This window comes from Patella vulgata, chromosome 5 (assembly GCF_932274485.2).
Source record: "Patella vulgata chromosome 5, xgPatVulg1.2, whole genome shotgun sequence".
Lineage (NCBI taxonomy): Eukaryota > Metazoa > Mollusca > Gastropoda > Patellidae > Patella > Patella vulgata.
In genome coordinates, this window is record NC_065883.2 from 4,042,017 (window position 1) to 4,179,704 (window position 137,688).

The 137,688-nt window shown below is 38.0% G+C and overlaps 3 protein-coding genes and 1 long non-coding RNA gene across 6 annotated transcripts in view; 1 reads left to right on the top strand and 3 right to left on the bottom strand.

Moving 5' to 3' along the window:
* The window catches only part of LOC126822602 (multiple epidermal growth factor-like domains protein 6), a 15,724-nt gene extending 310 nt beyond the window's left edge, over positions 1-15,414 (bottom strand). Inside the window, exons 1-8 of one of the 3 annotated variants that reach the window (XM_056101496.1) lie at positions 15,281-15,414; positions 13,439-13,597; positions 12,003-12,242; positions 11,200-11,631; positions 1,620-1,811; positions 984-1,115; positions 408-788; positions 97-152 (exon numbers count right to left, since the gene is read on the bottom strand). In XM_056101496.1, the coding sequence (XP_055957471.1) occupies positions 97-152; positions 408-788; positions 984-1,115; positions 1,620-1,811; positions 11,200-11,631; positions 12,003-12,242; positions 13,439-13,597; positions 15,281-15,356 (1,668 nt within the window). In that variant the 5' untranslated portion in view covers positions 15,357-15,414. The remainder of the gene's footprint in view (positions 1-96; positions 153-407; positions 789-983; positions 1,116-1,619; positions 1,812-11,199; positions 11,632-12,002; positions 12,243-13,438; positions 13,598-15,280) is intronic. The other 2 variants (XM_056101497.1, XM_050551576.2) reach the window with 2 other exon arrangements.
* Positions 15,415-43,346: 27,932 nt separating this feature from the next.
* LOC126822610 (uncharacterized) lies at positions 43,347-51,274 on the top strand. Its single transcript, XR_007680899.2, has 7 exons — positions 43,347-43,505; positions 47,515-47,586; positions 48,577-48,630; positions 48,859-48,921; positions 49,166-49,249; positions 49,810-49,869; positions 50,507-51,274. It is a non-coding gene; the product is annotated as an uncharacterized LOC126822610 (long non-coding RNA).
* Positions 51,275-58,609: 7,335 nt separating this feature from the next.
* Positions 58,610-118,814, bottom strand: LOC126822574 (neurogenic locus notch homolog protein 1). The gene is made up of 13 exons (XM_050551512.2): positions 118,511-118,814; positions 87,151-87,331; positions 83,887-83,945; positions 82,095-82,176; positions 81,290-81,393; positions 79,092-79,224; positions 78,694-78,816; positions 78,313-78,426; positions 77,360-77,476; positions 76,612-76,731; positions 75,462-75,788; positions 72,103-74,517; positions 58,610-61,990 (listed from the first exon to the last, which is right to left on the bottom strand). Exons 1-13 carry the CDS (start codon positions 118,559-118,561, stop codon positions 61,794-61,796), a joined length of 4,023 nt encoding a protein of 1,340 aa, XP_050407469.2. The 5' UTR covers positions 118,562-118,814; the 3' UTR covers positions 58,610-61,793.
* Positions 118,815-135,810: 16,996 nt separating this feature from the next.
* LOC126822585 (uncharacterized) overlaps positions 135,811-137,688 on the bottom strand; it is a 2,821-nt gene continuing 943 nt past the window's right edge. Inside the window, exon 1 of the mRNA XM_050551547.2 lies at positions 135,811-137,688. This exon is cut by the window's right edge and continues 943 nt beyond it. Within this exon, the coding sequence (XP_050407504.2) occupies positions 136,736-137,688 (953 nt within the window). The 3' untranslated portion in view covers positions 135,811-136,735.

Consider the following 137,688-nt stretch of genomic DNA (forward strand, 5'->3'; position numbering starts at 1 on the left):
CCACTCGCTTTCGTCTTAATACCGGTAATGGCATATTTCTCTGCGCCTTCGATCAGACATGGTTTGATAAAACTAAACATATATAATTACACCTACCTAACCCTTGCACCTCAGATTACCCACGGTATAATATGCGTACTCTTTATCGTTCCCTGGCAAAATATAAACAAAATAACATTGAGAGAGAGAGAGGGGGGGGGGGGGGTCTCGTTAAATTCACTATATGTTTGGCGCAATATAGCCCGACCGGTGCTGACCTGCCATTAAACATCATTTCATTTTATTTTTTTCACATTGGTGTGTGATTCCTTGGCGCTTGGAATTCGAAATAAGAGTAGGCCGTAGCACCGCTGTATGGGTAAATTCCCCTCATTATACACTGTATTAACAATTGAAGATATACCTACCCGTATCGCCAACTAAAACGGCGGTTATCGGCAAATCTTCCTTATATCGAATATACCCTTCGTCAACTCGCAATCTATCATCATTCTTGTCACAGTTGCACTTCAAACCATCAACACACGTCTTACTGATATGGCATGCGCAGCCCATCTGACCCTTGACACCTCCCATTAAATAAGTAGCTAGTTGGCCAGTTCGTGTGGATAAACCAACAGAACTGAATGTCTCAACATGGAAACATTCAAATTTAATGAATTGTTCACATTCAGCCGATGCATCAACTATGTTTATAACTTGTTGAAGATCAATGTTGTAGTTGATACTGCCATTATAACTTCTTATTGTTTCATAACCATGTACATATGTTCTCTTAGCTCCATGACCTATAACATATATTACATAACATGTTACACATGTTCTATTAGCTACATCGTGACCTATCCTATAACACATAGCGTGTTACATCATGACCGATATTATAACACCATGACCTACACAATAACATGAAGCATGTTACATATGTTCTATTATCTGAATCTACTACAACTCATAACATGTAAGGTTTTTAAAAATATTACCTATAACTGTATAAACACCATTGTCTGAAACCTCACAAGACACAGTTAAAGGCGACTGTTTCACATCGGGTCTAATAACTACAGAGGGTGAAACTGGTATTCCCAGTTTGTGAGCGTCGTGACATGTCCTGGCTACAATAATAATCATCGTAATCATAAAATACTAACATGTTGTCAGATCTATAATTTATGACACTGAAAGATTACACCGGTATGATATAGTTTTTTTTCTAAAATAGGGGCTCTTTACTTTAAGTTGATTTGATCTGCAGAGTGGATGCCCGCTTACATGTAAACGTTTATTTCAATTGTCCCTGTTTGATTGAAAGACCCGGTGTGTCATTTAGAGCAATAGAAATCCCTTACAAACTATAGTGAAAGATAAATCTCTAATGGGAATATCAGCACAATTGTTCAATTCCATTCAGTATTTACAAAGATATGATGAATTGAAGTTTCATCGATCTGTGCGGCTCGAGCGGAGAAACCTAATGGACCTAGTGTTAATCCGAATCAATCCAACCCGGGAGATCATCTAGCGTTGACGTTAGCGTGTTAATAACAAGGTTATATAAAAGCTAATGATTGTCGCCATAATATTATATTTTGACTAAAGTGTACATAATGGTGACTTACCAATTTTACATGTAAATGATTGAATATCCCATTCACCAGATGGTAGGCAATGAGCAAATGGTGATCCCTTTACATAAGCACCCTTAATACATGTGTAGTTACGGTTAGCACCAACAGGATGCATTGCTTGCGAGTTTTCTACAAATGCATTTAGTTTGTGGGGTAGAGGTCCACATCCAGCGCATCCAGCATCTAAAACAAAGTGGCACGACTTAGTGACATAAAAAATAATTATTTCTCGTGCACTTCTGATTAAAAACGAGCAAGGGGGGGGGGGGAATGGTGTTCCCCGCCGAAATACCAAAATAAAAAGATGACACATACTGATTAATTTTTCAAAAATATTGAGCAATCAAACTGATGTCTATACTTAGTCTAAGCACGGTCAAATTCAGTCACGGGTTTGAAGTACCTGGTAGGGAATCTGTACACTATGTTTCATCACTCTCCATCAATTAGAATCAAAGTTGACAAATCAAATTGCTTATCGCTACTTATCCTTTATAGAGAATTCTCATCTTCGACGGGGATCACGTGGGTAAGACGCTGGTTCGCTAGCCTGGAGGTCGGGTGTTCGATCCCTGCATTGGCTGAGAAAGTTCATCCAGATTTTCCGGCGTGGTTCCCCCTTGTCAGTGATGCAGGACGGAGGGCCTGACAAGGACAGCTGTCTAGTCGTTCGGATGGAACGAAAAACCGAGGTCCCGTGTACACATTGGCGTGCACGTAAAATATCCCTTGACAGTTGGAATTCGATATAAGAGTAGGCCGTAGTGCCGCTGTCCGGGCAAAATTTCCCCCATAGCACACTGTATGGCGTATGCCCGTCTTCATTAGCCCAGTTTGGAGCAGAACAGTAGGACGTTAAACCCCATTTCATTTCATTTCATTTCACTCATCTTTGAACTTAGTCGGGGTATTGATAACATAAATCTATAGTTGGAGTTTCATAGCTCTCACCCAATTAGAACCAAAGTTATTGTGTTCGAAAGTCTCAGCCAATCAAATATCCCTGCTTAGCGTTAGTAGAAAATGCGCCTGATTAAAACTGTTAAGCCATTCACCTAAAAGACTTGTGAAGATATTGACGTTTCACTACTATTACTCCATGAGATCCATTTATATCGATCTCAAATCAAATTGTTTATCGCTCTGCTTATCCTGAGCTGAAAATGCTCATTATCGAACTTAGTCAAGGTATTGATGTGATGGAACTATACACACAGTTTCACCACTCTCGGCAAAGTTATCGTTTCCCAAAGCATCAACCAATCAAATTGCTTATCTCTGCTTACCATAAGCAACAAACGCTCATCTTCGAACCCCATTAAGGCATTCACTTAATGAGCACATACACCAATTCTGAACATTCTAGCGTAATTAGAAGGATTGTTATTGTGTCCAGTGGAACGAGGTGAAGATTATAACATCCAACCAACAGAATAAGAAAACTAGGAAAATCCTGGAAGCCATTAACAGTAGAAGACATTCACCAGAACTGAACAGGGACGCTGGGCTTCACATGTCAAGGGCATATGATCATGCTATCATAATGAATGATACAACTTAAAAGGTTATAATCCCTTGTTTCAAATGACTTTTCTCTACAAGTATTATAAACTGTCTTCATTACTAAATATGTTTCTCACTATTAGCCTACTATTCACATCAATCACCTATCTTGTTTATTTAGCAATCTGAGATTGGGCAATATGGTGCTTGTATTTCTAATGTTTATATTTCTATATTTTGGTAATGGTCTCATCTGTATCACCTCACTAACCGTAACATGTTTTCACCCAATGTCTTCCTTTGAAGGTCGTCATAATTAGTTTAATGTTATTCTTTTCCTGGACTATTTAATTCGTAAGCCTATGATCTTGTTTTTGTTGGGACTTTTTAAAAATCTTTTACTGTTTATTATTTTTGTCATAACCAGCCTGCTCACACCTATTTATCCCTATATTGTTTATTTAGTCATCTGAGATTGGGCAATGCGGTGCTTGTATTTTTAATTATTAGTGTTATCTATATTTTGGTAATGGTCTTATCTTTATAACCTCATTAACTATAACATGTTTTCATCCAATGGCTCCCTTTGAAGGTATTCATAATTAGTTAATATTATTCTTTGCCTGGACTGTAAAACCTATTATTAAGCTTTCATATTACATATGAAAGCTTATTGTTTCTGTTAAGATTATTATTGTTATTTTTTTTTTGTGTTTTGTCCACAAATCGGATTTCTCAGAATCTAACCATAGGATCGTTCTGAAACTTTTACCTATCCCCCCAAAAATGGGTGGTGGCTGTTGATTAAATATATTTTCAAAACGTTTTACGAATCCGAAATCACCGAATTTTACGAAGGAATGCATTTGACCTACAATGCTGTAACTTTGTGACTATTTGACCTATTTTACTAATTCTTTTTTCTTTGAGTATCTTGAAACATTTACTTCAAATCTGCAATTTCGGATTTTGGCATTTCGAAAATTCGTCGCTGTCATTTCGAACCGGAAGTTATTACCAATTTGACAACTTCTTTAATAGTTGTGCGATTTTCGTGAAATTTAGAATATTAGTAGATCTTGCCAATGCGACTTCAATGATGTCCTTGGAAATTTTCTAAATTATCTCCCCTTGGTGAAATTAAGGATCAAATTTTTCAAAAAAATCGTCGAAATATAGGTCAGAATGATCTAAAAAAAAAATTCGATACTAGACAAGTAATTACTGATTCGTACACAAAATATGGAGTTTGTCGATCGAACCGGAAGTGCCACCATCTTTAAACGTGAAAAATCAAAAAGGCTTTTTTGCTATTTTACTTACAGACTCGGGCGTCATATTTTCGGAATCCTGGAAGGAATGCCTAAAAATCTATCGGATCAGAATTTTGATTTCGGTCACGTGATGGTCACCATTTTGAATTGAAAATGAAAAATAGAAGCAATTTGAAGGGCCGGGACTTTGGAACACAAGAACTCTCCTTCTAATTAAGCTAGAATGTTCAAACTTGGTGTAGGCGTTCACTAGGTCAATGTCATGATTGAGTTCAAAGATGAGCATTTTTTGCCTAGGGTAAGCAGAGATAAGCAAGCTGATTTGTTGATTCTTTAGGGCACGATGACATTGGTTATAATGAATGGAGGGCGATGAAACTCTTGTCAATCGAGAGGCTAATAGCTGGCCTGTTGTGTGAAATCATTGTATCATTTTTTGAAAATGTCCGGGGTAGCCGAAAAAAGGAGATCGAAATCCAAAAAGTCGTATTTTTACGATTTGGGGCATTTTTAGAGGTCGTGTAAAGTAAAATAAAGCATGCATATACATATATTATTGATATTAAATATATCATATAAAAAACTAAACAATGAATCAGCTGTCATTGACAGATTTTATATTATAAGCATGGTCAGTGGAAGGTCAGCGTATTGTCTAACTTGAACTCACTGACTCCGTAACATTATTGTGGGTATGGTATAAGCTGAATTTGATGAGATGCACATATCTCGTATGACTATTTGGTACTTACAGTGTTAGACTTTGTCGTAACGTTACGGTCTCCATTCATCAAATCGTCGTTGGGGCTATAATACGATTTTGAATCAAGTTATTTATCACTGAGGGACTCAAAATTAGGTTTGATGTAGCTCTGCTCATTTACAGTGGCGAATTTAACGGGCTCATGGGTTCCAGCTCCCTCCTCTAGAAATTTCACAGCACCCGCATGGATTGTGGCTAATTTTGTGGCAGAATTTTATTTTTCTGGGGGAGGTATTTCTAAATGGCTCCGACACAAGTGCCTGAAATGCCATGAAATCACGTTTTCGGCCTCCAATTAAAATTTCTTAGCGGGAGAACCCCCTTACCCGACCCCCTTGCGGGGCTTCACGGTCGGTATCAGCCCCCCTCCCCACCACCATGGTTAATCCGGCGTTGATGTTCCCTCTTGTGCAGCTGCAAAAGAATTTCAATAATTCGCTTGCGCGTATGGGTCTTTAGCAGTGAGAGGAAACCGGAGTGCCCGGAGGAAACCCACGGGGTTGAGAAGACGCCTCTATCTCCATGCCACATACGCTCACACCTGGGATCAAAGCCACAGCCACAAGCCAGAGGTGACCGACCAGCTAGAGGTCGAAGCGCGGCACTCTAGGCCATCCCAACCCCCCTTTCTTGTACAGACCTGTGCATGTGTAGTCAATGTGAAAATGAAAAAAAAACTGTTAAAGAGACCGAATTTGATGTTAATACATTTAGTGACAGTGATGATGATAATGAAGATTAACTTTGATGACATTTGATGTGCAGAGTAACTGTTTAATTTTGATTTTCAATGATTGTTTCACTTTAATAAATAATTTCACAACTGTTCATCCTGTTTTCTAACCTTTCCCTTCATTCCAGCCCAAATACACAATTATTTTTTTTAACTTATATCTACATGTATGTTTGTAATTTGACCATTAATCATATCCGAAATAGTAGTTCACAGCTACATGTACAGTTGTAAAAATACTGTAGTGGCTAATTGAAAGGGAACATGTATGTGGGTTTAGAATGTTTATCTTAGTGGAAAAAAATCATGTGGTTCAATGCTTATAAAGTGCTACTGATCTCCATTATTTCAAAAGCATATCACTCAACTACTGTCAAACATATCCCCTGGCTAGAATATGCTACAAATCGACTCTAGCATGTTCCATACAAGCGATAATTTCTGAGCAAACATCCAACAACCAACCCTAACAGGCCCTTGAGATCCAACAAACAAAATAATAATTATTGGGCTTGTTTGCCCACACCTGGTCTTATGATTCATACAAGACCTGATAGTCTATCAATTACAGGCATTTGACAGAAAGGGAGATAATTCTTTTTTACCGTTAATGGATTTCCACAATTCTTTATTCACCCATGACATTTGTGTTTTGAGCATTTTTATTTACATCAAAATCTGTCCAATAAACTGTTCATTGCCAAGGATGAAGGCATGAGGTGTTTTACCAACTATTTAATTTTATGTCAACTTCAGAATTGTTAGTACACAAATAGCATTTATTTGACAATTTTGACGAATTTCATCTGGCCCTAAATCAATAAATTGCAAACATTTTGCTTGGAACTCCCAGATTTTGTCTTCCTGGCATCATAAGCTTTCCAAAAATGTATAGTTTTTCTTTTATGGAAGACCGTGTAGCGGAGTTGTGTTTCTAAGCTTGCTAGAAATTTTGGCTGCAGGCCTACACCTCCCAAGCTAAATTTCCCTCATGTCATCCTGTATAGCAAAGGCATATGCCTGTCTTAATTAACCCAGTACTAAACACAATTTACTTGTTTAATTTTTCCAGCATTTTTCAGGATAGCTGATGGGATGCGGGTCAAGTTATGCCACTTGTCTATTTAATTATTTACCAGTGAAAAATCGAATTAACTTCACCAAATTTTTACTCATTATAATGATTTTTTTTTTCTGTTCATATTATTTCTATGACATGTGACAGTGACTGTGAATATGAAAGCTTTAATATCTGCTTAGCAGATCTAGTCTTGTTTTGTTTTTGTTTAATCCTTTACCCTTATTGTTATTCAATATTTGTAAATGAGTTCTAGTGATCTCTTATATATTAAACTCAAGTATACTACGCGTCAGCTTTGAATGGGGAAACCCCCTTGCGGAACTGGACACATACAGATTCAGATCCGACCAGTCCTTAAATGATAAGTTATCTGTAAACCATCCCAACAGAAAAAATCTGCCGGCTAATAACAAAGCTGAAGGTGAAAGAAATGCTCAGATATCGTACCTTTAAAAGTATAAGGTGCGGTTGTGGCTCGGGTGTGTCTCCTTCTCATTTTTAGTAGACTGTGCTCGCCTCATAGCCGAAAGACAACCCCTCACCGATAAACTGAGTTCCCTTAACACGGCTCTCAGTGTTCCGAACTTACTCTATCCAAAAGTAATCAAACACGAGATCGATGAGTTTATCAGGTGATTGCTGGAGATGACTGCCCCATGCACTCTAACAAACCAGTCAGAACCCTATTCGCTTGACAAACAGTCGTCCAGAAGTTAGATCCTTCTGTTTTAGTGACGAATCCCGAATAACTTGCTAGCTCGTTATTCGCGAATCCGGAATAACTAACCAGCACGTTATTCGAGATTCGACAATAAAACAGGTGAGTGTGGGAGAGGACTACCCCGTGCACGCCAACAGACCCGTATACACACTATTCGCTTGACAAATGGTCGTCTCCTTGCTAGTTGGCCAGCACGTTATTCGGCAATAAAACAGGTGATTGTTGGAGATGACTGCCCCGTACACTCTAACAAACCAGTCAGCACCCCTACTCGCTTGACAAACGGTCGTCTCCGTGCTAGTCGGCCACCCAACGAGGAAATGGTCATTTGCAGAGTAGATCGTTCTGTTTTAGTGGCGAATCCCGAATAACCAGCTGACTCGTTATTCGCAAATCCCGAATAACGAGCCAGCACGTTATTCGAGATTCGGCAATAAAACAGGTGATTGCTGGAGGGACTGCCCCGTACACTCCAACAAACGAGTTATCACCCTATTCACATAACAAACGGTCGTCTCCGTGCTAGCCGGCCACACAACGTTCACTTATCCCTACAGCGAGGAAGTGGTCGGGTGGAAGGTAGGCCGGTCTGTTTTACTTCCGAATCCCGAATAACGTACTGACTCGTTATTCGGGATCCGACAATAAAACAGGTGAGTGCAGGAGGGCACTGCCCAGTGCACGCCAACAAACCAGTCAACACCCTATTCCAGTGGTTCTCAAACTTGGAACACCTTAAGAAATAGCGGCACACTTGGCTAAATATATATACTGAGCGCCATGGAAAACGCATCACTTTTTTTCCCAAATATTTTATTACTAGGTGGTTTTGTATGTATAATATTATGCAATACTATGAACTATTGTTTCACACAATGCTTCCCAAACGCAAAAAATATCGGCCCGTGCGCACGATATGCACATGAAAAACCCAATATTCACGTGCAGCATTGTGTGTGTGCAGTACATGAACTGTGAAACGTCAATCTGTCGTAATTTGTTGTTGGACATGTGAAGGAATCGAGCTAGAGATGCCGAGACTTACTGAAAATCAACGGAATGAAGCCATGGGAATGTCCAGGGCTGGCATGTCTACACGTGCTATTGCCAGACACTTCAATTGTCATCAGTCCACTATTGTAAGGTTGGTGGAACGTGTTCAAGTTACTGAATCAACACGTGACCGTCAACGTCCTGGTCCACAACGCGTTACAAGCCAGGCTAAAGACCGCTACAGCCGGGTCACTCATCTTCGTAAAAGATTCCGCCCAGCGACCCGAACAGGTGCAGCAGTCGTCGGAAGACAAGGACCAGTAAGTGCCAACACCGTAAGACGTCGTCTAAGAGAAGAAGGACTCCGTGCACGACGACCTTATGTTTGAGCTATCCTCAGGGATCATCACCGTCAGCGGCGTTTGATATGGGCTCAAGGACACCAGACATGGAGAAAAGTAGACTGGCAAAGTGTGCTCTTCAGTGATGAGAGTCGCTTTCATCTTTATCACGCTGATGGCCGTCAACGTGTGTGGAGACGTCTTGGGGAACGTTTTGCAGACTGCTGCGTCTTCGAAACGAATCGATGGGGTGGGGGAAGTGTAATGGTGTGGGGAGGCTTCACATTTCATCACCGGACCGCCCTATACATTTGCAGGGGTCGCGTTAATGCTGTAGCCTACCGTGATGATGTCTTGCAACCAATTGTTGTTCCGATGTTTCGAGCGCACCCACAACTTCAGCACTTTCAACAGGATAATGCACGTCCGCATACTGCCCGTTTTAGTATGGACTACCTGGCTGCTAACAACATCAATGTCTTGGACTGGCCAGCCATGTCTCCGGACATGGCACCGATAGAACATGTCTGGGATGAGATTGGACACCGTCTGTATCGGAGACCACAGATGCACACCATTGCTGCTTTAGAAGCTGCTCTTGTCCAAGAATTGAACAATTTGCCCTAGGCCTTCTTTCAAACATTGGTAAATTCCATGCGACGTCGCTGCACAGCGTGCGTAAGAGCCGGTGGAGGACACACGCGCTACTGACATCTGTGTCGTACTTTTGGTTTTGACCCCTCTGACTTTGTACCGTTGATTACAGATTAAACATCCATAAGTGTACAAATGTGTTGTTATTGATGTGTTCCCATTTGAATATTGTTCACAATAAGATATGTTTACAGGATCATTTTGTTATACGAAAAACTAAGTGATGCGTTTTCCATGGCGCTCAGTATATATGAAAAATATCTGAATTTTGCAAAATAGAAATATGGCAAGTGATAGACGGCATACAACCGTAGACAGAGAATAGTCATAGACACATAGCTTGACTCAAACTAAATAAAGATAAACACAACTTATCAGTAGACACCAGTGAATACTCAATTGGGATCAAGTGGCTTTTCACATTTTTTTTTATTGTGCCGTTCAAAATTTCGCGGCACACTTAGGAAGATCTCGCGGCACACTGGTTGAGAATTTCTGCCCTGTTAGCTCGACAAACAGGCGTCAGACAACGTTCACTTACTACCAAATGTACTCCAACAAACCAGTCAGCACCCTACGCGCTTGAGAAGCTGCCGTCTCCGTGCTAGTCTGCTATCCGACGTTCACTTACTCCTAGGGTCGGAGGTAGCGAGGAAATGGTCGGATGGAATGTAGACCGGACTGTTTTAGTGGCGAATCCCGGATAACGTTCTGATTCGTTTTTCGTTATTGGCGAATCCCGAATTTCGAGCCAGCACGGTATTCGGGATTCTCCAATTGTCAGCTGACATCGTCCGCTCAGAGACAGTTTTTAGGAACTACTGCCAACTATGAGAACTAGCACGGGTAGGTTATGTAAGATTTAGACCAAGAGCTGGTCGTTCTGGCTATACTACTTCAAATTAATAATAAATAATAATAGTGACTATGTTGAATAGCTTAGACTCGACTGTCATGGTTACGATAATAAACAAAGTCTCAATTTTCTTTTTTAATGTTAGCCGATTAAATGGTGCGAATGGGCTAATCCACATAATATCCAAATCATCTGATGGTATAGAGAAAATGTATATGTGCTTGTCATGTGAATAAATATCTAAATAATAAATTATATAACATTTGACGCCAGGAAAACGCCGTGCAAAGCCAGATTTAACTCTTACAATTATATAATCCGAATTTCATCGACGTGTAATTTTTAACTTCAATATTGAATGTATAATAAATTCAATGAAATTCCGTTTAACGCCCTGCATTTGTACATCGACATGGGCTTGTGAAGATGGGCATTGTGCTATGAGGGACATTTTGCCCTGACAGCGGACTTTCTTTAAAAACGAAACAGGAAGTGTTTATCTCCTTAATAAATGAAAGGAAATGTGATTTAACGGTTCTGCACCGATTAGGACAATGAAGACGGGCATACGCCATGTAGTGCGTTATGATGGAATGATGGACAATTTGCCCGGACAGGGGCACTACGGCCTACTCTTATAAACGTGGCTTACTCTGGTAACATTTAGTGTTGCTCAGACCATCTTTACATCCGTTGTTACACACACCATCTTCTATTCTACAGCCCCCTGGTTTACAATACGAACATGTCTGTAGACACAAGTCACTGCATCCCCAATAACCATCTTTACAACCAGTCAAACAGACGCCATCTAATTGTCGACATGTACCATTACAGGTAAAGCAGGATTCTTCACACGCATCACCGTAGTAACCGTCTTCACATCCAAAACATCGCCCCGTCCTATCATCACATTTACCATCCTTACAATGGCTACTACAAGTAGACTGGCATTTTTTACCATAATGGTCACCATGACAACCGTGAGAACACGATCCTCCTACCTTATCACATGTGTTGTTCAGACAGGATGTGGGACATCGTATGTTACAGTTGCTACCATAGAAACCATCTGGACAGTTATCTAAAGTTGATAAAGATACCTATTTGATACACACGTGTTAATATATATTATAGACATACCAATTAATCTAACATAGCTTTATAGGTTTTGTAGGGAGCAGCTTTGCAATAAAGTTTATTTTTCTTAAAGAGGCATGCTACAGCAGCTAAATCAGCCTAATACTGGTCTTTATTTTGACTTCAAATGTTGTATATACAACCACGTGGGATTTCTCCTGGTCCTGCAGTTTCCTCCTACTGCTAAAGATTTCTACGCGAAAGCTACCCCTCTATCTCACGCCATTAAATCATCATAATAGGCCGTGAAATAAGACGATCTTAAACAGTAAAATTGATAAAAAAAAACAAAACAAAACAACCCAAAAACTTTACCTGCAAATACTTGAACCTCACAGATGTCCAATCTTGCATCAGTGCGTTTAACAGATATAAAAATATATCTAGCGGATAATGATGGCATTGTTGGATGATTGCATCTCTCTATGGTGTATACAGAATCTGTTGTTGATGTTCTATTTTTAAAACATGGCGTAGCTGCTGTAAATCCTGCTTTATCACACTGACCACTAGAACTTATTCCCATCTCAAATCCGTCTAGCAGAATATTTCGACCTAATTGAACAGACGAGATAGTTGACTGGATTGAATAGAAATGAGGTTTAACGACCTACTGTTGTTCTGCTCCGACGCCAATGAGGGACATTTTGCGCTACTGCCTGCTCTTATATCGAATAACACCTATCAAGGGTAATTTTGCGTGCACGCCGACGTTTACATGGGACCTCGGTTTTTCGTCCCAACCGAACGACTATACGTTGTTCCTTGGCGGGCCCTTCACCCTGCACCACTGACAAGGGGTAACCACGACGGAAAATCCCGATGAACTTTTTAGGTCAACACAGGGATCGAATACAGGAGCTCAAGGTTAGCGAGCCAACCTCTTATCCACTCGCCCACTCAGCCACCGCGACTTCCGAGATCGTTGACACATAAATCTGTGCTAAAAACATGCGATTACTGTGATAGAAAGATCAGGAGCCCCGCACTACACACAAAATAAAAGAGACAAGACACACCTGCTGACAAGATACAAACTACATATACACATCGCAATAAATAAACAGCAGGGACATTCCATGTCAAGTGGACCAAATTTCGGAAAGTTGGAAACATGAACCCCTTCAAAAAATTATGAAAAATATATGTTTTAGTATATGGCCTTAAGCTAAAAAATCCAACATTTACCTCTCTAGGTCAAAAACTCGCTGAGATATGGCAAGTGGAAATTAGGGTACTGAAACGGATCATAAATTCAGTATTTTTATTCAGGTTTTCGGGTGGTTTAAGCTCACATTTCTGTGCATTGTACATTGAGTTTGATGCTAATCCATTCGTTTAAAGCGCCTGAAAACCTGAACAAAAAACTGAATTTATGATCCGTTTCAGCACCCTAATTTCAAATGGCTATATCTCAGCGAGTTTTTGACCTAGAGAGGTAAAATTTCGGATTTGTTAGTTTAAGGCGATTTACTATAACATATATTTTTTATAATTGTTTTGGAGGGGTTCATGTTCCCACCATCGGTCCAGTTGATATGGAATGAATGACCCAGCAAATATCAAATCAAGTGAATGGAACCGGGGCCAGCCATAGGAGTCCACTGTGTTGTACAGTCTTGGGCTTGTAATTGATATATGTACAAGCTTCACTGAAAATGAAAAAAAATATGTTTTACAAGAATGACGGTGGTTGTCTCTTGAATGGCGACACATTCGGGGTACCTAAAATTATATTTGAGTTTACATACCATCGTGTATTGGTTTTGATATTTTAACGGTGTTGATATGAAACTCCTGTCTTAAATCTATACACCACCACGCTGTTAATCCAGCCCAACTTGAAGTATTGACACCAAGATTAATAGTACTCTGTCGTGTTGGTTTATTATTAGCAACATTAACGGCACCTGGAAACAAGAAACAGTACATACTTAAACAGAGAGAGGGCAGAGTGGGAGTGGGGCTTAACGTCCCCTCGACACAAAGTAGGTCATTTTTGGTCTTACATATGGGTCAGCTGTAGGGGTCTGTAGCAGTGTGTTACATAGTGGCAGATATTATTGATAGTTATCGTGTCATCTTGATACATGAAAGCAGAATTGATTAAAATATCTTTATGTCGGCTTTTGACATCCATGGTTGTCCAGATGGCACACATTAGTCCTTACCATAATATAAACATATAGCTGGCCTGTGTTATGTAATGTCATATGTCTTGTAAAGCACTCCGTACTGAACGTTTAAAATGGTATATGATACAATATAGCCAGCAGTTGCGTACATAAAGATTTTGTTTGAGAGGTGTTTAGCAAAATTGCGAACGACAGATGCACATGTCCCTAATATGAGTGACGCAGTCAGGGGCCGAGCACCACAGATGATAGTTTTCTAGGGGCCAGTAGCTGATCTGGAAGCTGGGAATAGGGGATGGGGTGGGGCGGTTCCAAATCTAGGGCGCCACCCACAATCACACCCCCACAATTATTAATGTCAACAAAATACTGGTTATATTATAACACTGGGCATCCCGGCAGAACATAGATCGTATTGCCTATATACATTTAGTTGTTCGCCGATCATTATCTCGTCGGAAAGCATAAAGTTGACATAAAGATTATGTCATATATGATGATTGTTATTAATTTTGTTATTAAATTTATGTGAACCTTAGGGGCAGGGGCTATAACACTGAACAACCTGAGAAAATTTTGAAAAATTGAATCAATATCCAGGCATTTTGTGAACAAGAGAACCAGAAATAGGACAAGCACTGGTCTCTTTGACATGGAATATTAATGTGTATCTTGACTTATAAGTTACGTACGGGCGGCTTAAGTTGTATCTTGACTTATAGCTCATTTATTCATTAAAGATACATTATTTAAGAGCTAAATCTGCCTATTACAGGTTTTTTTTAGGCCTTAAATGTTATATAAATTATTAATTATGCATTTATTAACATGACAAGACCATTATAATCAACTTTCTAGATCATCGGGTGATCTTGATTTTCAACGGATTTAAAAACGATTGGCAGTTATTGATTAAATTAACAATGGATAATCGAGACTTTACTGTTTACTATTTTAACAACGGTACTAATGATAATCGAGACTCCACTATTCTCCAAACAGCCCTAACTTAGCTTAGAATGAAGAAATTTGACTGAAAAGTTCAACATATTTCCTTTTCATTTTCTAGTTTCTAACAATTATAGCGAGAACTGTCAGCTCTTCATCTAAATCTTACATAAAGCATCCAATCTGATTAAATTATAGATCTATATTTCGTTTCTTTTGTTTTTATACTTTCGATGGCCTCTATTAATTATAGTAAAGACATGTAAAACGAAATTTTGAACTATAAAAAACGAAACGAAATAGGATCTGTGTTTTAATCAGATTATAAATAATCTTTCGTTGAAATATTTTGAAAAAAAAGACCCCAGTAATAAACAAAATAAAATGTGTATTGAACTTACCAAATATAGATCTAACTTGAGTTGACAGAACAAGAAATACGTGTATTGAACTTGCCAAATATAGAGTTAACTTGAGTTGACAGAACTAGACAAGGTGTTTTGAACTTACCAAATATGGAGGTAACTTGACTTAACAGAACACTAAACATCAAACATTTATCTGCAGTTATCATTTTATAACACATTATTATTAAATCTATGGTAATAATAACATTATATACTGAGCTATGACCTGTAACTGACGTTGATAGAAAGAATTACTAGCTTTTTATAACAGCATTATATTGACATAGCTACAGGGGCGTAAATGTGGGGGTGGTTGGGTGGGTGATACCCTCCCCCGCACCCCCTCCCCCAGCGACGAAAAGTAGTCGGTCGCAAAATAAGTGCAGTCGGTCTAAAAAATTAAGCATCGGCGACTCAATGAATTAATGACGTATTTACGTCAATCTGTAGGCCTAAATTGCATACGTCAAGCTCCTCACGCAAAACTATAGTATAAAATAAACTTGTCAACTTGTTTTTCACTCTTATTCTGTTGTGTGATGTTGCGGTGTTGGTCTAAGAAATGTTTTCCCCCAGTGAGAAAAATAGTAGGTCTCAAAATAAATTATTGAGGTAAACAAACAATGCCAAAATAGAGGGGAAAAATCCGTGCACCTTGATTGCATATGTCATATGCTACTCACTACTCACGCAAAACTATAGTATAAAATAATCTTGTCAACTTATATTTAAAAAATGTATCATATTTGAAAAATGTATTTCACTCTTATTCTGTTTTGAGTATGTAGGTCTAAGAAACATTTTTTACCCAGGTAGAAAAATAGTCGGTCTCAAAATAAGTGCAGTCTGGTTATTCCAGTCTATTGCGCATGCTCTCATGGCGTCACCTTTTGACAAGAGTTGAGGAATATGTCTAGCTTCGTTCTTTCTGGTCACTTTCTGGTCACAAGTGATGCTGAAACGCACTATGGTACACGATTCGTGTAGCAATGGTAAAATGTTAATTTTGTCTTAAATATTGGATATCAGAAGCCTACCTTTTCCCGGTAAGATCACAAAATCAATGTTGATTTGAATTGACAAATAATTCGTGTTTTCAACGTGTAAGACTTTTTATGATATTGAGTTAGAAACTTAGCTACTTTAAGGCAATCTATTGAACTTAAGAATTTTTATTTGTTGCATATTCAATCCCAGTAGAAATATTAAATCGTATTTACTCATGTTATACGTGTTTTCTGACCATCAGAATTCTGCAAACTCGCACTAGCGGTGCTCGACTCCTAACTGCATCACTATCGTATTAGGGGCATGTGCATCAGTCAGTCGCATTTTTGATAAACACCCCCCCCCCCAAAAAAAAACCCCACAAAATCGTTATGTACGCCCCTGCCTAGCTATAACTTAAAACTCGTGAGCTTGGTACAAACAATTACCAGTTTTATACGGAAATATTTGATGAGGATACTTAAAATTCGAGTGATAAAAAAGTAAGAGTTAGCGGCAACTAATTATTTACATCCGTACAATTAGATCGCAATGCTGATTAGTTCAAAGAAAAATTGGGTACACCATAATTTTAACATAACAAGATCACGTGAGACTGCATCCTGTTTTCGATTTCAGATACGATTGTGTGTTATAAACAAAATTGAGAGAGAGAGAGAGAGAGAGAGAGAGGGGGCGTCTCCGGCTCATCTGGTTTCCTCCAACAGCCAACGACCCCCTACGCGCAAGCGAATTATTAAAATAAAGTTGAACCATTTGTTAGTCCCGGAATGACCCAGTTTGTGTTGAGTAGACGTTAAACACCCACTTTTCTCTCTCTCTCTGATATTTAAGCTGTTTTTAGAAAAAATTTTAAAATAGTAAATAGGCGTTTTTGTGAACCGATTAGATTAGACCGATTAGCTATTATACGCATTTGTGAATCAATTTGATTATGCTAATCGTTACATTTGTGAGACGATTTAACTCAACTGATTAGGCAAATCGACCTAATCGTCCCAGGAGGTGTTTAGGCGATTAGATTTGACTTTTTCAAAATGGCGGAATGTTCGACGTCGTAAGTAATTTTTAATGCTTATTGTTGTTTTTCTCCATAAAAATGTTTTTTTAAAACGCATTTGACGTGTTTAATGTTAACTTTATAGTCCACAAGAATGTTAGATCACCTCTAAGCAATTTTATTCATTTACAGTTTTTTCAATATATTCCTCGATTCTAGGTTTTCTCAGTAAACTTTTTACATGTTTTGTCACTTCAGTTTTCAAAAAAATACTTGAACTTGTTGGACATAGGAGATTGTTTCTAACGGCAACCATTTTTCCTTTTTTGCGTAGATAACCTTCATTTGTCTTTAACAAGTCATCAATAATTAGCAGAGACAATTTTTTTTTTTGATCGGTGTCCGTGATGGCAGCCATCTTACCAAATCGTAATTATCAAATTTCACATTTGTGGACCATAGCTAATCAAATCGAAATCATACCAAATCGTACTAGCAAATCAAAACCTAATCTAATCGACTCACAAAAACGCCATGTGTTAATGCCAGATTAGCATAAAGTGCTAAAGTTTCTCTCTCTGATATATTTAAGCTGTTTTTAGAAAATTTTAAAAAATAGTATGTGTTAATGCCAGATTAGCATAAAGTGCTAAAGTTTGTGTGGGCGAATGGTTAACGCGTGCACGTTTGATCATAAGGTCTGTCATTGAGTCAACTGGCGTGGTTTCGATACCCCGCTTGTACGTGACAAGGAGTAGGGTCATCTGTTAAACCTCGTAGGTTTTCTCTGGTCTCCACCCACTGCTAAAGACCCCTACGTGCTAGAGAATTGTTGAAATAAAATTGAAACATGTGTTTGTACCAAAATGACGTGGTTTGTGTCGAGTTTGTAAGTGTAAAGAAACGTTTTTGTCCACCAGCCCCAACCCCCTCCCCTACGGCCCCCACCATTTGCGTAATTTTTTCAAAATATGTTTCCTTTTTAGAACTACAACACTGTATAAAGCTATATGTAGCAAGACACCCTCCAGGAATGTAGAATATAAATGAAATGAAATGGGGTTTAACCTCCTATTGTTCTGCTCTGACTGGGCTAATGAAGATGAATATACATCATGCAGTGTACTGAGAGGGAAATTTTGCCAGGAGAGCGGCGCTACTGTCTATGTCGATTTCAAACTGCAAAGGGATCTTTTACCTGCACGCCGATGTGTACACGGGGCCTCAGTTTTACGACAATGACTATACATTGTCTTTGTCAGGCACTCCCTTCTTCACCACTGACAAGGGGGGAACCCGGGACCTCCTGGTTAGCTAGCATCTTACTCACAGACTCACCACGACTGTCCATAAAAATATGTAGTTGTTGTCGCAAAGTGCATAGCAGGCAGGGGTTAGATGGCCGAATGGTTAGCGTGTTCACGATGTATCATAAGGTTTGTCATTGAGTCAACTGGCGTGGTTTCGGTTCCCCGGTTATACGTGACAAGGAGGTGGGTCGCCTGTCCAACCTCGTGGGTTTTCTCCGGGTCCTCCGGTTTCCTCCAACTGCTAAAGACCCCTACACACAAGCGATTTATTGAAATAAAATTCAACCATATGTTAGTCCCGAAATGACCTAGTTTGAGTCGAGTGGATGTTAAACCCCATTTCTCTCTCTCTCTCTCTCTCCCTCTCTCTCTCTCTCGCATAACAGACAGGATAATACTATAATAATTTGTATTCCTATTAAATTTATTTATAAAAATGAAAATGATACATGAAAAACCTTTTAATATGTAATTAATTTTACAATAGCTCCCCCTACTTGTTATAAGTACACACTAAGTTTCATCACTCTCTATCAGATAGAATCAAGATTATCTTGCCCCAAAGCATCGACCAATGAAATTGATTAGCTCTGCTTAGCTTTAGCTTGAAATGTTAATCAATGAAATCAGTCAAGACATTTACTTAATGAACATCTACATCAGGTTTAAACATACTACCTCAATTAAAACAGAGTTTTTATGTTCCAAAGTCTTGAGCAATCAAATTGCTTATCGCTCCTTAGCCCAGGCAGAAAATTCGCACAATCGAACTTAGTCAAGGTAATGATCTGATGAATCTATATTCAGAGTTTCATCGCTCCCACTTTATTATAACCAAAGTTATCGTACCCCTAAAGCATCAACAAATCAGATTGCTTATCTCTGCCTACCGTAAGCAGACAATGTTCATCATCGAACTTCATCAAGGGTTTCACCTAATGAATGCCTGCACCAAGTTTGAACATTCTACCTCAATTCGAAGGAGAGTTATCGTGTTCCAAAATCTCAATCAATCAAGTTGATTATCGCTCTGCTTACCTTCAGCAGAAAATGTTCATTATCGAACTTAGTCAAGGTATTGATGTAATGAAACTATACACCAAGTTTCATAACTCTCACTTAATTAGAACTAAAGTTATCGTTTCCCAAGGCATCAACCGATCAAATTGCTTATCTCCGCTTACCCTAAGCGGAAAATGCTCATCTTCGAACTCCATCAAGGTATTGACCTAATAAACACCTACACCATGTTTGAACATTCTAACTCAATTAGTAAGAGAATTATTGTTTCCCAAAAAGTGTGACAGACAGACAGACAGACAGACGGACATACGGACGAACCCATTTTAATAGTCCCCTGCTTTCTTCGGAAGGTGGGGGACAACAAACAATGGGTATTCATATAATCAATATAATGATGTACATAAGAAAACAGCTTCATGATGTAAACTACTAGTTCTACAGCAATAACAGATCTGCTAGATCTACAACACAACAGTTCTATCTGCTAGATCTACAACACAACAGTTCTATCTGCTAGATCTACAACAATAACAAATCTATCTGCTAGATCTACAACACAACAGTTCTATCTGCTAGATCTACAACAATAACAAATCTATCTGCTAGATCTACAACAATAACAGCTCTCTCTGCTAGATCTACAACAATAACAGATCTATCTGCTAGATCTACAACACAACAGTTCTATCTGCTAGATCTACAACAATAACAGCTCTTTCTGCTAGATCTACAACACAACAGTTCTTTCTGCTAGATCTACAACAATAACAGATCTTTCTGCTAGATCTACAACACAACAGTTCTATCTGCTAGATCTACAACAATAACAGATCTATCTGCTAGATCTACAACAATAACAAATCTATCTGCTAGATCTACAACAATAACAGATCTTTCTGCTAGATCTACAACACAACAGTTCTATCTGCTAGATCTACAACAATAACAGATCTATCTGCTAGATCTACAACACAACAGTTCTATCTGCTAGATCTACAACAATAACAAATCTATCTGCTAGATCTACAAAAATAACAGATCTATCTGCTAGATCTACAGCAACAACAGTTCTATCTGCTAGATCTACAACAATAACAGCTCTCTCTGCTAGATCTACAACACAACAGTTCTATCTGCTAGATCTACAACAATAACAAATCTATCTGCTAGATCTACAACACAACAGTTCTATCTGCTAGATCTACAGCAACAACAGTTCTATCTGCTAGATCTACAACAATAACAGCTCTCTCTGCTAGATCTACAACACAACAGTTCTATCTGCTAGATCTACAACAATAACAAATCTATCTGCTAGATCTACAACACAACAGTTCTATCTGCTAGATCTACAACAATAACAGCTCTCTCTGCTAGATCTACAACACAACAGTTCTTTCTGCTAGATTTACAGCAATAACAGATACATGATTTGACTGCTAGATCTACAGCAACAACAGTTCTATCTGCTAGATCTACAGCAACATCAGTTCTAAGATGTTGACTGCTAGATCTACAGCAACAACAGATCTAATTTTAATTATTATACTTCAATATATGATTAATACCAATGATTACTTGGCAAACTCAATTATAATTTCTACAGAATCGTTTAATAAATGCCAGAAGAGCCGCTTTCGCGGTGAAAACGTTAGCATAAAAATGTAGTTTTATTTTGCCATCTTTAATTTCAATTATATATTACCAAAGAGCAGTTTTAATTAACTATATCCAGAAATATTAGCACAACCGTAAAGTTGCACTACTTTGTTTCACGGTAAACGATGAAAAGATAAAAGAAGGTATGCCGAGAAAAACTGATTTCAACACTGGTTTAATAACATTTTAAAGTACATTTCGTCCGTCTTGGGACTATTCATAAATAATGTCATTGTATAGAGATGGACAATATAGTATATTTATACATATTTACATAGTAACACTGTGGTTTTAATTGGCTATAGTTACCATTGTCTATGGTTACATAGTATATCGTTAATCTGTAGTGTATGTGTTCAATTTAGGAACAATGAGTGGAAGATAATCATATATATATATAGAGAGAGAGAGAGAGGGGGGGGGGGGAGAAACTAGGTAATTTCAGTACTAACACATGATTCAATTTTATTTCAATAATTCGCATGCGCGTAGGGGTCTTTAGTAGTGGGAGGAAACCGGAAGACCATGAGAAAACCCACGAGGCTGGACAGGCGACCCTACTCCTTGTCACATGCAACCGGGAATCGAAACCCCGCCAGTTTAATCAATGACAGAACATATGATACAGTGCGCGCGTGCTAACCATTCGGCAATCCAACCCCCCATGACACAGATAGAAAGGGCTCAAGGATTGTCAAGTTACATCAGTGTCCGCTTGACACTAACTAAGTCATAGCGAGACTAACATGTGATACAATTTTATTTCAGTAATTTGTTTTGCAATCAGTGGGTGGGGTGGGGGAAGCGGGTGGGTGGTGTAAGGTCTGTCTTTTTTATTCAAGCAGCATGGCTTTGTTCCGACATTTGTTGGTATCAAGGAGTAGAGCTTTTTACGGGTCATCCGGTTTTCTCCCACAGATTTAGATGGTTATCCGCAAGAGAATTACTGAAATAACATTGAACCATGTGTTAGTCCTGGAATTAGTCCTGGAAGTTTAACTCCATTTCTCTCTCTTTATCTGTGGAAGGAAAGCAGGGGACCCAGATAAAACCCATGATCACCTTACACCAATCGCCCACCCCACCCACCTAAGATAGCCATGAATTATGTATAATCCTATCAAAATATCATAATAATCCTCTATTTATATAGCGCCATAATACTAAAACAGAAGTTTCTATTGCCCTTTTCAATTTTTCTCTATAGAACTACGTAAACGCTTCTGTAAACAGGAACGTCTTTAGCTGAGATTTAAATGCATCCAAGGAGTCAGTGGTTCTAATGTTGTAAGGCAATGAATTCCATAAGAGAGGAGCAGAGAACGAGAAAGATCTTTTTGCTATTTCAAGATTCACTGATAGTTGATACAGAAATTGTTTATCTGTGGATCTAAGAGTTCTTGTGGATTTAAATGGGGTAATATATTTTCGTGATTGATCATGTGACTAATCTTACCGTATTCCAAAGGTCTCCATAAAAAACCGTCCATAACGATTGGTTACATAAATTGTCACATGACCTTGTCCTGGTTTAGGCCAAACTTTGATATTCCCTGTGTAGACCCCAGGTTTATTATAGGTGTAAGAAGCCAGAAGATTTCTACCATATAAAATCTTTAAATAAAATAATTATAATTTTTATGTCTGAAATAGGTCTTAATGTTTGAAGTTCACTGAACAAATCCAACATATGAAATGAAATGAAATGGGGTTTAACATCCTACGGTTCTGCTCCGACTGGGATAATGAAAACGGGCATACGACATACAGTGGGCTATGAGAGAAATTTTGACCGAACACACACAGCGCTACGATCTATTCTTATATCAAAATTCCAACTGTCAATGCGTACACAGGACCTCGTTTTTTTTTGTCCCATTCGAACGACTATACGTTCTTCCTTGCCAGGCCCTCCGTATCATTCACCAGGGGAACCACGCCGAAAATTCCTGATCAACTTTCTCTGTGAACAGAGAGTGTTGTTAGATATGTCTTATTCACTGAACCACGACGGCTCCTGAATAAACAAACACAAGATGAATAAACAAACACAAGATGAATAAACAAACACAAGATGAATAAACAAAAATGGATAAAATATGGCACAAACTTTTACAAAATATTGATCTGAGTTTCTTCCCGTGATCAAATCATCAATTATTTCAAACTCAAACCAAAACAATATTATTTTCTAAATAAACTAAAACACAGCTACTACAATAATAGGTTGATAATATTGAGAGAATAGTCTTTTAAACCATGCCCAGTAACATACTCCTCACAGTGTTTCGTTTGATTAGAGCTAATCGCACTTAACACTGCTGTAATGGAAGCAAATATCTGTTTCAAATCATCTGATTTCTTTTCACCATCTTTTCACCGATCCACGCTTTAGGTGGCGTCTCCATTCCCGATCCAAGACAAATCAATGAGCCATACTTCGGCGCAATTAATAACTCCACCCCTTCAGACATTATCACAAGATCATGTGACAAGACTTCAACCAATGAGGTTTCACCAATTGGAATGCGAACCTTACAACGTTGGTCACCGGCTAGAATATGTAAACTTCCATCATCTGTTGTAAAAACCTAGCAAGGAAGAAAAATGATTGTTATGAAATGAAATGAAATGAAATGAGGTTTAACGTCCTACTGTTCTGCTCCGAATGGGCGAATGGACATATGCCTTACAGTGTGCTATGGGGGAAAGTTTGCCTGGACAGCGACACTATGGCCTACTCTCATATTGAATTCCAACTGCTGAGGGATCTTTTAGTGACGCCAATGCATATACTGGACCTCGATTTTTCGCTTCATCCGAAGGACTAGACAGCTGTCCTTGGCAGGCCCTCCATCCCACACCAATGACAAGGGGAAACCACGTCGGAATATCCCGATGAACTTTCTCGACCAAAGCAGGGATGAAACACGAGACCTACAGGTTAGCGAGCCAGCTTGTTTTTTTTCTTGTAGAAATTTTACTCACACAATATACAAAATACATAATTCTATTTCCATTCTACAAGAATAATTTCACCGGATATTTATAGTCTGGAGGCTCAGCGCGGGGTGGGGGGGGGGCGGGTGTCCATCAAATGGGCACAAAACCAGACTCAATTTTTCTGGAGTAAAATTTGCGTAGAATACGATGCCGAGTGGTAATCAGTCCGCCGTTGGGGCGTTTTCGAGATATTCGGGGTCAAAGGTCAAATGAGTTCATTTGCACTGAAAGTGAATGCGCAGTCATTCTTGTATTATGAAAAGAAGCTGAAAATGATCGAAAGTAATCACACTTTCAATAAAAATGTAAACTTGCTAAATTCACCTTTGTTCTTTGTGACCCCAGAGGTCAAAAGGTCACATTTTCCGTTTTAGCACTAGGAAGATTTAAAGTAATAAATGTCGGCGTAAAATATAAAAACTAAAGTGAAACCAGTTCTAATTAATAATAGGAACATTTAAAATTTATCTTTAGGTGGTCTTAGCACCAAACTTTTACTTTGGAACGTCGAAAATGATCTTGCATAACAGAACCAAAACGCTTCGGAGCATGTTTCAAAAATACGTAAAAACTGTTAAATCAAAATCTCTCCGAATTAGTTTTACAACGAATGCTATACATAATGATACTAGTTGTCTGAAAAACACCCAATTAAATGGTTCCATGGCTGGACTCCAGCCTGTAGGCCGCGTCACAAAGCCTGCCCAAATTTTCCCCGCTAACATTTACCAATACGACATATATATCCTGTGAACTACTATGTACAATGCATTCGTCGGTTTTATCTGCGTCCATGTTCCGGCGAAATTCATAAAAACTCATAAAAAGTTTGCAAACTTTTAATTTCGTCGCCAGATGCGTGTTTTCCCGTCACAGATTAACGTCTGTTTTCCTAGACTGGGATTCTCGTAAATCCACGAGGCCTGCAGGCTGGAGTCCAACACTGAAACTATTCAATGGTTTTAGATAACTAGTATCTTTATGTATAATAATCGTTGTGAAAATAAATCGGAGAGATTTCGATTTGACAGTTTTTACGTATTTTTGAAACAAGGTTTCAAAGTGTGTTGGTTCTGTTATGCAAGATCATTTTCGACGTTCCAAAGTAAAAGTTCGGTGCTAACACCACCTAAAGATAAATTTCAAATGTTCCTATTATTAATTAGAACATGTTTCGCTTTTATTGCTTTTAATCTTCCTAGTGCAAAAACGGTAAATTTCACCTTTTGACCTCCAGGCTCACTAAGACTAAAGGTGAATTTAGCAAGTTTAAATTTTTATTGAAAGTGTGATTACTTTCGATCATTTTCAGCTTCTTTTCAAATTACAAGAATGACTGCGCATTCACTTTCAGTGCAAATGAACTCATTTGACCTTTGACCCCGAATATCTCGAAAACGCCCCAACGGCGGACTGATTACCACTCGACATCGTACTCTACGCAAAACGTTACTCTAGAAAAGTTGGGCCTGGTTTTGTGCCCATTTGACTGACACCCCCACGCGCTGAGCCTCCGGTCTATTACAGTTTAAAAGTTGAATATATAACTATCAATCACTCGTCTAAATACATATCAAATAACTTCGAACCACGTGGACCTCAACAGAGTGAAACGTAACGAAAATTCTCGAGGGAGTTAGAGTGTCGAAGGAAATTGTCTAGACATAGTTACTTAAGTAAAATATAGTTCATCAATTTTCAATTTTAAATTAATAATATATTAACATATCATATTTATTTGTACATTTATAAATAGCCTTTTACATTACAAAGCATAATGATATATTTATAAATAAGTTGTAATGGACTATTCGATTCTTTTTATTTTTAGGGATTAAAGCGTAATTTAACTTCATTATTCTCAATGCGTAATACATTAGATGTCTCGAACAGTTCTCTAAAGTTGTTTTCTTTATAATGAAACAAAAGATATTGAAAATGAGATTCGATACATTTAATGAATAATTTGATTACATCTATTACTTTCCCAGTTTTAACATACATATTTCGCCGTTTTATTATGGCTAGGCGAGCAAATGAAAGTAGGAGAATAAGTATATTATTATTTTTACTCCCCTTATTGTATTTTGTACCAAACAGAATGAGATGATGAAACTCAGACAGGCTGAATCCTTCAGGATCTATGAAACTAGATCTGAAATAGTCACGAAATGTTAAAATACCAGGACATGTTAAGAATAGATGATTCATATCTTTCATTTGTCTTCTTTGGCAAAGTGTACAAAACGGTTCATCAATAAGTCTATATTTATATAATTTCTCATTAGTGTATATAATATTATGTACAATTCTAGTCATTTTCAATACATTCATTGCTTTTCAAATAACAAAACATAGATGCCCAAACATCTTTCCATGCAATATTAAAGTGTAACTGATCCCAAAATAATTTACTTGTTTGTTTCTGATAGAATTTGTCTCTTAATATAGTATAAAATATTTTAGATGTACAATTTTCAACCGGCAGAGTTCTCTCTCCAGAAAGGAAACATAAATATATTTCGTTATGAATCACATGGCTTTCGATATCAATAATATTATGCCATGCTGGGGGTATAGACGAACAGAGAATATTAAAACATTTTTCAATTTTTGCATAATTAAAGTCTTCATCATCACAATCAAACAAATCTAGTATATGTGTTAAAGGGAGCTAACCCGGTATTACACAATAACATATATCAGCAATTTTTACAATCATATGCAATATAATAATCAAAATGTAGAGTTTTAGCATTATATGGAATATGTGGATTCTATTTTCAAGACCACCTTTGAAACATTTCATAGAAAATACTTCTATATCTAAATTTATTTTATAATATGATTTTAAAAAGTAATTGAATAAGTGTTTCCATGCAGCATTATAAGACTTATCAATATATCTTTTTAGCCAAACAAGTCGAAAAGCATCTTGTCTTAAAATTATTTTGGGAATATTTAAACCTTCTTGAGCATGACTGCCAAGAATAGTGGAACTTTTAATTATGTTTTTTTTTTACCAAACCACAGGAAATTCTTAATAGCTGATTCGATCTCATTGACAATGTAATCCGGTATGTTTAAGATTCTTAATGGATACCATAAAATTGAAATACATAACGTATTAATAACAATAGATTTTCCCATTAAAGTAAGGTGTCTTTGGGACCACATATTTAAAATATTTTTAATTTTAGACAATTTGGGGTCCCGGTATCTATGTGTACAGGCGGTAAGATTTGGCCCCAAATATATTCCTAAAATCTCGATACAGTCATGTATGACTTTAACATCTACAGCTTGAGTTACATTATTATGTTTAACAGAGCCTGCTAGTAAAACTTCGGATTTTTCAACATTTATTTTAGCACCGGAAATTTTACAATAAAGATCAAGCTGGAAGAATGTATTAATAATCGAATCAGTATTAGCTAGGGTGAGGGTACAGTCGTCAGCGTGCTGATATAAAAGTGATGGGGTAGGGTAGCCAGGTATTGAAATACCAGTAATGTTGGTATTAGATTTGATGGGGGCGTTTAGAGATTCCACCGTCAGGACATACATATTAGTGCAGACAATGGACAGCCCTGTCTGACTGACCTGTTAACAGTAAAAGAACGTGACAAATGGCCATTGATTTTAACACAACTACGTACATCAGTGTATAAAGTTTTAACATGGTTAATAAAATTAGTTCCAAAGTTGAAGTGTTTTAAAAGAGAAATAATATAGTACTATTCAAAAAAAGTAGGGGATATTTGATTTTTAAGTGTTATTAAAGTCACCTAATGAAACTGACGAAGAAACAAATGACAAAATGAAATGAAGTTCACATTCATCGATTTATTCCAAATGATCGTTAGACTAAGTAAGGCACAGACTGACCATTATAAGGGTAAAATGATACCCGGGGTCAAACAGCAAAGTTACCACAGCATCACAACCAAGTCAGTAACGGGTAAATCCTCCTCTGTTTGCCAAACAAGCATTGATCCGACGTGGCATACTCCTAATGAGACGTCTAAGGTCATTTTGGTCCAGATTGTCCCATTCCTGTTGCAACGCAGCAGCAAGTTCTTGGACATTGGCAGGACGTTGTTGACGTTGACGTAACCTCTGTCCAAGCATGTCCCAGACATGCTCGATGGGGGAGAGGTCGGGACTCAGTGCTGGCCAAGGTAATGTGGTGATGTTCTGTTGTTGGAGGTAACCTGTAACGATCCTGGCCCTGTGACATCTTGCGTTGTCATCCTGGAAGATGAAACGGCGGCCATGACGTCGTGCGAACGGCACAACATGGACTGCCAAGATGTTGTCCCGGTAGTACTGGCCTGTAACACGCCCTGCAACAACATGTAAAGCCGTTCTTCCAGCAACAGTGATGCCTCCCCACACCATAACAGAACCACCCCCAAATCGATCATGTCTGATGACGTTAACGTCTTGGAAGCGCTTGTTTCGACGACGCCACACCCTCCTACGTCTGTCCAAAAAATCAACAGTGAACCTTGACTCATCTGAAAACATCACATTGCTCCAGCGTCGATTATCCCAGTGTTGACGATCCCTACACCAACGACGTCTTGCCTGAATGTGATGATCTCTCAAACAAGAGATCACGCGAGGACGTCGGGCGCGAAGGTGACCCCTATGCAGTCGATTCCGAATCGTCTGGCCACTCACTCTCACACCAGTGTCTGTTTGAAGACGAGCGCTGATCTGATTTGCTGTGATGACACGATTTCTCAAGGCCAAGGTACGGATAAATCGATCCTGGGCTTGAGTTGTCGCCCTTGGTCGACCTGAGCGTGGTCTGTCCTGTACAGATTGTGTATCACGGTATCTGGACCATAGCCTGCTTATGACAGACTGAGAAACATTCATCGTCCGCGCCACAACCGCCTGTGTTGTGCCGATCTGTAGCATACCAAGGGCACGTAACCTTTCATTTTGGGTAAGCCGACGCATATCAAAATTTGTTTCCTGGTCACTAAAACAATTAAACTGATGTTTCCACCCTGGAATTCAATGCCACAATGACTGTAACATTCAAAGTCAGAGTCGTGCAAATCTTGGGTTGGACCCCCATGATGATCCCAAGCATCACCTGCATTCCATGCGGTAGCTATTGGTGCGTTTGGGCGTCACATGTAACTGGAAATGTTTCTTCTGTTAGGTTCTATAGTGACTTTTTTCGTAGTCATTTGCATATTTTAGTATTATGCCCCCAAAATCAAATATCCCCTACTTTTTTTGAATAGTGTAGGAATGGGACACTCTATCGAATGCCTTAAGGGCATCTAATTTTAATTAATAACATGGTATGTTTTATATAGCACTAATTGATTGGGTGTGTGTGTGTGGGGGGGGGGGTATTAAAAAGTTTACAGTGTCTATGACTTAATGCCACAATACAGACCCGTAGCTAGCGGGGTGGGGGCAAGAGGGGCAGCTGCCTCCCCTGGAAACAATCGACGCATCAAATGGTGCCTTTGTCCATTGGGGAAACGTTACGAAGCCAACGACCAACGGAGCCATCTTGCCCCCCCCCCCCCCGGCTAGCTACGCTACGGGCCTGCAACATGTTCCTATAGATGCAACAACAACTTATATCCAAAAAGAATTCGGATCTTCATTAAACATGTCCGTTATGTTTCAGTCCGCGATTATATATCGTTATGTAAGGAGGGGTGGGTAGTGGATTTTGAAAAGAAGAGGTGTAGAATGTCTTGGAAAAGGACGCCTTGCCCGGAGTTGTGAGGTCAAAAGTTCTACTTAAATGAAATTTGTTAGATTAATACGCTTTCTGATATTCTTATTTCATTCTCGCCATACAATATAGTTGCAATGTAATCACGATGGGTAAAAATACCTAATAAATTAAAAAATATAATGACATATTAATCTCCCAAATGATATACCCACGCCAATGAGGAACAATTGGGAATAAGTAATATGAAGCTCGATGGTTAATTCCGACAGGCGTTTCTGTTGCTGTAAAGACATACCCCGCTCTCTCCTGAGTATTTGTTTAAGCCTTTTATCACAACAGCCTAGATAGCGACATTTCCAGATATTCTGCTTCCAGTTTCATACACAAACGTTTCGTTCCGGTCCTTGCCAATTTTGGCTCATCCACAATCCACAGGGCTAAGCCACACTGTCCCCGTCAGCTCGCTAGATTAAAGGGACTAACCAATAACGTGTTATTCTCGTGCTTGCAAATGTTTACTCGGGTTGTAATCATCATGTTTGTCCCATACTAACCTCTTTCACGCGCAGGAAGCTCTTGTGACTCAGCAAGTAATACGTTGACTCGCTAACCTCGAGGTCACGTGTTCGATCCCTGCATCGGCCGAGGAAGTTCATCGGGATTTTCCGGCGTGGTTCCTCCTTATCAGTGGTGCAGAACGGAGGGCCTGTCAAAGGACAACGCATAATCGTTCGGATGGGACAAAACAAAAGATCCGTGGGTCGCCTATAGGGCAGAATTCGTAAGGGATTTGCATACCTCTGCTTTATACCCTAAGGATGATCCCTATTGTTTTGGGTGAATGCTCGACCCCCAGGGGCAGAGCCCACCATTTTTTCTTTGTTTGTCTGTGTGTTGCCTACAGGCCGTAATTCTTTATGGATTGTCTTGGAAATTGACATATATATGTATTCCTTATAGCCTAAGGATGGTAACTATTGATTTTGATGCATGTCCCGACCCCCAGGGCCAGAGCCAAGTTTAATTATTGTGTTTATCGTATACAGGCCACAATTCTGAATGGATTATCTTGAGACTTGGTATTCCTTATACTCTTAGGACGGCAACTATTGATTTTGGCATATGGTCCGCTGCACTTGGGTGGTGCAACACCCACTTTTTGTTAATATCTTGTCTGTAAACAATCTACTGGTTGCAATTATTAAGAGATATGGATCAAATTCGGTATGATCCACCACAGGAATGTACCCATTTATATCTTTTCATTTCCAACCCTCAGGGGCAGAGCCACGCCCAATTTTTGTGTTTGATGTCAGCAGGCCGCAATTCTGAAGGGATCATCTTAGAACTTGGCATGTTTATTTCTTATACCGTAAAGACAGCAATTATTTATTTTAGTGCATGCCCCGACTGCCAGGAATGTGGACGTATAGTTCAGCGGTACCGATGCTCTTGTTATTATTATTAATAAGTGAACAATTTTTATATCATTCCATTACACATGCATAGTCAATTTTCGTTATCGTTTCCGTTTTCCGTTTATTAAACATTTCATTTTGAAAATGCTACATGTTTTAATCAATTTTCATATAACTGTATTTCACATTAAATTTCGTATTGAAAATCAATATCAAACTCAACAGTAAATGAATTATATTACGGCATAGACATAAAAAGGTGGTTATTTACTATCGAGGCATCCATATAATAAGTCCATTAGGAGCAACGGTGACTCATTGAGTAAGGGTTCCCTTATTGGTCCAGTATGCATCGAGACTTTCAGGCGTGGTTTCGAATCCCCGGTTGTACGTGACAAGGAGTAGGGTCGCCTGTCCAACCTCGTGGGTTTTTTCCGGGTCTTCCGGTTTCCTCCCACTGCTAAAGACCCCTATGCGCAAGCGAATTATTGAAATAAAATTAGACCATATGTTAGTCCCGAAATGACCTAGTTTGTGTCGAGTGGACGTTAAACCCCATTTCTCTCTCTCTAATTAAGTGAGAGTGAGGACAATTGGTGTATAGTTTTATCACATCAATACCTTGACTAAGTTCGATAATAAGCATTTTCTTCTGGGTAAGCAGAGCGATAAGCAATTTGATTGGTCGAGACTTTGGAACACAATAACTCTCCGTCTAATTGAGGTAGAATGTTCAAACGTGGTGTAGGCGTTCATTAGGTGAATGCCTTGATGGAGTTCGATGATATTGATAAACATTGTCTGCTAACCGCTCCACAAATAGTCCTTAGTGCATCTAACTGTAAAGTTCCTAATTGTGAGACTAATTTGTCTGAACAGCCAGCCCAAATTACGTCAGCATAATCAAAATGTAGAAGAATAAAAGACGTATAGATGGTGTTTAATGATTTTCTATTAAGTCGATATTTTAATGATCTAAAATACTTGATAAGTTTCCCTACTTTATTTCAGATATGATTTATATGGACATCCTATATGCAGTTTGGTTGAAAGTTTAGTGTCCAAATACACGTGTGGTTTAGTTAAATTTATTTTAGTTGAAAAAGTTATTGTTTCGGGTGCTTAAGGAGAGGGGAGGGTTACAAGCCATGTCTTTGGCCAGTTGTTAATAGTAATCAAATCATTATTCAGGGTAGCCGCGTCTGCTCGAGGATCCGTTATTTGTAAATAAAGGAAGGTGTCATCTACAAATAATATAATATTCGAGTTAATATTATTTACAATATCATTAATATACTATTCAAAAAAAGTAGGGGATATTTGATTTTGGGGGCATAATACTAAAATATGCAAATGACTACGAAAAAAGTCACTACAGAACCTAACAGAAGAAACATTTCCAGTTACATGTGACGCCCAAACGCACCAATAGCTACCGCATGGAATGCAGGTGATGCTTGGGATCATCATGGGGGTCCAACCCAAGATTTGCACGACTCTGACTTTGAATGTTACAGTCATTGTGGCATTGAATTCCAGGGTGGAAACATCAGTTTAATTGTTTTAGTGACCAGAAAACAAATTTTGATATGCGTCGGCTTACCCAAAATGAAAGGTTACGTGCCCTTGACATACTACAGATCGGCACAACACAGGCGGTTGTGGCGCGGACGATGAATGTTTCTCAGTCTGTCATAAGCAGGCTATGGTCCAGATACCGTGATACACAATCTGTACAGGACAGACCACGCTCAGGTCGACCAAACAGACACTGGTCTTCAAACAGACACTGGTGTGAGAGTGAGTGGCCAGACGATTTGGAATCGACTGCATAGGGGTTACCTTCGCGCCCGACGTCCTCGCGTGATCCCTTGTTTGAGGGATCATCACATTCAGGCAAGACGTCGTTGGTGTAGGGATCGTCAACACTGGGATAATCGACGCTGGAGCAATGTGATGTTTTCAGATGAGTCAAGGTTCACTGTTGATTTTTTGGACAGACGTAGGAGGGTGTGGCGTCGTCGAAACGAGCGCTTCCAAGACGTTAACGTCATCAGACATGATCGATTTGGGGGTGGTTCTGTTATGGTGTGGGGAGGCATCACTGTTGCTGGAAGAACGGCTTTACATGTTGTTGCAGGGCGTGTTACAGGCCAGTACTACCGGGACAACATCTTGGCAGTCCATGTTGTGCCATTCGCACGACGTCATGGCCGCCGTTTCATCTTCCAGGATGACAACGCAAGATGTCACAGGGCCAGGATCGTTACAGGTTACCTCCAACAACAGAACATCACCACATTACCTTGGCCAGCACTGAGTCCCGACCTCTCCCCCATCGAGCATGTCTGGGACATGCTTGGACAGAGGTTACGTCAACGTCAACAACGTCCTGCCAATGTCCAATGTCCAAGAACTTGCTGCTGCGTTGCAACAGGAATGGGACAATCTGGACCAAAATGACCTTAGACGTCTCATTAGGAGTATGCCACGTCGGATCAATGCTTGTTTGGCAAACAGAGGAGGATTTACCCGTTACTGACTTGGTTGTGATGCTGTGGTAACTTTGCTGTTTGACCCCGGGTATCATTTTACCCTTATAATGGTCAGTCTGTGCCTTACTTAGTCTAACGATCATTTGGAATAAATCGATGAATGTGAACTTCATTTCATTTTGTCATTTGTTTCTTCGTCAGTTTCATTAGGTGACTTTAATAACACTTAAAAATCAAATATCCCCTACTTTTTTTGAATAGTATATATAACAGAAATAAAAGAGCACCGAGAACTGAGCCCTGTGTGACACTGGCAAGGATAATCCTGGGGTCAGAGGAGGCACCAATCACAACTACTACTTGCTTTCTTTCTTTTTTAAATAATTAATAAACCAATCAAGCAGCCCCCCCTCCCCATACCAGACGCCCTCAGCTTATGACAGAGTCCAGCGTGCCAGAACACTGCTCTTGTATACTTTCCGTGATCTATGGCTTGACAAAAAGAGTGAGTTAAGTCAATTAGTTGATAGATATACTAAGTTAGTATATTGTTTTCACAAAAGAAGTGAAAGGCATGTATATATGTATTTTTCGAATATTTTTAAAACAATGCTTGATAATGATACACGTCTATAGTTTCCGCATTCGTGAGGAGATCCTTTTTTGAAAATTACTACTACAATTACTTGATGAGAAAGGGAGAAATTAAAAATATAGCAGAGTGGTTCGCTTATTTCATTTACAATAGTTTTTAATCATCAGGGCCTTTAGCTTTTGAAGTATCTAAACATAGAATGATATCTTTAATTTCTCTTAGGATTAGTACGATCTCTGTGATAGAGTTTAGGTTTTGTTGAAGAACAGGCAAGTTATTATTGCGGTCGTTAAGTTTAGATTGGTTAATATAAAAGTCATTTAGGGCGTTCATCTTGACCAATGGTGTAAAGTGAGTATGTTTATTTACTTGTAGATGTGTCAGTTCTTTGTTGACAGCAGATTTTGATTTCACAAATGAATTAACTAAGTTCCACCAATCCTTTGTACCGAAGTTAGCTTTATTATTAATTATATCATCTAAGCTCTCGAAATAATCTTTTTTGCTCTTCCTTATTAAAGATTGGTCATTTCTAATGTTGCGAAAGTATGCCCAATCTATAGGATTCCCAGATAATTTTGCTTTTCTATGAATTTTGTTTTTCCGTCTTTTCATTTTTCTAATTGTAGAATTCATCCATGGTCTTATTGTTACTAATTTGTCCAGAATAATCGTCTTGGCTAACTTAATTAACTCACTTGTGAAATCAAGACACGCTTTACTTATATTATATCCATCAAATGGATCGCACTAAGCTATATTACATGTATGTAGGATAAGGTTGTCGTGGCCCATGTTCCAATAATCCCAAATAATTCTTTGAGAACTTTTATAATGGGTTGAATTAAATACTAGTCTACTAACAATCGGACAATGGTCGTTACAAAAATTATCAAGACAACCAGATTCGACTATAAAATGGTTTGAGTTTGTTAGAATTAAATCAATATACTATTTTTTCCATAATCATCATATCGAGTTGGTTCTTTGATAACCTGGTTAAGATCTAATATTATCATAACATTATGTAAAAAGGTATTCGGATTTGCTAACATATCAATATTAAAATCACCGTAAATAAAACAATTAGTAACACCATCAGATGCGGCCAGGGGCGCAGATCGCCCAAAATTAGTGGTGGGGACAGTCCATGCGTGGGTGACTATTGGTAAAGAGGGAGGTTCGGAGGTCCTCCCCCGAAATTTTTTGAAAACTAGACGCCCTAAAACGCACTCTGTGGGTATTTTCAACATCATTTTCTGGCAAACAATTCTAATCCCTGAGGCAGCAAATGATACAAAATCTAATCTAAAGACAAATCTTCAAGCCACCGTTCACGATTTATTCTCTCATGTACACTACAAGAACTAGAAATGTTTACACTACCGAGATTCCAGCTCCGCCTCCATTCCCGGTAGTGTTCGATCCTAATAATAATTTAAAGAATATTTTCTTTAGAAATTTATAAGTGTTCATGTAGGCTGGAAGCAAAGTGGGCGGGTTCGTTTGTGAAACAAAAGGACCGACTATATAACCGAACGCCGCTGGCGTGGGCTGCTAGTGGTGGGGGGATGCTTTTACAATTTTTGGGATTTTTAATTACAAAATGGTGTCTAAATATGCATTCTCAGCGATTCTGAGGAGTTTTTACCAATAACAGAATAGTTCAGAGAGCAATTTTTTAATCGAAAAAAACATTCAATAAAGTGTTTAATATATTTAAAACTTATATCCACTCTGTCCGTTTCTTTTCCCTTTGTCTTCTTTCTGGACGGCCCATGACAGGTTTTAAAAAATGTCTTTTCCGATAAATTTCCTAAATTTCTAAACCATCTTCAAAACAGCAAACAAATTCCACTTACTTGTAATAATAAGTACACGATTCTTGGCTCGGCTTACTGTACTCCAAAAAATAGAGGGTTCGAGTCTTAAATTTTAGATTTAATTGCCTATATGCCACAGAGAGAGATAGAAACCTGTCTTTAAAAATACGTTTATTTAGTATGACAGCAAATCTAGCAATGAAGGGTTCCCCTGATATACAAACTAAATCCTTTAGTTAGGTAAATTAAATTTATCATCCAGTATACCAGATAAAAACAAAATCTCAGTTATTCCTTAACCCCTTTAATACCAAGCGTATCAGATATGCACACCTACATGATATACATATTATTATAATCCCTATGGAATATTTTATTTATTTACTCTTATAATATGAATTATCACTTATTTCCTGTTAAATAAAAATCGGTCACCGGGTGCAGCTGTACAACTTCAAGGCCTCAAGTGCCTGGGACCAACTCTACACTTTCTGAAATGTCAGTAAAAGCTCTAGAATGATTTCAATTAAGAAAAATAAACAGTAAGCAAAACATCGGAAATAAGTGGTGGGGACACAGTATATCATGTCCCCACCACTAAAAATAATGGTGGGGACGCGTCCCGGTGTCCCCACCGGGATCTGCGCCCATGGATGCGGCCAAAGTTATAGACTCAAATATTAAGTTATTTATGAAATTTGTTGAATTTGGCGGTCTTTAACACGTTCCTATTAAAAATGGATTATTTATAGTTTTAACTTCCAACCATATTACCTCTATTTCATCAAATTCTAGATCATGGCGTCTTTTAAAATGTAGTGAATTTCGAGCATAGACCGCGACACCGCCACCATGGTTATTTCTGTTGTTGCGAACATACTGTTATATGAGAGTATAGAAATAGAAGATGAAGGGATATTTTTGTCAAGCCATGTTTCAGTAACCGTTACGATGTCATACTCAGAAAGTTCAGCTGAAATTAAGTCAATCTTGTTTCTAATGCTCCTTACATTCAGGTGTAAGACAGATATGTGATTAGGTGCAGTAGGTCCAAGGTTCGTTTAAATATCACCAGAAAGCTTTAAAGGAGCTAAGTCTCCACCTCAATATCATCAAAAATCTTCGACATTGAAAAAACGAACTATTTGTCAATTAAAATCAACATTGGTCTTGTGATCTTACAGGGAAAAGATGGGCTTCTGCTATCCAATATTCAAGACAAAATAAACATTTTACCATTGGTACACGAATCGTGTACCATAATGAGTTTCAGCTGCCATTTGGAACAAGGGACTCAAAGAAGCATCTAGACATATTCCACAAGTCATGTCAAACGGTGAAGCCATATTCTTATCTGTAGAGCATGCACAATAAATACTATCGGTGTAGACAGAATAACCAGACGCTAAAGATTGCCATTCAATTGAGAATTCTGGCGTATTATGCCGAACATAACTGATTAGAAATTACAGTAAAAACAGAAACAGTTGAATGTAAATCAGTTTATATACATTCACATTACATTATTATATGCGCTGCGACCCATTTGTGTCAATTTCTAGGTCCCAAATATTAGCGATTTAGCTCCTTTAATAATATAAGGATTATATATAGAAATTTTAAGTTTTCTGAAACATATAGTCCAATATAGAATTTCAAATTTACTGATAATACTTCGTTTTTTGAGACAATGTCTTGCGAGTTAAAATATGTATTTAAGCAGCAGTTGAGACTAATAAGGGAGTAAGTAGAATGGAGTAGTATTTTGTTTCCAAAATATGTATAACGGAACGGCACAAATATATACATAAAGCAATGGTTTTATGTATATACATAATTGATAATAAATAAAGACGAGCGGTTTCTGACGGCACAGAGTTTTTTCGAAATTCCACGAAGCCATCCCTTAGTGACATTTCCATTTTGTGCTATATTTAACTACACGCATATATATATATACCAATAGTTGCATATACATATATAATCAACGTTTGAGCTGAAAAAATCAAATAGTAAATTATATGTAGAATATTACAAACTAATATTAATAATAACAGTAAATTTAATCAATACTAATAACTAAGATATTGTTATGTAATAATATTGTCAACAGTGATTTGGCAGTTAAAGACAAACTTTATAATAACTTCAGAATACAATTGCAACAATAGTTAGATATTAACTTAAAGGAGCTAAATCTCTAATATTTGGGATCTAGAAATGGACACAAATGGGTCGCAACGCATATAATAAATAATGTAATATGCATGTATATAAACTGATTTATATTCAATCGTTTCCGTTTTTACTCTAATTTCAAATCAGTTATGTTCGGCGAAATACGCCAAAAGTGTCAATCGAATGACTATCTCTAGCGACCTGCTTATTCCAGTCTACGCCGATAGTAGAAATTGCGCATGCTCTCCAGATAAGAATATGGCTTCACCGTTTGACATGACTTGTGGAATATGTCTAGCCTCGTTATTCGAGTCCCTTATTACAAATTGCGCTGAAACACATTATGGTACACGATTCGTGTACCAATGGTAACATGTTTATTTTGTCTTAAATATTAGATATCAGAAGCCCATCTTTTCAAGATACGATAACAACACCAATGTTGATTTAAATTGACAAATAATTCGTGTTTTCGATGTCGAAGATTTTGGATGATACTGAGTTAGAGACTTAGCTACTTTAAGTTTATCCCAAATCAAAAAAAAAATGACGGTTTGAAGATGACAAAGTCACTGACATTTGTCACCGGCAGACAGAAATGGGGTTTAACGTCCACTAAAGAGAAAACTAATGCATGTTAAATATTTTCTATTGACAATGACATGACAATTTGACAGATAATGATCTTTGTACTTGACAGTAGTATGGCAGTATGTGACACTGACAGTGTCGCTGACAGTTGTGAGAAAAGCAGTCTCTAGTACATGTTAAATATTTTCAATTGACAATGTTTTAAAAATTTGACGGGGGGTTGGATGGCGGAATGGTTAACGTGCGCGCGCTGTATCATAAAGTCTGTCATTGTGTCGACTGGTGTGGTTTCGAATCCCCAGTTGTACGTGACATGGAGTAGGGTCGCCTGTCCAACCTCGTGGGTTTTCTCCGGGTCCTCCGGTTTCCTCCCAATGCTAAAGACCCCTATGCGCAAATGAATTATTGAAATAAAATTAAACCATATGTTAGTCCCGAAATGACCTAGTTGTGTCGAGTGGACGTTAAACCCCATTTCTCTCTCTCTCTCTCTCTTTAAAAATTTGACAGATAATGATCTATGTACTTGACAGAGGTATAGCAGGACATGATTGTCATGTCAGTTGTAAACAAAGAAGTGTCTATTAGCTTAAACAAAACCCTAATACGTGTTAAATATTATTGGTTGTCAATGACATGACAGTTTTGAAAGAAAATTGGCCATCCAACCCCGCATTATAGCAAAAGATCATCTACCAAAGTGAATGATATCTATACCATGGTAAGCCCAATCTATTACAAGTGTGAACATGGTCTTGATGATAATGGTACGACAGTTCTAATTTAGTACAAGTGTTATATATTTAATTTACAGATCTGATCAAAATCAATCTTATCAGTAAGTCATTTTATTGGTATAGTTTTATATTTTCATCCGCATAAGAATTATTAATTTTGGGCTGATTGACCTTAAATTTATTCCACTTTTGAAGATTACTATGACAGTTATGGTAATGTCAATTTTAATAACTTGACTTTAACATTCTACATGTATAATATAATATGATAATAACAGTGACATGTGATAGAAAAGGGGCTACTGCATAGTTATTATAAGTGTTTGCTTATTATAAGTATTATCTAGTGGCAGGCATATTATCAACATGACAATGACGTGACATATGTCATGACAGGATACTGACATGCCATAACATGATAATTATATCCTACAATTATACAACTACTAATAAACATTTAGTGTGCGTTGAGTGGATCGCCAATTTTTTGAGCCTGGTATATCGCTTTTCTGGTTAATTTGAATTGGATCACAGCCTTTACTATCCATAAAGAACTTTCAGAAATAAATCCTTCCACCAAACGTCCAACATCTTTGCAGATCTTTGGAACGAAATGAAATGAAATGGGGTTTAACGGCCTACTGCCCTGCTCCGAACTGGGCTAATGAAGACGGGCATACGCCATACAGTGTGCTATGAGGGAAATGTTGCCCGGACAGCGGCACTACGGCCTACTCTTATATCGAATTCCAACTGTCAAGAGATCTTTTACGTGCACGCCAATGTGTAAACGGGACCTCGGTTTTTCCTACCATCCGAACGACTAGACAGCTACCCTTGTCAGGCCCCCGCCCTGCATCACTGACAAGGGGGAACCACGCCGGAACATCTGGATGAACTTTCTCAGCCAATGCAGGGATCGAACACCCGACCTCCAGGCTAGCGAGCCAGCGTCTTACCCACTTAGCCACCGCGACCCCCATCTTTGGAGCGATATGCTTTTCTAACAAGAATAAAACGATACGATCGTCGTCTTGTCAGATCTTGTTTGCACGGGATATTTTCAACTTTTAACAGTCACTCATGGGTTGTCATTTGTGTTTGTAGCTAGAAATTATAATAATACTTTGACGGGGCCCATTTTCTGTTTCTACATCTGTATTATACGGGATTCTCTTTCTCCCTACTGGATGACAATTTTCCATGTGACCGTGACCAAAACCCAGGACATACAGAGTTAATAATTTCAAAGGCAACGTCCTCTACATTTTCATCTGCAATTTCACCTACCCCATTTATCCGGAGACAATTCCGATGACTATATTGCTCGGGTTCGTCTGTATCATTGATGATTTTTGGTTCTAGATCCAGTGAGCAGCTTAGTAACTGTCCTTTTAAGTCTTCGATTTTCTCTTTATATTGAAGTTGTACCATAATGTCTGACGTTATATATATATTGCAATATTTGTACAATGTTTTGATTTAAAAATGGATTTGTCGCTAGCGTTAATTGTCGGAACATTGCCATCTGTATATTGTTAGATTTCTGGGCCGGGGTGCGTAGAAACTCTGTCAGTGTCACTGATTGTCGGAGTCAGGTTGGTTGGTCGCACAGATACACTGTGAGCCGACCTTTAGCAGAAACTTTGATAGTCTGTGGGAGTACACTGGCTAATCGTACCAGTGTCCTCAAAATTGACTATTTCTAGATTTCCAGGATCTCGCTGTGTATAATCGCGGACATAATTTTATCATTCAATACTAAGAAACCCGAGTGAACAGTCAAACATCTCAGAATGACTAATATACGTGCTCAATTAAAGATCGAATATGTTAAATTTTATGAAAATACACATTTAAGCAACATTAGAATAAGGTCTACCACCCGCAGCACGTTTCCTGCAACATAAAAAAATAAATTGTTTATTGGAATTTTCGATTAAACGTAAACTTTCCTGTAGCTGTAAAATTATCGACTAAACACGTTTAACATCATATCTTTCTACGCGAATTAACAATAAATTGTTCATTGTATAAAACGGAAACATTTGTTTACATACCTGTAAAATAATATACCAAAACGTTATTTTGCAAGCAATATCCACAAGAACACAAAATTGCAATTTTAGATTCTATTTTGATTCTCTAGGTTTTTGGGTAGAAACTGAACTTAGCAACCCCCAAACCCTTACATCAGGCATATTAAAAGCCATATCCAACGGAAACAAATGACGATTAATTAAAATTCGCCATTTTGAATTTCATTTTGAATTTCTGTCGTCATGGATTTTCGAAATTGATTTTTGAGATCATAATTGAACCCAGCGACAACGACAACCACGCAAATGACATGCGTCATATAGATCATGAAAAAATGACAGTTAACTATAAATCCGCCATTTTTTAATTCCAGTATGAATAGCTGCAATGTATGATTTTCGGAATATATATTTAAATTCAGAGACATCGAAAACCATACAAAAGACATATTAAAGGTCACATGGGGAAAATGTCAGTTTATTACGATTAATTAAAATTCATCCATTTTGGATTTCATTTTTGTGGCAATTTGCAATTTCTACCATCATGGATTCTTGAAATTCATGTTACAAGTCATATCCAACAGGAATAAACGTTGACTAATATAATATCCGTCTTTTTGGATTCCATTTTGGCTACCATTTTGAATTGCTACCTTGTTGAATTTTTAAAATTAATATATGACAAATTTCTTGAAAATAATGCAAAAGGTTGGTGTTTCAAGATATTCACTGAGGCCTATTCTCGAAGATTGATTAAAATAAAATGACCTGTTTCAATCCATCCGTGGAATATAGCGCTTTCTAGAGAAGCTCGCATAGAAACAGAAGTTTAACCAGATACTATATGGCATTTGGACCAGGCATCTGTGTACAACAATTCTCTTTTACTGTATGATGAAATTCTATAGTATTCTACAGAAATATGGGGACTTGTAAGAAATAACGGCCCCAAATATTCTACAGTTTCTGTAATGCAAATCCTATAGGGTTTTTTCTACAGATTTATGGGAAATTGTCTATAGGAAAATACTATAGTATTTTATAGATGTTTTTATAGTGTTTTCTGTAGGAAATTCTACGGTTATGTATAGGAAGGAATACTGTAGCGAATATAAAGGGCTATAATAGCAAACTCGCTATTCATACCGAGATTGATGAAACACTATTTACATATTTACATAAAGCTTATCTAATTTAATATTATTGTAGAGAATGAAATAAAATAAACTTATCTTCATGTCATTAATCAAGTTTTATGAAATAATTAGACGTTACTAGTCATAGTCAACTATGTAAGATATTCCTCTCAACCAATAGTAATATTTGACTCCTCCCAATGGAAGTATCGGGTATGGACGAATATTGATTAAAATGCGTCGTAATCAATAGTCATCTATGTAAGATATTCCTGTCAACCAATAATATTATTTGACTCGATCCTCCCAGTAGAAGTATCGTGTATGGACGAATATTGATTTAAGTGTGTCGCAATCCTCTCAACCAATAGTAATATTTGACTCCTCCCAGCTGGAGTATTGACCATGGTCTATGGAAGCTATTTCTTATGAAAATCGATCGCTGTTGCCATCCGCCTGTCTATAAAAGATGATTCAGACAGAGTAGATATGAGATGTATTTAACTTCCAAGTTGAATTAATTAACCATGTATACTTTGATTCTGAATGTGGTAGCTGTTGCCTTGATGGCCTGTACTGTAAACAGCGAGCCGTGTAAGTATTACTATTTGCGCTCGATATTTTTTCAGAACATATTCATAATTTGCGATAAATCAAAACTGATACAGATGCACCACACGTAGTTGGCCATGTTTAGATATTTCTATTTCAAGTGTTAGATTAAAACCTAACCCGAATTCAATCCAAACTAATTTTGACCATGTTTGTCAAGTGGGATGCAACCCATTCGGGTTAGATAAATTATAAGGACCCGAACTAGCAATTATTCACCCATTGACTTCAGTGTTAAATGGCTGTAACATCACAGGCTGTACCCTTTTGCTCAATATTCCGTTGGTTCCAATCCACCCATATCCGCCATTATTTCAAATTATAAGACAATAATTTATATCGATATTTGATAACAAGCGAAATTGTCTTTATTAATTTAAAATCGTAACGTTTTGTCTCAAAAATGTTCTTCACAATGCAATTTCCAGGCAAGCGATTTCGTGAAATACACGAGTTATGTCCTTTGGTTACAACTTCAAAACTTTTGAAATGGAATGTTAACACAAAAACTTTACGATTTTAAATTGAAAATGACAATTTAGTATAAAGAACGGGTTATTATCAAATATCGATATATAACTTGGGTAAATCGTGCTACCCCAATGATTGCTTTACACGATGGCACCTTGCATCCCCACCCCTCCGCTATAATATCATCTGTATTACCCAAAACTGCTACGAAATTGCAAATTTGATCCCTTTTCTCCATTTTTAGAACAAAAAGCGAAACAAAAAATGCGGAAAATGAAAAAAATAAGGGAAAAATTGTCTATTATAACTCAAATTACAAGTCTCTTAGTCCATGGCAGGTCCATCTGCATAGTAGTAAATAGTACAACCCTATAATTAAACATATATTCCCTTGACTAGATAAACGTTAATATTTTATTATTTGTTTAAATCAAGTTTTACATATTACATGTTTAGCGACTCGTTAAATATTTACGAAACGTTTGAACTTAGATATAGAATGAATTACATGTATCGCTGTTAATATATCTACGTATTTCAAAAGCTGGCCTAGGATCGACTATAGTATTTATACTGACTGAGATATGGCCTTTTGAATCAGGGTTACTATATTCACATGTTTCAAAACTACTATTGTATGACTCGATTTTGGTATTCTAGTTTTATTCCTTCTAGTTATAAGAGAACATTATTCAAATTTGGGAATTTGGAAGAACTTTTCATGTAGATTAATAATCCACTCTCAGATTTGCTGAACAGGTACTGTCTACGATATATGGCGTGCATTAAGAGTCAAAAATGATATATATTTTAAGTTTCACACAAGTCTATTATAAAATATTCTGAGAGGGTTACCCGAGAACAACTGGTCCATTATAATACTAAATCAATGGCCAGCGAAATCTTTCTCTAGCCATTGCTATACTGTGACCGGAAACTTGGGAGCTTGTCTCTTCTTATCGTCCAATCAAATCTCTCCCGAATACAGTAGAATTAGGGGAATTTTCATGACTGGCCACTTAACGTGGTTATGGTTAAGGTTGAAACATTAGAACTGCTTACCTGTAAGAATTCGATAATATTTATCCATATTTGTAAAGAAAATCCATAAATTATTATTTCAAAGAAACACATGTCAAAAAATAACGCCCAGAAAACAGGAAGCCGGATTTCTATCCAGTTTGTTGAAACTCAATATCTAACCTGATAGTCCTTCATTTTGCTCCTGGGTCTTCACTAAAACTTTCCACAGTTGATTAAATGTTGTAACAGATGGTGAAAATATTGTTTTATCCAACAGATAAAATATACTCCTCTTGTGGCAATTAATCTATGTTTACGTTGTAACTGCCTCAGATATCCTCGTTTGTCAAACAATTAGTTTTTCAGCAATATTCTGCTATGTACTGGTTGATTGAGCGTAATAAATTAACGTTATATAGCCGCAATTAGCATTATACCTTTCTGTTAACATATGTAGAGCTCTGGTTAATCCCGATTGATTTTGTTACGTTGTTGATGCGACTAATGACCAGGAATATTTTGTTGGGAGAGAAATTTACGATGTTTGAGTAGGATTAGGTCTAAATCAAACGAAGTTTTCGATATTCAAGATATCATATCTCTGTCACTGTTTGAGATAGCACGATAAAATCAGGATGGATTAATGAACACATCGATGCCGCCAAATTGGCATATCGGAGACTTTCGGAATATTCGAAGGCCTTACTATTTTTCTCGCACATGAATATTTCTCTCTCCATTTTGAAATTAAACTAAAAATAGAATGTCCGTGTTAATCTCAGAAATTTCTGTCATTTTTAGTCACCTTGCTTATTAAAATTTCCAACCGTTTGGCCGCCATATTGGATTTTTTTTTTTTGTATAAACAATATTTTTATTCAGGATGTCTGAATGGGATTGGGGAACAGGCTTAGCCTATGTAAAACCCCAAATCGATACTGAGCTGCAGACTGAAACAATTCTTAGGAAGCCGACCTTGTATTTTAATGATTGTTGACCTTTACATATAAGATTACCTTGCCCTCTTCTAATAATTAATACAGAAAAGTTTGATTTGGAAGTATAACTTCTGGTTTTCATAAGAATTAGAAATGACTATTTTGTTTTTCCGTTTTATAACGTGGTGTATCTTGACTGTCGATGTGACTTGTAATGATGTGACGTTAGCGTATAATATAACCGTACAGCCCGCTATAAAGCTACCTGTATCAATAGAGGTTCAACGATACATGTACCCTCGAATATCGATATTCGTATGTAAAAATAATAAATTTAACACGGATCAATAATATTGAAAATGAATCAGTTTTTTACCCGCTTTCTCCAACATTTGTTAAAGTTTTTTATACGCCCACATTTTGTGTTGTGGACGTATACTGTGGTCGCTCCTGTCCGTGCGAATGTCCACCTGTCCGTTTGCATTTTGTTTGTGGATATCTACAGGTCACTATTTTTTTCCGATTTGACGAAATTTGAAATATAGGTTTATATCCCAACGATCTTGGTGCCTTTTGATATTAGCGCATATCTGACCATAATTTCATTGATTGTGATCCCTGATTGTACGAAATATCACGTGTTAGCTTGTGGACTTGTTTACAGGTCAAAATTTTTATTAGATGTATGACGAAAATTAAAATAATTATATTTTCATACCCTAACGATCTTGGTTCCTTTTGTTATTAACGCATGTCGGACCGTAAAATCCTGAATTATGGCCCCTGTCGCCGCTATCCGTCCAGATGCCCACCCGTTCACATATTGTTTGTGAACACTCAACCGATCACAGTCTGATTTTGACGGCAGTCTAAAGGGCAATGTTGGAGTACACTAATATTACATGTGATAGAACCGGTTAAATATAATATTAACAATGAATCACTGCTACTGCAGATACGTAACGGAGATCTGAAATAGCCGGACGTGATGCCTAAAATGGAAAACATGAGTTATCCTTATAATATAACTGACTGAGGTATAGAGAGCGATTACAGATAAACGGTCGATTTTCAACTCACTAAAAGACTGAGAAACAGAAATGGGGTTTAAGGTCCACTACTCGACAAAAACTAGGTCATTTCGGGACTAACATATGGTTCAATTTTATTCTATTAATTCACTTGCTTTAGTGCTGGGGGAAAACAGGAGGACCCGGAAAAATCCACGAGGTTGGACAGGTGGTCTTATTTCTTGTCAAGCGGGAAATCGAAATCACGCCACTCGACTCAGTAGCAGATCCTGCGATAACCATTCTTATTCAATCTCTAACAGGAATGATTCAATTCCGTTCAACATTGAAATTACATCATTATTTGTCCGTGAACCAAACTGATAGATCAAAGTGTTTTATATTCGAACTAGTAGAATATTTAGTATCATTTGTTTATTTCTTGATTAAATATTGTCCATGGCGTAATGATTTCTTCAATCGGGAATATATCACATATTTAAATAAGTGTTTATTTACGATATTACCAATATTATAATTATTTTACAGTGAGAGTATGTAACGTGACCGAGTGTACGAATTCAGGGAGACAGTGTGTCCTATACAGATGTGTGACCGATGGTAAGATACCTATATAGTCTTCTATCAGCTATATTTATTACCAATCCAGTTATTATCCACTCAAATAACTATGATCTTGAAAATTACTGATAAAATTAAAATTCCATCATATAATATGTCGATTAATGTACAAATGAACTAGACATTTTCCGTGGCTTTGTAAAATTTTACATAATCGTTTTTAAAATGGCTAAATAGTTAAAGAAATATATCGTTAATAATTTTCCCTCCACTAAAATAAGTAATTAGTCAATCTTCATTACCTGTAATTTCCGTGGATTGCTTTGTCAAACATAATCGTTTTTAAAATGGCTAAATAGTTAAAGAAATATATCGTTAATAATTTTTCCCTCCACTAAAATAAGTAATTTGTCAATCTTCATTACCTGTAATTTGTTTAGATTCAGATTGTGACTGTGATGGTGTAGTATCTATTAATGGTACTTGTGTAGACAGAATCAAGTATAACATGTTACCTGTCTGTTGATTAATGTATAAAATACAAATAGTTATATGTCATTAGACCATTACCCTCTAACTTTATAATTCAAGTTCAAACGATCACCAATTATAATAAAATTATTGAAACTGTCTCGGTAATAGTTTTATCAAACCCGTTAGAATATTTATATAAAAAAATTATTATTGTCTAAACGTTTTCAGTTTGGTAATAAAAGTCTTAATTGTGGTAAATACTATGAAACTGTAAGACTTCCCGTGTTCACAAGGTTTAAAAACAACATCACTAATTTCTTAACAATTTCACGAAACAGTCTGAAAACAGGGGATGGCCATCTTTAATATGTTGATCACATCAGTTGCAGCACAATCCATGAACTACTGTAATAGTAAGTGCAGGAGGAACGCACTACAAGATAAACCTGTCGACAAGAAACAGTCAGCACCCTCAAATGGTTAACCGACATATCACAATACGTTAATATGGCGTTCTATTTATAAACTCTATTATATATATGTTTTATTTTTCAGGTAGACATTGTAATGTTGTTATAGATGACATGTTTAATTACTGTTATGATAAGGGTATGTTGTTTATTTTACTAACTTACAATATTATTTAATTTGACAATATCTAGTTGAGCTACTATCTTTTACTTGAACTGGTTAGATATATATATATGATGATATACACTGTTTATTTAATATCTATGTAACAGCCCATATCTATATTCATGCTTTGGGCTAGACGAGAGAAACTATAAATAAATCAGACAACTATTGTACTAGCGTCCAACAATCTAAATGTTTCAGGTGAACAATGTGGGGAAGGATTCTGTACTAAAGGTACAGGATGTAAAAACAACACGTGCTTGAGTAAGTATAATATACATGTAGATAAATGTTATTTAAAACGTCTATTTATATAATCAATGCTGTTCTACTTGATCATTTGTATGCACTTAGCAGGATATACATAATGCCTTAACAAGGGGAACACCTGGTAACACTATCCTATGTTGAATGATTTGTTAGATTTTTATCAATCTGATCACATTTCTCTTATCTTATGAAAGTAATCTTAAACACAATTCTATATTGTTAATTATATTTATTATAGTTAAAGCAGGCTGTGGTTGGAAGGCTGATGATACCCCTTGTTGGTTTGCTGCTAATGCCCATTGTTCAGATGGTGTTTGTCTCAGTAAATATGATTTATATAATAGACAGTCATTTATACAAACCCGATGTATTTATTAATAGATACAATTTCTAGAAATTGTTAGGAGTATAACTGTTGGAGATATGACCACCATGTACCTGATAGCCAGGATAGTATCCAGCTAAGTATTGGCCAATATTTGACTTGAATTATTTTCACCTGATCTATATTCAGATAGAGGGTGGGGTGGGGTGGGTGGGGTGGTGGTGTGCGAGTGGTCTAAGGCCAGGTACCCCTATTATAGCTTCCATCATAAGTCTAATCCCCAACTTGTAATAAACGTTTGAATAAAGGGTCTAATCAATAGTGTTGAGGGATTGTTATAAACCCCTACTTCTACATCTGTTGATAGATAGTTAGATATTGTTGTGTGTAATAATTACTTATTGTTATAGTACCGTGTAGTGAAGACAGGGATTGTTGATAGATAGTTAGATATTAATAATATATCACCTATTGTTATAGTATCATGTAGTGAAGACAGTGATTGTTGATAGATAGTTAGATATTGTTGTGTAATGATATATTATTTATTTTTATAGTATCATGTAGTGTAGACAGGGGGTGTTTTGGTGGGCCATGTATCGATGGAGTCTGTGCACGTAAATAATCACTATTCTATTTATAATCACCTATCAATATCACCCAATATGTATATATAAACACGTTTAACCTCTATATTTGAATAAGATAAAAGATTCAAGCAACCCTCGTCATGAGAACAAACAACAAGTTATGACTTTATAAGTATATTCACCTAATAATGTTATTAATCGTCTACCATGGTGTACGATAGGGTTACATTGTCTTTTCACAAACATTCATTACTTTAATGTGCCTGATGCTAATCATAGTGGGGGTGGGGTGTGAACCATATCTCAAACATATGGATAGGATTCAGAATGGCAGTGATGTTGGAAACATAGACATCTTTTTTTACATCTAGTAAACTCAATTCAGAGAGACTTAAGCTTGGACATAATGACGTAATAACATGTCACGTTGTTTGTCAGTAAACTCATACATAAACTCTCTGATCAACGTAGGGATTATTCGGCCATCTTATCAAGATGACGTCGTCAAAGAAACCTTTTAATCCATTAAACTAATTAAGTCACTTGTTTTACTTGATGTTGTAAAACTAACATATAGCGTTTCCCACGAATCTTATTTCCATATATAAATTTATTTTATGACTTGTTTATTGATAATATATAAACAATGTTTTGTATATTTCAGGTTTTAAATGTGGAGATTCGTTTTGTTTAGGCTTGTAATATTTGACCACTTCTTTTAAATAAATGAATGCTATTTAGTTCTTTCTTTATAAATTATAATTCTAAGCCAACAATATATTGATCTAAACCAATAACTACAACATATTCATCAGTATTTCTTCATAAAAACAAGATAAACCAAGATTTCAAAATGTAACCCAGATTGAAAATAAATAGTTTGTTCTTTCTTTGTTGTTCATTTTGTTTACCTCGTGTTACTGTGTTTGTCCGTCATCCATGTTATATTCCGTATTTTGTTAACCTTAATTAGGCGATTAGTAGAAGAAACAACAGCTGCACGGGCAAAATTTCACACACTATACACCGCTTTATACCGATTCACGCAGAACAGTTTAAAACCCCACTTCATTTTGAAACATCTCGTGAACAAGTGTCACGATTTGCCATAATCAACCCAGCCCTATCCTGCAAGATACATAAAGATGGCGTTACTCCTTCTTGGGCTTCCAGATTATAAAGATGGTGATGTAATGATTTAAACAACCAATACGAGGGCTGGCTGAACAGTTTTAAACCTGTCTCTGTGAAAGATTTGTACAAAGTCGACGCTTTCCGTTTATTTTTCTACATAGTCCCCTTCGAGGTGCACACAATATTGGCGACGATATCCACCCTAAAAAAAAAGTCGTTCACAGCTGACATAATAAATGGTTGTTTAAATCATTACATCACCATCTTTATAATCTGGAAGCCCAAGAAGGAGTAACGCCATCTTTATGTATCTTGCAGGATAGGGCTGGGTTGATTATGGCAAATCGTGACACTTGTTCACGAGATGTTTCAAAATGAAGTGGGGTTTTAAACTGTTCTGCGTGAATCGGTATAAAGTGGTGTATAGTGTGTGAAATTTTGCCCGTGCAGCTGTTTTTCCTTCTACTAATCGCCTAATTAAGGTTAACAAAATACGGAATATAACATGGATGACGGACAAACACAGTAACACGAGGTAAACAAAATGAACAACAAAGAAAGAACAAACTATTTATTTTATCTGTCTAGGTTCCCCGCCGTTATGTCATTTGTGCGCATTGTATGCCATTCGGAACTGACTAGGTTTCGTATGTGATCAGATATTATGTAATTATTTTTGTATTATTCTTGTATTGCGTGCCATTGAAAAAGATATGAAATAATCTTTTCGTCGCGTTATGGTCCACGCGATTCTAGTCAGGCCCAGGGCCCCACCCCGGTTAAGCTGGGCTTTGATCCAACCCACGTGGTGTGGGGTGGAAAGTTTTATTTCACTGGCTGGGGTAGGGTTGGGGCACTATGAGAGTGTAAGTCATCTTTTACTGAAATACCGGACTTGTAATATTCATGCTATATGTAAATGCCAATCTGCATTAGGCAAAGGGGGTGGGCCACACAGTACGCTATTCTTTATTAAATGTCTGTCTGTTGTACTTTTGTAAGAGAAATAAAATTGCCAATTCAATTCTAATAGTTGTTTATTGCATTGGGTTTCCTTCTTTTAAGTCAATTACAACATCACATAGTGGAAGGGATTAACTACATTATACAAAAAGACAATCATAAGAAACCTGGAAATATTTAAACTATCAATGGACAAAATTCTATGTATGATACTTGAGACTATCCGGCAAAAAATTCAATAAGGGGAGTCTTTATCATACAAGGGATCGGGTAATCGAGACTGTAACCACATGGCATGAATGCATAAAATGTACTGACCTACATTATTAAATTATTTGGCGTTTCTACTTTCACTTTGTTGTCCAAATAAGATGAATTGAATGGCGTTGGCAAGTTATTGTTTGGCGTAAGACAGTTTTTCTCGTATTTTATTTAGAGCAAAAGTACATCTAATTAGTAAAATAATATGTACCTGATCAGACATAATAATTGTGTAGCAATAATATTTTTAGTTAGCTGATAGTAGTGATAGTGAAAAAACTTCGATCAGTCAGGAGGTAATTTGTAGTTGACTGGCTAACCGGATGTGGACAATTTGTTGTTCATCCAGGGGTGTTGCTTTCATCCATAAATCGTGTATTTCTTTACGTAATCTAACTGGTGATAAATTTGACAGTTTTGAATATCTTAATTCCAATGTATCTATATCCAATAATTTAATTCGGTGCATTATTATTTATCGTGCTCCATCAAAATCTGAACAAATCTTCTTTGATGAATATTTTAATTTTTTAGAAAAGATTAGTGGTGCGAATGAATTATTAATTCTTGGAGATTTCAATTTCCATGTGGACAGCCTATTAAGCACGTCTGCTAATCAGTTTAAAGACATGTTAAATAACCAGTCGTTTAAACAACATGTGCAAGTACCAGCTCATAATCGCAGACACACACTAGACATAGTGATAACAAGAGAAGACGGTCCACTTGTGTTAGATGATGTTGACGTTTTTGATGAACTCATTTCTGACCATTTCCCAGTGAAATTTAAATTATCAGTCCGAAAATCGGACTTTGAAACCAAATCAATAACTTACAGGAAGCTTAAGAATATAACGTCCGATCAGATTGTGAATGAACTTGATAACACCGAATTGTTTAATATTCATCTTCTCAGTGACGTTAATACTAAAGCCCATAGCTATTTCAGAATAAGGGGATCACGGTGCTTAAGTGGGTAAGACGCCGGCTCGCTAGCCTGCATTGGCCGAGAAAGTGCATCTAGATTTTCCGACGTGGTTCCCCCTTGTCAGTGATGCAGGACAGAGGGAATGACAAGGACAGCTGTCTAGTCGTTCGAATGGGACGAAAAAGCGAGATCCCGTGTACACATTGGCGTGCACGTAAATGATCCTTTGGCAGTTGGAATTTGATATAAGAGTAGGCCGTAGTGCCGCTGTCCGGGCACAATTTCCTCATAGCACACTGTATGGCGTATGCCCGTCTTCATTAGCCTAGTCGGAGCAGAACAGTGGGACGTTAAACCCCATTTAATTTCGTTTCTATTTTACAATACTTTACGAAACACTTGACAACCTTGCCCCGTTACAAACAAAGACAATAAGACTTCGTCCAAATTCGGCCTGGTTTAAAAATGATATCCTTGAAGCCAAGAAACTTCGTAATAAAGCAGAACGTAAGTGGCGCGAAACAAATCTCACAATACATGAACAGATATTTAAATGCAAAAGGAATACAGTAAATCATTTAATACACAAGGCTAAAAAGTCCTACTACTCGGATAAAATAGAGACTGGTCAAAACACACAAAAAGAGTTATTCAGAGTAATAAGGTACGCTTCTTGATCAATATTATGGCGTCGCTAAGCTTCCAGAAACTGTGTCTGTACAGGAACTCCCAGAGAACTAATCTGCTTACTTTTCCCAGAAGATTGTAAAGATTCGTGAAGGGTTGGTTACTGAGATCAGCGGACACGTCTATCATAAGGATTTGTCTTCTGAAGTTCCAACTCTCTCTCATTTCCAACACGTGTCTGTGGTATAAAGTTATAAAGCAATCTTCATCAAAATCATGTTCACTTGACCCCCTCCCGACAATATTATTAAAAGAATGCCTACCAACCATTGTACCCATATATTATAAACACTTGTATTTGTGGAAACACTGTTCCTGACGATTTCAAAACCGCAATCATCTTCCAACTAATAAAGAAAATCAACTTAGATCAGAATCTGGAGAAAACTTACAGACCGGTATCAAATCTGAGTTTCCTATCTAAAATCTTAGAACGCGTTATATAGCAAGCCATCTCACATCCCATATCAGTGACAATAATCTAATGGAAGAGGTTCTGAGTGCTTGGAGGAAGTTTCATAGCACCGAGACTGCTATTATTCGGGTACACAATGATATCAACATGAGTTTAGACCGTCGTGAATGTGTGCTTCTAGTTCTCTTAAATTTATCCGCGGTTTTTGACTCTGTAGACCACGATATCTTGCTTCACAGGCTACAATCTGATTTTGGTGTTACTGAAAACGCTCTGATTCTGTTACGCTCTTATGTTACTAACAGCTCACAAAGTGTTGTAGTGAACGGAATATCTTCTAGCCCTTCTGTTCTGGCTTCCGGTGTACCACAAGGGCCCGTCCTCGGACCGATCTTGTTTAGTTTATACACTAAACCACTTTGCCTCATAGTAAGACATCATGGATTATTATTTCATCTATATGCGGATGATACGCAGTTGTACATTTCGTTCAACCCTATTAAAAGTAACTCCGACATTTCCAAGCTGAGTATTGAAACTTGTATTGCGGACATTAAAATCTGGATGAACAACAAATGTTTGAAACTTAATGCAGATAAGACTGAGTATTTGGTTATTGAGTCGTCTTTGAACAGGAAAAAGTTAAACTTTGATCTATCAATATAAGCAGGAGACATCTGCATTGTCCCTTCTCAGTCATCCCGAAAAATTGGTGTAATTCTTCTTTGGAAAATCACATAAACAATATATGTAAAATATGTTATTTTAATTTAAGAAACATAGCTAAAATATGTAAATTCATTAGTTAATTCGCGTATTGATTCTTTTAATTCTTTCCTCTGCGGTGCACCCCTCAAACATCTTGAAAAACTGCAAAAAATACAAAACTCAGCTGCTCGCCTTATTTCTAGAATAGTATACAGGGATCATATCACACCTATTCTATATAATATGCACTGGCTTCCTATAATTTTCAGAATTAAATGTAATATTTTATTATTAGTTTTTTAAATGTATAAATAGTATTGCACCTAGTTATCTCAGTAATCATTAAATAAACCAGAACTTGATTACCCAATCAACAATCTTAACCCCGTTGATTAATTGTTAAGTCAGGTGGAATGTATATACGAGTACAGCATTACACATTTGTAACAATTGTTATAAACATGTGCAATTTCGTTAATTTTAAAATAAAACATCGTCCATTAAACATGCATTATGCAAGAGCTAAATCTGCCTATTTCAGGTCTTTCTTTAGGCCTGAAATGTTATCTAAATTATTAATTAGACATTAATTAACCTATCCAGGCCGTAATCAACTCTAGATGGCAGCGCTAGCCTACGATCTTTAGTGGATTACTGCATAACTTTCCAACGCGATTAAACGATTAAATGGGTAATCGAGACTATGCTGTTTATCGTGCTGACTTTAGTAATGATGAGCGAGGCTTATGGGAATTTCAGTCGCTTAGTTCTCGGTTCATAGTGGATCAATTTGAATGAAATTTTCACCAAATTGCCTTTACATTATCTAGTTTTTAACTATTATAGTGAGAACTGCCAACTCGTTACCGAATCTCCCATAATGTATCTTTAAGTAAATATGGAATAACTTAATCCTTGACATGAAAAAATATGGGCTTTAACATCCATTCGACACAAACTAGGTCATTTCGGGTCTATTTTTCAATAATTCGCATGCGCGTATAGATGTCCTTAGCAGTGGGAGGAAACTTGAGACCGTGTTCATTTTCGTGGTAATCACATCGCCGCGACATCGTCACCTGTGGATATATACCGTAGAATAATTAAAATTTTCGAAGAATCGGTAAAATTTTGACAAGAGGATTTTTTTTTCAAAGGCGCCTCGTTTGGAACCGTTAATAAGTTATTAAAAGACAGATATAAAGATAAATTCGTGTGCTTTCATGACATATTATACTTAAATGATTTTCTACAGGACCGCGTGCACTTGTAGACAGCGTGTTATTGTACTAAAATCACCAGGATGAAGAAATATAGTAGGCCACGAGACCGTTAAATGAACATTTTTAAATGAACCCCTAAAATACTCTTTCATTTGGATGTTTGGCGGTTTATTTTATTTTAATGCATTTTAAATCTTTGTTAATTTATTTTAAAACTATTTTTATTTTATGTTATGTTATATATTGATATGTTTTTAACGTGTAATATTGTATGAATAAACTATAGCAGGGGCATCTATAATAACCTGTTTTAACTTCGTCGTCTTGGAAACAAACTGCAAAGCCCAACAACATTATTTATCTGAATAGCAATCTAAAATCTATTTATCAGTTGTAAAGGGAGATACTGTGTAAATATTTTAATTTTCTGCAAATTATCGAATATTCGTTGCAATTACATGTATACTATTCAAAAAAAGTAGGGGATATTTGATTTTTAAGTGTTATTAAAGTCACCTAATGAAACTGACGAAGAAACAAATGACAAAATGAAATGAAGTTCACATTCATCGATTTATTCCAAATGATCGTTAGATTAAGTAAGGCACAGACTGACCATTATAAGGGTAAAATGATACCCGGGGTCAAACAGCAAAGTTACCACAGCATCACAACCAAGTCAGTAACGGGTAAATCCTCCTCTGTTTGCCAAACAAGCATTGATCCGACGTGGCATACTCCTAATGAGACGTCTAAGGTCATTTTGGTCCAGATTGTCCCATTCCTGTTGCAACGCAGCAGCAAGTTCTTGGACATTGGCAGGACGTTGTTGACGTTGACGTAACCTCTGTCCAAGCATGTCCCAGACATGCTCGATGGGAGAGAGGTCGGGACTCAGTGCTGGCCAAGGTAATGTGGTGATGTTCTGTTGTTGGAGGTAACCTGTAACGATCCTGGCTCTGTGACATCTTGCGTTGTCATCCTGGAAGATGAAACGGCGGCCATGACGTCGTGCGAACGGCACAACATGGACTGCCAAGATGTTGTCCCGGTAGTACTGGCCTGTAACACGCCCTGCAACAACATGTAAAGCCGTTCTTCCAGCAACAGTGATGCCTCCCCACACCATAACAGAACCACCCCCAAATCGATCATGTCCGATGACGCTAACGTCTTGGAAGCGCTCGTTTCGACGACGCCACACCCTCCTACGTCTGTCCAAAAAATCAACAGTGAACCTTGACTCATCTGAAAACATCACATTGCTCCAGCGTCGATTATCCCAGTGTTGACGATCCCTACACCAACGACGTCTTGCCTGAATGGGATGATCTCTCAAACAAGGGATCACGCGAGGACGTCGGGCGCGAAGGTGACCCGTATGCAGTCGATTCCGAATCGGCTGGCCACTCACTCTCACACCAGTGTCTGTTTGAAGACGAGCGCTGATCTGATTTGTTGTGATGACACGATTTCTCAAGGCCAAGGTACGGATAAATCGATCCTAGGCTTGAGTTGTCGCCCTTGGTCGACCTGAGCGTGGTCTGTCCTGTACAGATTGTGTATCACGGTATCTGGACCATAGCCTGCTTATGACAGACTGAGAAACATTCATCGTCCGCGCCACAACCGCCAAGGGCACGTAACCTTTCATTTTGGGTAAGCCGACGCATATCAAAATTTGTTTTCTGGTCACTAAAACAATTAAACTGATGTTTCCACCCTGGAATTCAATGCCACAATGACTGTAACATTCAAAGTCAGAGTCGTGCAAATCTTGGGTTGGACCCCCATGATGATCCCAAGCATCACCTGCATTCCATGCGGTAGCTATTGGTGCGTTTGGGCGTCACATGTAACTGGAAATGTTTCTTCTGTTAGGTTCTATAGTGACTTTGTTCGTAGTCATTTGCATATTTTAGTATTATGCCCCCAAAATCAAATATCCCCTACTTTTTTTGAATAGTATATTATACTGATGTGCTGCTAATTGGCGATATTAGGTTTGTATGTTATAATATTGGGTAGTATTTTAGGTAGTATTGAGTTAGGTGATATAGGGGGGGGGGGGATGGAACAGCCAGACATCGTTAATCACATTTTAAGTACATTTCCAACGATATATCTCACTATTTCTGAAACCAATCAAGTAATATAGTAATTTTGCACCATTATGTTGTAGTATTGGGTAGTATGTAGTCATATTGGAGTGGTATTCTGGTGGTATTCGGTAGAATTGGGTAAATCGTCCCGCCGCACTGTATGGCGTATGCCCGCCTTCATAAGACCAGTCGGGGCAGAAAAGTTGGACGTTAAACCCCATTTCATTTCTTTTATGTGCGTGCCAATGTTAACGCATGTGGATCTTGATTTCCGTACAATCCGTACGACTAAGCAACCGTTCCAACGAATATCAGAACCTTGAAATCAATAAAACAAAGTCATCGATTTGAATTGGTATAAAAAATACAAATTTTATTTTCATTTATTTGAATCATTAATTCCATCAAATATACAGAACATTTCTTAAAACGGAAAACAGAACACAAACATAATATTATAAAAAAATCCCCCAAATTATTCACAAACAAACACGAGACATTTGACAAGGAACATTTTCTTGAAAACTTAGAAAAATAATTTTTACTAATTAAAAATATGAATAAGCTACTAGAAAAACGATTTTTGACATAACAATTTTTTTAAAATTAATTTTCATTGATTAAGCTTAAATTAGAAATAGTACTGAGCATTCCGATTACAATACAGATCTATATTTCGTTTCGGTTTTTTTAAACTTTCGATGGTCTACACTTTACGAAAATCTGACCGTTTGTAGCGATAGGTCGCGTCAGAGGTCATACGATCGGCTTTTGACCCTATGACGTCAAACATTTGATTAACTACAGTTCCGTGCAAAACACGCCTAAAGCTCGCCGTAACAGACCGTTTCATTAGCTAATAGCTCACATCATTCAGAACACGTCAATCATAACAACTTTTCAAGATCCTAATGTAGTAATGACAAGTAAAACGAAATTTTGAACTATAAAAACGAAACGAAATAGGATCTGTGTTTTAATCAGATTGAGTAATGAGCTGTTAGAAAAAACATATTTGATATTTGACAGAAAACAATTTCTTTGAAATTGATTTTTTTGTATTAAATCGGCCTAAATTCAAAATATAAATAAGCTACTAGAATAATTATTGTTTCTAAAGTTCCAAGTTTTTTTTCTTGGCATGCAGTGAAAATTATGAAACATTTGACAGAGCATTTCCTTGAAAAATAGAAAATAATAATGCCCCTTTAATTACAAACGTAAAGCCAAATGATACGCTTGCCTGTGATATCACCCACGGTGGAAGAGAACGTAATTAAGCCCCATGAACGAACGAACGCTGCTATATGAATTTCCCGATTTGTTGACTATATGAAATACCATCAATTAGGTGGCTACACCTTGTCTGCGATATCACCCACGATGGAAGCGGAGGGTAAGTTGAACAAACGCTGACTATATGAATTTCTCGATTTAGTTGTGACTATATGAACTTCTCGGACTAAATGAGAAGAGCTATCAGATATTCCAGTAAGTGAAGTGTTTGAATTTTAAATGGCATTATTACCACGATTTGTTTGTAATGAAAATGAAAAGAACACAATAATAATTTACAATGGGAGACAAAAATATTGAACACATGACTTAAAGTTTTCAAATCGTTACGGTTAGTTAATTTAACAGATTATAGTATTACTAGTGATAAACCGAATCGAGTAGTCTTGGTAAGAACGTATTATGACCTGGGAACTGGGCATGGCGTTAAGAAAGCTATCTTGGAATTGTGACGTCATAGAAACATCAATGAAAATTATTCAAGGAACTAGCTTGCCAAGTTTCATATCGATCGGAATGAAATTGGCGGAATCTTAGTCTTTTTTTTCGAAGAGGGTTATAAACCTGCAGCTAACATTTCTAGCTTGCGTAGAAACACACTTCCGCTACATGGTCCTGATAACTAAACAAACTATACATTTTGGGAAAGCATATAACATCAGGAACACAAATCCGAAAGTTCCAAGAAAAATGTTTGCAATAACTCGATTTAAGGTTTGATGAAAATGGTCACAACTAATAATTCTGAGGGTTCCAAAATTCCGTGTTTCCCCTAGTCCTTTATGTTTTCGGCATTTTTGTTTAAATTCAACCAATACCCTATTCTTTACCAAGGACGGAGCCATCGGGTGTTTTCACCAATATTTAATTTTTTGTGCCAACTTCACAATTGTTAGTACACATATAGCATTTACTTGACAATTATGACGATTTTCATCAGCCCTTAAAACGAGTTATTGCAAACATTATCCTTGGAACTCTCGGATCTGTGTTTCGAGTGGGATAAGCTTTCCATAAATGTATAGTTTGTTTAGTTACGAAGGCCATGTAGCGGAATTTCACACTAGAAATTCTGGCTGCAGGCCTATAACCCACAAAAAGAACAACGGCTACAAGAAGAACGACAACAACGAGCGACGCCCAGGTCCATGACATTGGTTAGAGAGAAACATACAATTATTAACATCGAAACAAACGAAATAATTAGACAAAACGAAACGAAAAGTTACAAAGTGAAATAATATATATATATATAAACCCCCATCTGTACATAGTTTATGTACATATATATTTATGCTTATTTAAATAAGTTGTTTTTTATCTCTTGAAAACGGTTGTTATGCTTATATATAAAAGAATAAAATAGAACATTACCAGGTTATAAATACAATAAGCCATCATCTACTCGATTCACCTTTACAGAACAAGTTTAGACTTTGTCGGTGTCACGGTTTGGCTTGGTACTCGGTTTGACTTGGCTCCTTGTGGATATGGAAAGACAAGACTGCCAAAAATAAAGGAACGTCACCAAGCTTAAGATCGAGTCAAACCGTAGCAAACATTAAAGGAATGCGCATCAGGGTTTTGTTTGGTACCCGGTTTGAGTTGGTTCCTTCTGAATATGGGAAGGCAAGACTGCCAAAAATAAAGGAACGCCGCCAAGCTTAAGATCGAATCAAACCGTGACACCATCATGCGTAACCATTACAGGAAGTTCGTGATCCTGTTGTCCATGATTCGTAGATCAGTCGTACTCCCTAAAACAGCACCGACAGAACACGGCGTACACAACGATCAACATTTCACTCTATTAGAGTGGTGTTCCAGTTGTTTGCTCAGTGAATCGAGCGAGTTCCGGCGTGACAATCGGAATGCCTCGTCTATTTTCGTCATACTTTTCTATAAAATGATCGACAAAGTTTAGATTGTGAAATTGCATACCAAACGAGAAGACCAGTAAAATGATAAATATTCTAGAAAAAAAACCCCTCGAAAGTTTATAACTCCACGCATTTTAAATATAAATATACATTTTGATACAAGCCTAAGGAATTATTAAATTGTGGGTTTAAAACACAATTTACTCCATTTTCACAATTAATTGTCACCGAGAAGTAAGTCTTTTCATCTTGTCCTAATATTATACACTATATTATAACATATTATTTAATTTTATGAGGTTGAAAGACTAAATTCATAAAACCAGTATTATTATTATCTTCTGGAACTTGAAACTATTTTTTATACACTGGATAATCGATGCATCCAGCACTGGTCCACCAGTCACACACCTTCAGTCGTTCGTTATAATGCAGATTTGCTGGACATTCCTTCACAAACGGGGTACCATGGGCGCAGTGTATCCACAGGGTGCACGAAATCGGATGTGGAAAATGACCATAAGGCGTCACGCAGTTGTGATTTACTCTTTCTGAAAAAAGAGACGAAATGGTAAGAATTAGAGACGATATATGACAACAGAATAAAATGAAAGTAAACAAGCCACGCCATCTTGAATATAGTTGCTGATGATTGCCTATTGGTTGACATCTTTTGACGAGTCTGCTGCATAACGCGCGCATGTTCCAATATGTGCCTGTCAGATTTGCTGCATTGTATTTAACCTGGTCTTTCAAAAGACCACGTTTTTCACTTGTTTGACTGCCGCAAATCAATTGATCGATTTTGTAAAACCAAAATAAATATTAAAACAACTGACAAGTAATAAAAAGAATGACAAAGAAAGGAAACTTACTTCACTTACATCAAATCTCAATATCTGACCTTGCCGACTCCAATAAAAAAACCTTACCCTAAGGAACTAAAGCCTTAGATATACACCTTGTAAATAATATGAAGCTGCCCTTTAGGGGATCAAACATTGTATATATATAGACCAAGTACGGAAGCCTTATCATGACAACAAAATAATAAAAACTAAGGATCCTGAATTCCTGAACTAATTTCTCTTTAAGAGTAAACTAGACTATCATACTCATGCACTAACTATAACACGTGATATTATCTGCAGATATTGTAATAAGGATACCTCTATATACGACCAACTTCTAGTCTACATCCTTTGTAAATACCTCTAGACTAAGACCACCTCTCAATACCGACCGCGTATATAAGTGGTTAACATAGCCATTCCAAGTTCCGATTTTCCGATTCTTTATTTCCTTTTCAACTCGGAACTCGGAATGCGCCTTCAATATATTTTTATAAAATGAACTTGATAACCATTCCGTCAATCCACACAAACAATAAAAAATGACCGACCTACCTTTTACGATTTCGACCGACTTAGAAAAGATACAAATAAAAAGGTGCTGTGCATGTGCAAAAAGAAATTAAATTTCTACATGAAATCTAGGATGATAAAATATCACGGTTGAAGCTAGGTGCAATAATACTGATATCTAACTAATCTGTAAATCCTAATATCAATGCTCGATATGATAAAGGAGTACGGCCTCTCCATACAGTAAGAAGATTTTGGCTTCTCGATACTAGATGAAGATTTCGGTATTTCGATACAGAACGAAGATTTTGGCGTCTCCAAAATATTTTGGATTTTTGATACTGATCAAAGATTCTGGCCTCTCGATACTGAACGAAGAATGTGGTCTCTCCATACAGTAAAAAGATTTTGGATTCTTGATACCAAACGAAGGTTTTGGCGTCTCGGTACTGAACGAAATTTCGGCCCCCCCCCCCATACCGTAAGAAGAATTTGGCCTCTCCATACCGTAAGACAAATTTGACCTCTCCATACCGTAAGAAGATTTTAGCATCTTCATACTGAAAGGAGATTTCGACATCCGGATACTGTAAGAAGATTTGGATATCTCGACTTGTAAGATTTGTTTGGCATCTGCATACAGCTATTATGTTTTAGCACGGTGGCTATCAGTGGGTAAATGGTGCAGGTTTTGAACTAACTTAAACTAAATCTATATACTATCTATCTACTCTCTAGATAAACTCGCCTACAGGTAACCAATGGCAACTACTGTTCTCCCATATGTAGCCAATGGCACTACTTTTCTATAATGTGTAGCCAATGGCACTACTTTCTCTAATATGTAGCCAATGACACTACTTTTCTCCCATATGTAGCCTATGGCACTACTTTTCTCCAATATGTAGCCAATGGCACTACTTTTCTCCTATGTATTGGTGCAAAGAAACAAGGAAAATTCCTACCCATTTTTTTTTAAATCCATGTTTACGACCTTTCAAAAGTATGAAAGACTTATATTACCGTAATTATGACCAATCATATTTCACCAAATCATTAAGTTCAACACTTCTGTAACGGAAACGACGGCATTGTGTTTCTCTGAATGACTTCAATGTGGAAGTCACGAAACCTTTTCAACGATAAACATCAAAACCTGTGGAACTTAGTATACCATATTTAAAAACAAAACTAAACTATATTAAAACCATCAACTATCATAATTCAACTAAATCGTAGATAATCCCTGAAAAGCAGATTCAGCGAAGTCTTATTTTTATTTATTTATAAAGCATAACATTGTTATGTATTGATTGGCTTTATGTTCTGGACCTTACAAAAAGATATTCCTTTTTAACTTCCGAGAATGGAAGTCGAGAGTGGTTCACCAAGACGTAGTGGTATAATGGTCGACCTCTTTGATCCCGGTGAACAGTGAATGCGTCATCTTTATTTACTATGACGCATTAGTTTGTTTTGTGAAATAAAAATCTTCCTAATTTCATTTTTTTTTAGTTTTTGATATCTTAGAAAATTTGTTTTCAACATTCGAATTAAATACGAAACTGGTAGTAGTAGACATTGGGACTTCTGGATCTGTATAAAATACCAGCAGACGTATGAACTTCCGGTTCTATTTAAATTACCACTAGAGGTATGGACTTCCGGTTCTATATAAAATACCAGTTAGCACACGCGCGTCTGGTTATTCTGTCAATATGAAACTTGTAACGAGAAGGAAATACAAGACCAATTCAATTTAAAAATAAAACTCACTATGACGTAATTCAAAGTCGTATGATTCCTATTTTAATACGAGAAATCTTGGATGTTGTGAATTTTCAGTTTTTATTACGACGTTCAATATTTGTGATGAAAATCTAAATAAATATCATTTTGATAAGGTCATAAAGCCAATCAATCATCATTTTAATAACAGCACGGAATAAAAAAAAAAATCTGAAAGAAACAGAAATGGATAAATTATTTTCAGGGAGTGGGCTTGAGTGGGATTAGGCACCAGTTGTCATGTTATGGTCGGTCGCCATCACCTTTCTAGCGCGTTCACACCATCGCTCTCCCTGCAAGCAACGTCACCATTATGACCACCTTGATCTTACTTGTAGTACACCGAGTTATCTACTCTTGGTAAGAATGGCGATACACCCAATGTCGTGTTAATATTATCAACGACCTTACAGTTTGCAATCATAGCAGACAAGTGAAAACTTTTATTTCTCCAAAATAGTTATCTTTTACTATTTTTAATCTCGCAAATAAGCAGAATAGATCACTATATTTACAGAAAAACATGTTCAAACAGAAATTTATATAAATGGAATCCCAGAAAAGTATAGACGTTCAAATTGGAGAGTGTTGATATGTTATTAGCTGATCGAGTCTGTAGACTTTGTTGACAGTAATCACATGTAGTACTTCCGGTTATTGACCAATAAAATATCGACATTGACCACGAAAACCCAGTATTATCAAGGTTACATGACGTAATAAGTGAACCTCGGCGAAGATCAAGGTGCAGTGTAAAAAAAAAACAAAAAAAAAAACCAACAACAAACAAACAACAACAAAATAAAAACGAAATATACAAAACATTACAACAACGATGGACGGATAATTTTGGTAACAATACTGATGGATGAACGTGAACATGCATGATGGATAATACATATATAAATATTACATCCATTTCAGATTTAAATCGAACCCTATCCGTCTAAGTTTACTACCATGCTCTCTAGATCTATTAATGATTGCTGTTATTGTTATTAGGTTTAGTAGAAATATTAGTATTTTATTATCTATCTAGCTGCGTCTAATCAATCTAAAGTCACGTCCAAAAATAATCCATTAATTTGAGACTAATGGCGATGCTCGATTATACGTTCTGGAATTTAATTCTATCAAACCCAAAAATAGTGACAATCGAGTGTAGATGGGGATTTGGGGTTAGAACGCATGCGCCGACTGCGCGAGAAAATATCTCAACCAACCATGACAGCTGAAGCATATTCCTAGTGTCTAATTAGGTCATGATTCTACTCACACCACCTGCGTTTTCTAGAGAGACAGAACCGTGACAGGACTGAATTCCCCGTCAATCAATTGCTATTCTGTCAGTTCGGAACGTTCCGGACTGACGATTGAGCATCCCCGATATATGTTTTTTATAATTAAGGGTGAGATGTCTGTGAGATTAAATTTCGCGAATTCAAAATGAAATGGGGGTTTAACGGCCCATGAAGACGGGTTAGTCAAACTGTCACAGGAGACCATTTGAGCGACTAAACGCTATCCTTTGCCAGACCCTGCATCATGGACCCCGCATCCTTCAAAGGGGACATCACACTGGAAAATTCGAAGGTACTTTCTCGGTCAAACACCGGGATCAAATCTGGGAATTCAAGGTTAGCGAGCTAGTGTCTTACTCACTGAGCCACTGCGGCTTGAGGACTTTCCGCCCGAGCAACTTACTAAACAATATAATAAAGTGGTGGTATTCGTCGTCGATTATTAAAGAAATTTTAAATCTGAAATGGATGCATAAAGCACACAGGGATAAAATGATATTTTTAAAGAATAAAATCAAAAACTGTTCCTTTATTTCAATGACAAATCTGTCTTGTTTTAAAGCTAAAGTTTCTAAAAAGAAATTGTATCAGAATTTAACGATAAGTTGTGATCACTGATTTTAATTTCGCATGTGCATTGTGGAACAGTTTTCGTGTATACTTGCATACAACTCCCATTGGGTCCTGAACCTAGCCGACCGGCATTCCGCAGACAAAATGGCGTCAACCCATACGAGTTGATCTGAACAAATAAAAAGCAGACTGTGTTAACAATATTACACTTCTTACTCCAGTTATCTCCCCTTGACCATTCGACACCACACACAGAATCATCGTCATTTATGTCACGAGCAAATTGGGTGAGATTAAAATAATTATGTACAAAAATAATATACTTTCGCTGACTTTCCCGCCATTTATACTAATACCATGCGCATAATAATGATCCTATATCAACCCAAAGCAACGACAAAGGTTTTTCCCCGAGAGCAAAAACCATCCACGTGACAGACATTACCAAATATGGGTATATAAACATTTATAAAACAAACTTGTAAAGAAATACCTCCATGTAAACATATGTATGAAAATCAGAGGCGTGCAGAGTTTCGGTGATGCCCGTGGTCATCTCCTTGAGACCTAGTGCTGGGAAATGGGAGAAAGGAAGTCATTTTAAAGAAGCTAAATCGCTATTCTCTGGCATCTAGAAATGTGAGAAAGGAAGGAAATTTAAAGAAGTTAAATCCGTATTCCTTGGCACGTGGAAATGGACACAAATGGGTCGCAAGGCATATATTAATTTATTTTGAATGTATATAAACTGATTTATATTCAATCGTTTCTGTTTTACTGTAATTTCTAATCAGTTATATTGCGCGAAATACGCGAAGAATTCAAATTGAATGACAGTCTACACCAGTAGTATTCTCCTGTAGGATATACTTAACCTCGTGTATCGGGTCGATTCATTACAAATGGCACTCGAAAGCATTCTGACACGCAATTCGTGTGCCAATTGTAAAATTTTCATTTTGTCTTAAATATTGGATATCAGAAGGCCATCTTTTACGGTAAAATAACCACATCTGTGTTGGTTTAAATTGACCAAGAAGTTTGCAGTGGATGATATTGAGTTAAAGACTTGCCTCCTTTGACATGTAAAAACAGATGAAATACAATTTTGATTCAAAATTCTTAAAATTTAACATCGCTTATTGATTAGATGCCTCCACCCCCTGAAATAGATGCTCGGGCCTTTCACCTCTTCTACCCCACCCCTCTGCCCTACGCTCTGCACGCTACTGATTATTAAAATTCATAAATAACTCGAACTGTAAAGGGGGGCTTTCCGCAATTTACTTACTCTACATACTTATTTCATTAACTGCTCACTAATTCACAGCGCAATTCTTTAAACCATTTGCCCCTCCCTCTCCTTACTTGAAAATCACCTCTTTTTTGAGAAGTACAGATGGATCAGGAACTGAGCAAGGCTTCATCGCAGCCATCTTGTAACTGTGACGTCATATATAAAATTGAGTGGTTCAAACGATGCACAGTAGTTCAGGGAATAAAAATGCCGAGTTTCATGCCGATCGTACTTGCATTGGCAAGGCCCTAGGTTTTCTTCGACGAGCCTCGCTCCCAAGAACAACACAAAGATGAGCGCTCCTGATCCAAAAGCAATAGGGACAAGAATATGAGCAGCGCTTGGGAGCAGTTCCTGATCCAAAAGCAATAAGAACAAGAAGGTGAACAGCGCTTGGGAACAGTTCCTGAACTAAAACCCAATACGAGTAAATATATCGGCTAATTATATACAGTGAAATGGTATCATGACTTTATATATATTACGAGTACCTTGTCTGTCCCCCTTTACAGTAAATATATTTTACGTTATTTATGAATTTTACCAACAAATTAAAGCTATACTCCCTTCTTCCTCACAGCTCCAACATAAACATTTATATTTCACAGATTCGTTTACAACCCCCCAAAATCTATCTGCCCCCCTTAATTCTACTTCGAGGGCAATTAAAGGGGCATTATGCGAGAGCTTCAAATCCTATATAAATTATTTTTTAGACATTTATGCACATGGCAAGCCAATAACCAATCCTCTTCACCATCGGATGTCTTGGACATTGAGTGGATTTCCAGATAAAAAATAATAGAGATTTAATAAAATTTAAAACTAATTAATTGCATTCGCAGCCTAAACCCCGATTCGCAATTTCGCAAAGAAGTATTTTGAGAAATATTCAATATTTTCATTATCCTTTTTCAAAATATTATAGCAATTTTCAAAATATTTATTGCTCATTAACTATTTTTGAATTATTATAACAAGGACGATCAGTTCTTTTTTTTTTCCAAATCTCGCATAATGCCTATTAACTGTGGACTGTGGAGATTTCAATGTATATAATTAGACCGGAACGTCCAGCTTGCTGGTGACAGCAAGGGTTAATAATTATTAGTTCCACACATAAACCATACTTATCATACTAGATGATCTAACAGAATAGTATTCACGAGTCTAATTTACTAGTATTCACGAGCATCTTTCCAAGAAAGACCCCTCAGATGCATCTTTGTATCTATTCCAGCAATCAAGGAACTTAACGATCTTGCAAGCTCACTCAACATTATCTTTTAGGAGAGAGTAAAATGAAACTGGGTTAACGTCTCCAGGACAGCAACGCTACGACCTACTCTCATTTTCAAATCTTAACTGTTTGTGGTTCATTTACGTGCACGCCAATGTGTGCACAAGACCTCGGTTGCAACAATGAGAAGATAAAAGCATGCTGATAAACAATCCAGGGTTCTTTCGGAAACCCTAGACCTCTTGTCACAAACAATCAGAATGTGTCATAATTGTTCGGGTCACAATGCAAAGTTCTTTTGCCTGGCAATTTTGCTTTTCATACCACGATAAGAACCCGAACGATAGGGGGAGAGAGAGAAAGAGATAAATGGGGTTTAACGCCCACTCGACACCAACTAGGTCATTTCGAGACTAATACATGGTTCAATTTTATTTCAATATTTGGCTTGTGGGAGGAAACCGGAGGACCCGGAAAAAACCCACGAGGTTGGACAGGCGACCCTACCCCTTGTCACGTACAACCGGGGAATCGAAACCACGCCAGTTGACTCAATGACAGACCTTATGATACAGCGCGCACGTACTAACCATTCGGTCATCCAACCCCCACTCCCGGACGATAGGACCATATACTTGAGCTTTGAGGCACAAATAACCGCGTAAATTACTTAGTCGATTTAAAAGTATTTTTAAAAAAACTGGAAAAAAGAGAAGAAATGAGCAATACTTACCAAACAATGTAAAACCGGGTTAAACCACACAACCCAAGGAACTTCTAGGTTGGTCGAACTCATCTCTTCTTAGACTAATAAACTATTTCTTCACCCCAATCATTAATATCTTACCTCTTTTATGGTTGTCTCTTGATTCCAACTTCTATCAATCTTGATCACTTACACATTACAAGTTTGGGTTGATTCCGTTTTTAAAAACAATTTCCATCACATGGCAACGAAGAGCAGTAAAGAGTTAAATCCGTAATTACTTCAAGAGAGAGAGAGAGAGAGAGAGAGAGAAATGGGGTTTAACGTCCACTCGACACAAACTAGGTCATTTCGGGACTAACATATGGTTATAATTTATTTCTATAACTCGCTTGCGCGTAGGAGTCTTTAGCAGTGGGAGGAAACCGGAGGACCCGGAGAAAACCCAAGAGGTTGCACAGGCGACCCTACTCCTTGTCATGTACAAATTACTTCAAGAGTACAGAGGTTAGTCTTTAGCAAGAAAATGTACCCCGATGCTTTGAATTTACGAATAAAATTACACACCTAATCCTGACTAATTTTGAGTCTAACGTGTTTAAATTTGATGTAAGATTTGAAATTAAAAGCCAGATTCCGACTGGCGTGCGATGCGTTACAATAGGAATGTCCCTACCGAGTCCACAATCTGCTTCGTGCAGGTACGTTTGGATACGTTTCGATGTTGTCAACACGATTGCCACGACTGTCCTCAATATATAAGATGAGATCTGATTGGATCATCAGGATTACTCCACGATTAAAGTCATGATTGCAATCGCAGCTTGAATCGTGATAGTGGGAACCTAGCATGACGTGAAAACTTGGTTATATTTAGTCACTATCATTAACATGCCAAAATGAGAACCTTTTTGGGGGGCCTAGAGTATTCCCTAGCAGTTGGACAATTGCGCAATACAAATATTGGTATTATTAAGATCAATATGTACAATACGCGAAGAAGAACGGCGTTGCGCTTGTTCTTCAGCAAAAGGGGGTTGTCAGAAATATATTTTAAATCAAGCAATAATGGTGATGACTACAAATATCACACACGAGGTTTGGGCGACTCTACGACAATTTGCGAATCATCTTTACTGCTCCACCGTTACCATGGTAATGAATTTTAGACAAAATATAAAACCGACAAAAAGAGAAGAAAATAGAATTAAAACGGTTCCGGTTTTTGCTCTCAAGGAAATGCACGAAACATACTATTTGATACCCAGCATCTAATTATCTGTTGCTATAGCTACATGAGTGACTATATATGGGCATTCAGATTACATACGTCCTGTAAGTCCATTGTTAGGGATGTTTAGTTACGATGTTAAACAGGTTGAAAAAGGGTAGATTAGTTGATGAAATATATGGATTAATGAAAAGGGAGATTAACTGGCATATACAAGGCATGTTTATAGCGCTTGATGAGCTTAGCGATCAATATTAGATATCAAAGAGGTCAATGAGGTCAATATTAAATTTCTAGAGATCGATATTAAATATCAAAGAGATCAATATTAAAAATCGAGAGATCAATATTAGACTTCTAGAACTTGATATAAGATATCAAAGAGATCAATATTAAATTTCTAGAGATCGATATTAAATATCCAAGAGATCAATATTCAAAATCGAGAGATCAATATTAGACTTCTAGCGATTGATATCAGATATCAAAGAGATCAACATTAAATTTCTAGAGATCGATATTAAATATCCAAGAGATTAATATTAAATATCAACGAAATCAATATTAAAAATCGAGAGATCAATATTAGACTTCTAGAGATTGGTATTAGATATCAAAGAGATTAATATAGAATATCTAACAAAATGTTTAGCCGTGGTCCAACGTCGCGCCACATGAGCAACAAACCCTTAATTGAACCAGACTTTCATGATAGTATACGCATACCTGGATTTGACATCATTAAGATTTGGGTCGTCGACATTCGATGCAAATAAAACGGTAAAAAAGATTAAAAGCTATATGAACCACATGGGAATTTGGCGAAATATGACGTGCCATTACATATCGTTTCATTTTGACATGAGAAGTGGTGTCAGGTGTTTTAGGACGATGTTATACCCCATTTCATTCCCTTCATTTCGTTCAATTCGTGTTTTAGGGCATATCGTTTGATGTTCGCACACTCTCATATTGCGTGGTCTCTAAGTAACTAATAAAACATAACATCGCTGCAGTGGCAATGGCCAAGAATTTAGATTTTATAAACCGCTCATTCATGGATATCCAATATCTTGCTCGTCTACATTTGCTCATCAAAGACTATAATACATGACTCTCATATTGCACGATGTGTTAAGTAATGACTCTGGATGTAAACATACCACAACGAGTTCCAGCAGCAATACTGGGACATCGACATCTAGGTTGACCCGTCTCATCTTTATAGCATGTGCCAGCATTGTAACATTGAAGTGGACAATCCGCGCTAGTTCTCTGCATACAGTTCTTTCCTCCAAAATTACCAATACAGTTGCATTTGTAGGTTGCCGTTCCTTCGTTGACGCAGGAACCACCGTTACGACAAGGCGATGAATAACAAGGGCCGTCGGTTGCTGGCGGTAGCTTAGGGGATTCGCATCGGTCACCAACATATGATGCTGGACAACGACAGAGGTAACCTTGAGGAGACTGGGTATTTGGTGAGCATTGTCCTCCGTTCAAACACGGATTATTCGAACAAGCATCCCTCAAGCTGATCTCACAGTTTGGTCCACTGAATCCGCGGAGGCACTGGCATGAATAACCAGTGACGCTGTTTTCAGAGACATAGCAAACTCCTTTGTTAGCGCATGGTCTAGCGTAACACTTATCTTGTTTGTCACAATTCCTTCCCGTAAACCCAGGTGCACACTTACACTGGTAACCAGAACTACCCACTGGCGTACATGTAGCTCCGTTAACACACGAGTTAAGGTTACAGCCAGATCTTGCTTCACATGTTGGACCAGAAAACCCTGTACGACATTCACATCTAAACCCGGTCCTTCCCAATGAACGACAGGCAGCACCGTTCAAGCAAGGATTGAGATTACACCCGGAGGCCTCTTCACAAAATTGACCAGAGAATCCTGTTTTACAGTCACACTGGAAACCATTCTGTCCCACAGATCGGCAGGACCCTCCGTTATTGCAAGGATTCGATGCGCAGCCTGAAATGATTTCACATCTTGGTCCTGAGAACCCATTCTGACATGCACACTGATATCCGGTGTCGCCGACAGCTCGACATTCGGCACCATTGGCACATGGGTTAGATCGGCAGCCAGCAAGAACTTCACAAAACTGTCCGGAATATCCCGTGTTGCAAGCACATTGGAATCCTGATGTACCAATAGGTCGACACGTACCACCGTTTGTACAAGGATTTAAGTTACATCCAGCGAGAGCGTCACAAGTTGCTCCACTGAATCCTGTCAGACATTCGCACTGAAATCCAGTTCTGCCTACCGCTCGACACGAAGCGCCGTTACGACATGGATTAAGACGGCAGCCGGTTGCTTCTCCACAATTCTGTCCCGAAAAACCGACAAGACATTCGCACTGGAAATCTGTATTTCCCACAGGGATACATCTTGCGCCGTTTTGACATGGGTTGAGAGTACAGCCTGCAGCCACTTCACAATATTGACCAGTATAACCAGCTTTACAACTACATTGGAATCCCTTTTCAAGATTTCTACACAACCCGCCATTTTCACAGGGACTTTGACTACACGGGTCTATAATTTCGCAGTTGGAGCCTTCATAACCTTGAGGGCATGCACAGAAGTAGCCATTTGATATCGGTGAGCATATGCCTCCATTTTTGCAAGGATCAGAAGAACAAGGAGTGAAGACTTTACAATTGGTGCCCGTGTAACCTTCAGCACAATTACAGAAATATCCAGTTGTAGTTGTCATGCATTCTCCACCATTTTCACAGGGATTGGACTCACATCTGTTGATAGTTTGTCCACAGGTTTTCCCAGTGAATCCTCTCAAACATTGACACGAGAAGGTTGAGATACCAGAATAACAAGCAGCACCATTTTGACAAGGATTAGAGGCACACCTGTCCCTAATCTGACAATTGATGCCGTTGAATCCACGAGGACAATCGCATGTGTAGCCTGTAATTAAACCATCAATGCAACGTCCAGAATTTTGACAAGGGGCAGAGGAACAGGGGCTTGGTTTAACTTCACAATTTACTCCGGCTGTTCCTAAACGACATCTGCAAAAATATGTTCCTTGAGACACCAAACATGATCCGCCGTTTACACATGGAGAAGGGGCGCATGGACTGAGCTCACAATTGGTGCCGGTAAAGCCGTCTGGGCATGAACAATAATACCCGTTACCGTTCACTAAGCAGGTGCCGCCATTAGCGCATGGTTTTAGGGAGCAGGAGGTGACAGTACAATTCTGTCCAGAAAATCCAGCAGGACAATCACAGCTATAAGTGGAACCTCGTGCAGAACATTGAGCACCATTTTTACAGGGCCCACTGTAACACGCATCTCTTTGTTGACATGTGGATCCCGTGTAACCGGCTCGGCAGCTACAGATATACCCGGTCAATCCCAGGAAACAGTTGCCGTTTGCTCCACATGGATTCGGATCGCAGGGTGTCTCATCACAGTTGACTCCGGTGAAGCCTAAAGGACATCGGCAAATGTAGGAATTCCCGGTAACAAAACATGTGGCACCATTTTTACAAGGGCTTGGTGAACATGGACGGTCGGTACAGTTGGTTCCTGAAAAAAAAAATTAAAGATACAGTATGGGAGATTATATAAAGAGATGGCAGTTCTCACTATAAAAGTTAAAAGTTAGATAATGAAAAGGGAATATCTTGAAAATTTCAGTCAAATAATTTTGACGTTAGGGCTGTTTGGAAAATAGCAGAATCTCGATTGTCATTGCTACCGTTGTTACGATAGTAAACAAAGTCTCATTTATCATTTTTAAAATTAAAATCATTAACCGTCAATCATGTTTGAATCCGTTGAAAATCTCGAGCATCCGATGGCCTAGAGAGTTGATTATGGTCCTTTCAAATTAGGTTTGGTGAAGATTTGACACTCCTTATGGGGCAGGGTGTCAGAAATGTATAGTCGTGGTAGAAATCTAGGACGCTAAAGATGCATGGTCGGCATAAGTGTAAGATTTAGATAAAGAGCTGGCAGTTCTCACTATAATAGTTAAACACTAAATAATGTAAAGGGAATATGCTGAAAATGTATGTCAAATTTATCCATTCTGAACCGATAATTTAGCGATTGAATTTTCGACCTAGCCTCGATCATCATTAATTATTTCATGATTTAATCATGAATGAAAGTTGAGCAGCAAATCGGATCCTAATCCAGTACATATCACAGGCTAGCGATGACATCGAGAGTTGATTATGGTCCGGATAAGTTAATCAATGTCTTATTACTAATTTAGATATCATTTCAGGCCTAAAGAAAGACCTGCAATAGGCAGATTTAGCTCTTGTATAATTTATGTTTAAATAACATACAAAGAGAGAACAGTATATACCAGCCATTGTTGTTGGGATATGGTTTCACCATAGAATAGCTATGAACGTTCTTGACCAACACCGGGATCAAACACGGGATCCCCAGGTTAGCGAACCAACCTTTTACTCACCGAGACACCTATTATGATAAATCAGATGACAGTATTAACTTACCTGTATATCCGCTACCTGGTGGACAGGTACAGACATAATCATCATCACGAACAGAACAGGATCCACCATTTTGACAAGGTGATTGATTGCAAGGGTTGTACTGTTTACAGGTAGGGCCAGAGAACCCAGAACGACATAAACAGGTGAACCCGGTAGCACTCGTTGGAACACAGGTACCGAGGTTCTCACATGGGTTACTGTCACAAACATATCTCTCACATCTCGTACCACTGTAACCGAGACTACACTGACATTCGTAGTTACCCCGTACCGATAAGGCACAACTACCGCCATTTTCACAATTCTGTGTTCGACAATCATTGAATGCTGTAAAAGAGAAATAGAATATATAATGTACGATGGCCGAGCCGATCTCCAGGATTTTAAAAAATGCATAAAAGGGACCACAAATGCATAAGAGGTGATTTGTAGACGCGTATACTGAAAATTCTATTATAAAGGAAAACATGGTCGTTACACGTTGGTTATTAGAACAGGCCAATGCACCTACGCAAGTCTCCCTAGATAGCTTTAGTGTAAACTCAGTTAGTATTCCCCAAAAAACTATCCCCTAAAATGGCTATCGTGGACTCCGGACATTCCTGAACCATCCCAACCGACCTACAGTTAGCATCTCCCAACTTTGTTTGGGTGAATGCACCCTACATCCCCTTCCACCCACCCTTGCTTCGTCACTGAGAATAATGGAATATAAAAGTAGACCTATTATATCCAGTTGTCCTATGCATTGAAGTCCCACCAGTTCCATTCCGATGCTAATATTATAATCGATCACCATGAAAGATCAAACAGAACCGATAATGGATAAGTATCATCACCCAGCACTATATCAGATTATAGTGCAATCTAATTTTCAAAGTAATACATCCAGTGCCAGATATAAATTACAAGAGTTCCCTCTCCCGCATTCCACTTATGATGCCTCTCTCCATTTCACCACAGGATATGAAGGTGTGCTTTAAACACAATTGAATGATGAATGTTTCATGGACAGTGATAAAAATGTTATATACTTTGGTCAGAGGTTCCTATTTAAGACTTTTATAGTCTGTACGAAAGGCTTATGCGATCGGTACAGATATTACATAGATCTTGAAACCCGGCATTGTGTACATTATAAGAAATTTACCTGTTTCACAATGTGTTCCTGAAAATCCACTTCTACAATTACAGGTATAGCTACCAGGTGTATTAACACAGGTTCCTCCATTTTGACAGATTGCACGATTGGAGGCACATTCATCATTATCTGTAAAGGGTATTCGTATGTCAATTAGTTATTATTACGTATTTGTTTATAACCTTCTGTAATATGTTGTTTCATTGCTCGCTAACGATGAAAGTACCCTCATTAAAACGTTACAGTTAGAAAAATCCCAGTGAATATTATCTGTAATGTGGTCAGTTATTTTATACCGTTTTCATTGACTGCCTTTTAAAGATAATATTGATAGTAGGTTCAGAGGATTTTAATAAGAGAGAGAGAGGGGGAAGAGAGAGAGAGAGAGAGAGAGAGAGAGAGAGAGAGAGAGAGAGGTTTCACGTCCACTCGACACAAACTTAGTCATTTTGCGACTAACATATGGTTCAATCTAAATTTCAATAATTCGCTTGCGCGTAGGGATATTTGGCTTTGGAAGGAAACCGAAGAAAACCCGCGAGCTTGGACAGGCTACCCAACTCCTTGTCATGTACAACCAGGGAATCGAAACCACGCCCGCTGAATCAATGACAGATCTGATGATATAACGCGCTCGCGCTAACCATCCGGCTACCCCCCCCCCCTACCGAACAATAAGAACAACAAGATGACCAAATGTTAAATAGCTTTCCGTTCCATTCTACTGCCGGTGAATACACACACAAGCTTAACTTACCTACATCACAGCTAGAACCAGAGAATCCAAACGCACATTGACATAAATACGATCCAAACGTATTGATGCACGTGCCACCATTGTTACATGGGGTACCCTGGGTACATTCATTTATATCTGAAAATACAAGTAATTAAACAAATTAATGCAAATGCAAAGCCCTATAAAAGTAAGTTACTTACTTATTTGTGCCTTAACTACAATTCTGTCATTATGCCTTGTCTATATATTACTTAAAATTGTACATATATTAAACACCCCACCCACAAGGAAGCAAATTAAAGGGACAATAACACTCTTGCTGGATTGAAAGCTCCAGAAAATAAATAATATCTCTATCTAAGTACTAGATGTTTAAGTGTCCTACCTGTTGTGTAAGTAAATTATCCATTACATCCTATTTTACTTGTCCAGAGGCTTCGAAAATATTTTTAAATCGAAGTTTCATTTGAAAAGGTTTACGTTAGACGTTTCAAACCATTATGTTGAATTTTTCAAAATTTTTAAATAAGGTGTGTTAAGATGAAATTTGTATCATCAATTAATTGAAATATTCTAAAATAGTACAATTTGTTGACCAGAATAAAGATTGGGACATATTATTCAGTTACAACAAGAGTGGTATCGAGCCTTTAATATAAGTCTAATTGGCGTGTTTTCTTAGTATTCTATTTTTTCTGCCTTTAAATTGTTTAAACCAAACGTAAGTTCTTCAATTATTGCAATACTTAAATCTAGACAGATTTAATTAGACGGAAGTCGGATCTTGAGGCGTTTCATTTTAAAACATAAATAAAACATCCCCAAACCACTTCCCACACTTCACCCATCTCATCCCGAAACATAACTAAAAAATAAGCTGGCAGAAATTTAATTGTTTCTAGATATAAGTTAATAGTCATTTCTACCTTAAATTCAATAAATCAAATAGGAACATAAATATGGGAACGAACCTGAATCACATTTTTTACCAGTCAGTCCACCTGGACAGGTACAACTATAGTCCCCTATACCATCAATACAGGTACCGTTATTACTACATGGTTGACTAATGCAATCATCAACACCTGGTAATATACAAATTCACAATTTATTACCACAATTATTCAGTTTTTATGCTCAATTCCCTTGAAACTTTATAGAAATTTCCATTGGCGGCTTACAGTACTGATAAAACAGTCTGGTAAAATATAAACAAAACGAATTGCCTCAATAACTTGAAGCTAGCCGGGGCATTTAACAACCCACAAGGTAATCATCGGAGTAATGCAAACAAAACAAGGTTAAATTATTAGCTGTTATATAACATGCGCATTACTGATTATGTTTCTTACCCAAACTACAATCTGTTCCAGTGTATAATTTCTTACACTCGCACCTGAAAGAAATCGTCGAGCCGCTGTCCACATTAAAACATCTACCGCCATTTTGACATGGGAAACTACTGCAGGGACTCACTGAAAGACAAAACATATACTTTAAGATCAACCGTTTGCTTATACGCACAAAATAGACAACATACATAATCACAATCAGATGCGCGCATTTGTCGCAATTAATTAATTCAGCATCCACCTCCATTTTCATTTTAAATCTACAACGAACATGCAGTATTCCTTTCAACCTGTCGTTAGACATACGAGAATCTCCACGTGACCCTTGCCACCTAATGCAAATTAGTGTTATTTTGTCAGAGATATTTTGGAATGATCGAGACAAATATTTTACTTACGAATATCACAGTTGGGTCCTGTCCAGTTATTATTACATTCTCTGTTACCATCGGCATCACAATCATATCTATCAGGATCGGGTATACATTTTCTAGTACAATCTCGTCCATAATAATTATCAGCACAATATAACTAGAAATAAAATGAAATAAAATTGGGTTTAACGTCTACTGTTCTGCTCCGACTAGCTAATGAAGACGGGTATATGCCATACAGTGTGCTATGAGGGAAATTGTTCCCGGTGAGAGGCGCTACGGCCTACTCTTATATCGAATTCCAACTGCCAAGGGATCTTTAATATGTAAACAAATGTGTACACGGGGCCTTGTTTTTTCGCCACATCCGAACGACTATACGTTGTCGCTTGCCAGGACAATATAAATATAAAGAAAAGACTTGGTATTTAACTGTTAAATGTAGTTGACGCAACTAATGATCCAATCATTTTCAACAGGAGAATACATAAATGGAATTTAAAATGATCCTAGACTCATCTAATTTTCGCAAATCAAAGCTCTGTCGAACTCAGAGTAGAATATTTCACACACGAATTATCGAACTACAGTAGAATATTTTGCGCACGAACTAGAGTACAATATTTTACATACGATCCAATTTGAACAGTGCCCATATAACCGTATTGTCAAATTGAAAATTATTTGTTTCAAAAGCTTCTTATGGCTGTGCATTATACAATTCTAATAATCTTACCATTAAACTTGGAGTATATCGTATTCTTACGTAGGGTTGTTACTAAAGGGATCAAGAGAGGCGAGGGATATTATCTCTTAATTTCAATGTAATCCAATCACCCTTTAATTAATTTTAAATTTTAAATGAACTAAGTTGGTTCAGTGGTTGGGTCAAAAAACCTTAAAGGTTAAAGGTAACCGCCTTCTTGCAGATCTTAAAATGTCTTAAGTACCCTTTGTTCTTAGTTTCATGGTTTTATCATTGAAACATCTATAAAAGGGGAAACTTGGAGAAAGCTTGATATTATCTCCCTTTAAGCGACAGGAAAAATCGTGAATGGGGAAAGCTTGGTATTATCTCCCTTTAAACGGCAGGAAATCGTAAATGCCCATTCATTATTCCTATAACTGTTCATTTTTTAGTAAAAAGTAACCTGTATTATTCTATTTTATTATCACTTGAATGATTTTTTGGGCATTTAAGAGGACACCAGTATATCTTAATCTAACCCCCGCCATTCCCCGCCCCCCACCCACCAGTTAAAGATACATTATGTATGTGCTAATCTGACTAAAGTACAGATCTAATATTTCGTTTCGTTTTTTTTTATACTTTCGATGGCATCGCAAGTCAAGAAGTCGCCGTAACAGACCGTTTCATTGGCTAACGCCTCATGCCATTCATAACGCAGGTTATATAACAACTCTTCCAGATCCTAGTGTAGTACAGACAATTTAAACGATATTTTGAACTATAAAAAAACGAAACGAAATAGGATCTGTGTTTTAACCAGATTGTTTAAGAGCCAAATCTGTCTATTGTTGGTCTGTTTTCTGGCGGGGGGTTGGATGGCAGAATGGTTAGCGTGCGCGCGCTGTATCATAAAGTCTGTCATTGAGTCGACTGGCGTGGTTTCGAATCCCCGGTTGTACGTGGCAAGGAATAGGGTCGCCTGTCCAACCTCGTGGGTTCTCTGGGGCCTCCGGTTTCCTCCCACTGCTAAAGACCCCTACGCGCAAGCGAATTATGTAAATAAAATTAAACCATATGTTAGTCCCGAAATGACCTAGTTTGTGTCGAGTGGACGTTAAACCCCATTTCTCTCTCTCTCTCTCTCTCTCTGTTTTCTGGCTTCTTCAAATGTTATATAAATTTATTGACATGACATCTATTTAACTCTCTAGGACATCAGATTGATCAAACCAACAGCGCCATTTAATCAGTTAACGTTAAACTGGAAAAACCGAGACTTCGATTTTTTTATCTTAGCAATGACAATCGACCATCAGGACTAAATCTTCAAACATTCATGATTTCGCCCAGAATTAAGTAATTGGACTGAAAGTTTCAAAATATTCATCTTTTGCTCGCTTGTGTTTGTTTTACACGGAGTTTGTATACCTTGCCAGAATAGTATGCATTGACAAATTTGTATGCATTCACAGATGTTCCCCAACTGACAACAAACTTATTTTACATCCGGATTATATGATAAAATACTTACCCTGGCTTGTATTTGTAACGTGGCCTTGTTCTGTGGGTAAATACCAACAGATGATTCCATGTTTGAATATCGGGTTTCATATATACTAGCACCGGTTGTTAAATCTGTAAAAACAACAATAAAATATAATATATACTAGCACCGGTACAATCTGATTCAAATAAAGATCTATATTTTTTTTGGGTTTTTTTTTATACTTTCGATAGCCTACACTACATGAAGATCAGACCGGTTGTTGTGAGAGGTCGCGTCAGAGGTCATACGAGCGACTTTTGGCCCTATGACGTCAGACGTGATTAACCAATCAACGTTGATGTTTCTAATGGGTTACCCACAGTTCCGTGCACCTCACGCCAAAAACTCGCTCTATCAGATCGTTTCATTGGCTAACCCCTCACATCATCCAGAAAGTGGGTTATATACAACTCTTCCAGATCCCAGTGTAGTAAAGACAAGTAAAACGAAATTTTGAACTACAAAAAACGAAACGAAATAGGATTGATTAATCAAATGTCTGACGCCATAGGGTTAAAAGCCGCTTGTATGTCGTCTGACACGACCTTCCACTACAACCGGGCAGATTTTCATGTAGTGTAGGCCATCGAGAGTATAAAAAAAACGAAATGAAATATAGATCTGTATTGTAATCATATTGCTATCTGGAATCAGTATCACAATTATCTAATTTGTGACGTATAAAACATATTGATACATACTAATAAGATCAATACTATATAGATTGATATAACATACCGATACATACCATCAAGATTAATATTGATTGATAAAATATATTGATACATACCACTAAGATCAATACTATATTGATTGATAAGTTCTTCACCACGGGTTCCATTGTGTAGCATTTGTATTATTAAACCAAAGTCCTGAAATATTAAAAGATTGCATTTGTCATTACACCACACTCTTGAAATCTTCAAACAGTATTTTGCATTTGTCATGGAACAAACACCACGGCACCAGAAGCCGTACCTGTAGTTCTAGCAGCCTCCATCGGTAACACATCGAGGAAGTTTCATCGACCACCAGGGTTTTGTATCATGTTGAGATGTCTCAGTGTTTCTTTATCTGTAATCTCTATCATCCAGAAAATTAATTGGTCTGGATGCGTTGTCAACATTTGAGAATAACAGGTCAATGGTTAGATTATCCGGTCTTTTACATTATCATAAACAACGTCTAAGGAGGGTAACTAGTCCAAAAACAAGAAGTCGACGTCCATTAAATTAATTTAAGAATGCCATTTCAGAAAATCTATTCGATTCCATTGCCAGTGAAATATCCAACACTCCTAATTTTTTTCACTGTAAAATTTCTCGCTTCGTGGACCAATCTATGTATTTTTAATTTATTCTAATTCGCCGTCACCATTCATGTTTGTTTATAATAATGCAAGAATTATGGGATTTATTGCGGAGAGGGGCACAACTCTTACTTGACTTGGCCAAAAATTCTGGATAATCAACCACATAAAACCGAAACTCCCGGTTACGCGTGGGCAATGGAACTTATAGCCGTGTTTGTGTCATGATTCACTTTTCTAAACGCATATTCATAAGGCTGTTTAATCGCACTCATGTTTGCTATACAGTATTTCTTGTTAAAATGTCTGTAAACTAAGTCGCAATGTAACACAGCAAATCATTCGGCCACCCAACCCCTGTATAGCCGAATAAACAACAACGGGGAGATTACTAATAATAGGTTCCCATTATCACGATTCGTCCTACGATTGGATAGATCGTGCTGCTGGTCTCTAATGCTAGGTCCCCACTATCACGATTCGTGCTACGATTGGATCGTGCTGCAGGTTTCTAATGCTAGGTCCCCACTATCACGATTCGTGCTACGATTGGATCGTGCTGCAGGTTTCTAATGCTAGGTTCCCACTATCACGATTCGTGCTACGATTGGATAATCGTGGTGATGCTATCAGGTCTTATCATATATTTAAGGTCAGTCGTAGCAATCGTGTTGATCGTATTGAAACGTATCCGAACGTATCTACACGCAGCAGATCGTAGCTTCAACCGGGACAATCTCATCGTAATGCATCGCACGACAGTGGGAACCTGACATAACACAGAAAATATCGTTCTACCCAATAAAACATGTTTTACCGTTTTATTAAAAAGAGAATAAACCTTTAGGGAAAGAAATTGCTCCACTGGGGCGGGGGGTGACCGAATGGTTAGCACGTCCGCGCTGCGCTGTATCATACGCTCTGTCATTGAGTCAACTGGCGGGGTTTCGATTCCCCGGTTGTACGTGACAAGGAGTAGGATCGCCTGTCCAACCTCGTGAGTTTTCTCCGGGTCCTCCGGTTTCCTCCCACTGCTAAAGACCCCTACGCGCAAGCAAATTATTGAAATAAAATTGAACCATGTGTTAGTCCCGAAATGACCTAGTTTGTGTCGAGTGGACGTTAAACCCCATTTATCTCTCTCTCTCTCTCTCTCTCTCTCTCTCTCTCTCTCTGCTCCACTGTGACATTAACTGTCCTTGTTTGCTTGTGTTGTGTTGTTTTTCGTTCATAATAACATTAGGAATAATTCAAATACTAGAAGTTCACTTACGTCAGTTAATTGTTCTTTATCGAGTTTGACAGATCGTGATCCAACAATTACATTACCACCTAAAATATAAAAAAAAAGATATATTCACACACAGATTGTTCTAACAAGTACGCTTTAGTTCAAAAGGTCTATCTAGTAGCCTGCTTTCGATCCCACAATTGTACGTGACAAGTAGTGGGGTCTCATGCCGAACTTCGTGGGTTTTTCCGGGTCCTCCTGTTCCATCCATTGCTAAAGACCCCTTGTTTGTACCATGCTCATTATGTTAGTCCAAGTGTGATCTAGTTTGTTTCGAAAGGAAGTTTGCACAATACAAATGGCGTCTAACAATCAGCACTACAGGAGTGGAGCGGTTCAAAATATATGTTTTGTACTTAGTGCCCCAAGAGTCACCCCAGACCATCAAAGACTCACCGGAAAAGAGTCATCTAGCCTTTAATAAATGTTATTTTTTCGTTAAGTTACTTTTACGATTGCTCCGTAAAGAATGACAATTATTGAACCAAACTAAGGAAGGAAGACCATCAGCGCCACCAACACCAAAAAACAGTAAAATCGCTTTTGTATATAAATCTAATATATTGTATGTATTTTTAATAGGAAATATCACGAACTAACTTTTCATCATCCTGGGCCAGTGCTTATGTGGAGACTTAACATCTCCCCCAAATTCTTAAACCTAGCCCTTGTCTTTGTTCATTATACAGAACAGGCCTCACAAGAGGGGGTGGGTGTCAGCTGTTGCTCCGCCATAGGGTCTATAAGTGTTTAGGGGGGGGGGGCATGAATATCAAAGTTCAAAATTGAAATGGGTAATTATGCATAATTTTTTTTAATTGTTCCTTTTAAAAGATTTTTGATTCCTCAGAACATATATAGTACAACTGAATCATCTAGATGTTGGAAAGGAGAAAGGAGGGGGCAGGGGCAAAAAAGGTCCCTGATACAGAGTGACTTAACCTAAAATTGCCACAACCTTAACCCTCAATACTCTTTCTACACGAATAACATCTTTTTTTTCATTTAAGAATGATATTGGATGATATCGTATATATGTTACACATAAATACTGATTTTAAACGAATAACATTTTTTTTTCATTTAAGAATGATAATGTGGGATATCATATATCGTATACTTTATTTGGTTTACGTTCAACACTCTCCCGTTTTAAGAGCTCTTGGTAGTTTAGGTATCATTGAATGAAACAAATCCGAAACATAAAATTAAAGCGATATTTTGTAACATTAAATAAAGAGCTGACATTTCTCTATATAATAGTTAAAAAATAGATAATGTATATTAAATATGCTGAAAATTAGAGTCAAATTACTTCACGCTGAGATGGGAATTTCTCATTTCAATTTCAAAGTAGACGCGATTGTCATTGTTACCGGCCTTACGATGATCCACAAAGACTCGGTTATCCAATTTTACGTTTAATCATAACGGCTGTTGAGCAATAGATCGGATTCAAATCGAAGGCATCCGATGGCATCAAATGGTTATGGTTTTGTCATGTTAATAAATGTCTAGTTAATAATTTAGATAACATTTCAGACCTAAAGAAAGACCTGCTATAGGCAGATTTAGCTTTTGCATAATGAATCTTTTAAGGAACAGCAAATTCATTGACTGGCTTATTGATCTATTTAATCCTAACTAAAGTGCGATGTCTCAACAATTTTAAAACCTACGATACAATTATAGGATTAGGAGTTGAACTATTTTATTTATTTTCTTCAAGTCCTATTCGATGTTCATGTCATTTAAATTTGCTCCCGAATGTTTAGGCAATCTCGCGTTGGTATTTCAACTATTTTACCCCGGTTTAAATCGAAGAGTTTGTTTAATTAAATTGTAGCCTTTGATAACGTGGGGTAGGTACAGAATGTTATTTGTCAGAATAAATAAACAGTAATCATTAACCCATTGTAGCTCCAATTCAAACTTATCTTAAACTTTTATTTACAAAGTTATCCTATACGTGTATTTTACAAAACTTAAACGCGTATTTACTAAGTTATCTTAAACGTGTATTTTTACAAAATTTTCTTAAACGCGTATTTTACAAAATTTTCTTAAACGTGTATTTTATAAAAGGTTCTTAAACGTGTATTTTTGGCCACAAAGTATTCTTATGCTTGTATTTACATAGTGCCGTGATTTTGCTTCCGTTTCCTAGAGACATATATTGAAATGGAATAAAATCAAATAGGGTTTACCCTCCTAATGTTCAGCGCCGACTGGGTAATGAAGAGGGGCACGCGCCATACAGTGTGCTATGAGGGAAATTTTGTCCTAATCTTATATCAAATTCCAACTGCCAAGGGATCTTTTACGTGCATGCCAATGTATACATGGGGCCTCGGTTTTTCGTCCCTACCGAACGACTAGACAACTCTCCCTGTAGGGACCTCCGTCCTGCACCACTGACAAGGGGAAACTTTCTAGACCAATGCAGGGATCGAACACCTGACCTCCAGGCTAGCGAGCCATCGTCTTACACACTTAGCCACGTGATCCCCCTTGTTTAAAAGAAGCCCCCATCGTTAACTTATAATTTTCTCAATTAGGTCTAAACTAAATAATACTAAAATGGTGTTTTCGTGAAAACCTAAATGTCGTAAAATGGACTGTAGTTTTAAATGACAATTACTAATTATGATTGGTTACCATAGTATTCTTGAAATAATGATTGCAACATGCAATTATCCACCTTTATTCATACAAAAGCTAACCCAGGGTATTGTACGAGTATAACCATTTTAGCCGTTCAATCGGGATACTTTTTTGATTCTATTTCGTCTCTGGTTGGTCTTTATCACCCAGACTTGCCCTTCAAATGTTGCCGAAACATCCGTGTATTAAGTTTGATCATGATCTAAACACTGTCCAATCCTTACCAAGGGTAGACCTTTCAAACTTACCCAATCCTTACCAAGGGTTGTGGATACAGGGAAATGTCTGGTACTGTTCTAACGTACCCTAATCTAGTAACGTAGCTAGTAAGGTGTTTTTAGTGGGGTGGAGAGGAGATGGGGGGGACAGTAATTCAAACTAACCCAGTCTATCACTAGTGTTATGGGTTCGGGGGGGGGGGGGGGTGTTCAGTTCAATCTTACCCAATTTATCACTAGTAACGTAGCTAGTAAGGTGTTATGGGTGGAGTGGGGGGGGGGTAATTCAAACTGACCCAATCTATCATTAGTAACTTAGCTAGTAAAGTGTTATGGGTGTAGGGGAGGTTCAGGCCAAACTTACCCAAACTATCACTAGTAACGTAGCTAGTGGCACATTCACTAGGATTTCTATAAAATATACAAATCTTCATGACCGTTTTACACACGCAGATATCATCACAGCATGAATTATTCTGTAATTCACCATCTCGATTATCAAACCTGGTTATTCTTACTTCTACCTGTTTTATACCTGTTACCACCTGAAATAACACAAATATAACATACTTGATAACACCTGACATAACATAGGTATAACATACTTGATAACACCTGACATAACATAGGTATAACATAATTGGTAACACCTGAAATAACATAGATATAACATAATTGATAACACCTGAAATAACATAATTGATAACACCTGAAATAACATAGTTAAAATATACTTGATAACACCTGAAATCATGGCCGTCACACATGCCCCCCCCCCCCAATTGTTTTTCGGGGGGGGGGGGGGGTCGGACCCTCCCACACTCTCCCTATCGCGCTACATCCGCCGTCAGAGATTGTAAACATTTTATATAATTTCATTTGCGCCCCCCTCCCAACCCCCCAATATATATTTCACGGCTACGCCTCTGCCTGAAACAACATAGAAATAATTAATATAGGTATAATGTACATGATAACACCTGTAATAACATAAATATAACATTGAACCATGTGTTAGCCCCGGAAAGGCCTAGTTTATATCGAGGGGACAATTAAAATACAAATATGAAGTGATCCTTTGATGTTGGCGTACCATTAATTCAAATATTGGTACGGGCAATGTGCCAAGCGTACACTATTTATATCAGTTGAAATTTTGAACTCGCGTGACGTATTTCATTGCAAAGCACGTGCGGGGTGTCTGTATTTTAAGTCGTTTAATGATCCCGAGCTTAAGACATTGCGTAATATATTGAAACAACAGGTCAGGAATAACGCCCCTCGTGTTGTTTCAATGGCTCTTGGCAATTAAACCACACATAACACATAACGTCAAATCGAAATGTATTTTTTTATCCCGACCAGCAAAGATCATCACAACGCTAATTGCTCTCTAAGATTTCCAAATCCCTTGGCTGATTCCACAAGGGGTGCCACAAGTCTCTACTGAAGTCGAAATGTCCATCACAAAGGCGTGAAAAATAACTATAAAATAGTTGTTTTTCTGCCGTCATCTGATGTGATACGTGTTGTTGGTTGTTTTGTGGATTAACCACCTGCACCCGTATTATTTATTATTTCAATATTAAATATTTCCTCTCCAATCGATTAGTTTAAATTTTCTTATTAAACTGTGGCCACAGCTCAAACATGTCACAACACAACTCAAATATACACAAATTAAATGGGGTGTAACGTCCTATTGTTCTGCTCCTATACTGGGCTAATGAAGACAGGCATACGCCATACAGTGTGCTATGAGGGAAATTTTGCCCGGACAGCGGCACTACGGCCTACTCTTATATCGAATTCCAACTGCCAAGGGATCTTTTACGTGCACTAGACAGCTTTCCTTGTCAGCCCCTCCGTCCTGCATCACTGACAAGGGAGAACCACGCCGGAAAATCTCGGCCAATGCAGGGATCGAACACTCGACCTCCAGACTATCGAGCTAGCGTCTTACCCACTTAGCCACGTGATCCCCCCCCCCCTCAAATATACAACTCCAGACCATACACACACCCACAATAGAACCCGAGACCCTATAATCATTCAAATTGTTATTTTCTACATTTTCGCTTTTCATGTCTGATTAAAATACAGATCTATATTTAGTTTCGTTTTTTTATATACTTCCTATGGCTTCCACTACATGACGATCTGGCCAGTTGTAGTGGAAGGTCGCGTCAGGGGTCACACAAGCGATTTTTTAAAACCTATTCCTTAAGACATTTGATTGACCAATCAGCGTTGATGTTTCTAGTGGAATACCCACAGTTCCGTGTAGTAATGACAAGTAAAACGACATTTCGAACTATAAAAAACGAAACGAAATAGAATTTGTGTTTTAATCATTTTTACGTTAAAAATCGTAGGCGATAGGTCGCGTCAGAGTTCATACGAGCGACTTTTGACCCTATGACGTCAGACATTTGATTAACCAATCAGCATTGAAGTTACTAGTAGATTACCCACAGTTCCGTGTAAAACACGCCTAAGGATCGTCGTAACAGACCGTTTTATTGGCTAATTCCTCACACCATTCAGAACACGTTCAATGATAACAACACTTCCAGGTTCTAGTGTAGTAAAGACAAGTAAAACGAAATTTTGAACTATAAAAACGAAACGAAATAAGATCTGTGTTTTAATCAGATTGCAAATATCACAGACTTTATATTCAAAAGAAATTGAGATATATACAATTAATATTTTCTATAAATATTTATCTCTTTTAAAAAGTCTAACGTTTTACAAGTTTTACAAAATAGACCCGATTGGGCAAATTCCTGGCAACGGTCGTATTTTGATCCCTAAATAGAGAAAGGGATAACATTATTGTCTCGTCCTGTGGTTGTCGTGACTTTAAAAACAAAAAGTATATGAACACTCCCCAAAATATGTTGACCTTGATGGACCGATGAGAATTCAGTGTCGAACTGTTTCTTAATCTTTTGTTGTTTGATTAATATTGTACCCGAAAATATCTCTATGGGAAACTTACAAAGAATTAGGTTGGTTCATGCCAACAAAGAGATTAATGAAATGCTGTTGCATGTGATCCTTTGACAATGATAATTTCGCGCCAGATAAATATTTGATTTTGTTTGCGGTAAGTGTGGATATGATATTTTATTTTTTGATACAGTGATGAGAAAATATCTTAAATTGTTTATTATTAGATGCCAACGAATTGTTGTTAGTTAGTTGTATTTTACGTCCGCTTCCACCGAGGTGATATCGCAGACAAGATGCCAACGAACTCAAGGTTTTGCTTTTAAAGTGCAGGCCAGGCCCCGGTTTCACTAAGCATTCTCAGACATAAGTGAGAGAGAGAGAGAGAGAGAGAGAGAGCGAGAGAGAGAGAATGGAGAGAGAAAGATGGGGTTTAACGTTTACGCCACACAAACCAGGTCATTTTAGGACTATAATATGGTTCTATTTTATTTCAGTAATTCGTTTGCGCGTAGGGGTCTTTAGTAGTGGGAGGAAACCGGAGGACGCGGAGAAAACCCACGAAGTTGGCCAAGCGACCCTACACCTTGTCACGTACAACCAGGGAATCGAAACCCTACCAGTTGACTCAATGACAGACCTTATGATACAGTGCGCATGTGCTAACCATTCGGCCATCCAACCCACCAGTGGATCAGAGACAGAAGTGTATAGCAGTCCCGAAATGACCTAGTTTGTGTCGATTAGACGTTTTACTCTCTCTCCTTCTCTGTCTCTATCTCCCTCTTTCTCTCCTCTCCCCCCTTCTCTCTCGCCTTCTCTCTCTCCTCCCCCTCTCTCCCCTGTCTCTCCCCCCCTCTCTCCCCTGTCTCTCCCCCCCTCTCCTCCCCCTCTCTCCCCTGTCTCTCCCCCTTCTCTCTCTCCTCCCCCTCTCTCCTCTCCCCCTCCCTCTCTCCCCCTCTCCCCCCTCTCTCTCTCCTCTCCCCCTCTCTCTCTCCTCTCCCCCTCTCTCTCCTCTCCCCCTCTCTCTCTCCTCCCCCCCTCTCTCTCCTTTCTCTCCCCCTCCCCCTCTCTCCCCTCTCTCCCTCTCTCTCTGATCCCCTACATCTTATATAGAAATCATTCCGTCTGTTTTCATTGACACCCATGATTAATATTGTTTTGTTCGGATGTTAATCTATTAAACCTTAGAGATCTATTAACCTGGCTCTATCTATCTTATGCCTCTGACCCAATGTATCTTATGGATAACTACCATTCCGTTCATAAACTATAAACATACTTATGGAAAACAGGTACTTTGCCATGAGTAGGTCTATGTTTATAGTTTATTTATCTGCCCAGTTACTAAATGCCACTTAAAGAATATTACCATTCCGTTCATTTTCACCGACACTCAAAATTTGTACTAAATATTGATCTATTAATCTTACAGATTGGCTAACAAAATGGCGACAATGGCCGCAATCTATATACGACCCTGGTCCAGGCACTTAAGGGTTTTTTAACGGCTGTAGAAATGTGTTTATTTTTGTTAAAACCTATACTAACAACAAGGGTGTAATTCATGACATCCAGTGGACGAAAGCCTCGACAAATAATTATAGTTGAGTTATGCTTGTTCCCTAATCCCTTTGTCGTGTCCGACCTTAATCCCAATTGTTTTAACATTTGCCGTTTTAACACTCGGATTAACGCTCCTTGACACGGATTATCTCTAGAGCATTTGAAACGCGCTTCCAAGGTCTGGAGATATTTAACAGAAATAATATGTTAAATGTGTGTGATTCTGTCTCGTGGCCATGGCAACGACACTCTTTACAAACCTGAATTATTTCCTGCTTAAAGGATTAGAACACAGTCATGCTATGTTATTAAATCAACGCAACGATGCCCGAGATTTTTTGATGGATTAAAGGATTCACTGTTTTCAAAAATCACCCCCTCCCCGTTCCCAATCCTCTTCTGGAGCCAAAGGTAAATACAATTAGCTTTAACTCCCCGGTAACGATACGAATTGTTCTAAATGATATGAAATCAAATCACTTGGGGGTCGAGGTCCTACCTGTCGGTGCCAACAGGGCTAATTGAAGACGGGCATACGCCATATAGTGAGCTCCGTCGTTTCTTTATCAACTTCCAACTGAGCAGGTGATATTGGCCTGCGTGGTTTCAGGAATTATTGTTATAGTTTTTCTGTATTCTTGTATTACTGAATACTCTTCAAAACGTCGCCCAAATAAATAAGTAGCTGTTTTTCCATAAGTATGTGTTATATAGAGAATCTCCTACGAGTCTTTTTTGATAACAAAAAATATCAACACAAGTCGATAAAGTAAAACATAAACGAGGCTCTGCCGAGGTTTTTTTTACTTTATCGACGAGTGTTGATATTTTTTGATATCAAAAAAGACGAGTAGGAGATTTTATTTATCACCCAATTCTTTCTTACATGCACAAATAAATAAATATGATTCTTTGCCATACATTTCAATTTTATTAAACCTGATTACATTACGGCGTAGTGATACATCATTTTTGTTACAGCAATTCAACCATTGCAAAGTCCTTTATATTGACCCAGTGTTTCCATCAAGATCAATTAAAGACAGATAGTTCATTTTCAATAAAAAAAGAATTTACTTTTAATAAAAACAGAAGTTACTTTTAATAAAAAAATGAACTGTTCTTTGAAAATAAAAAAAGTAGTTCCTTTTCAGCTGAGCAATCAAATTCATGTAAAGCGATATCCACTAGATATCAGCGAGTAGATTGTCACTAAATTTTTTTTATTTATCAAAGCCTTGAAGATCTAAAAATTGAACAGTTTTAGCCCCCAAAACAAGCGGTCACCGGTGACCCTGTCCATTGTGTGTTTCATTGATCTTGTGGTATTTTCAGTGTCTTGACGAACAAGTAAAAAATAGACTAGATTATCTATGTCCACAGATTAGTTAAACTAATTGTTGATTCTGTCAAACAAAAGAACAATTAGGACTTGTGTCTTATTCTATATAACCAGGTTTTAGGTCTGGTTAATCCGTATATCCCCTAGATTATCAAGTCACTTTGCATTGTCCATAGACGCGACCATCTTTAAAGAAACGGCAACCCTTTGACGATGTCGACCAAATAAAGGTGATCGTATAATTAGATTCCATGTGTTGATTTGTCTACCTGAATGACAAGCCTTCGACATACTAACATGTCCATACGTATATGACAATGTTGAGGTAAAGGTAATTTCAACATTCCATGGTTTACGATAAGTTAGCGTAGACGGATACTATCCAACAATCTACTACGTACCTGTCACTAAATTCAAATCTTAAAGATACATTATGGGAGATTAAATAAAGAGCTGACAGTTCTCACTATAATAGTTAAAAGCTAGATAATGTAATGTCAATTTGCTGAAAATTTTAGTCAAATTCATCCACTATGATCAGCGTATTAAGAGATTGAAATTTCGGCCTAGCCTCGATCATCATTACTAAGGTCTGTACTATAAACAACATAGTTTCGGTCATCCATTTCATGATTAAATTATGAATGGAAGTTGAACAGCAAATGGGATCATAATCCAGTAAATATCGCAGCCTAGCGATTCCATCGAGAGTTGATTATGGTCTTGTGTTAATTAATAATTTAGATAACATTTGAGGCCTAAAGAAAGACCTGCAATTGGCAGATTTAGCTCTTCATAATGTTTAAATTTAAACTGCCGTTATGACGGGGATTAACGTCCGCTGGACACAAACTAAGGGACTAACACATGATACAATTTTACTTCAATATTCGCTTGCTAGTATGGGTCTTTAGCAGTAGCAGGAATTCGGAGGCCCCGAGGGCTGCACTCATGGTCGCATACAAACATAAGATCGAAACCGTGCAAGTTCTTGATTCAATGGCAGATCTTATGATCTAAAGTCCACGCGTTATACAATTCTCCCCGCCCCCACAGTCCCGCTTATGTAAATGTCCATACTTTTATTTCTTCCCGACTTGATCATTTCAACTTACTATTTGTTGGTCTAGGGGGTTGAACGGCCGAATGGTTAGCGCGAAACGCTGTATCGTAAGGTCTGTCATTGAGTCAACTAGCATGGTTCCGTCTCGCCGATTGTACGTGGCAAGGGTAGGGTCGTCTGTCCAACCTCGCGGGTTCTCTCCGGGTCCTCCGGTTTCCTCACACTGCTAAAGCCCCCTACGCGCAAGCGAATTACTGAAATAAAGTTGAACCATGTGTTTGTCCAGAAATCACCTAGTTTATATGTGTGTGTGTGGGTGTGTGTGTGTGTGTCTCTCTCTCTCTATTGGACAGTTTTATTCAGGATAGAGGTTGTTTTACATTCTTATCGGATATGAAATCGATGTATATTTTTTTAAATTCTAACAATATAAGAAAACATGGTCAACATTTGCTTCTCGGTTAATCACGGAACTAAATCCAACCTCTTGGGTGCTCGTGGCACGCCTGTCCACAAACCCGTAAAGAATGACACCAGAATCCTATTTTGTTTTCTTAGAATATTGATCCGAGGCTTCATTACATAAACTTAATCATCCCCACCCAGAACAGTTGAGCCCGGCTCTACTTCTCTTTGGTATGGCGGAAGTATGTATCGAACAGGACCGCAGTAAAACAAACATGGCGACATACTTCATAGACCATTCTTAACAAGTTCAAAGGCCTGGTCATAGTTTGTCACACGGGTCAGCGCGAAACCCGGAATAGGAAACTAAAGCAGACAAATAGGTTTACAAAGTAAATTGATGTTTAATTGTACTTTTAGTCTTAAGAGACTGGACATTAAAGGAAATTCCATACGCTGTTGCTAAATAGATAAGACTTCTGCTGCCTTATTGGAGGAGGATTTGTGATGCCCCGAAAATCTGTCATATCTCTTGCCGAATTCCATTGAGTCTCACGGGAAAGGAACAAAAAGTGCAGGGTGATGCCCGAGTTAGTGAATTTTGTTCTGAAACCATAATCCTACTGAAAAACATTTTCACGTGAACCCATATATCGGCTAAACTTTAGAACCTGAGTGGGACTTGTCATTTCTTTCTTGAACAAACTATTACGGCTTGACATTATCCGACTGGAATCACTGTCCGGCCAAACTTTGTCTTCTGGAACTACTGTCAAGCCAAATATTATCTTCTGGAACTACTGTCCGGCTGAACATTGTCTTCTTGAACTATTGTCCAGCCGAACATTGCCTTCTCGAACTTTTATCCGAGTGGCCATTTGTTTCTGGATTATGATGGAAAAGTCACTTTCAGTTGTTGTTTTGGTTTTTCTCTTTCCCTTTCTCTTGTAACGCCTGAACATTTCACGCATGTAAAATAGCTGTTTTTGAAAATAATTTAAGGTGTTTTAAGAGAAAAAGGAATACATCGTTATAATAAAAAGTTCCTTTTCCGATACAAACTGAACATTTCAGGCGAATATTTTATCCACAAATGTCGTTGGGAAGAATAGTAACATTCCCATCAAGAGTTTTAAATTTCTAAAACATAATTTCAACGTTTAAAACATAACTAAATAACACTAAAACAGGTATATGGGACAACAATCGCTGGTTTAGTATACTAATATAGGGTCGATCTCTGTCTAATAATCAGTCTGTATACTATACGGGGCTTGAACTAAAAGTAGAAACAACTGGTCAAGATTCTAATAAGTTTATAGTTAACACAAGGCACAATTTTATGGATACACAATTACTGAGTTTATCCTGTGTTAATATGTTCAATTACTATGTGCCAATCAAAGAAGTTTATAGTTAATAAACGTTAACTAAAGAACTGGCAGTTTCTTGGGTGTTTTCCGGTATTTAGTGTGTTTTCTGGTATTTAGTGTTTTTCCGGTGTTTTCCGGTATCCAGTATCACATGGTGTTTTCCGGTTGTTTTCCGGTGTTTTTCGGTGTTTTCCGGTATATAGTATAGCCCACATAAAGTGGTTAATCCCCAACAACTTATATTGTTAAGTTGATTATCACGAGAACAGTAGTTATAATACTTAAATATGCAAATTTGAATAAAGCTCTTTCGGGTGAAAATGTACAATATGATAATACACAAGCACGTAATAATGTAATAATATCGCAAAAAGTCAAATTTCCGATAGAAACCGTAAATTCAGGCAAATTTCCTCTCCATAAATAGCGGTGAGGATAGTACTAATGTTCACAGTCTACAATTGTAGATTTCAGAAACATAATTTCAATCTCTCAAACATGCACTTTAAATTCGGTGACCCGTACAGATCTCCAGCCCACGCCTCCTCCTGAGTGTCCAGTACCGGTCAGTAATGGGAATGAAATGAAATGGGGTTTAACGTCCTAATGGTCAGTAATGTCTTCTATTCGCAAATGCGCTGGTGATAATGATAACATCTCCAGTCTACATTTTTCAGATTTCAGAAACATAATTTCAATCCTTCAAACATGCACTTTAAACTGGATGACCCGTCAAGTGTTCTTCCAGCTCTGTTCAGTAGCGGTCAGTAACGTCGTCCAGTCAGATTATCAGATGTCAACATGGCGGATTGTTTAAGATTTAAACTGAAAGGAAACGTGTCACTTGTTTGTCTCTAGACTTAATTTTAACTTGGACGATTCTCGCTTAAACCTCAAAGTTTTTACAAGTTTGAAATTCTTGTTTCAAATCAGTAAAGACAAATACAAACAAAATGCGCGCGAGTTAATTACAAGATGGCGGATGGATGTGAACCAGGGGTTGTGATAAGACAGTGTTACCTTATTAGCGGGATGTTGTTGAGTGAAAGCGGACGCATAAAACGCCCAGGGATACCTTTAGCCGAAGGGTGTGAACGCGAGGTGGTTGCAAGACAAGAGTTACTTTATAAGCGGCATATTGTTAGTTAGACGGTTCTTTAAAACGAAGTCCCTTTTATTCATTGGCGTACCCGCAAAGGAAGCCTTGGTAGTTGGAATTTGAAATAAGAGTAGCCACAATCAGGGCAAAATGTCCCTCATAGAACACTGTATGGTTCATGTCAGGCATCACTAGCCTGGATAGAGCAGAACAGGAGGACGCTAAACCCCATTTCAATACGATGCCCCGGTAAAGTGCAGGGGCACCACACTACACGCAAAACAAACCCGACAATATCGATCTGCAGACAAACTATAGACATTGCAATAAATAAACTATGAATATCAAATCAAGTGGATTGTGGTTTTCTGAGTGACAGATTATAATATTTGGTTGAGGCTGAAATGATTCATTATTTCGATTACTATTTCTGTAAACCCAATACGTTAAGCTAGGTAGGTTTTAACCTCTGGGAAATAGCGACCAGTCCAGTTAATAATAATTTAACTGTTTTAATTTAGATGTTGAGAGAGAGAGAGAGAGAGACAGAGAGAGAGAGAGAGAGACAGAATGGGATTTAACGTCCACTCGACACAAACTAGGTCATTTCGGGACTAACATATGGTTTATTTTTTTTATTTCAATAATTCGCTTGTGCGTAGGGGTCTTTAGCAGTGGGAGTAAACCAGGGGACTCGGAGAAAACCCACGAGGTTTGTCACGCAAAAAGAAAACACAAGTATATATAAATATGATAACAAGAAAGACGTAACAAAAATATATATTATTTCATAAAGTCAAATTCTTAAAGCCATTTCATTATTAAAGCCATTTCATTATTAGATTGTTAAATTGTTAAAGCCATTTCATTATTAAAGCCATTTCATTATTAGATTGTTAAATTGTTAACGCCATTTCATCATAAAATTTTCAAAGATGTAAGATTTAAATCAAGGGCTGGCCGTTCTGATTATAATAGTTCAAAAATAGATAAAGAAAAATTATTAATTTACGTTATCCTTAGCGAAGTTATGAGTGATTGAAGTTTTAACAAGATAGTCTCGATTCTCAGGTATCATTGTTATGATAATAAACGGAGTCGCGATTATCGTTAAATGTCTAAATAATAGTTTATATAACATTTTAAGCCAAAATAAAGACTTGGAATAGACAGATTTAGCTCTTACATAATCGATCTTTAAGCTATAGTGAACAAAACTTTCAAACAATTACAAATCTAAAACCTAGCTAACAATTACATAATTTATCTTTCAGAAAGAAATGCTAATTATCCCATAGATAGCGCCCGAAGAATAACCAAAATTTAAAATACAAGTAGATATTTTAAACAGGAAAAAAAAAGAATTTAGATCGTGCCATTAAGACGTTAAAAAAAAAATCGTTTTGGGAAAAACTCCGTCTGTAACAAGTTCATCTCGATCTTAAGAATTTGCATAATCTCGCGATGTTTACTGAGTTGAAACACAAGAGTTTAACGACATAAAAATAAACAAATACAGGTAGTGAGCAAACAAATAAATCAACAAAGTTTTCACGGCTTTTACAATTTAAAAAACCTCTTGACGAAAATTTGACAAGTGGTTAAACACAAATTAAGGTTGTTAGGTGTGTAGAGTGGTTAGACACAAATTAAAGTTGTTTCACTGACATTTAGAAATTGAACTGGGAGACGTTGTGGCTCAGTGAGTAGGTCGCTCACTCATTACCCAGGACAGGACAGAGGACCTGACAAGGAACTTTCTCGGCAACCCCGACATCGCACCCAGTGAGTAGGTCGCTCACACACTAACCAAAGCAGGGCGGAGGGCCCGACGAGGAACTTTCTCGGCAAAACCGGGATCGCACCCAGTGAGTAGGTCGCTCACACACTAACCAATGCAGGACGGAGGGCCTAAAGGGCCTAAATGACTAAAGAAAATAACTCGAGAAAAAGAAAAACCGAGGTTTTTCCTTCGAGGGTTTTTTTTCTGAAGTTTTTCTTCCCCAGCATAACCGAAATAGAGGACTTTATTTTGCTTATAAACCGCCTATGTTTACATGTACGTAAAATGAGAATATCCCAGAATTCAAGTAAGAAAAACTTTATATCATTATTTCATACGGAAAAAAACCTACCCTGAAAGAATAACCCGTAACAGGTTTAAAGGAAAACTTTTAGAAGAATAACCCAAATTCCCCTGTACATATTCAAAGCCGTTCCGACTTTCAGACCGCAAGTTATTCCGGACAGAGAATATATCCCAGAGATCAAAGCGATTTACCTTTATAATTGATGAAAAAAAAACACCTTTCAAAGATTAAATTTAATTGGCTTGTTTTTAAACAAGAGCTGGCAGTTCGCACTATAATAGTTAAAAACTAGATAATGTAAAGGGAATTTGCTGAAAATTTCAGTCGAATTGGTCCACTCTGAACCAAGATTTTAGCGATTGAATTTTGGGCCTAGTCTCGATCATCATTACTAAAGTCGGTACGATAAAAAGCATAGTCTCGATTATCCATTTCATGATCAAATCATGAATGGAAGTCGAACAGCAAATCAAGAGAGAGAGAGAGAGAAATGGGGTTTAACGTCCAATCGACACAAACTAGGTCATTTCGGGACAAACATATGGTTTAATTTTATTAACATAATTCGCTTGCGCGTAGGACAGCAAATCGAAACCTAATTAAATAAATATCGCAGGCTAGCGATGCCATCGGGAGTTGATTAAGGCCTGGATCAGTTAATTAATGTCTCATTAATACTTTAGAAAACATTTCAGGCCTAAAGAAAGACCTGCAATAGGCAGATTTAGCTCTTGCATAATGTATGTTTAATACAGATGACTGGCTACAACAGTTTTCGACCTTCAATGTCAAATAATGTACACTGTAACGCCAGATCGAATCGATGAAAATTATTTAAATTCTTTCACTGACTTGTTGACTGACACTATGCAAATTTTTCTTATTTAAAACTCTCGTAGATATCAATTAATGTTGAAGAGTTTTACAACTGACATGACAATCATGTCCTGCTATACCTCTGTCAAGTACATAGATCATTATCTGTCAAATTTTTAAAGAGAGAGAGAGAGAGAAATGTGGTTTAACGTCCACTCAACACAAACTAGGTCATTTCGGGACTTACATATGGTTCAATATTATTTCAACAATTCGCTTGCGCATAGGTGCCTTTAGCAGTAGGAGGAAACCGGAGGACCCGGGGAAACCCACGAGGTTGGACAGACGATCCTATTTATCACATACAACTGGGAAATAGAAACCACGCCAGTTGACTCAATGACAGACCTTATGATACAGCGCACACGCGCTTACCATTCGGCCACTCAACTCCCAAGTCGACTGTGTAACCAGACGTTATACGCTAGCCAGCAAAGCAACCCATGAAAATTAGTTTATTTTAAAGAAGTAAACTCTCTAGGATTTACATACAAATCAAGTGTAAACTTATCTGATGTTTAATACGTAATTAGATCCTTGATAAAATTAATATGAAATAGGACCTAATTTATATATAAATAGCTTTAATATGTCTGAAATGAAATGAGGTGGGTTTAGATTTTTTAATGTCCGTACAGTCTATTATATTAACATATAGCATGTAATATTTAACATTTTAAATCATAACATGTACTATTTTACTTTTAAACACATAACATGTAATATTCAACATGTTATATATTAACTCAGAACATGTAATATTTAGCATGTTTTTTATTAACTCATAACATATTTAAATATTAGCTCATAACATATTTAAATATTAGCTCATAACACATATTTAAATATTAGCTCATAATATGTAATATTTAACATGTTATATATTAACTCATATAATATTAACTCATAATATGTAATATTTAACATGTTATATATTAACTCATATAATATCGAATAGTGAACATGTTATTTATTAACTCATAATGTCTCATATCGCCCAACATTCGAAAAATTTCATTTATCTATTTTATGCAATGTATTTAAGTGCCCCGTGACGAGTTTTTATGAAATGTCTTGTACAATTTTTGTTTAACAATTTCGCACTTCTGATCATATGTAGAGATTTTATGCCGTGTTTTGCGAAGATTTTATTTGAGTAAAATGAGTCATATTTATGTTATATTTGATATTTTCTCGCCATGTATTTATTTTACAAATATTGTTTAACCCTGCTGGTATTTACTGGCTAAATATAACATGAATGACATCAAATATCACGCATTCACGGCATATATAATGATTATCTGCTAATATCTAAGACAACAGGTATCTTTTTTTTAAATCGCTAATAACGAATAATAAAATTATTGAGTAACACGTATATAGGGGGAGAGATGGGGTTTAACGTCCACTCGTCCTAAACTATGTAATTTCGGGACTACCATATGGTTCAATATAATTTCAATAATTCGCTTATTGGAAGTGGGCGGAAGCCGGATAACCCGGAGAAAACCCACGAGGTTGAACAGGCGATCCTACTCCTTGTCACGTCCAATCGGTGAATTGAAACCATACCAGTTGACTAAATGACAGACCTAATGATACAACGCACACGCGCTAACCATTCGGCCAACCATTCGGCCATGTCTATTAGAATGGCAAACTAGTGATTTAGTGTGTTAGTTAGTTTAAAGTCATCCACATATTCACATCGTAAAAGAATGTAACTAATTTCAAATTCAAGAGAAATAAATTTTCAATCTACCAGAAACCAAGGCAAGAATCAAGAAACATAACCAATGAACCATGGAGCAACTGATGACCCGTGACGAGAAACTATTTTCTCAGTGTCACTTAGTCAGACAAATATTGAAACATGTTTTGGACCGGACGACTTACAACACGTGAAATGTAACATCTTCGTTAATCAAATTTTTGATAAAATCTTACTGCTGCTGTCACAGGGTTAGGTAAATAACACAGCTGTCCGTCTTAAGCAGTGTCGAAGAGAGGTTTTGTGATGCGCTGGACCAACTATTTGCTTGTATATCTGCCCCATAAACTCAAGAATATGGCTTTATATTGAGGCATATGATAAAAGCAGACATTTTGAATATGTAACAAGTACGACAGGAAATGGGGATTTGATGGCCGAATGGTTAGCGCATGTGCGTCACCTCAAGAAGAGCAAGAAGAACAAGAACATGAAGAAGTTGAGTAGCGGTTAGCGAACAGTTCCTGGTCTAAAAATAGATGGAATAAACCGTATTATTCAAATTAGGTAGGACAGCTTCAGCAACGACGTTAAAATGGATAATTTCAAATTCCAAAAACTTAATTAGTTCACTCTTTTAACCTCTATTGCAATACTAACCCCTATTGTAATATTATTCCCTATTGTAATATAGTTTATCTTAAGCCCTGTTGTAATACTAATCTCTATGGGGATGGGCGGGGTGTGGTGGGGGACTGCTTTGGCTCAATTTAGGTGGTCTGAGACCCGAAATAGTCGGAATGCCATTTACAGGTTCCATATGCCCACAGTTTCTCGGTAGGCTACCCATACCCTCGCCGTGTGCTTATCGAACCTTCAGCACTGTGAAATCTCACTACAGCACATCAATATGGAGATATAGAATCTTAATGAAAATCATCGTTCCTATCCTGCATTCGTATATATATATATAACTGGTTTTTTTCCCAAGATGAAATGGTTAGAATCTATTTTACTATTTAATTAAACAACACATTTATCAATTTAGATGTTCGGGAAATCTAGTTTGGTCATGCGTCGTTTAAAAGCTGAAAGGAGTATTCGCCGCGCCAAACGGCATACATGCATCATTTCTATCGAACCTTTGAATTGCTGAAAATAGAGAGGGTGTGTCTCTCGCAAATGCATTAACGATCACACAATTGGCGTGTCTCAATTCAAGATCAAGTAGATAAACTTTTTTATATTAGGCTACGCCAAATCTATTTTGCGACTACCACGAAGACTTCATTTCGTATAGCTTTCTTGTTTGTTAACATGATGACTCAGGATTTTGTAAGGAAGGTAAATTTCGTTAGTTTAAAGATTTCAATAAAAATTCAAAAAACGTGAACGACTTTTAAAAGAAAACAATTTTTCGTGTGTCGTGTGTCAAGTTCAAAGGAAAGTAGAAAAGGAGAAATTCGTAGTAAATGTTTTAGTTGTACATGTACCTAAATGGCAAAAGGTCTCCAACAAATGTAACGGTAGGTTATCCGTGATCGTATGAACGGTGGTGGTGGTGTTTTTTAATACGATTATGTTAATGATTTGAAGTATAAAAGAGAGAGAGGGGGCATACTTTGTTTTCGTTAATTTGTTTCCGTGCGCAGATCCGGAATAAAACCTGCAAGGTTGGGATGGTGAATTAACTCATCGTCCAGTACAATCCCGGATGTCGAACCCATGGCCTACATATATAACCGGACGTATGTTCAACAGCTCACGCGTAGAACACTTCACCCTAGTAACTTCAACACCAATGGTAAAAAAAATACATATTGAGTATGTATGCCTATACGCAATGTATAAAGCTACGAGAGAGACATGGAGTTTAACGTCCACTCGACACAAACTAGGTCATTTCGGGACTAACATATGTTTTTGAAATTTTTATTTCAATAATTCGCTTGTGCGTAGGGGTCTTTAGCAGTGGGAGGAAACCGGAGGACCCGGAGAAAACCCACGAGGTTCAACAGGCGACCCTACTCCTTGTCACGAACAACCGGGGATTCGAAACCACGCCAGTTGACTCAATGACAGACTTTATGATACAGCGTGCACACGCTAACCATTCAGCCAATAACCCCCCCCCCCCAGCTATACGAGAGGTTATTGAGATAAATAAATTGGGTTTAACGTTCACTCGACACATTTCGGGATTAACATATATGGTTCAATTTTATTTCAGTACTTCGCTTACGCGTATTCGGTCTTTAGAAGATCCGGAGTAAACACACGAGGTTAGGCTGGTGATCCTTGTCATGTTGAAGCGTGGAATCGACACCACAGCACTAATGACAGACCCTATGATCTAACGCGCACACGTAAGTAATTCGGCAACCCACCCACCATATACGAGAGGTGTAGCGCCACTGTGAATAAACGTGCTTAAACTTAATGCGTGAACATCCTCTTGGAATCATTAAAACAAAATAAAAAAAATGACTTCTGCAAATAAAAGAAAGAGTTTGAAAGTAAATGTTATGTTTATATTCATCGCCATTTGTGTATTACGTCATATAAAGGTGGGCATGTTCCCACGCCATGCCACGCCACCTGGCTGTCGCGCTGGATTAACTCTGTTTATTTGTGTATTTTGTTATCAGGTTTTGTCTTGTTAACACACCTTGTGATGTAAGTGGGGGATTAGCGGAACCCATCCTCGTGAATTATGTCTGATTATCGTCTCTGTGTTGTTCCACGTCCAGCCTTTGTATTCTGTACATTTTGTCTTTAAACCAAAAACCACAATTCACGACACGCCCCTGTGTCTTTTACAGCGCTTGTTTTGTATCAACTTCTTTGTTCATTAAAGTCACCGATCTGGACACTCCTGGCGTTTAACTAACACGCCTTTTTTTATTTTACCTCGCTGAATCGGCCTCACTTCTTTTGTTTTAGAACTTTGGGTGGAAGAAATGTGTTTATAGAAGTTGATTTAGCCGCGGAATGCCGAGTGTTGGGAGTTTGTATACATACAATAGGCGATGGTTCCCGTGTGTTGTTTTGAAGTTTATTCAGACCCGATAGATTTAATTAAGAACAATGACACATAGCAGGCATAAATAAAGCTAGAAAATGAAAAAAAAGTTTGTGTTTTTCGTTTTGTTGAGGACAAAAAAAACTAGAAGATGAAAAAAAAGAAGTTTGTGTTTTTCGTTTTGTTAAGGACTGTGTAAGATTAGCCTATAAATGAAACTTCTACAATGAATATTAACTTGAGAAGAGTTATTAGCTAGGGTGATTGAAATAAAATACAAATAAAATAAATTAATAGAATAAAACAAATATATAAAATATATATAAAAAAAATAAAATGAAATAAAATACAAATAATGAAATAAATTGATAGAATAAAATAAATTAAAATAATAGAATGAAATGAAATGAAATGAAATGAAATAAAATTAAATAGGGTTTTTGTTGAGGACTGTGTACGATTAGTCGATACAAAGAATATTAACTGGAGAGCTATTCGCAAAGGCAATTAGTATATTTATTTAAATATACAAGCATTGATCAAACATGCTGACCAGCTAATAATTTATAGTAATTTTATTGAATTCGTATAGCGTCACAATGCAGCTTGTAAATCTACACTGTGTCGTGAAAATATATGATTATAAATACACAATGTAAAACAATATAAATATATAGAATATCATTAAAAATTGATATGAAAATATTTGGTAAAACAAGATAATAAAATTTAAAAACATAAAACAAAAGGGCACAGGTACAGATAGAATATAAAAAGATTAAAAATTTTTGATCTTTCAAATACGTCAGTAGAGTTCCAAATCGTTGGTTCCTGGATACTTATGACTACAATGTTCCGGTCTGTATCATTAAGAACCCATGAGATTGTTTACGCCCATAAGAGTTTTTGGGAGTCACGGTGGTTAGGTGGTTAAGACGCTTGCTCGCTAGCCTGGAGGTCGGGTGTTCTATCCCTGCATTGGTCGAGAAAGTTTAGCGGGATTTTCCGACGTGGTTTCCCCTTGTCAGTGGTGCAGGACAGCAGTATAGTCGTTTGGATGGGACGAAAAACCTAGGTCCCGTATATACATTGGCATGCACTTAAAAGATTCAGCTGTCTAGTCCTTCGGATGATACGAAAAACCGAGGTCCCGTGTATACATTGGAATGCACGTAAAGGGTCCCTTGGCAGATGGAATTCGATATAAGAGAAGGCGATAGTGCCGCTGCCCGGGCGAAATTTCCCTCATAGCACACTGTATGGCGTATGCCCGTCTTCATTAGCCCAGTATGGGAGCAGAACAGTAGGACGTTAAACCCCATTTCATTTCATTTCGTTTACGCTCGGCTCCTACTGGCAAGGGAAGTTTTGATAATCCGCTAGGTGGTACACCTGTAGGAGATTTAATGGCGTAAAGCTAACCCCCACTCTTCTTCATACTTCGAGAATAAATCTCTGTCCCAAATGTCTGCCATTACAAAACTTAGTATATTGTTTCACATCTGGCATTCACACAAAGAATAAAAAAATTATTCATTTCCATTAAATGGAAGCAGAATAAATACTTCTCAAGATTTTCGAAGTTTACTAAGTGTTTTCGACTAAAATCGTCGATTTAGGACTTAAAATGTCGGTCAACTAGCTTAGTGTCTGTTTTCAAGCGGAGCTAACTGTAGGCAAGCAGCCTAAGTTTAGTATGCCCCCTCCCTCTCTCTCTCTCCCTCTCTCTCTCTCTTTCTCTCTCTCTCTATGTGTGTGTCTCTCTCTCGTTTTGTTTCTCTCTGTCTTGTCTTTCTGCCTCTCTCTCTCTCTCTCTCAATCTCTCAATCTCTCTCAATCACCCTCTCTCTCTCTCTCTCTCTCCCTCTCTCAATCACCCTCCCTCTCTCTCTCTCTCGCTACTCTACTCGACATACCACTGTTTGTTAATAAGTTATAAAGTGATGCAAGTTATAGTGACAGGGTTTGAGATGTCGTCACGACCTCTACAGTACCAATAAAACCTTTAATCAAGTTTGTTTTAGTTTATTTGTTTCCATGGTTAAACCATTCCTGTTAAAATGTAGTGACTTGTAAGTAAATTAACAACCCACGTGTTACCCTTAGGGCGTTAAATATATCACCTTAGCAACAGATACAAGTTTTACGTTAAACTAAAAAAACATATTAGTAAGTGCACGCAAACAGAACCGATAAGACAAACCTACGGATACGACAAACTACACCGTTAGCCTTGAGATCGCGTGTTCGATCCCTGCATTGGCCGAGAAAGTTCATTGCGATTTTCCGACGTAGTTTCCTCTTGTCAGTGGTGCAGGACAGCAGTATAGTCGTTTGGATGGGACGAAAAACCTAGGTCCCGTATATACATTGGCATGCACGTAAAAGGTCCCTTGGCAGTTGTAATTCGATATAAGAGTAAGCCATAGTGCAGCTGCCCGGACAAAATTTTCCCCATAGCACACTGTATAGCACACTTATTGGCCCATTCGGAGGAGAACAACAAATATCAAATTAAGTGAATTCATTCGGGGCCAGTCGTGAGCATCAAAACAGTTTTGTGTATAAGGCTTCATTTTATAGTTTTGTTTTAATATGAAAACTATTTCCATTTTGGCAAACTTTTGTTCCAGGTGGCAAAAACACAAATCCTTCTAAATTGTTTGAAGTTGTTTTTTTTTTTCTAAACGGTTTTGAGTGACAAAGGTCATTGTATAAAGTTTCGTCTGAAAGTTCAAACATCAGGAGGATATCGAAAATAAAAAAAAACCAAAATAAAGATTAAATCTTTATTTTAAACATTTCGTAAACAATACAATAAACGTGAAACTTTCGTTTTTCTTTTATTTTGTAATATTCACCCAGCGTTTGATCAAAAATACATTGATTTTATCAATCATTCACATTTTTTAGATATATTTGGACTTTTTATACTAAATGAAATGAAATGGGGTTTAACGTCCTACTAATCTGCTCCGAACTGGGCTAATGAAGACGGGCATACGTCATACAGTGTGCTATGAGGGAAAATTTGCACGGACAGTGGCACTACGGCCTACTCTTACATTGAATTCCAACTATCAAGGGATCTTTTACGTGCACGCCAATGTGTCACGGGACCTCGGTCTTTCGTCCCATCCGAAGACTAGACAGCTGTCCTGCATCACTGACAGGGGTAAACCGCGCTGGGAAATCTGGATGATTTTTCTCGGCCAATGCAGGGATCGAACACCCGACCTCCAGGGTAGCGAGCAAAGCAAAACAAATATAGACGTTTGCAAACCTAAATCTGAGAAAACACGCGACAAAATTCAACATATTTGATTCTTCAAAAAAAAAGAAAAAAAAAGAGAACTGCCATTGAAATATTTGAAATGATAAAAAGGGGAAACATGCAAATGGAGACGTTGGATCATATTTTCATCCCCGGAAGTAACAGACATCCGTGTTAAATATCTAACATGTGATGTTATCTAGGAACTGTTATAGAAACTTTGGTTGAATATGTGACATAATCCTAAATGTGGTCTTAGAGGAAAATCCTTCGACATTCTTTTTACAAGTACAAGCACGTCCACATGTAGCTATCTTTATTTATTTGTTCAAGTGGATGGTTTAAAAACAACCATTGCCAACTATTTAGCTGTAGTATTTAAGTTTTCCTTTCATCGCTAACTTTAACTTTTGCGTCATGGGTCGCGTTTTGGGTGGAGTAAGTTAACTTAGAAAACGTGCGGTTAGTAACAGACTGGTAATCAAACACAGGGAGTTCGGGGGCTCCAACATCCTTCTTGGGCCATTCTTTATGTACTTTCCACCTCGGGACTTCTCGGCTGGTATGTTACCCTACGTTTGACCTCGGAGTTCCTAGGCATTCCCCGTTACAGTAGTTTTAACCCCGGACATCCTCGGTAATTCCCGTTACCCTAGGTTTGATCACTGGTGTCATCGGCAATTATGTTTCTCTAGGTTTGACACAAGGGTTCCTCGGCATTCCCCGTTACCCTACACTCGACACGGGGAGCTCTCGGCAATAAAGTTACCCTACTTTACCCTACTTTAACCGAACGATTGACCACGGGGTCCTAGGCATTTGACGTCGGTGATTTATTCGTAAGAATTGAAGTGATTTCCGTAGCGTAGTATATCACACCCTACTTTCCTAGAAAGTGAAACTCCTGAATTGAGCGATGAGACTTCTAGCCCCACGTCTCCTTCCCCCAGGAGGGGATGGGGTGGGGTGGGGGTTGGATGGCTGAATGATTAGCGCGTGCGCGTTGTATCATAAGGTTTGTCATTGAGCCAACTGGCGTAGTTTCGATTCCCCAGTTGTAAGTGACAAGGAGTAGGGTCGCCTGTCCAACCTCGTGGGTTTTCTCCCGGTCCTCCGGTTTCCTCCCACTGCTAAAGACCCCAAAGCGCAAGCGAATTATTGAAATAAAATTGAACCATATGTTAGTCCCGAAATGTCCTAATTTATCTCTCTCTGTGTCTTTTTGTTCAAGTTTTACAACGTACATTTATAGATTGAAATCAAACTAGGGTGTATCTGGTATTGTTTGATTTCTTCACCAAATCAACATATCGATAAATGAACAAGACCAAAGTCGACTGAAAACAAATACACCTTATTCTATTAATGACAAATCATCAATGACATTTCTCAAAGCAAATATGCCGATCGTTCACAAAAGTCTTAAACGATACATTTAAAAATATCTTTAATGAAATTTTCACCGCTTCGTGACATCTGGATCCCGGTAATGTTTACGTCATATCGATGTAAAAGGTTTCTGTAGCCCTTCTGGAGCCCTGTTCACCAAATTTCTTAAATAGTTTACATTTTACGTAATGGTAACCAATGGTAACTAAATATCCCATCCCTGAGACGTAACAGATTTGCAGATTTGTTGGAAAATTAGAGACAAAAGGCATTCACCCCAACGCAACACTAAATTAGGTCAATAAACTATAGTACATACTTATGGACAACGGAAAGAATTTTCGTTCACGATAACATTTTCATTCCTAAATTTGGAAAATTGGCTATTAACCCAAGACCTCCACTCTGAGCAGGCGTAAGTTTTATAATGGCAGATCATTTCTACATGAAAATAGTGTTGCATTATTATAAATTTGTGTCGGATGTGGCAAGAAATGATTCCTTTAGGCGAACAAAGAAGAATCACAGTGAAAACGGCTACTAAGATATTCTCACAACGTTATTAGTTCAATAAGTATCTGTTTCCGAGAGAGAGAGAGAGAGAGATGGTTTAACGTCCACTCGACACAAACCGGGTCATTTCGGGACTATCATAAAGTTCAATTTTATTTCAATAATTAGCCTGCGCGTAGGGATGGGTTAACGTCCACTCGACACAAACCGGGTCATTTCGGGACTATCATAAGGTTCAATTTTATTTCAATAATTAGCCTGCGCGTAGGGGTCTTTAGCAGTGCTAGCACCCCCTATAGGATTTGGCCGATGATAGCGGATAAATAAATACCATGAAGTCAGCTAATTTTGTTTGTTCGTTTGTACGCAGTATGCCCGTCTTCATTAGCCCAGTCGGGCAGAACAGTAGAACGTTAAACCCCTCTCACCACAACCATTGAGCCAACTGGCGTGGTTTCGATTCCTCGGTTGTACATGTACGTGACAAGGAGTAGGGTCGCCTGTCCAACCTCGTGGGTTTTCTCTGGGTCCTCCGGTTTCCTCCCACTGCTAAAGACCCCTACGCGCAAGCGAATTATTGAAATAAAATTGAACCATGTGTTAGTCCCGAAATTATCTAGTTTGTGTCGAGTGGGCGTTAAACCCCATTCCCCCTCCCTCTCTCTCCCTCCCTCTCTCTTTCTCTCTCCCTTCTCTCTCTCTCTCCCCCAGTCGGTGCAGAAAAGTAGAACGTTAAATCCCATTCACCACAACCATTCCACATACTAATTAAATGTCCCCAATGGCCAAAATACTCTTCTAAAACGACCAGGGTAACAGAATAATTCGCAGAATGCGCGATAGACTGGGGAATTTAAACCAACCGGAAGTCAAGTATTGAATACAAGTAAATGTTTGACATCTTGTATGTAAATGTTTAATTTCGATTTTTTTATCGGATTTTCTCGTTGATTGTGATCTACATAGTTTACTCTTGTCAACCAAATATCTGAATGGAATTTTAAACATGTGAATAGTCGCTATTGCCAAATCGTCTTTGATATTTTTAAGCATGTTTAAAGATACATTAGTTAAGAGCTAAATCTGCCTATTGCAAGTCTTCAGATGTTACAGAAATTATTAATTAGACCTTTATATACATGCCAAGCCTAAAATCAACTCTGTGTGGCTTGGATACAGCTTGGATTTAATAATTAGATCTATAAATGGCTAAGCTAACGTTTACTGACGTCACTACCGATGAAAGGCCTGCCAATCGAGGATACCGTAGCCATTGAGAATGTTACTTGATAATCGAGCATATGCGGGTAGAGTTATCGTCTGTCAATCAAACGATCGGCAATTCTCGGAGATGGTGCGGAGACAGTTGATGACTATTTCTAGTCCAAACTTTCAACAGTGATAATTCTGTTCAGAACAAAGAAATTTGACTAAAATGTTCAATATTTTCTTTTTTTATCATCTATTTTTTAATTATTATAGCAAGAATGGCCAACTCTTTATTAAACTCTTAAGTAGTGTATCTTTAAAAAATTTGTATATACGCTAAGCATACACTAAGCATAGGAAAAGAGGGGAGGTCGATCAATATTTTCCTAGATTTGATATATAAATATTACATCCTCAATACGGAAACTGATGACAAAAACCAAACAGGTTCAATTTGAACTATAATTCAACACAAGAAGGTTTATCTGAATGCTGATTATTTTTGTGTAGGAGCCTATAATACTGTTTATTAAATGTTGGGTTTAATCGGGACCCGGACATAATTCACACGAATTAAAAATTTAATACAATATTTAAAGATGGTCTGATAACATTTGACAAATTATCCCATCTTGGAAAGATAAACGTCGGTTTAGTTATAGAATACATGTATATGCTGTCCTTGCCAGGCATTCCGTCCTGCACCACTGACAGCGGGGAATCATGCCGGAAAATCCTGTTGAGTTTCCGCAATGCACCGCTGACGAGGGGTAACCATGCCGGAAAATCCGGTTAAACTGCCGCAATGCACCGCTGACGAGGAGCGACCATGTCGGAAAATCTCGTTGAACTTCCGCAATGCACCGCTGACGAGGTGAAATCATGCCGGAAAATCTCGTTGAACTTCCGCAATGCACCGCTGACGAGGGGGAATCATGCCGGAAAATCTCGTTGAACTTCCGCAATGCACCGCTGTCGAAGGGGAAACATGCAGGAAAATCCTGTTTCGAACTTCCGCAATGCACCACTGAGAAGGAGGAACCAGGCCGGAAAATCCTGTTGATCAAACATGGGACCTCCAGGTTAGCGAGTCAACGTCTTACTCACTGAACCACCGTGGTTCCCATAAATTAAATGAAACGGACGTTAACTTCCTAATTATGTGCATCAACAATGGGGCTAATGAAGACCGATACACGCCATTTGTTGCAGCATCGGCTTCAACATATAGAAAGCATAAAACGTAATACAGTAGATGATTAAAATTTAATTAAGAAATCAAAATAATACCGGAAGATAATCTCCTGACTTGAATTCAATAGTGTCAAATAGAGGCACATCAAAAGAATTTAGTAAAGATTATAAATTGCGCGGGTTTGTTGGATGGTTAGTTGGTTCGTTCGTTCTTAAGTCTGAAGTCCGCTTCCACCTTGGGGAATATCGCTGACAAGTCGTGACGGATCTTGGTCTGAAAGTATTGGTTGCCAGGAGACAAAGGGGGTCTATCCACCAGTATAATTCTATCATTTAATATTTAAACTGAGTAAATTAAATTTTCAAAAAATATGTAAGTGGAAGCCATAATAGTTTCTCATGACATCTTAAGATTTATATTGTAGACAATAGTAATTATCATACCCACGTAATAGAACTTTTATAATATTTTCATGCTAATAATATTTTTCTAATAGTTATATATTTTTTGACAATTTATATTTTAAATATATTGTCTAATGTCTAAGGGGGCCCGCTTCCTCAGGGGCCCACTTGTCATTCGACAAGCTGACAACCTGGCCAGTCCGCCCCTGTGAGTATGGTAGACACAGGGGCCCACTTGCCATTGGTCAAGCTGACAACCTAGCCAGTTCGCTCCTGTGAGTATGGTAGACACAGGGGCCCACTTGCCATTGGGCAAGTTGACAACCTGCCCAGCCCGCCACTGCTGACAAGTGTGTCCTGGGAAACTTGCCAGAAATCCAAATAATAGTCTTAGCCTAGCATAGGCAGGAGACACGATATCGGTTAGTAAGTCTAGTCGATTCCGTTTCCTTTGGGGTAGCGTCCAAGGTAAATTTCACTCAAAGGCGTCGCTCCTGGTAAAGAGAGAGAGAAATGGGGTTTAACGTCCACTCGACACAAATAGATTCTCAAAATAAATACATTTTTAAATATTTACGTGACTTTAATTCAAATTTTACAAAATCAAAATATGCATATTTTTCTATTTTTAGTAAATATTTAACTTAACGATTACATAATAATCTTAATAAAACTTTAAAATTAGCGAATAGTCACGTGATGACTCGGACCCATCATTGTAAAGATCATGTAGTTACTATAGAGAGCACAGTAGCGCAACATCAAAGGCATCGGATTTTTTTTGTTTTCGTATGACAATCGTGCTGGATAATTGGACGCCGTTGAGACGGGGTAATATAAACTTGTGCTTACATTCAGGAATTTAGTTTTTCCTTTCAACAATTTTTACAAACATAAATCCAGATTTTATACCGACATTTTTTTTAAAAAAATTTTGTCGCCTTAATTTAATATTTGTTAGTTTATTCAACAATTTTTAGAAACATAAATCCAGATTTTAACCGACATTTTTAAAAAAGAAACCCAAAACCCCCAACTTTTTTCGCCTTAATTTAATATTTGTGGGTTTATTCTAAGGGCAAGGTAATTGACGAATAACAATTAATACGTAACCACAGTGTTTAAGAATAAATATTACATCGTAAATACAGTATTTATAATAATAATAATAATAATAATAATTGTGAGTTAATGCTCAAGGTGCATTTAGCTCTCCGCTTATCACAAGATATAAACACAGTTAATGTTAATATGCAGTCGAATAAAGATGAGTCTTTAACTGTTTCTTGAAACAGACAAGAGATTAAGAATTCTGTATGGTCAAGGGTACTGAATTCCATAGATTTGGTACAGATTACTTCTAAAATACTGTATTGATAAATGAAGATCACCTGGTAAATATCGTATTTATGACTTACGATTACCTCGTATATACAATATTTATAAATGACGATTATATCGTAAATACTTTATCGATGAATTACGATTACCTCGTAAATACAGTATGCATGGACAAGGGATACATCGGAAATACAGTATTCATGGACAAATAAATCATAAATACTTTTTTTTATGCATTACGATTACCTCATAAATCCTTTTAAAGCATGGATGACCTAACCGTAACCAAGAGCCTTAGATCTATACATAAGGCCCTACCCTAGCTTTAGATCACCGTTTTCTAAATGGAATTTTCGGATCGGTTTTAGAATCTGTTCATATAACGTACATGGACTCTAACCCCGGTTACTGGCCCGTAAATTTATTTATTTTCTTAACTTGTATTTAGAGTTGCTTTATCTTCATTTTCCTTATTGTTTTTACAGGCATCCTTATCATACACAGTATTTTAGAAAATGATTGAGGGCCAAAAACTAGGCCGATATAATCTTGCTTCGAGGAATTAGGATATAAGGTTCGAGTTCGCTAAACAGGTGGTTCCTACGTCATTTGGCCTGGTAAAAAACATCGTCTAGTCGTTCGGATGGGACGAAATCCGAGGATGGTAGCCACAAGTAGGCCGTTGAACCCTATTTCATTTCAGGGTAAACAATATGAAATGAAATGAAATGGGGTTAGCGTCTTTTTTTGAAATAAGATTAGACCGTGGCACATCGTGTGGCGTACGCATGCCCGTTTTAATTATCCCGGTTGGTACAGAAAACTAGGACGTTAAACCCTAACTAATTCCTGGTTATTATCACTATAACGCACACTATTTGAAATTCACAGATGTGTATATGTATGTAATGACACTGCGCAGTGATCGGAATCAAATCGTGATCCAAGGAAGTTTTTTTTTCTACAAATAAATACGGAGGTAACGGTCGTGTTTGGTGGTGATGTTGATCTAAAGGTGTAATTAAGTAGCTGAACACCTGAAGAGAATTTTAAGGCAGGTAGATAAATAACATATAATTAACAGGTAAATTCTGGGTAATCAAAGGTATATATGTCTCGCGGGTGGAACGAGTTAAATGTTGTGAAATAAAAAAAAGTATCTCAAGAAAGAAAAGGAAGACTTTTATTTGGTTGTTTCTATTCCAAAGAGAAAAGAAAATCTCTAAAAAATCTCTCAAAATACCATCTTCCTTGTGACATTATTCGCCCCATCATGATGCTGGTATTTACTATACAAAAGGTGATATAAGGTGTTCTAGAAATAGTCCATTTATCTAAAACGGGTTAAATGTTGTGAAATTTAAAAAAAAAAAAATGATCCTAAGAAAGAACAGGCCGACCTTTATTTGTTTGTTTCTGTACCAAAGAGAAAAGAAAAACTTTCAAAATTATCTGCAAATCTCATTAATCCGATTAAAAAATACAGATCTATATTTCATTCCGTTTTTATACTTTCGATGGCCTCTACTACATGGAGATCTGACCAGTTGTAGTGGAAGGTCGCGTCATAGGTCATACGAGCGGCTTTTGATCCTATGACGTCAGACATTTGATTGACCAATCAGCGTTGATGTTTCTAGTCGGTTACCCACAGTTCTGTGCCTCGCACGCCAAAAACTCGCCGGCTAATCCCTCACATCATCCAGAACGCGGGTTATATAACGACTCTCCCAGATCCTAGTGTAGTAAAGACAAGTAAAACGAAATTTTGAATTATAAAAAACGAAACGAAATAGGATCTGTGTTTAAATCAGATTGATCATTGTTCTTTTAGAATATTTCCTTGAAAGTAAAAAAAAAAATGAAATGAAACATGGTTTCTTCAATGTCCTTCTTTTTTGCACCAACTGGGCTAATGAAGAAGAACGTACACCATGCAATGTTCAATGAGGGAAACTTTGTCCGGGCAGCGACAGTACTCTGATTTCGATTTTCAAATGTCTGGATGTTTTTGTATTACTTGTTTATATTTGCTTATCCAGGCGGTATCAATTGATAAGACAATGTATATATTGGTTCATTCTGTCTGTGGTGTAACAGCTTTTATTTCAACAAGACGGAAATCCTGGTTACGAATATCATCTGCACGTATTATTTATTGTCCAATATCCAACCTTCCCAAATTACAAAAATATACATTGGCGGTTCGGGATTATTTCCAGACAAAAATGAATAGATACCTTCCTGAATTTGACATTGTTTTTAGTGTCAAATATTTACAGTTGACACGGGAAAACGTATTGGCAACAAACAACGGGAACTAGAAACACCAGGAAATACCCGAAAACTTGGGTTGTTTAAAAGCTGAAAGGATATTTTATAACTTCAAGAAAAACGAGGGGCTATTTGTTTGGTTCGATCATTAGTTACAAAGAAAAAATTCGGAAACTTGCCAATTGTTTCCCTATCGATATAGAATACTGAACTATGTCTATAATACGTGGAGAAATAGATAAATACCTGTTGATCTTATATGCTTACCTAGGTCGGTATTTAGACACAGGTAAACCTTATTCTCTCTGTACTTATATCTCTAGTCAGAGTCAGACTGCACTAAATACAAGATGGGTGGGGAGGGGGCAACACGCGTAAAGAGAGAGAGCGAGAGAGAGAGAGAGAGAGAGAGAGGAGAGAGTGGGGGAGAGAGAGAGAGAGAGGGAGAGAGAGAGAGAGAGAGGGGGGGGGGTAAACGTATACTCGATATAAACTAGGTGGTTTCTTGATTATGATATGGTTCAATTATATTTCAAAAATTCGCTTGCGCTTACGGGTCTTTAGCAGTGGGAGGACACTGGAGAACCCGGAGAAAACCAACGAGGTTGGACAGGCGCCCTTACTATTTGTCACGTACAACCGGGAAATCGAAATCACGCTAGTTGATTCAATGACAGACCTTATGATACAACGCGCACGCGCTAACCATTCGGCCATCCCACTCCCCCAACGCGTAGAACAGGGCGGTGGAGCTGGCAAGTGAAACAAGGGCGTTTAGAGGTTCGGATGGGACGAAAATCCGATGTTCAACCGTGAACCCATTGCCGAAAACGTAAAAGAAACCCTGTCACTTGGAATTCCATGATGTCCGGTTGATGCAGACAAGTAGGACGTTAAAATCCATTCATTTCAAACTAAATAATTCTTGGACACACGGCCCTAAAATATTTTGTACTTGCAAGTTTTTCTCAGCTTCTTGTTGCCAAAACTTAACAGTTTTAAGAAAATACTACATGTAATTAATATTTTCACCATTGACGTGACGAGAACACAAACCAAAACATTTCGCCAAAACATTGTATCTTAATAGGTGAGTTACAAACTAGTACCCACAACGTTCACATCCCGATATGAAGATCTTTGAGAATTCTATACATCGGTCTCCACTTGGTAGAACTCAGCAGTAGTAAATTCCGTGGGTATGTCTGGTCTCGGTGGCGTTAGTTCCTCCAATAATTTGCAAATATGCGTTCATTAATTTAAAAATTGTCACAGGAACCCGTTTCAGCTCCCTCCGACGGACTTGCTAGTATTTCTGATGGGAATAAATCTAGGGGTCGGACAGTTTAAATTCGAGATATATTTCTCAGACTGTCATTGACCAGGGATTGCATTTTCTGTCTGTCGCGTCAACATTAATTAGTCCTTTTGTATTTAATAAAAAAAAAATCTATTTGAGATTTCTTTGTGGTTTTGAAATTTCTATATCATTAGTATAACAAATTTGAAATAACAAAACTTATATGGTTATTATTTTGAAATCACTATAGGGATAAAAAAAAACCAGGATATAAATCAAGATGCTAGAAGTTCAAGAGAAACAGTGGGTAATACATAATTGTTACTATAACATATACATGTAGCACTGTAACCTGGGTATCAGTTAATCTTGTGTATCTAGCACTAATTTCATTCACGTTCGTTTTTATATCAAATCTATGGTTTAAAAATTCGTAAAAAAATAATTTAAAATCACCAAAAAATCGTTTAAAATCACCAAAATATCTTCTAAAATCATCTAGCACTAATTTTTTTCACATTCACCTAATTTCAAATCTATGTTTAAAACTTCGTAAAAAATCATTTAAAATCACCCAAAAATCATCTAGTTTTGATAATGAGTCTCGGGCATTTAATTTCTCGATCATTGTTTAAAAATAAACAAACCAATTGATTATTGATGTATAATGATTAATTTATGAGCAGTTGTAAATGGGACACTCATTATCAAAATTAATCTGTCAGCTTTCAACTGGACACAAGCACAAATTAGATGATTTTGGTTGATTTTAAATGATTTTTACAAATTTTTAAACAAAGATTTGATATTAAACTGGTGTTAGATACACAAGATTAAATGATATGCGCGTTACTTAAATAACAAAACTTAGATAATTTTCAAATAACTCTTAAGAAAAGAATGCAAACCACATTTAAATAAATAAAACTGAAAGAAGTTGAAGAGAAATAATATAAATGAAATGAAATGGGGTTTAACGTCCCACTATTCTACACAAAGACGGACATACGCTATGCAATGTGATATGAGGGGAATTTTACCCAAACAGCGGCTAACGTTGATGAAAAATAATATAAATAAAATGAAATGGGGTTTAACGTCCTACTATTCGACCACAAGACGAGCATACGCTATGCAATGTGATATGAGGGGAATTTTGCCCGAACAGCGGCTGACGTTGATGAAAAATAATATAAATACAATGAAATGGAGTTGAACATCCTACTATGCAGTGTGAAATATGGGGAGAATTTTGCCCTAACAGCGTCTGAAGTTGATGAGAATCAGTACAGATATAAATAAATTAAAGTTTTGACTTACCTGTATTAACAAAGCCAGTAAATAAAAGACTTTATATCCAGTTTTAGCCATTCTATCAATGTTAATCAATAGACCCCGTTTTAATATCCTTAATAAATTATTCCTTTTAATTTGTACGGGTTTTGATTAGAAACAGAAACGAGTTTCGTTTTTCGTAGTCCAATCTTGAAGACGATTTTAAACTATCCCTCAGTGGTCTAAATATTGTTGCTATTTAACATTCTGTGCGTGTGTCTTGTTGCTTTGACTGTTTCAGTTGGACTAATCCTCAGTTGAATCGCGACTTGGGTTTTATTTTCTTCCAGCTATCGCCCCCGAGTAAACAGCCTTAACGTGACGTATTCATCTCTCTCCTGATTTCACTTTCTTTACTCGTCAGGTGAAAGTTTGGGCGACTTGTTCAGGTAATCGATAAAGAGAGCTTGCTTGTTGAGAGAGAGAGAGAGAGAGAGAGAGAGAGAGAGAGATGGGGTTTAACGTCCACTCAACACAAACTAAGTCATTTCGGGACTAACATTATGTTAGATTTTATTTCGTTGGTTTTGAAATTAATTGTCAAAACTAATCTCTCTTACTTTTTTTATAATTTGGCCGAGAAAGGTCATTGGTATTTTCCGGCGTGGTTTCCCCTTGTCAGTGCCGGACAATGACAGCTGTCTAGTCGTTTAGATGGGACGAAACACCGAGGTCCCGTGTACACATTGGCGTGCATGTAAACGATCCCATGGTAGTTGGAATTCAATGTAAGAGTAGGCCGTAGCGTCGCTGTCCGGGCTAAATTTCCTTCATAGCACACTTCGGTGCAGTACATTTTATTTCATATTGTAATTTGATTAAATTCACGGTATTGTCGAAAGTGACACAAACTGGATCATTTGGATTCTTAAACGTGTTACAATTTTATCAGTGGGAGGCCTTTTTAGAATTTTAATTTTTAAGCTTTAATTTTGTGTGGTGTTGCGTCATCAAAAAAAGTCCGGGGAATTAGGTGGCCGACTGGTTTAACACGGGTGCGTTAGGTCATAAGGTCTGCCAATGAGACAAGTGGCGTAGCTTCGATTCTCCACTTGTACGTGACAAATAGTAGGGTCGCCTGTCCAACCTCGTGAGTTTTTTACGGGTCCGCCAGTTCCCCCTGCAGCTATAAAACCTCTACGCGCAAGCGAAATATTGAAATAAAATTAAACGATATGTTAGTCCCGAAATGCCCCCCCCCCTCCCTCCTCTCTCTCTCTCACTGGGAGGTGGGGTAGAAGGTATCAGCAACGGAATTGTATGACAATGTCTTAGTAATAAGCCCCAAACCTTTTCCTCGACAAGAGAACACAGGAAACAAGATGATACGTTTAGGTAAATAAACAAATATCAAAGTTGAATCGCTCGCTTAAACTCAATATGGCTGAGAAAGTTACACCCGAGAAATTTGCTAATGGCGTCTAATATAGGTATCTAGTTGGATGCTGGTGGAAGTTAGATCGCAGTGAATCAGTGACATGAACAGGTGATAAAACCCCACCTACATCGACTAATTAACACCCCCGCGTCAATCTTTACCTTACATGTGTCTTAGAAAAGGTTTGTGTTGAACTTGGGTTTTCATGGTAACCAGTCGACAATGAAGGTTGAAAGTACATGCCTTTCGTGAGTAAGGTTGATATCAAGGGATGATAGCAAGGTTCTGATAATGAAAGGAGTCTTATGTCATATGAAATATATAAATATATCTTATATCAAAGTTATACTAGGGGTAACGGTGACTCAGTGATGAAGGCGCTTGCTCGCTAACTTGGAGGTCCCGGGTTCATTCGGGGGGGGGGGGGGAGGTTGTGGATGGTTGAATGGTTAGCGCGTGCGCCCTGTATCATTAGGTCTGTCATTGAGTTAAATGGCGTGGTTTCGATTCCCCGGTTGTACGTGACAAGGAGTAGGGTCGCCTGTCCGACCTCGCGGGTTTTCTCCGGGCCCTCCGGTTTCCTCCCACTGCTGAAATTGAACCCTATGTTAGTCCCGAAATGACCTAGTTTGTGTCGAGTGGACGTTAAACCCCATTTTTTTTCTCTCTCTCTCTCCCCGGTTCAATCCTTGGGTTGACCAAGATAACTCCTCTCGATATTCCGGGGTGGTGTTTCCCCTTAACGACCACTCAACACAAATTTGGTCATACGGCATGATCCGGAGGAAACCAAAGAGGTTAGTCACGTACAAGTATGGGATCGATACCACGTCAATGACAAACCTTATGATCTAAAGTACAAGCGTTAATTTTATTGTATTTACACCAAACGATGTTACATTATAAATTAACGAAAACTTAAACTAAGATACAATCGAAATTTTAAGAAATACTGCAATTCGATTGGCTGACCAGTAAAATCAATTTGCATATATCCAATGAAGTTGCAGTATTTCTTAAAATTTCGGTTGTAACTTAGTTTCAGTTTTCGTGAATAAGGGCCCTGTGTTTTACTAATTAACTTACTTTATATTCTATACACATGCTGCATTGGCCGAGAAAGTTCATCCAGATTTTCCGGCGTGGTTTCCCCTTGTCAGTGATGCAGGGCGGAGGGCCTGACAAGGACAGCTGTCTAGTCGTTCGGATGGGACGAAAAGCCGAGGTCCCGTGTACATATTGGCGTGGACGTAAAAGATCCCTTGGCAGTTAGAATTCGATATAAGAGTAGGCCGTAGCGCCGCTGTCTGGGCAAAATTTCCCTCATAGTACACTGTATGGCGTATGCCCGTCTTCATTAGCCCAATATAGGAGCAGAACAGTAGGATGTTAAACCCCATTTCATTTCTATACACATGTCTACATGATGATGTTTTAATAATTTTAAATGTACGTGCCTTTCCTATTGCATGTTGTACCTTACCTGTATATCCTTTTTGTATTTATATTTTTCTATTTTCATATTTGCTTTTATATCTATATTGTGAAGCGTACTGGAGCACAGTATTGTGGAAGTGGCGCTATATAAATCCATAATAATAATAATAATAATAATAATAAGTTATATTACTCGACTACCCAATCGAAAGAGGAAATACTATTAGTAAGAATTCTAGTGATAAAAACCTAACCTGCCCTTCCCATTAATAGTCAACAAAATATTCACACAATTCGTGGAATCAAACAAAACAAACATTCTATTCATCCCATTAAAGTTAAAGGAGCTAAATCTCTAATATTTGGGATCTAGAAATGGACACAAATCGGTCGCAACGCATATAAGAATGTAATTTAAAAGTATATAAACTGATTTACATTTGCATTCAGTCGTTTCTGTTTTTACAGAAATACGACAGACATCTCAATCGAATGGCAATCCCTAGCTTCTGGTTATTCCAGTCTACACAGATAGTATTTATTGTGCATGCTCTCCAGATAAGAATATTGCGTCAAAGTTTGACAGGACTTATGGAATATGTCTAGCCTCGTTATTCTTGTCCCTTGTTACAAATGGCGCTGAAACGCATTATGGTACACGATTCGTGTACCAATGGTAAAATGTTTATTTTGTCTTAAATATTGGATATCAGAAGCCCACCGTTTCCAGGTAAGATAACAACATCAATGTTGATTTAAATTGATTTCAATGTCGAAGACTTTGGATGATTTTGAGTTAGAGACATAGGTACTTTAACATGCTATTAAACTATAGATGAAAAAAAAAACAAAACTAGTTAACCCATGGAATTTAAATGTTGGTATTATTGACGGCAGGAAACCGGAAGGAAGATAGGGTTTAAATTGTAGGCATTATACCTGCTTGATAATCTGTTTTACTTAAACAGGGTATTTATAAATAACGGGAAGGAAATACAAAAACACGCATCACAATGTGTCTGTATGTTAATCAGAAGTTAGACAAATCAGCTCAATTTTCAGAACCTAAGATATAAAATGAAATGAAATAAAATGGGGTTTAACGTCCTACTGTTCTGCTCCTATGCTGGGCTAATGAAGACGGTCATACGCCATACAGTGTGCTATGGGGGAAATTTTGCCCGGGCAGCGGCACTATCGCCTACTCTTATATCGAATTCCAACTGCTAAGGGATCGTTTACGTGCATTCTAATGTATACACGGGACCTCGGTTTTTCGTCTCATCCGAAGGACTAGACAGTTGTCCTTGTCAGGCCCTCCGTCCTGTCAGGAACCACGCCGGAAAATCTGGATGAACTTTATCGGCCAATGCAGGGATCGAACACCCCAACTCCAGGCTAGCGAGCCAGCGTCTTACCCACCTAGCCACGTGATCCCCACCAAATATATAAAATCTGATCACTGTTGAGTGTTTATTACACGTGACATTAGCAAATAAGCTGACATTAAGTGGCGGGTTTTCGAAATCTGGCTTGTACGTGACAAGGAGTAGAATCGCCTGTACTTCGTCGTTGATTTTCTCTGGGCCCACCTGTTTCCTCCCCGCTTCTAAAGAAAACTACGCACAAGGGAAATACAGAAATAAATTTGTATGTTAGTCCCGACACTACCTAGTTTGTGTCTGGTGGACGCTAAATACCCACATCCTCTCTCGCTAACCTGGAAGTCGCGGGTTCGCTCCCCGAGTTGACCCAGACGGTTCATCGAGATTTTCTGGCATGGTAACCCCTTGTCAGTGGTGCCGGACGGAGTGCCTGATAAGGACAGCTGTCTAGTGTTCGGATGGGACGACAAACCGGATTCCTGTGTACACATCGGAGTGCACGTAAAAGATGCCTTGGCAGTTGGAATTCGATATAAGAGTAGGCCGTAGCGCAGCTGTCCGGGAAAAAAATTCTTTCATAGCACACTGTATGACATTAGCTCAGCCGGGCAAACAGTAGGACGTTAAACCCGCTCTCTCTCTCTCTCTCTCTCTCTCTCTCTCTTTCCTAAAAGTGGTCGAACACTACTTCGCCGACGTGTTTTATTTGTGTACCCCCCACCCGCTCTCCCTCCCCCTCTCTCTCTCTCTCTCTCTCTCTCTCATTTGAGAAGTGCCATGGCTTGTTGAAGAAAGGTGGTTTACATACTTCAAGTCTCCAAAGCCATTCCATATATTCCTGAAATGGGATGGCCTTCGTGTATTATTGACAATAAGAGAGACAGACAACGCAGAGGGTATGTTTACAAAAACTGTTAGATTCTTCTCGATGTATCTCCCTGACTATTATGGCCAACAATTGGAGGTATTACCATGGGGATTGTTGTGTCTCCGTAAATATTTCATTTCGCTGCCCTTACTACCACTAAAAACGATTATTATCAAAGTGTGAAGCTAGTTTTCCTATTGTTGCGGATTCCACGGGTTGTTAGAGAAGACCTGTCTTATTTGTTGATGACTTGTTTACATTGATTTTCTCTTAGATTATCGCCGTGTGTTCAGTTCATGCTAATCCTTAATCCAACATTTAAAAAACTCATTTTTCAAAGAATTCAACCGGGTTGCAGTTGTCTGTTACTTCTTTTAAACAAATAATTATTCCCATTTTAAAAACAAATTCCATGTTTTCAACAAACAAGAAATCATTGATCATTCCAAAAAGAGGATTTGACAAGGATGTTTCCGTTCGCAATATCAAGTAATTTAATTTGTCTTTGTTTCGTTTCGTCTTTTTTTTGGCTTGTGGCATCTTTTTAGGATTACACGTTACACGTGAAGGTGATTTGATATTTGCCCAAAATTTGCAGTCGCTGACTAAATGGAATTCTGTTCTCCGTGAAAACTTTTAAGAATTAAGAGCAAAACAGAATAGCTAACATCTGTGCATATGTTTAGGCACATGCGATTCTGGAAATAAATTTAGAATATTTAATTCTCCATTCCTGTTCGTTAGAGGACCGAATGTTCGTCGATGGGTGGGTAATTAAGGAACATCTAGAACGAAATGAAATGAAATGAAATGGGGTTTAACGTCCTACTGTTCTGCTCCTAACCTGGGCTAATGAAGACGGGCATACGCCATACAGTGTGCTATGAGGGAAATTTTGCCCGGACAGCGGCACTACGGCCTACTCTTATATCGAATTCCAACTGCCAAGGGATCTTTTACGTGCACGCCAATGTGTACACGGGACCTCGGTTTTTCGTCCCATCCGAACGACCAGACAGCTTTCCTTGTCAGCCCCTCCGTCCTGCATCACTGACAAGGGAGAACCACGCCGGAAAATCTGGATGAACTTTCTCGGCCAATGCAAGGATCGAACACCCGACCTAATTTTCTGAATCAAAAGGCGGACATACGTCAAGTAGTGTGTTATGAATGAAGGTCATTTTGGGACTAACATATGGTCCAATTTTATTTCAATAATTTGCTTGGGCGTAGGGGTCTTTAGCAGTAGGAGGAGACCGGAGGACGCGGAGAAGACCCACGAGGTTGGAAAGGCGACCCTACTCCTTGCCACGTACAACCGGGGAATCAAAACTATGCCAGTTGACTCAATGTCAGATTGTTTGATGCAACGCGCACGCTCTAACCATTCGGCCACCCAACCCCCAGGTTTGCCCAGACAGTGGATTTACGGGCTGCTCTTATTTCAAATTCCAACTGGCAATGGTTCTTTTACGTGCACGCCAACTGGATCTCCTGTCAAAACAACTAGAGGCTGTTAATAGCCAGACCCTCCGGAGAAAACACACGAGGTTGGACAGGTGACCCCACTCCTTGTCACGCACAACCGGGGAATCGGAACCACACCACACTTCAATGACAGATCTTATGATGATACAACGCGCACGCGCTACCCCCCCCCCCCTCCATGATATGGATGCAACTTTGCACATTCAGAGTGGTTTTTTTTTATTTTTCTTGGGGTAATTTCTTTTTCTAAAGAAGGATATTGACAATTTGAATTAGTATTATATGTGTATTTTACTTATTTTTGCTTGTTTCTTGTGGGTATTTATTTTTCTAAATAAAGATTTGAAATAATATTATATGGATAAAACGCATGTAAAACTTTAAACATTGAGAGCTTATTTATATGGATAAAACATGTATTTTTTGTAATTTTTGCTTGTTTTTTGGGATAATTTATTTTTCTAAATATCATCATATAGATAAAGTGCTTTTAAATGATCAAATATAGAGAGTTTATTTAGCTTGTTGATGGGCTTAGACATCCATCAAATATTTGATCAAAATATAAAAATAAATATTTTCATATATATCATTGTTTAACTGTTATTTATTGGCATCTACAAATTAAATTATTTTCAAATTACGCAATTCGTGGGTCAATATTTATTTTGTCACAGACACACATGTCTTGGCGTTCACGTATAATTTTGATTAACAAAGAAATGGAATGGGGTTTAACGTCCTACTGTTTTGCACTGCGTTAAAGAATCTTAAATAGATAGAATTCGACGAGGATTATGCGGCCGCGACGCTGTCCAGGTAAAAATCTACCCATAGCACGTTGAATTACACAAGCCCGTCTTCATTAGCCCAATCGGGGCAGAACAGTAGGGCGTTAAACCCCATTTCATTTTATTTCATTTTCTTAACGTTGTCGGAGGGCCTGACAAGGACAGCTGTCTAGTCGTTCGGATAGGACGAAAAACCGAGGTCCCGTGTACATATTGGCGTGCACGTGAAAGATCCCTTGGCAGTTGGCAAAATTTCCCTCATAGCACACTGTATGGCGTATGCCTGTTAGCCCAGTCAGAGCAGAACAGTAGGACGTTAAACCCCATTTCACTTTATTTCATTTTCTTAATGCTGTACAAAATGTATCTAATAATTGTGTTCGGGATGATAGGAGTTCTAGTGGCCAAATGGTAACGGAGCCTCGACTACAGTGTTACGTGTGCATGCTTTTCTTTATTAGCCGGTTTGGTGCAGAAAAGTAGGACGTTAAACTCCTTCTTAAGGTCCCGTGTACATGTTGGCGTGCACGTAAAAGACCCACTCGACACTTCGATTTCGAGAGAGAGAGAGAGAGAGAGAGAGAGAGAGATGAGGTGTGGTTTAACGCCCACTCGACCCAAATTAGGTCATTTCGAGACTAACATAAGGTTCAATTTCATTTCAATAATTCGCTTGCGCGTAGGGGTATTGAACAGTGGGAGGAAACCGGAGGACCCGGAGAAAACCCATGTTGTTGGTCAGGCGACCCAACTCCTTGTCAAGTACAAGTGAGGAATCGAAACCAAGACAGCTGACTCAAAGACAGACGTTAACCATTCGGTCATCCAACCCTCCTGGTTACAACAATACAATTTGTGTTTAAATATAGCGTTTCGCCAGTTTTATTTTATTTGTCAATGTTGACTCCTGTTTGTATTTTAATGTTCTCTATTCTTCTAAACGACAGAACGTTCTGAGAATGCGATGAGAAATTTATATGATATGAAATAGTTCCCTATTCTTCTAAACGACAGAACAGTCTAAGAATGCGATTAGAAATTTATATGAAATGAAATACTTATCTATTCTTCTAAACGACAGAACGTTCTGAGAATGCGATGAGAAATTTATATGATATGAAATAGTTCCCTATTCTTCTAAACGACAGAACAGTCTAAGAATGCGATTAGAAATTTATATGAAATGAAATACTTATCTATTCTTCTAAACGACAGAACAGTCTAAGAATGCGATTAGAAATTTATATGAAATGAAATACTTATCTATTCTTCTAAACGACAGAACGTTCTGAGAATGCGATGAGAAATTTATATGATATGAAATAGTTCCCTATTCTTCTAAACGACAGAACAGTCTAAGAATGCGATTAGAAATTTATATGAAATGAAATACTTATCTATTCTTCTAAACGACAGAACAGTCTAAGAATGCGATTAGAAATTTATATGAAATGAAATACTTATCTATTCTTCTAAACGACAGAACAGTCTGAGAATGCGATAAGAAATTTATATAATATGAAATAGTTATCTAGTCTTCCAAACGAAAAAATGGTCTGAGAATGGGACGAGAATGTGAATCGTTCGCTGAGATTATGTAAACATTATTAAAAATGTAAACAAATAAATGCTGATATTAATGATGAAATAATTTCTAAAATAACATAATTTCTCCTAGTTCTGATGAGAAAGTAAATAAATAGATTTTGATATAAATGAGAATTACATAATATTTGTTTTATGCTGATATAAATGTATAACATCAAAAGAAAGATGAAAGATAAATGGCCGATTTATATCGTACCATTGTCAGCCGCATTTTTTATGGATTTAAAACCGGCAACGACAAAATTTCTTATGATATATTTTTATTCCAATAACTCGCTTGCAAAATGGTCCCTTTAGCAGAAACCATAAATATCCCACGATGTTAGGCCAGCAGCTCTCTTGTACAGTATGTAGAAACATGGGAGCGGGCACACTTACTGATTCATTTTGATAATGAGTGTCCAATTTACAAGTATTTAATTTCCTGACCATTGTTCAAAAATTAATCATTATACATCAATAATCAATTGGGTTGTTTATTTTTTAACAGTGATCGAGAAATTAAATGCTTGTAAATTGGACACTTATTATCAAAATTGAATGGTCAGTTTTAAACTGGACACAAGTACAAATTAGATGATTTTGGGTGATGTTTAAACGATTTTTACAAAATTTTAAAGAAAGATTTGATAATAAATGTATGTGCTAAATTAAATGATACCCGGGTAACTGACAAGGGGAAAACAGGTCGGAAAATCCCGATGTACTTTCTCGGCCAATGCAGGGATCGAACCTGCGACGGCCAGCCTAGCGAGCCAGCATCTTACCCACTTAGCCACCATGACTCCAGGCGAATATACCTGTTTTTATCATCCCAGTTGGTGCAGAAACATAGGACCTTAAGCCCCATTTCATTTCATTTTTATTGGGTCAACTGTTTCGAATCCCCGTTGTACGTGACAAGGAGTAGGGTCGTCTGTCCAGCCCGTGCGCGCGGTATCGTAAGGCCTGTCATTAAGTCAACTGTTTCGAATCCCCGTTGTACGTGACAAGGAGTAGGGTCGTCTGTCCAGCCTCGTGGGGGTTTTCCCGGTCCTCCGGTTTCCTTTCACTGCTAAAGACCCCTACGCGCAAGCGAATTATTGAAATAAAATTAAACCATATGTGATTCCCGAAATGACCTAGTTTGTGTCGGGTGGACGTTAAACCCATCTCTCTCTCTCTCTCTCTCTCTCACTCCCTCCCTCTCTCTCTCTCTCTCTCTCTTGCATGCAGATAATTCATTCTTGATAATCAGCAATGTGGTTTACGTTAAGCACTTGCTTCGAATCAATATTGTGTCCTCTTCATGGTAAGGAGTTCTACCATATTTGTCATAGATTTGTCTAAATCATAGAAGGGTTTGAGATATGTGGGTACAGACTGACCTGCTATCATCAGAATGTGTACGAACAGCAGGAACAAGGCACCCTTTCTTTATGTAATGCAATAATTTGAAACATTAGCCGTGTGTCAATAATAAAAACAAGTGTTATTTTATCGGAAAGCCTTTTATCTAATCAGATCATTTGATGTGGAGAATTGGCAAGATTTTCTGGTATGTTGCTTGCCGTCCAAGATGTACCTCTGTAGAAGTTGACATAATATTAAATGACCCTGATATCACTTCCGGCAAAGCGAACGTTCGGATATGCTTAGATTCAAAAGAGGCATTGTTTGGTATCTCGTGTTATTTATGCTTTTTCTTAAAGAAAAATAATAAGTACAGGATGACTGTACCACACACAAACAAAAATCAATACGACAAATCCGTGGACACGACAAAATGAAATGAAATGGGGCTTAACGTCCTACTGTTCTGCTCAAACTGGGCTAATGAAAACGGTGAGGGAAATTTTGTCCTGGCAGCGGTAATATATGTCTTACAATTATATCGAATTCCAACTGCCAAGGGATTTTTTACGTGTATGCCAATGTATACACTGGACCTCGGGGTTTCGTCCCATTCGAACCACTAGACAGCTGTCCTTGTCAGACCCTCCGTCCTACACTACTGACACGGGGAACGTTCTTAGCCAATGCAGGGATCAAACACGCGACCTCCAGGCTAGCGAGCCGCCAGCTCCTTAGCCGCTTGGCCACCGACCGTGGCTCCCATAGGCACGACAAACGTATATATTAAACCCCAACTGCGCTGTACAGTCCTTCGCCTGTAGTGATACAGCGTCACTAAAAATGAATTTAAATGACAATAAGGGACTAAACAATGGGGATATCTCTCAAACTTTGGATCATTCTAGTGTAAGTCATAATCGCCATTTCATTATAGAGGCTGGCATTGAGTCAAGTGATGCGGTTGCGATTCCCATCCCTACTGAAATGAAATTGAACCATATGTAAATCAGGAAACCTATCTATTAGTCACCACGAGCATATCAAAGTTTGTTTGTTTTACTGACCGCTTGACCAACTTAGGTGACACGACAAAATCTACCTCGGTCAAGACATGTGATATTTATACAGCAAAATCTAATGGTTAACATCAGCATACAGGTAACAATTCTATGGCATAGAATTAATGCTTAATACTGAGCGATGTTTCGATAGACTTCTCATTATCAAGCAATGAAATTTATATCAGCTTTAGCATCAGCTTTCTACTGTAGCGCCTGTCCTTAGTCGCTTTCGCTAAATACTTTACTTTTGTAGAACAGTGTATATATTGTTGCAGACTCGCACCTCCTCACCAGTTTGCATTTTTCAGAATCCCCTCATTCATTCCATCTCTCTCTCTCTCTCTCTCTATCATCAGGATTTTGCGACGTGGTTTCCACTTGTCAGTGATGCAGGTCGGAGGGCCTGACAAGGACATCGGTCTAGTCGTTCGGATGGTATGAAAAACCGAGGTCGCTTGTACACATGGGAGGGTACGTAAAAGATCCCTTGACAGTTGGAATTCGATATAAGAGTAGGCTGTGTGCCGCTGTCCGGGCAAAAGTTCCCTCATAGCACACTGTATGGCGTATACCCGTCTTCATTAGCCCAGTCGGAGCAGAACAGTAGGACGTTAAACTCCGTTTCATTTTATTTCATTAATAAATAAACCCAAGGGTATCTAAACAGAACCCAATGGGGTATACGACGTTGGGCAGGCCACCGTACTTGATTCAACGACAGACCTGATGGTCTAAAGCGACCATTCGGCCACCATGTTATGAATAAAGCCACATGGGTTTGATATAAACGCTACATGTATCTGTAAACAACATCATTGAATGAGAATTTACATGTACATTATACCGTATCACCGTATTGCGCAAGGGTGAGTCTTTTCCCCGTATTGCATGGGCTTAGTTTAAATCCCACTGAATCCCAGTCGGGAGATTATCTAGCGTTGATATTTTTATTTTCTTAATTAAATGTCCCAAAAAAACAACTGAGTACATATTAGCGCGGAGTAAACCGTGAGAAATTTAATATTTTAGCGAAAATGCTAATGACGCACCGAGACTTTAAAATGCGGCCGAGTACATCACGATTAACCAGCATCCCGCGCAGCCACACATATTTAACCAAGAAATAATCTTTGCAGAAGACCTTGGTCTACAACATTTTATTGGCAAGGCTGACGATTTAGTATTTGGCCGCCATATTTGAAAATGGTGCCAAGGCGATAAGCTATGATTGTTATATAAGAAACGCGGAAGACAAACACAGTATGGCGAATTGTTGGATTTTCTCGGTTGATCTTTCTTTCTTAAACCTTGTTGGTTGTTCTTGACAACACACACGTGCTTGAGAACATTCAATACAAGACGCACATTACAATTTAACTTCAAATGTTTAAAATAAATATACTATGGTTACTACAAAATTTACCGAAACAAGTTTAAACACACCGAAACGGGACGAAATTAAATCTACGACCTGAATTGTACCAGTTTATGTTTTTATGGGAAAATGTCAAAGCCCACGTTTATATCAGATATTTAAAAACATAACATTGGCGCGACAGTAAAAGAACCGTTGACTGTTAGAATTCGTAGTAGATTAGGCGGAATGGTCGTTTTCCGGGCAAAAAAGTTCCTATCTAACATTAACACTCGGCAAACCTCAGCAGACTCCAGTATCCCACATCTAGCCTCAGCTGTATGTGATATGTACGTAGACCTATACAATTGCGATGCGGTACCGGTTTACTTATTAGAAAACTAGCCGCTTTTAGAAAGAAGTTCTCAAAGTGTGTAGAATTTTAGCGCAAACTTGAAAGAAAAACAGCTTAAGACTTTGAAATATTTGTATGATAAAACATTCTTCAGAGTTGTCGTCATGGGCAATGCCGTTGGTAATCCGGGAACTTGAAAGAAGTTTGAATGGCAGACTTCGTCATACAGCCAGGGCTAAATGGCTAAATCTATTTGTTAAGGCCAGCTCAAATTTTGTCAAGGTTGTTGATATGTAAATATGGTTAGGGCACGTAATTGGTGGCGAGATGGTAGGTTAGGTTTAAGAAATTGGCTGGCATTATCATTTAGCACTAATCTCTTTCCCACTGTTGCCTTCTACCATAATGACACGGTGTCTAGATTCCGAGTTTCAAAGTCGCTCCTGCTATCAATTTTTGTTTCTGTGTTATTTTAAGTCGTGTAAATGAAATACATATTTGGATGGTGCAAACTGTTGACGCTATATAGCCTTCACAAGATTCTAAATAGTAAACAAGGGGAATAATGATTGTAAGAAATTAACTCAACAGAGGCATATTCGTGAAACTAACAGAAACGCGCACATAATACCCTCTACAAAAGAGAGAGGGTGGGAAATGGGGTTTAACGTCTATGGAAGGGTATTGCTGCCAATATTAAATGCTCTGCTAAAATGTCTTTTCCATTGATTACGTGTAAAAAGTACAAAGTCTTAATACCGGTAATGATAAAGTCAAAATACATCAAAGGGCAAAGTTAAATGTAAAACGTGACTAACCTATGGTTCAGTTTTATTTCGATGATTCGCTTGCGCGTAGGTGTGTTTAGCAGTGGGAGGAAACCGTAGGACCCAGAGAAAATCCACGAAGTTGGACATGCGAACCTACTTCTTGTCACGTACAACCGGGGAATCGAAACCATTCAATGACAGACCTTATGATACAGCGTGCACACGCAAACCATTCGGCCATCCCCCCACCCTCTACAAACTTTTATCTCTAGAAGACTTCAGTATTTACAAAATTCTAAAAAATGAACAAGGTTAATAAATCTAGAAGTATTGTTGGATTTTTATGGGATTCGCCCTCTTATCAATTTCAACAATACCTATCTATTTTAATATTTATTTTAATTAGCTCGGACCAGAATTTACTTGCGACTGTTCATAATGGAACACACTGGACGGTAGTACAGGTGCGACGACAATATACAAACACGTTTAACTCGTACATCGTATCACCCTGCATATTTAGTCACTAATTTCGATTGGCTACTGGCCCAGCAGGGGACCCCTCAGATTCCTCGAATACCAGCTAAAATGTCTATCTGTGATAATCGAATTAAGGTTTCGTGTTTTATTTGAATGTGTTTGTGCCACGACCTCTGAGTGGACAACGCTATTGTTCACATGTTTGTGGTAAAAGAAGATAACGTACCTATAAGATCGGGATTTGTTGACCAGTCTAGATGTTGTAAGACTCGCAGTCGTTGTGTACACGGGATCCCAGTTTTCTGTCCCATCAGAACGACTATACATTGTCCTTTGTCGGACCCTCCATCCTGTACCACTGACAAGGGGGAACTACGTCGAAAAATCCCGATGCACTTTCTCGGCCAGCGCAGGGATGGAAATCTGGGGACCTCCAGGTCAAGTTGTTTTAATTAAACAGGTAATACACAATTTCTATTTAAAGGGACAATAACACTCTTGCTGGCTTGACAGCTCCAAAAAATAAATAATAGCCTAAGTACTAGATGTTTAAGTGTCCTACCTGTTGTGTAAATTATCCATTACATCCTATTTTAATTGTCCAGAGGGTTCGAAAATATTTTTAAATCCACGTCACATTTGAAAAGGTTTACGTTAGACTTTTCAAATCATTTAGTTGAATTTTTCCAATTTTTTAAATTAGGTGTGTTAAGATGAAATTTGTATCACCAATTAATTGGAATATTGTAATATAGTACAATTTGTTGACCAGAATAAAGATTGGGACATATTATTCAGTTACAACAAGAGTGGTATTGAGCCTTTAAGGAAATATTTTTTTATTATTGAGCGTTGTTTCGACCCGTATTCTCTGTCGACTCTTCATTCATCCGCGCTTGACAAAAGAATCTTAGTCGGAACTTTGCTAATGCTAAGGTCCCACTATTACGATCCATGCTACGATTGAAATCATGGTTTTAATCGTGGAGTAACCGTGGTGATCCTATCAGGTTTTATTATATATTGAGGTCAGTTGTAGCAATCGTGTTGATCGTATCGAAACGTATTCGAGTAGCAGGTCGTGGGATCAATCAGAACAGTCCTACCCCAATGCAGCATGACGGTGGGAACCTGGCATTAGTGAAGTTGTCCTGCTTGATGGAGGTACGGGAGCTACGGTGGCTAGGTGGGTAAGGCGCTGGCTCGCTAGCCTGGAGGTCGGGTGATCGATCCCTGCATTGGCCGAGAAAGTTCATCCAGATTTTCCGGCGTGGTTCTCCCTTGTCAGTGATGCAGGACGGAGGGCCTGACAAGGACAGATGTCTAGTCGTTCGGATGGGACGAAAAACCGAGGTTCCGTGTACACATTGGCGGTCACGTAAAAGATCCCTTGGCAGTTGGAATTCGATATAAGAGTAGGCGATAGTGTCGCTGCCCGGACAAAATTTCCCTCATAGCACACTGTATGGCGTATGCCCGTCTTCATTAGCCCAGTATAGGAGCAGAACAGTAGGACGTTAAACCCCATTTCATTTCATTTCATTTTGATGGAGGTACAATTCAAGGGAAATAACCGCGATCAGAAGGAGGAAAGAGATCAAATAGACGACAGTAAAATAATATAATCCTCAAAACAAGTAGGTGATATTCAGAAACAAAACAAAACTGCGGAAATGCAATGTTGTTTTTATTATTTATAACCAGTGTATGTTAATAACAGGTCAATTGCCTACACATGAACATAAACAGTTTATGTAGACGGCTTCTCTGACGGCCCCATTTCACTCGCAAAGAGATACACCGTCAAGACATTCAACAATTCGTCGTGGCATGCTCCTAATCAACCGTCCAATCACGATTTGGGGCAATCTGACCCACTTCTCTTGCAGTGCCACGGCCAATTCTTGCACTGTTGTCGGTTGACGTTGACGTCGACGAACACGTCTCCCGATCAAATTAAACGTAACACACTAAAGCAAAGATAAGTTAAACAGTTAATCTTATGCAAGAACCAATAGGAAAGCAAACATAGATAGATAAACCAGCACAGGGCAGTTTTCATCCACCCATCCTTGAAGTGTCAAATTTGACAATGAACCCCTCCCACGTGTACCCTCGCAAAGCACGTCAAGTGTCCATGACTATTTATCATATTGCAACTTGCATAGGTATTTGCATTTCAATATCCCCTACTTTTTGTTGTAGAGTATATTATTAATCAACAAATAAATGAATACGTTTAAAGTATGACATGAGAAAAAATAAACTACATGTATATAGAAATAAATAACACATTTTTGAGTATTCGACGCGAGTGTACGAGTGTTAAAATTGGAGACTATCTCCATGACAACGCCCAAACCACATACCGCCTGTGAGCTGCTTTCTATTTGTTTATGCCAGATCAATTTTTGTTAAGGTCGCCGAGATGTAAATAAGGCTAGGGCGCGTTATTGTTGGCCAGATTGTAGGTTAGGGCAAGCATTGGGGCTAGGTCCAGGGTTAGGGTTAGGATTGGGATTAGCACTAGCCTGATCTATGACGAAAAATTGAGCTGGCCATATCATTTAGCATTAACCATCGGAGAGACGTGACCTCGGAATAAGCTTGACACCGATCTATCTTTCCTAATTCGGGCTATTAGTGGGCGTATAACATATATTAAACAATCGGCAAACCTCAGTAGATTCCAGTACCCTAACAGAATTTGCCGAGATATGCCGAGTGATATATTGAACGTTCGAATGATGATCTTAATATTTAGTAATTTAAATGCAGGCTCGGAGTAAAACAACATGACGTCATTCTGAAGGGGATTTCCCAATCACAGCAACACAAAGACTGTGACGTCATTCCGGAGGGGATATCCCAACTACCGCTCTTGTAATTTCCATATGTGTTTGTCGTTATAACTGAAGCTAACCAATCGAAGACCAATTATGGAAAGATTTTTATTCATAATTTAACAGGCTAAATGATCAATGGGGTTTAACGTCCCCTCGACACAAACATTATAGGTAGGCCATATCGAGACTAACACATGTTTCAATTTTATTTCAATAATTCGCTTGCATGTAGGGTATGTAGCTGTGAGGGAAAACCGGAGGACCCGGAGAACGGTCACGGGGTTTGACGCGCAACCCTACAGGTGTACCAGCGGGGAATCGAAACCATGCCATTTGACTCAATGCGAGGCCTTGTGATCTAAAGCGCGCTCTAAGACCATTCAACCACCCAACCACCTGATAAATTGAGAATTCATCTTTTACACAATAAAATCTGATAACAAGACAAGAAAAATGACAGTCACTTGAACTGCATATCGCAACAGATTTTCTTTTTCGTCTAGCTCCCACTGATTTTAGAACATTGGTGCATTGCAGTGGCCCTCAACCTTTGTTTGCCAACGGCACACCTTGAAACACAACCATGATAACTGCGCAGGAAAACACAAACGAGACAAACGATATGAGAATACAACACGGACAATCCAGTAACAATTAGATGCACATATTCAGATATAAAACCGCAGGACGGAGGGCCTGACAGGGACAGCTGTCTAGTCATTCGGATGGCACTTGGCAATTGGAATTCGATCGATATAAGAGTAGGCCATAGTGCCGCTGTCCGGTAAAATTTTCACTCATAGGGGACTGTATGTCCGTCTTCATTAGCACAGTCGGAGCAAAACAGTAGGACGTTAAACCCCATTTCATTTTATTTCATTTCATTTCATATATAAAACAAAGCATAATCAATCCTAAATACATATTCGGGTGTATATACTACCATATGTGTTATGTGCGTATACCAACCAAGTTCTATATAAGGCTAATGTGTGCGCGTATTCCAAGCAAGTTTTCTATATAAGGATAGTGTGTGCGACTACCAACCAAATTTCTATCCCAACAATTCCACGTGAATATCAGGGGCTTGGGTGTGATAATCAGAAGCACAGCCACGGAAGAAGAAAAACGAGGACCCGAACAAACTCGACCAGTTATCCAAAATTCTGTGTTCTTTCAACCCATTGACGCTCAGTCGATCTACGTTAGATCTCCCATCCTTGACGAACATTGACCTGAATTGAATAAACGGCAAGGTAGATAACTCCTCCACGGCACCCTCCGATTTAACATCAACGTCTACCCACGTTCTCTCCAGACCATTTGATAGTTTATATTCCCAAACATTACCATCGGCGTAATGAACTATCAGACGAAATTCCTGTGGTATTATTTCAATATTTTGTATCGCCGCGTGACTTGATAGCCTTTTCTTTGGGTCAAATCGGCCCGTAAGCACAAACGATCCGAAGGGGATCCAGTCCGTGCCGTGCATTGTTGGTGGCAGTAGACGTATAACGCCATCTTGATAAATAACAAGGGTTTGAGAGTAACCTCCCCATGGAACACGTGTGTAGATTCTGATATAATGTCCGTATGAGACAATGGTGCTACCTTTCACTGAAAGTTTCATCCCTTCATCTCCCATCCACCAGATATCGCGGAACACAGCTTCCGCTGCGAAATCACCAGTATCCGCAAATATTTCTGCTTTGTCTGATTTCAGCTCTCTCCTGGTTAGTTTCCAAGACTCTATTTCAAAATTCTTTCCACCGCCACAGACTCTCATCTGGACTTGATTGTTGACTCTCGACCAGGTCCCGTCATCTATTGGTATTTCTAAACTGCTCTGTGATTTTGGAATTGTTCGTCTTGCAAAATGTATCCATTCACTTACCCTGTCTTTGATTTGGCTATCAACTGTTACATCAGAAGTATGACCGTTAATAGTTAAACTCAACTTTCCACCTAATTGAGGAATATCTATGTCCCGACGTTGGACAGTGA

Coding starts and splice junctions, on each gene's coding strand:
- LOC126822574 (XM_050551512.2), bottom strand. CDS start 118,561: ATGGCTAAAACTGGATATAAAGTCTTTTATTTACTGGCTTTGTTAATA. Junction 76,732..77,359: donor TGGTTCTAGCTGTGATGTAG/GTAAGTTAAGCT, acceptor TACCCTTTACAG/ATAATGATGAATGTGCCTCC. Junction 61,991..72,102: donor TGCTGCTGGAACTCGTTGTG/GTATGTTTACAT, acceptor CTCTTTTTTCAG/AAAGAGTAAATCACAACTGC.